The sequence below is a fragment of the Hyperolius riggenbachi genome, chromosome 5 (genome assembly GCF_040937935.1).
Source record: "Hyperolius riggenbachi isolate aHypRig1 chromosome 5, aHypRig1.pri, whole genome shotgun sequence".
Taxonomy (NCBI): domain Eukaryota; kingdom Metazoa; phylum Chordata; class Amphibia; order Anura; family Hyperoliidae; genus Hyperolius; species Hyperolius riggenbachi.
In genome coordinates, this window is record NC_090650.1 from 30,668,682 (window position 1) to 30,812,860 (window position 144,179).

At 45.6% G+C, this 144,179-nt stretch overlaps 3 protein-coding genes across 12 annotated transcripts in view; all 3 read left to right on the top strand.

Annotated features, from left to right (window-relative positions):
* Window positions 1-7,826: 7,826 nt before the first annotated feature.
* Window positions 7,827-82,215, top strand: LOC137518075 (micronuclear linker histone polyprotein-like). Of its 3 annotated transcripts, XM_068235337.1 has the most exons (13): window positions 7,828-7,970; window positions 19,385-19,468; window positions 24,877-24,957; window positions 30,640-30,726; window positions 32,134-32,184; window positions 34,066-34,116; window positions 39,649-39,732; window positions 42,619-42,702; window positions 57,495-57,572; window positions 58,448-58,513; window positions 62,232-62,363; window positions 67,095-67,202; window positions 81,044-82,215. In XM_068235337.1, the coding sequence occupies exons 1-13, from the start codon at window positions 7,869-7,871 to the stop codon at window positions 81,047-81,049; spliced, it is 1,014 nt and encodes a 337-aa protein (XP_068091438.1). In that variant the 5' UTR covers window positions 7,828-7,868; the 3' UTR covers window positions 81,050-82,215. The 3 variants fall into 3 exon arrangements, with proteins under 3 accessions (XP_068091440.1, XP_068091438.1, XP_068091439.1); XM_068235339.1 differs by lacking the exon at window positions 42,619-42,702 and having other exon boundaries at window positions 7,827-7,970; XM_068235338.1 differs by lacking the exon at window positions 24,877-24,957.
* Window positions 82,216-92,565: 10,350 nt separating this feature from the next.
* LOC137518076 (zinc finger BED domain-containing protein 6-like) lies at window positions 92,566-103,835 on the top strand. 3 transcript variants are annotated; one of them, XM_068235340.1, is made up of 2 exons: window positions 92,566-92,592; window positions 94,416-103,835. In XM_068235340.1, exon 2 carries the CDS (start codon window positions 94,546-94,548, stop codon window positions 97,780-97,782), a length of 3,237 nt encoding a protein of 1,078 aa, XP_068091441.1. In that variant the 5' UTR covers window positions 92,566-92,592; window positions 94,416-94,545; the 3' UTR covers window positions 97,783-103,835. The 3 variants fall into 3 exon arrangements, with proteins under 3 accessions (XP_068091441.1, XP_068091443.1, XP_068091442.1); XM_068235342.1 differs by lacking the exon at window positions 92,566-92,592 and adding an exon at window positions 93,939-93,997; XM_068235341.1 differs by lacking the exon at window positions 92,566-92,592 and adding an exon at window positions 94,012-94,115.
* Window positions 103,836-114,528: 10,693 nt separating this feature from the next.
* LRRC61 (leucine rich repeat containing 61) overlaps window positions 114,529-144,179 on the top strand; it is a 40,748-nt gene continuing 11,097 nt past the window's right edge. Inside the window, exons 1-3 of one of the 6 annotated variants that reach the window (XM_068235351.1) lie at window positions 114,529-114,614; window positions 117,182-117,343; window positions 117,459-117,585. In XM_068235351.1, the coding sequence (XP_068091452.1) occupies window positions 117,510-117,585 (76 nt within the window). In that variant the 5' untranslated portion in view covers window positions 114,529-114,614; window positions 117,182-117,343; window positions 117,459-117,509. Of the gene's footprint in view, window positions 114,615-117,181; window positions 119,282-132,025; window positions 132,224-144,179 lie in introns of those variants that run through there. The other 5 variants (XM_068235349.1, XM_068235354.1, XM_068235359.1 and 2 more) reach the window with 5 other exon arrangements.

Below are 144,179 nucleotides of genomic sequence, written 5' to 3' on the forward strand. Positions count from 1 at the left end.
ACACTAAGGAGGGTCTTAGGTTTAGGCACCATTAGGGGGGGTCTTAGGGTTAGGCACCACCAGGGGGGTTCTTAGGGTTAGGCACCACCAGGGGGGTCTTAGGGTTAGGCACCACCAGGGGGGTCTTAGGGTTAGGCACCACCAGGGGAGTCTTAGGTTTAGGCAGTAACAGTGGGGTCTTAGGTTTAGGCACCACCAGGGGGGTCTTAGGTTTAGGCACCACCAGGGAGGGTCTAGGGGTTAGGGATAGGTACAGGGAGGGTTCTGTGTGAGAGTAGGGTTAGGTATATTACAGTACAATATACACCACCAGGGGGTGGTTAGTGTTAGGAACAACCAGGGGGGTCTTAGGGTTAGGCACCACCAGGGGAGTGGTTAGGGTTAGGCACCACCAGGGGGGGTTTTAGGGTTAGGCACCACCAGGGGGGTCTTAGGTTTAGGTACCACCAGGGGGGGTCTTAGGTTTAGGCACCACCAGGGGGGTCTTAGGTTTAGGCACCACCAGGGAGGGTCTAGGGGTTAGGGATAGGTACAGGGAGGGTTCTGTGTAAGAGTAGGGTTAGGTATATTACAGTACAATATACACCACCAGGGGGTGGTTAGTGTTAGGAACAACCAGGGGGGTCTTAGGGTTAGGCACCACCAGGGGAGTGGTTAGGCACCACCAGGGGGGTTTTTAGGGTTAGGCACCACCAGGGGGGTCTAGGCGTTAGGGATAGGTACAGGGAGGGTTCTGTTTGAGAGTAGGGTTAGGTATAGTTTTATTAACATTTTTGTAATACATAATAATTTTTTTAACCCCGTGGGCCCCCGATTGTATGGGGGCATTGGGAAGCCTCCCCGTGGCGCTCCTGGATAGTGCTAATGTGGCATGAACTAATTCCCGCAGGGCGACTGCTTTGCGGTATTCGTTTTTTGACCCTGCATAGTTTGGCGTGCGAAAGCAAATGTATATTTGCATAAGCATTGCCTCATGAATAGCCAATTGAGCCAGATTTGCAGAGCCAGATTTGCTAGGGTTAAAACTTGGTGTTAGAGCACGCATACATTTTCCTCAGGTAAGCATTTTATATATATATATATATATACATATATATATATATATATATATATATATATATATATATATATATATATATATATATATATCATCATTATAAACAATATTTTCAGATTTTATTATAAGAAGAAACGATAAATGAAGATTATTCACAATAAGATACAATTCTAACGAGTAAACTTATATTAACCTATTTTGGCTCCTGGACGTAGTTTCTACGTCCAGGAACCATGCGCGCTCCCGCGGCCGATCGCGCGCGTGCACACGCACTCCCGGCCGCGGATTCGGTAGCCAGGGAATCAATGTATCGGGCTATGGTGCCCGATCACTGATTCCTCTCCCCCGCTGAAAAAGCGACAGCTTCTCTCGGAAGCTGCGCCTTTTCTGGCCGTTCCCTCTCCGATGAGTCACTCTAAGCGCGTGCTACACTTAGAGTGACGTCATGTAAACAAACTCATAATAGTCATAAAAAATCAAAAGTAATACTACACCTGTAAGAAAAAATAAATAAAAATGAACACACATTTACATTATAAATCTATTGTTTACCCCCCACCCTCCCAAAACTACCCAAATAAAATGTTTACTATAAAAAAAAAAAAACCATTACAATAAAAAAAAAAAACATGTAAATATTTACCTAAGGGTCTAAACTTTTTAAATATCAATGTAAAGATGAAATATTTCTATATTTTTTGTATTTTAAACTTGTAAATAGTGATAGATGCAAAATGGAAAAAAATGCACCTTTATTTCCAAATAAACTATTGTCGCCATACATTGTGATAGGGACATAATTTTAACGGTGTAATAACCGGGATATATGGGCAAATACAATACGTGCGTTTTAATTATGGAAGCATGTATTATTTTAAAACTATAATGGCTAAAAACTGAGAAATAATGAATTTTTCCATTTTTTTCTTATTCTTCCTGTTAAAATGCATTTACAGTAAAGTGGCTCTTAGCAAAATGTACCCCCCAAAGAAAGCCTAATTGGTGGCGGAAAAAACAAGATATAGATCAGTGCATTGTGATAAGTAGTGATAAAGTTATAGGCTAATGAATGGGAGGTGAACATTTCTCACGTAAAAACAACGGAACCTGAATGGGTTAATGATTTTTTAACAAACTTAATTATAAGTTTCACTTTTTAAAGAGGGAAGATTAACGATTGAACAATTGCCGATTTCATACACATTATTTAATGATTTATAAATTTGTAAATCGTTATTTGTAAATATTTCTATAAACGATATTTTCACCCCGCGCCCTTTTTGTCCAGGCGCCCTTTTTGTACATACGCATTACTAGGGTAGATTGTCATTTAATGTCTAAAACAGTCACTGCGCCACCTAGTGTTGGACAAACCAGTCTTGTAAGCAGGAAAATCGTTGCTTACATTTTTTTTAATAACAAATTGATATTATTTTTTAGTATTTATATAGCACTGACATCTTTCGCAGCGCTGCACAGAGTACACTGTCCCATCACTTCATTGTCCCCCAGAGGGGCTCACAATCTAAAACCGTCATAAATCTAGTGTATGTATCGTAGTCTTGGGCCATTTTTTTAAGAGGAAGCCAATTCACTTATCTGTATATTTTTGAGGTGTGGGAGGAAACCAGAGTGCCCCGAGGAAACCCACACGGACATGGGTAGAACATACAAAATCCTTGCAGATAGTGTGTTGTGTCCCACATACATGGACTTGTGTTATGATGTTCATCAGCTAAGTTTGCCTGTAGCTAGTTTGTTCCTCTCCCTTCCCTGTAGTTTTGTTCCACCCATGTAGCCAATGGCTACTAGCCACTCCTCCCATAGTCAGTATCTCTGCAGACAAGTATCTGTAACTGTAAGCATGTGCTGCATCTTTCTCTCTGTACCTGGTAAAGCTACTTCGTTTTGACCTATGGAATTTGTCACTGTAAGATCTACACTGCAAGATTAAACCTCTTCAAGATCTTTGTCTGTGTTGTCCATTGAGTCGCCTATCTGTGGATACTGCCCTTATGTAAGTTATTGCCATTCCACTGGGACTTGGGACAGTCTAGGGATCAGTAATTACATAGCCACAGCAGTTAAAACAGAATATACTGTCCTTGCTGGGATTCAAACTGAGGACCCAGCACTGTAAGGCAAGAGAACTTACCCCTACGCCACTGTGCTGCTCTATTTCTTAATTGCAAAATGTCTGCCTTGGACAGCTATTTTGCTGTGGTGTCCCTTTAGATATGGTATGTACTACTTATCTATTATGCAGTAATGTTTTGCAACTTGCCTTGAATCATTAAAGAGAACCCGAGGTGTGTTTAAAGAATGTTATCTGCATACAGAGGCTGGATCTGCCTATACAGCCCAGCCTCTGTTGCTATCCCAAACCCCACTAAGGCCCCCCTGCACTCTGCAATCCCTCATAAATCACAGCCATGCTGTGAGGCTGTGTTTACATCTGTAGTGTCAGTCTCAGCTGCTCCCCCGCCAATCAGCAGGGAGGGAAGGGATGCAGGCGGGGACTGGAGTTCTGCAGGAGGCGGGGAGAGCAGCAGACTGACACTATAGAGATAAACACAGCCAGCTCTGACAAGCTGTTTGTCAGCAGCATGGCTGTGATTTATGAGGGATTGCAGAGTGCAGGGAGACCTTAGGGGGGTTTGGGATAGCAACAGAGGCTGGGCTGTATAGGCAGATCCAGCCTCTGTATGCAGATAATATTCTTCAAACCCACCTCGGGTTCTCTTTAAAGAGGAACTATATTGAAAATAATGTGTATGTATGTATATATATATATATATATATATATATATATATATATATATATATATATATATATATATATATATATATATATATATATATATATATATATATATTCATTTATAAGTTGTTTAGTCAGTGTTGCCCATTGTAAAATCTTTCCTCTCCATCATTTACATTCTGAAATTTATCACAGGTGGAAACATCTTTATTGCTGGCAGGTGCTGCTCTGCGGAATGTTTGTTTTCGGGAATGAATTCCAAAGCCAGTGGAAATAATTCCTGGTCTCCCAGAATGCTCTGGGAGGAGAATTACGCAAAGCTAGACAGCCTATCATCACTGGAAGGGTGGGGCCACATACTATACCAATATATAGCAGTAGGAAGTGCTTCTGATAATGAAACCAGGATATAAAACATAAAAGTGGGTATCCTGAATAATTTAATAATTTTGCATTCTACTATATGTCACTACAGGGCCTCTTTAAAGAGTAACTGTCAGGCTGCAGAAGCTAATTTAAACCTCTATTCTCCTGTGTTAAACAGTTTAGACAGAAGCCAAAAAGGCATTACTAAAGATAAAAATCTCTCTTACATTTGATGTGTGCTTATCAGCAAAGCTAAGCTCCTAAGGAGGACGCAAGCCGCATTCCATACTGCAAAGCATTCTGGGGCCCTCCCCTCGGCTGCTAATGAGACTACAGGATCGAGTTTCAGCAGCTTCTAACTCAGTCCAGCCACAGCACAGATAAATCTCCGGGCAGAGTACACTGCAGGAGTCCGCTATTGTTCCTAGCCACATGGCTCATTAATATTCACTGCGCACTGTGTTATTCTGTACGAGCTCCTCTGTGATCAGGAAGCAGGCAGGACATGACGACACATTTGGCTTCACAAACATGGAACCTGCCATGGGCTGTCAGGAGCATCATTCTCTGCATATACTATATACAAATTCTGTGAAATCCAAACGTGGACAGTGAAATGCATATGTAATGTAAGTACAGCCAATCTTTAGCTACTGATATATGTGTTTATTTTCTCTGAGACCTTATACCTAACAGCTCCTCTTTAAAGAGACACTGAAGCGGAAAAAAATTATGATATAATGCATTGGTTGTGTAGTACGGCTAATTACTAGAACATCAGTAGCAAAGAAAATATTCTCATATTTTTATTTTCAGTTATATTTTTTAATAACATTGCATCGTTCTCTAATATTTGCAATTTCCACACTACTCAGCATTCTAAATGATTTTACAGAGCAGGCCAGTGAACTTTTGAACTGTCCTCTGGAGAGAAAAAGAAATTACAATGACTGACAGTTGAGATAACAAGCTTCAGAAGACAGAGCTCTCTGCGACTTTGAAAGATAACAACTGGGGTTTCTTAACGCTTCCTGTACTGGAAACAATATTGGACTTCTTTCTCTGCTCCTAATGTTTTATTTCTTAGCTGTACTACACATACAAATCTATACAAATCCATACTACACATACAAATCCGCAGATACAATTAATTGTAAAGTGCAGCAGTATAGGGCAAGTATAAGTAAAAATGCATACTGCTGCACTTTACAATTAATTGTATCTGTGGTCACTCATTTTGTGCTGCTACACTACGGCACCTTATTACTAGCAATATTTTGCACTACATAGTTAGCACTCTGCACTTGATTGCTTCCTACACTAAATTGAATTTTTCCTTAGGCTACAAGATGCACTGACTTTTTTGTGGATTTTTTGACGCTAGGGTATGTCAACCTTGTTTTAATTGTGCAACCTTATATCCAGTGTTTATATTGTAAAAATGTTGCATACAATTTGCATGATACTACATACTTAGTTAATTTTATGTGGCTCGCTACAGCAACGTCTTTTGTCTTTGTCCACAGTTTGTCCCCTATCTTATTGCCTGATGAAGCGGGCTGTGCCTGTGAAACGCGTTGCATCTTTTGGGGTACCAATAATAAATGTATTTGTTTAATTCAGACAGTATTGTGAGTCTGCTTTCTGGAGGTAAGTCCACCACTGCCTCCCAGCAAATTTTACAAATTTTTTTATTACCTTTTATCCTGCTGGCGCCTCTGTTCTCTTACGATAATACTGTGTCCACCCCTGGTGGAGGGGTGACCTACCCCTACGTTCCTGATCTACAGAGAGCGACATCTTAATCCTGAGTGAGGACAGGTCTAATCTCCTCACCTGCATCTACAGTGGTTGCCTAAGAGGTAACCCATGTTTGTGAGTATATTCATCTCACACTTAAGCTGGCCACTAACAGTCCAATTTCTAGCGAAAAATCGTTCGAGCGATCAGAAATTCTGATCGGATGAAAAATCGTTCACTACACCATCAACTAACCAATCTTTGCTTCCTATCTATCACGACCACCAAGAAAATCCAAATTTTCGTTCGATGAAAATTCATTCGGGTGACATTTTTTTCACTCGTTCATAATCGATTGTGTCCACCAATGGAGATTATTTACAACCAATCCGATCAGAATTTCTGATCGCTCGAACGATTTTTCGCTAGAAATTGGACCGTTAGTGGCCAGCTTTACATTTATCCACGGTTTCCAATACATACTACACTATATTGGGCTCTCTGTGTTTCTTATTTATCTCCTCCTATGTGGTTTATAGCCCCCCCCCCCCCCCAAATCTGAGGGGTACCACTTCAAGCCCCCAGGATCAGCTTAGGCCCGGTTCGCATTAGCGTTCCCTGTCCGAATCCGCCTGATCGGATCCGGACCGTATACTGTACAAATGGAACGTACGTTCCGCATAGCAATGCAAAGGCTATGCGCATGTTCACACGCGTACGTTCCGAATAGTACGGAGCCGGACCGGATCCGGACTCCGGACACTTTTCCAAAATGCGCTATTTTTTGGTCCGGCTCATCCGGCCCATGCACCCGGACCGGAGCCTGACTGCACCATCCGGAAATAGAAACCAATGGGAAACGGAAGCACAGAACACACAGGATACAAACACCTGACGTTCTACCCCACTTCCTATGCGTATTCTAGCGGCGATTGTGGATGGGGACACATGGGCAAGCATTTTGGAGTGGAGCAGCAGTGACTTTAAATGTGCTGGAGCTGTTTGGCAGTATGTCGGAGGTGGAGGTGAGGCCTATACAGCGGAGGACCTGATTCCACAGGTGCACCTTCTGCTGACCTCCCAGACCCCAAATTTTTTATTTATTTCTACTCTCTTTTGCCAAACGGATCCGGATCGCATCCTGATGTACACCTGATGCAACCTGACCGGATCCGGATCGGATCCAGATCAGAACCGTACGGTTCCGATCCGGTCAGGTCATCCGGTCCGTTTGGCAGAGAAACGCAAGTGTGAACGGGGCCTTATCCTTTTGTGGAGTGCGACCAACATACGGTTCCTGCCCATACCTGCTTGGAGATGGTTGTTCTCCACAAGCGCTAATTGGATGGTTGCCCAGATGTGCAACCCATCTTTGTGAGTACCACTAGCTTTAAATTGCCTATATTATTACGTACTACACCATTTGGGCTCATGGTGACTCTGTGTGCTTTTCCATGAGGTGTACCTTATCCACTACTTTGACTTTGCTTGTATGGACTTGAAGTCAGAATGATGTTGATGTGCAGAAGTAGCTGTTGTTCTCTTAACAAAGGTGGAATTTCACACTGAGGTGGGGTGGTCGGGGGAAGACTTTGAAGAATGAAGATGAAAGGCTCCTCCGACAGTTGCAGATGTGAGCACATTGTAATCTAACAGTTCTTGTTCTCGTTTCCCGACTTCCAATCACGACCTCAGCCCGAGAATCCTGTGCAGACGGTTTTCCCTGTATCTCGAGTCCATGGTAACGTCATGTTACAATTACATATTTGTTATTCTTGTGCAATCATCCATTGCCCCCCCATCTGAAGGCACAGACACAGGGGGTAGCAGAGAGGGCGGGGGAGGGAGGAGGTCCCACAAAGGGGTGGAGGAGGGGGAATCTGGAGACTTAGAAGAAGTTTTTTCCTCTCATTGATATAGTGGAGATCTGACTGGTGGTCCACTATGAGGGCTCTCCTGATATGGGGGTGTTTCACTCTCTGCATCCTGGCAGTGGCTGTGTCTTCAAGCGACCCCTCTGAGTCTGGAAGGGATGAGGGGCCCCAGGTGAGTGAGATCTCTACAGGTCAGCAATGGAATAATCTATATAGTAGATACAGTATATATCTGTTGGGAGGGAGATGGGACAGAGCAATGTTCTGCAGATCTCTAGAGAGGCCAGTAATGGGATAATCTGCAGAACATATAACATGTATCTGTCAGAACTTAGGAGGGAGTCGGGTCAGAGCAATGTTCTGCAGATCTCTAGGGAGGCCAGTAAGGGGATAATCCGTAGAATATACATTATGTACATGTTGGAAAGAAGACGTTACAGAGCATTTTCCTGCAGATCTCAATACAAGACAAATAACATTTATATTGTGCTTTTCTCCTGGCGGATTCAAAGTGACAGAGCTGCAGCCACTAGGGGCGCTGTCAGTAAGCAGCAGCAGTTTTAGGGAGTCTTGCCCAAGGACTCCTTACTGACAGGGCCAGTTCTAGCTACAATGGGGCCCCAGGGCAAAAGTAACTTGGCGGTCCTCCTAGCAATGCCCTTCTGCAAATTCCGAGCCAACTCTCAGGACCCCTCCCACCACATTCCCAACCACACAAAATCACTAGGTGACCATCATGTGTCCCCAAAAGCATTGCTGGGGACCCCGTTATTCTTCCCCTCCTTTCCCTTACAAATGCAGGATATACGCACATTGGGGTCTTACTTAATCCTGGTAGGACAGAGGAGGCAGCACCATGCTCTACACTCCAGACTTCTCCCCACAGTGCCTCTCTTCCTCATTCCCTACAGGCATGTATGGGCAGAGGCGTATCTAGAGGGGTGCAGGCATGGCTTGTGCCATGGGCGCCCATGGCTGCCCCTTCCTCCCACATGCTTCACCACCATACTGAGAAATGCTGATCGTTACTTATACTTGGGGGGCTAACTCTAGCAACCTATACTGGGGGGGGGGTTACTTATACAGGGGGGAGAGCACTCATCTAATTACTTATGCTGGGAGGGCAACCTAAGCTGGTTGACTACCTATACAGTAAGGGCTACTTCTGGCTATCTAGCCTAGGGGGCAACCTCTGGCTACTTTATACAGGGTGGCTAACTCTGGTGACCTACACTGGGGTCTACCTCTGATTAACAATACTGGGGGGCTAATTCTCACTGGGAGGCACATCTGGATATCAATACTTGAGTAACACATTCAGTATGCATACGGGGCACAATTGGATATGGTGCGCAAATGGATATGGGGCGCAGTTTCAGTGTTTGCCGTAGGCGCTATATGACCCAGATACACCCCTGTGTATGGGGTCACCATAGATGGAGGGGAGGGTACACACACCTTAGGGGCCCCTATAGACTCTGGGGCCCCAGGCAGTTGCCCCCTTTGCTTCTATGTAGTCGCCGGCCCTGCTTACTGAATAGGTGCTAGCTTACTGAACAGGAAGAGCCTGGGGCTGCCAGTAATGGAATAATCTGCAGGATCTATACGATATGTATGGGATTGTTTTTGAGTGATCATCGTATCATTTAATCAGTTTTATTGGGGTGATATGTTTGGTGAGTTGGGGTACATATTTTTATAATGCAAAATTATGTCTTTTTGAGAAATTTTCAATAAATCGAAAAAAACTTCCTAGTTAATTCAATTGCAGTCGATTGACTTTTTGTGAATTTGCAGTGTGCAGCTTATGCTGGTTTTGTGCTTGGTGGTGTGTCTATACAATATGTACCTGTCAGTAGCGAGACAGGATAGAGCAATGTTCTGAAGATTTCTGGAAAGGTAAGTTTGGTAAAAGTAGACTAAAACATTGACTTTAGGTAAAGTTTTAGTGCAAGTCTTGTGGTGTAGAAAGAACTGGAACAGGCAACATTTGTAAACTACCGATTAAGGCGGATATCCAGCGTAAAACATTATCTACGGATCCTCATCTCGAGTTATAGTGACCTGCCGGTTCTTCACCTTGTGAATCAGTTCTGAGGCTCTGTGTCCCCCATCTTATGGATCGTAGCCCCACACCCTGCTGAAAAATCCATCGGGGTGTGCCTCGTTCACCTACGTACTGTTGTGCATCCGGTCCGCTGCCGCTGCCACAGGGCCGGTCCACCTATTGTCTCCACATTTGCGTTCCACCACCACTGTTGATGGAAATTTATGTAGCTTATACATAGAGCATATGCTTGTTGGAAAAAGTGAGTTTTGATACATATATCAAAAGTTGGAGAGTGACGGATGTGTTGTGCATTCCAGAGGAGGGGTGCAGCACGTGAGACATCTTGAATACGTGAAAGCTTTGTAGGTTAGGGTTAAGAGTTTGAACTGGATCCTCTGGTTAATTGGCAGCCAATGAAGAGCTTGACAGAGAGGAGCAGCAGAGGAAGAGTGAGAAGAAAGATGAATGTATGGTACTGCCCATCCAGCTCTCTATGCATGGCAGTTTCTAGGCTAAATTTCACCCATGGCGAGGGTGTAAAAATCGCCCACTATGGAGCCAAGTATAGGTGCCCGCAGTATAGGTTAGCTACGTAGGTGCCTCCAGTATAGGGTAGCCCGTATAGTTGCCACCAGTATGGGTTAGATAGGTAGGTGCCCTCAGTATAGGTTAGGCAGGTGTAATGATCTGCTCTGCTGTCTGCACAGGCAGACAGTTTTTTGACCATTTTTTAGGTCTAAGTGCTGCAGGTCTCTGGAAAAGAGACCTGTCTTCACTCTGCAAGTTTCAGAGTTACTCTGCTGGTGAGGAATTTGCATCCACTTGTCATGCAAATTGCTTAGCTGCTTCCTTTGATGGCTTGCAGTATAAATGCCATTTCCTCCCAGAATCCCCTGCTGGTCATAGAGGTTTGTTCCTGCTAACTTACCTGGAGTCTCAGCCTTTGCTAATATTATCTTAGAGTAATTCTTGGGGAGTGCTCCTTGCACTCCTATTTAGTGCAGTCAGGTTTGTGTTTAATTTGTACTGCCTATTCTGTCTCATCTGTTGCGATTGTCTTGTCGCCAGTGGCGGTCGATAGGAAATCGTTCTGTCTGTTGGGATCGCATGCGACCTAGTGGTAGTGGCGGTGGTTCCTTCTGTACTCTGTCTTAGGGATGCAAGCCACAGCAGTGGTTGCTACTGGTTGCTCCATCTGTCTGTCTGTCTGGATCGCATCCGCCTTAGCGGTAGTGGCGGTGGTTCCTTCTGTACTCTGTCTGGGAGTGTGGGCCAGAGCTGCGGTTGCTACTAGTTGCTCCTTCTGTCTGTCTTGTCTGGAACGAACGCTTGCTGTAGGCTCGGTGGGGTAACTGTTTAGCAAGCGTTCGCGTTCTCTATTCATTTTCGTGTTACATTGGTTAGTTAGGGTTGGCGCGTTTTGTCTCTGTTGCGCTTTTCGTGCGGAGACCGCACCATTAGCGTGTTTTGTCGCTGTTGCGCTTTTCGTGCGGCGACCGCGCATAGCAAGTGCGCTTGTTATTTTCCTTGGCGTTCTGATCATTGTTTGCTGTGTCTTTCTTTATACACTTATGCTCTGTCTTTACTCGGTCTTGTGTCACTGTTGGCAATCGACATTCTTGCGGTTGCGTTCCCGCTTGGTTTCCGCTGTTGTGTGTTCCCCATCGCCGGGTGGCGACTAGATTGGTGGACACACATACATTCTGTCTCTGTGCTCACTTTCCCTCTACAGGTGCTTTGCACCACAGCTGGGTTCTGTTATTTTATACACTTGTGGAGGATTTCCGCAGTGTCAGCGCACCTCTTGTGCGCTGACCACGGAGATAATTCCTCAATCGTTACAATAGGTAGGTGTCCGCTGTATAGGTTAGATAGGTAGGTGCCTGCAGTATAGGTTAGATAGGTAGGTGCCTGCAGTATAGGTTAGATAGGTAGGTGCCTGCAGTATAGGTTAGGTAGGTAGGTGCTGTGACGAACATTACGGGAAAGTCGTGCGCGTAATCGCCAATGATTTTCGTATGGTCCAGCCATTACTGTCAGTGCTGTGTAACTGTACAAAAAAATGCCCTTCCTTTCTCTTTCCCCCTCTGAGAGCATTGCAGAGAGTACAGTAACCTTCCCCCACGGGATCAGTGAATAATGGCGCACAGCGCCTACGCATAAAAATGGCGCCGCATTAAAAAGATACGCTTATCGCTATTTATCGTTAGTACTGCATAATAATGGCGCACAGGGAAAAAAGAAGAAAAACGGCACACACTAACGTTATTTATCAATAGTGGCACACACTAACGTTATTTATCAATAGTGGCACACACTAACGTTATTTATCAATAGTGCCCTACATAAGCCAAATTGCAGGCGTTATTTAACTTCAAAACGGTGAATGGATTTAATGTAACACTGTCAAGGTTAGGGTTAGGCACCACCAGGGAGGTCTTAGGGTTAGGAACCACCAGGGGGGGTCTTAGTGTTAGGCACCACCAGGGGGGGTCTTAGGGTTAGGCACCAACAGGGGGTCTTAGGGTTAGGAACCACCAGGGGGGTGGTTAGGGTTAGGCACCACCAGGGGGGTCTTAGGGTTAGGCACCACCAGGGGGGTCTTAGGGTTAGGCACCACTGGGGGGTCTTAGGGTTAGGCACCACTGGGGGGGTCTTAGGCTTAGGCACCACCAAGGGGGTCTTAGGCTTAGGCACCACCAGGGGGGATCAGGGGTTTGGGATAGGTACAGGGAGGGTTCTGTGTGAGAGTAGGGTTAGGTATAGTACAGTACAATATACACCACCAGGGGGGGGGTCTTAGGGTTAGGCACCACCAGGGGGGTGGTTAGGGTTAGGCACCACCGGGGGGGGGGGTTTAGGGGTTAGGGATAGGTACAGAGAGGGTTCTGTGTGTTAACGCTAAATAACGATAAGGCTTTAACGCTAAATAACAATAAGGCTTTAACGTTAAATAGCGATAAGCGGCAAACGGATTAGCGGCAACACTGTGCGCCATTATTCACAGGCGCCATTTTCAGATGGATGCCTCCCCCACATCCTGTGTCAGGAAAGAATGTCACAAGTGGCCAGCTCCCCTGGGCAGAAGCCATTTGGTCACCCAGCTCATGTTCCCCATACCAGCTCAAACTGGTTGAGGTTCAAAATTCCCTCCAAACTCATAAGCTTCAGACAAAGAGAACTTTATGTATTAATAATTCAAAATGGGGTTGGCACAGCAAGACAAAAATTACATTTTCTGATATCTAGAAATCAGTTCTATCAGTCACCTAAAGTGCACTTTTCTAGCTATCAGGAATCGGTAGAGAAACCTCTTTATCCGGCCTGCGTAGAGCGAATGCGACAGACTAGGCATGTATTGCCTCGTTTAATACAGGGTCGCATGCCGCTTCTGAATATAGTCTCGGATTTGCGATACACCAATCTGGGGCGGAGTCACACAGATTATTAATAAATTGGTACATTTCTTGCTCTGAGTCTGAGGGTGGCAACCTGGCTTCCAGGAGATAACCCTGCCTTAAACACACCTACTTTCCAGGTAGTGACAGCCCAGAACTCAGGTCCTATAAAAAGTGGGGCGGGACCAAACCTGCCCAGTTCTCCAATTTTCATCGACCAGGAAAGTCCAGGCATGTGCTGAAGGAGAACCCGGCGCATGCTGTGTACAAAGGACTCTTAACCTGAATGCCTACTTTAAACTGGACTATTTTTCTTCATTCTTCAAATGGACTGCTCAGCTAACTAAGTAAGAATTTTCTGATTTTATTCCCTTTTATTTTTAAGCTCTGTGTGTATATGTTAATTGGTGTATATAACTGTATGTAATGCATTTTTGTTATTAAACGTTTAAAAATCGTTTAGCGGTTATGACCTGTTGCTGAACATACACAATCGTACCTATTCTCCTGAAACCGCTACCCTGTGTTTAATAGAAGTATACCTTTATAACCCGCATGCGAGAACCCGGCCCAGATATAACGATCTGACCCAGGTTCCTGCACACTGCTAGGGGTTACTAAAGCGTTCTTGAAGTCCTAGTATAATTACAGTAGCGGGCTGTGTAACTCGCTTGGTGCCAGATCTTTGAATTGTTTGTGTGTGGTGAATCCGTTAGTGGCAGAACGCTCCCTTCGCGAGTCAGTTCATCAAATTGCGAACGCGGGTTACCCTTTGTGATGAACAAATGACCGTGTGAGAGGATTTCTGACGCTGATCGATTTACCCCATCCGCAGACCGGCCTTGCGGTCTGTGACAGGTGCCTGCAGTATAGGTTAGATAGGTAGGGGCCTGCAGTATAGGTTAGATAGGTAGGTGCCCCGCAATGGCGGGGGGAGCGGACATAGCAGTTATAACTCACCTTCCTTCAGCCGATCCCCGCAACCTCATTCTCCTTCCTTTCCCGGCATCTGTTGCATATAGTAACAGCGCCCTCTGTGACGACATGCGGTCACGTCATCACAGGGGGCGCTGTTATCATGTGACGGGTGCTGGGGAGGAAGGAGATTGAAGCTGTGAGGGATCGGCTGAAGGAAGGTGAGTTATAACTGCTATGTGCGCTCCCCCCGTTGCTGCGCCCCCCCTCCCGCCGCTCAATCCAGCGCCCCGGGCGATTGCACGCTTCGCACGCCCATAGAAACGGGGATGTCTCTATGCTGCAGGGGCTGGCCCATCAGCACAGCTCCTGGAGGGTGAGGGGGAAAGGAAACTGCTGCACTGGCCAAGGAAAGGTGGTCAGCACATTTGAGGTGCAGTTTGTTGAGGGTACCTATGGACCCGTGTTTGTGACAGGATGTGCAGGTTTAGCGGAGAACAGAGTTTTTAGGGCTCCAGAACTTCTGATTTGCTGTGATGTTTCTGTTAGGGCTGTGGAGTAGGAGCAATTTTGGGTAACTGGAGTTGGTGGTTTCAATAAACTGAGGAGTCGGATGATTTTTGAACCAAATCCATAGCCTTTGTAAAAATTGGAGTCGGAGTCGAGGTGTCAGAGCAGTTTTGGGTACTGTCCTGGAGTCGGAGTTAGGGGTTTCATAAACTGAGAAGTCGGAGTCGGGTGATTTTTGTACCGACTCTACAGCCCTGGTTTCTGTGTTCATAGCCATGTGACCACTAGGTAGCAGTGTCAGTATGACCACAGTGGTGAGTGACAGTTCTGGTGAAGCTGGTGGATGGACAGTTGTGCCAGGAGAAGAAATCAGGAATAACGTTTCCAGTTCATTTTATCGTATATCGTAGCTTCATACCGGACATTCCAGAGATTGTTAACCAGGTATACCTGTGTTTACTAAGGAGGCGTGTTGTCCTGTGTGTGGGGGGAAACCTGTTCCTACATGTCACCAGAGCAACAGTGCAGAAATCCTAAAGGAGAACTCTGTTTCTAAAACAGCTCTATTCCTTTTGTAGTCAAAAGATCATAGGGTCAGCGGAGAATTGTAATTTTGGCCCTGTACAAAGCAATATTATCTTACAGAATAAGCAGCACAGTTTCGGACACCAGTTAAAGAGAGTCTGAAGCGAGAATAAAACTAGCTTTTTTCCTTATATGCCCCTGCTAAAACGCTGCTATCCCGCGGCAGAACGGGGGTCCTTTACCCCCCAAATCCCCTCCGTTGTTCCCGGGCAGCGCTTCCTGCTTGATGCAGGGCTAACAGCCGCAGCCCTGCCTCTCAGCACGTATATCAGCGCTGATCGCCGCCTCTCCCCCGCCCCTCTCAGTCTTCCTTCACTGAGAGGGGCAGGGAGAGGCGGAGATCCGCCGGCTGATAGACGCGCATGGGGCAGAGCTACAGCCATTAGCTCTGCCTCCATGAGCAGCAAAATCTACGACCAAGTTGGTCGTGGATTTTGCAGGGGGGGATTTGGGGGGTAAAGGACCCCCGTTCTGCCGCGGGATAGCGGCATTTTAGCTGGGGCACACATGCCCCTGCTGAATATAAGGGAAAAGTGAGTTTTATTCTCGCTTCAGAGTCTCTTTAAAGGACAACTGAAGTGAGAAGAATATGGAGGCTGCCATATTTATTTTCTTTTAATTAACACCAGTTGCCTGGCAGCCCTGCTGGCCTATGTGACTGCAGTAGTTTCTGAATAACACCAGAAACAAGCTTGCAGCTGATTCAGTCAGATCTGACAATATGTCAGAAACACCTGATCTGCTGCATTCTCGTTCTTTGGCAAAAAGTATTAGAGCCAGAGGATCAGCAGGATAGCCATGAGCGCTGTAAAAACAAAGTAATTAACACCGTTGGGACTTGTGCAGGAGCAGGGTGAGCCGTTCATCGGCTTCATCCTGCGCCCAAATCTCCTGGCGGCTGAATCATATGTATGCGGATAGCCAGGCATCTGGTATTGCTTAAATGGAAATAAATATGGTGGCCTCCATAGCCCTCTTGCTTCAGTTGTCCTTTAAGTAATTTCTCCCACACGTTGACATCGTTCCTCCCCTTTTTTCAAAATGTCCAAAGCCAAAATAATAATTTTTATAGAGTCAGACTCAGAAGAGGCAGGAGCCTGGCTATCATTTCTGTCCAAGATCAGCTGATCGTTAGGGATGGTGTGTGAGATGCTAATCATTTAAAGTTGATACTAATCTTGTGCAAATTTAAAACCAATTACCAAGTCAATGGGCTTGCTTACACTTAAATGCAAATTACGCATGCGGGAATAAAACATACAGCATTGAGGATTAGTTACATTGGCAAAACGTGTGCGTTGTAATGCACAGAAAAGCCCATACTGTAGTACTCGAAAATTTGTGTGCAAAAATACATTTTGATGCAGGCAAGTGTGAACTCTCCAACAATCGTCAAATCACGGATAAGTCCACACTTTGGTGATAACCACATGTACCACATATACCAACGTATACTCACTGCACTTACAGCATAAGATGGTGCGTGGCTGAGGTGTGTTTTAACATCTAAAATGTTTAGTGATAGTGGTTGCCCTTGGTGACCAGCATTCGGCACCAGTGATCCGAGGACCGCACTTAGCAGCTTGACATTCACACAGCCGTAGCAGATATAGATGTGGGCCCTAGACGTTTGCAAGCAGTGAAGGAAACTTATTGGCTTCCATCAGAAATACGAGGTGTTCATATCATCAGCATTTTTTGTTACAGCCGCAAAATAAGAATATGAATATCACGGCAGATTACGGAAAAGTGATACCTACCTGACGGTAATTTTCTTTTCCCGATGCTTACATATCGTCACACCTGGGCGGGACATTACCCAGGTGTGACGATATGTAAGCATCGGGAAAAGAAAATTACCGTCAGGTAGGTATCACTTTTCCGTAATCTGCCGAGATGTAAGCATAGGGAATACGGAAAATTGATACTCACCTGACGGTAATTTTCCTTTCCCGATGCTTACATATCGCCACACCTGGGCGGGACATTACCCAGGTGCAGTGTTGCCAACCTCGAAAATACATTTTTACTGACAAAGCACAAAAAAATTACTGATAGAACACTTTTTTTTACTGACATCTAATATTATTGAAATTCAATGAAAGATATCACTCATGCGCCCCACGTGCAATACACCAGCAACTACGTGGGGCAAGAATGAGGAAGAAGAGTGCAGTGGCGGACACCGAGCAAGCGGGCGTGTCTGCAGATGACGTAGGTGCTATAAGTGAGGGCTTACACCCTCCTGACAGGACGCAATGCCTTTTTTGAATAATGCTTGGGCTCTGGTATCTTTAAAGGGACACTTAAGTCTCTGTAAAAAAATGAGTTTTACACACCTGGGGCTTCCAGCAGCACCCTGCAGCTGTATCGTGCCCACGCAGACTCCATCAGATGCTCCTGGCCCCGCTGGCAGCCACTTCCGGTTTCGGCGACAGGAGATAGGCCGGGAACGCGAGTGATTCTTCGCGTTCCTGGCCACAATAGCGCCCTCTATGCTGCTATATGCTATATATGCTATAGCAGCATAGAGGGCGCTATTGTGAAGTGGCTGCCGGCGAGGCCAGGAGCATCTGATGACGTCTGCGTGGGCACGATACAGCTGCCGGGGGCTGCTGGAAGCCCCAGGTGGGTAAAACTCATTTTTTTACAGAGACTTAAGTGTCCCTTTAAAGATACCAGAGCCCAAGCATTATTCAAAAAAGGCATTGCGTCCTGTCAGGAGGGTGTAAGCCCTCACTTATAGCACCTACGTCATCTGCAGACACGCCCGCTTGCTCTCGTCCTGCAGGCCTGCGCTTTCCACAGACCTGGGCAGTTCCCTTTGCAGTTCACGCTGTGAAGACGCGCCGCCTGGCAGGACGAGAGCGAGCGGGTGCGTCTGCAGATGATGTAGGCGCGGGCACAGGGAGAAGGAAATCCCTGTATTAGCATGGGGTCGGGAGCCACTAACAGGGGTTAGAACAGGGGAAGAGAGGCACACAGGAGGAAAAGAATGGAGCGACAAGTGAGGGCTCACACCCTCCTGACAGGACGCAATGCCTTTCTTTGAATATGCTTGGGCCCTGGTATCTAATCTAGGCTACATGAAGCAAAAAAGAAAGTACAGCTAACGTAAGTGAAAAGAGCAAGTGCCAAGGCAACGAGGCATCTCTCTTATATATACAGAGAAACTTCCAGTTTACCAAGTGTTACTTAGTGTCTTCCCACTGTGGGTGTGCCGTGGGTGTGTTCTAAATGTCAATCACGTTAGGAGCTTTCTATTGGCTTCCATGAATGTGATGGACACAGGGCCGTGGGGGGCTGCCGAGCTGGAGGGGTAGCGGGCAGGACGGGGTATTGGGCCTAGCAGTGGGGAGGGGGGTCGGACCTCCCCGTCCCTCGCCTGGGTCCCCCGATCTGCGCTCCCCTCCAGCTTTAAATCGTTAGGAAGCAGCCGATAGGAAGAGGCACGGGCGGGGGAGGACTCACCTCTTTCGCGTTCCAGCGTGCGCTCCACTGACGTCACTTACTGCAACGCCGCCCACTGTGCGGGTGCCGCTCCCCCAGAAGTGAGGCAAAAGGTTCACCCCGCCTCATGAGCGGGCCGGCCCTGGATGGACAGCATACCCACATACCCACTATGCAGGTCTGGGAACACCAAGCCATATTTGGAGTTCTTCCGGATTTCGTTTCTGTTTCGTTTCCAGAAAAATGAAAACCTGACGCTCTTTACCCTGATAGTGCCGGGCAGTCTGTACATTTGAACAGATAAAACTCAATGGCCATCCACAAAGCATGATGTACCAGTAAATGATCAGAATTATGTTTCACTAGCATGTGTCTTAAGGGAGAACTCTGAATATAGTCTTCTGCGGAAAAGTGGTTCTTGAAAGTAAATGAGGGCATTACGTTGCAGGAACCTGGAATTTTCTTACAACGTGCTCACATTCGAGCCATGGAGTTCCACTGAGAGAAAACGAGGCAGTATTCCCAATGGGGAAGCATAAGGGTTTGTCACCATCTTCACACAATTCCCGGATGTAATGTAACTTTCCCTGGAGTGTGAAGCTTCTTCATTGGTGGATAAATGTCTTGTGTTGAGACTGAACTCCCCACAGGCTGATCTTGTCTTGTTTTCTCTTCCAGAGATTGGCTGCATTGGTTGGAAAGGAGAATGGAGGCCGGAGAGAAGAGCTGAGCGATTGGCTTGCAGACTCTCCATCTGTAGCAGTAAGTAGTGCCACACTTCCTGTTTAGTGCCTGAAAATAAGTCACATGACTAGCAATGGGAATTGCCTCATCCTACCAGCCAATCAGAGAGGTCTCTAGGCATGCATGTACAGAAATTTTCCTTCCATTTTGTCAATAAAATCTTCCTAGACCCCCCCCCCCCCCCCCCCTTACTCCCATCATATCTGATTCACTTACATTCAATTAAATCATCCATTTGGGGCAATTTATTGATTGAGAGTGTGATTGGTCGCATAGTGTTCTGCACAGGGGTGTAACTAGAGGAGAGCAGCACCTGTAACCGCAAGGAGGCCCACACCTGTAGGAGGACCCCAACTTCTACTTCAGTGCCTCCAATGAGTCCATCCTTCAGATCAGATTGTTGTGGGTGTGAAGATTACGATGTCCTCACTTGTTTAATGCCCTTTGAAAAATGGGCTCCCTGGCTGTGAGGTTCAATAGGGGTAGGCAAGGGAAACAGAGTGAGCATTGGCGTCTATCGAAAGAAGGCGCACAGAAATGTAGGCGCCCAGTAATGGCGATAGTAAATTATTGGTATTTAATACCAATATTTTGCTATTAAAGTGTAAAATACAGGTATTTTATACTATGGCTAAACCCAACCCTACTCTCACACAGAAACTCCTCCTCCCGACACGTAACCCAACCCCCCCCCCCCCCCCCCAACACCCTAACTGATGCCTAACCTTAACTGTCCCACCAAACCTCCTACCTGACTCCTAACCCGCCCCCCCCACACACACAAACTTCCGACCTGACACCTAACCCTAAACCCCCCCCCCCCTTGACAAACTGACTACCTGACGCCTACCCCCCCCCCCACAAACTAACTACCTGACACCTAACCCCCACCCCCGCACAAACTAACTACATGTTGCCTAACATCCTTCCCACACAAACTTCCTACCTGACGCCTAACCCTTATAACCTGCCCCCCTCACCGCAAGAAAAGTAAACAGAAATTCCTCGGGTGCAGCCATAGACTCCTATAGTAATATCGGCATTGATCCGTAATTTGGGCACCTGATAAACGGGCACTTCGGGAATCAATGCTGATATTTCTATAGGCACCTATGGTGCTAGTGGGTGCCCAAATTGCCCCCCGGGAGGGAGTGGGGCATCAAAGTTTTGCTGGGGGGCTTCATGATTTGTAGTTACGCTCCTGATCAAGCACTTCAGCTCTAGCGGGCCAGTCAATGATCAATACATTTCTGCTGAATCCAAAATGAGAGTGAATGGGAGGTGCAGTATGAATCAGTCCCTATCTGATCTATTCCCAATAAGGGTGGGATCAATTGGCTTGCCTTACTGGGCCATTATTGGATGTGTATGCCTAGCTTAGGCTTCCTTGGTGGCCTTCTCTCCGTGCCTGCAGTTACCGCTGGCTTTTTGGGTTGTGTATGATCTGCTCCTGAAAGCATCAGTCCCATAGTAGCAAATACTACTATCCCCAGAGAGTCCAGACAGAAGCAACACTTATCAACATTTTTCAAAGGCTCAGCAGTTATCTTGTCCAGAGATCCAGCAGTGTTACCAGCTGCAGAGTGTACAACGGTAGTGCTAGACTCATACACATTATCATATCTCCCAACTTTTTGAGATAAGAAAGAGGGACACTTAAGCCACACCCCTAATTACGCCCCTGGCACACCCCTAGTCATGCATACCGTAGATTTCATAATAAAAATATGTTGTTTTAGAATTCAAACCACGCGCTGGTCCTTTCTATGCTGGTTTATTATCCTTCATAATAAAGGGAACCTGTGGCGGCTTGAATCGGTGCCTTTATAATTATCTGGGGTTTATTCCAGCCCCATGAGGTGCCTGGGGTCCCTCACCGTCCTCTCTGTTATCTTAGAATCCTTCCCGGTAGACTGGCCGGCCGGACTCTTCAGTGCATGCGTGGCTTAGGCCACCTGGGCACCCCTGGGCGAACAGTGTTCGCCACTGTTCGGGTTCTGCAGAACATCACCCTGTTCGGGTGATGTTCGAGTTCGGCCGAACACCTGATGGTGTTCGGCCTTTTAAGTTCGGGTTCGCCTCGAACTACTAATTGGCCGCCGAACAGAGCCCCTGTTCGGCCGAACAGGGCCCTGTTCGGCCGAATACTGCCCCCCTATGGGGTCGCAGGCATAAGGGGGGAGCATGCCCCGATCGCGGGGGGGGTCGGAAATTCCCCCCACCCCCTCCGCTAGCGCTCCCCCCTCTGCCCGCTTCCCCATACAAAAGTTTCAGGAAGTACCGGTCCGGTGGTAGTGGGCGGTAGTACCGTACTACTGCTGAACCGCCCGCTGCCCGGCCTCCCTCAACGCGTCACTCTCCGGACTCCTCCTCCTCAGTCACTCACTTCACAGTGCCGCCCACTGCCAGCCACCCACTACCACCGGACCGGTACTTCCTGAAACTTTTGTATGGGGAAGCGGGCAGAGGGGGGAGCGCTAGCGGAGGGGGTGGGGGGAATTTCCGACCCCCCCCCCGCGATCGGGGCATGCTCCCCCCTTATGCCTGCGACCCCATAGGGCCCCCAAAAGCAGGATGTTCGGGGAGTTCGGGGTTCGGCCCGAACATGCCGAACATTGCGGCCATGTTCGGCGAACTTTCCCGAACCCGAACATCTAGGTGTTCGCCCAACACTACGTTCTGCGCCTGCACAGTAACATCAACTCAGTGTAAAGCAAGCACCCAAGGAGGGGAGAAAAGATGGATGTGCTATGGCTTGCAGCGTCTCTGCACTCCAGACGTTTCCAACGATTCCTCCACAGTCAAGCCAGCACCATCTGTAGTATTTAAAGCTCTTTATTCTTTAAAAAGCATGACAAGCTTATCACAGCGACAGCAGCGCTGTTTCGATCAACAGATCTTTCTCAAGCTGTACAAAGTTATGTCACATTACTTTGTACAGCTTGAAAAAGATCTGTTGATCGAAACAGCGCTGCTGTCGCTGTGGAAGAAGCTTGTCATGCTTTTTAAAGAATAAAGAGCTTTAAATACTACAGATGGTGCTGGCTTGACTGCGCCTGCACAGTACACAGTACTGTACACTGTACTATACAGGTGCAGAACGCTCCTGGATACAGGAGCACAGCGGGGTGTGTGTGACTAGGCCACACATGCGCAGAAGCACACGACTGGCTGCAACTGGCCAGTCTACCGGGAAGGATTCTAAGACAATGGTGAGGATGGTGAGGGCCCCCAGGCACCTCATGGGGTTGGAGTAAGCCCCAGATAAGTATAAATTAAATAGACCAGTATAAGCCATCTTAGGTACACTTTAACATGTGAAATAAGGTGTGTGCATATATATATATATATATATATATATATATATATATATATATATATATATATATATATATATATATATATATATATATATATAAGGATGAAAAATGAAGTTTAGAGTCAAACACATTTCAGGAGAAAAATACATATATTCACATAGATTTGTGCATCAGTCCTGAAAGAGGAACACATGAGGAAGAAAGGGGCACAGAGGGACAGGGTTCCCAAAGAGGGACCGTCCCTCCAAAAAAGGGACAGTTGAGGGCTATGCACATTATTTTTTTTTATTCATATAGCGCCAACATCTTCCATAGCGGTGTACATAGTGCTAGACAAATAGTGGGGAGCATAGATACATGAGAAGTTCAAAACTCAATACAATGAGGACATTCAGCAATACAAATACGTATTTAGTTGATGTGTGGTTTGTAACATCACCAATACTAAGGGCCCGTTTCCACTAGAGCGAATCCGCATGCGTTCTCTGCATGCGGATTCGCATAACCAATACAAGTGGATGGCCCTGTTTCCACTTGTCAGTTTTTTCCTGCGTTTTTCTGTGCAGGATTTTTCTGCACGGTAGAGCCTGCAGAATTCGCCTGCGTGAGGAATGCAGGCGATTCGCAGGCTATGTATTTAATAGGGAAAACGCGCATGCGTTTTTTGCTGCGATTTCGCGTGCGAATTCGCATGAAAACTAATGTAAATTGAACCAGGCAGTGACATGGTTAAATTCGCATATACCCTGCCTATACGAAATCGCGGCAAAAAACGCACGCGGAATCGCATCCGCATGCGATTTCGTCAGCGGTGGAATCCCGGTGATTCGCACCGCACTAGTGGAAACGAGCCCTAATATGTGTTCATATGATAAATTACAGCAGAATAATAAACAATAGGAGTCCCTGCCCTTGCCAGCTTACAATCTATATGGTAGTGGGTGGAGACATTAGGGAATGAGACACAGGGGGTAGTGGATGAGGCTGTGAGCCTCCAATGCTACCTACAGCAAATTATATGCTTGTCTGAACAGGTGTGTTTTGAGAGAACGTTTGAAGGTTTCCAGGTTTGGACCGTGACAGACAGGCTGAGGCACCTAGTTGTGGACATCTCAGTTGGGAACCTAGTGTGTGTACAAGTGCCCACCAATTCCGCTTCAAGAGAAACCGTAACCAAGAATTGAACTTCATCCCAATCAGTAGCTGATACCCCCTTTCCCACGAGAAATCGTTTCCTTTTCACAAACAGATCATCAGGGGGCGCTGTATGGCTGATATTGTGGTGAAACCCCTCCCACAGTGTGATGTCAGGACCATGGTTCTGACATCAAACTGTGGGAGCCTTGTTGCATTGTGGGAAATAACAGCTGTTTCCAACTGCCTAAAAAGCAAGCAGCATCTCCTTCCACTGACATCACCTGCCAGCAGTAAAAATGTCACCATGTGATTAATGTCAGATTGTAAATCAGGGAGAGAAAAGATTTTAAAATGGGCAAACTCTGACTAAATCATTTATACATAATTGTAAAAATGAAGCACTTTTTTATGACATTATCTTCACTGGAGTTCCTATTTAAGGGACCACTCCAGTGGAAAAAGTAAGCAGTTACAATCTGACAGAGCCAACAGGTTTTGGACTAGTGTATCTCCTCATGGGGGATTCTCAGGGTTTTCTTTGCTTTCAAATGCATTTCCTGTAACAGCAGTTTAACTGCCAAAATTAGCAAGATACCAGCCAGCCTCCCTACTCAAGTGTGCACTATTGTGGCAGTTAGACTTTGGAACTGCCAATCAGGAAATGCTTTTGTAAACAAAGAAAACTCTGAGAATCTCCCATGAGGAGATGGACTAGTCCAAAGCCTGTCGGTCCTGTCAGATTTTAACTGCTTACTTTTTTCGCCGTTGTGGTCCTTTACTAAACCAGCATGTCAGTTTGCAACTGTATTAAAATTTGCCGAGCTAAGATTTGCTATCTTACTTAGGACTTGCTAGCATCTCTATTGTGTCTGGAGATTATGTATGAGTTGCACTCACCCAGCTGCTAAACCGTGCTCATAGCTGCTCAGAGCCATCAAGTCTGCTATCTGACCCCCTCTCCTCGTTCAGTTGCAGGAGGCCCGAACTGGCACCCCTCGGAAGCTCAAACGGAGGAAGTGTGTTGGCTGCTTCACTGCACTGATAGTCAATGTAGGTGATGCATATAATAGCGCAGAGGATTATGGGTAACGATGAGCCCAGGTGTGACCAGAGTGATCCCAGACAGTGGTGGTCTCAAGACAGAAGACTGCTGAGCATGTGGAGGCCTCACTTAAAGGACAACTGAAATGAGAGGGATATGGAGGCTGCCATATTTATTTCCTTTTAAGCAATACCAGTGTCCTGGCAGTCCTGCTGATTCTCTGCCTCTAATACTGTTAGCCATAGCCCCTGAACAAGCATGCAGCAGATCAGGGGTTTCTGACATTGTCAGATCTGACAAAATTAGATGCATGCTTGTTTCTGGTGTTATTCAGACACTACTGCAGCCAAATAGATCAGCAGGGCTGCCAGCAGAGGCGTATCTAGAGGGGTGCAGGCATGGCTCGTGCCATGGGCGCCACAGCACTATGGGCTCCACGACTGCACTCCTCCCTCGTGCTCCACCACCTTACTGAGGGATGCCTCTCAGGTGTTTGTACCTGCTATCACTGGAGGACATCTCTCGCTACCAATACTGGGGGAGGGGGGAATTGTACTGGGGGGACACCCCTAATTACCTACACTGAGTGGGCTACTTATACTGAAAGACATCTCTCACTACCTATACTGGGGGGTAATTATACTGGGAGGACACCTGTCACTAACTATACTGGGGGGCTACTTATACTAGGGGACACCTCTCATTACCCATACTGAGGGGATACGGGGGGGGGGGGGGGGGTACTTATACTGGGAGACACCTGCCACCATCTATACTGGAAAGAGGGGTTACTTATACTGTGGACTGCTTATCTCTCATTACTTATGGCGTAATTTCAGTGTCTGCCATGGGTGCTATATTGCCCAGATACGCCCCTGGCTGCCGGGCAACTGCTATTGTTTAAAAGGAAATGCATACGGCAGTCTCCATATTCTTCTCTCTTCAGTTGTCCTTTAAAATCTAGTATTACGGAGGGAATGGTAGGTAGATGGATGGGAGAGGAATGATGGAGGGATGGACGGTGCGAGGGATTGGTAGATGGACCAACAGATGATTGGACTTACTACTGGAGTCCTAGCTTTTGGCGGTGGCCTCTGCTCCTCCTGGAGTCTGAAAGAGGATGAAATAAAACACCTATGATTAAGTGTGGAGTTTCTCTGCTCCTGCAGGAAGGATGGTGCAGTTGATCCAAAATATATAATAATATGAGTTTGTGTGAGACCTACCTTGTATGTGAGACCACCATTCCTCTGCTGTCCATACAAGCATACCTCCCAACATTTTGGAAACAGAAACCAGGACACTTAGGCCACACCCCTAAAAACACCCCCAACACACCCCTAGTCCTGCATACCATAAAGATTTTTTACGAAAACTTTTTTTAAAATCAATAATCTGCAATTCATAGTAAATAAATAAACCCTGCCCATGGGTGGGGAAGAGGCGAATAAAAAATGATCGAGGCGCCAGCCGCCAATGCGAGATGCGGGCATCACATACAATACTCCCTCCGAATGTGCCCCCCGTGTCCTCCTGTTTGCAGAGTAATGTTTGCGCAGGGGAGCGGGCTGTCATCTAATCTTACCACTGATCCTTGCGTACCGGCATCTGGCTCTTCTCTGCTTCCTGTGACATCACAGGAAGCAGAGTGAAGCCAGATGTCAGTATGCTTGGATGAATGGTAAGATTAGATGACAGCCCGCTCCACTGCGCACACATTACTCTGCAAACAGTAGGGCACGGGGGGCACATTCGGAGGGAGGGAGTATTGTATGTGATGCCCGCATCCCGCATCTTGCATTGGCGGCTGGCGCCTCGATCATTTTTCCCCCCTCTCTGCCCATTGCCGGCCGGGACACAAGGTGGCCATAACGGGATATTGAGAGAGAGCCCCCAAATCGAGACCGTCCCGCAGAATTCGGGACACTTGGGGGGCTTGTACAAGGGTGGAAGAGAATTCCCATGATAAAGTAGAGAGTTGTGGGGTCACTGAGGTGGACATGCTGGAGGGGTGAGGGTGCCCCCTACCTGCTCCTCTGCTGCAGTGAATTTAGGGAGAAGTCACAGAAGGACATAGCTGAAAGACATGACTGGTGTTTCCTGCATCTTGTTATAATATGGAGGGAGCATTAGATAATGAAATGGAGACATTTGATTGGCTGGCAGAGCTTACATCAGACTTATTCAATTCACGTTTTCTCCTAGGTGATCACTTTTTCATATTCTGTTCAAAATAACTTTTCAGCATTCTGCAATTGAAAAGGTACCAAAAAAGTAGGTGAAAAAGTACTGTCAAAATATTTTCAAAAGTATTTTCTTACATGCTGGAGGCTTAAATGGCAGTTTATTGATAAAGTGTGAAAACATCACTTAGGAGTAAAAGTGAATTGTATAAGGGCCTAAGGGCTTAAACGGAATCTGAAGTGAAAATAAACTTTTGATATAATGAATTGTATGTGTAGTACAGCTAAGGAATAAAACATTAGCAGCAGAGACATGAGTTTAATACTGTATTGTTTCCAGTACAGGAAGAGTTAAAAAAAACTCCAGTTGTTGTCTGTGCAAAGGAGCTCCACTAAGCTCTCTGACTTTCAAAGTCACAGAGAGCTCTGTCTTCTGAAGCCTATCATCTCAACTGTCTGTCACTGTATTTTGTTTTTTTTTTCTGCAGAGGAAAGTTCAAAAGGTCACTAGCCTGCTCTGTAAAATCATTTAGAATGCTGAGTAGTGTGTAAACTGCAAATATTAGAGAATTATGCAATGTTATAATAAAAAAAACTATATAACTGAAAATAAAAATATGAGACTATTTTCTTTGCTACTAATATGTTCTATTAACTATCCATAGTACACAACCAATTCATTATATCATCATTTTTTTCCTGCTTCAGTGTCATTTTAATGCACATATGGCCCATATGCAATTAATTTTTTCTCCTGAGTTATCTCGTTGGAGATAATCCTCATATTCGCTTTAAAATAACTTTTAAGCATATTACAATTGAAAAAGTACCTAAAAGTTGATGCTTCCTGGTGGTTTAAAAAGGCATTTTATGAGAAGGTGTAAAAATATCACCTAGGAAAAAACTGAGGAGAAAAAGTGAATTGCATATGGCCTGTAGCAGAGGTAGGGAATCTATTTGGCTGAGAGAGCCATAAACACAACATATTTTAAAATGTAATTCTGTGAGAGCCATACAATAACTAAATACACAGAACCCTCCTCTACTGGGCAACTAATAACCCCCCTGGACAGGGGCGTAACTAGAAATCACTGGGCCCCCCTGCAAACATTTGGATTTGCCCCCCCCCCCCCCATAGGTGCCAAATAATCGTAATGGGGCAGCATTTCACTATAAAATAATGGTAATGGGGCAGCATTTCACCATAAAATAATCCTAATGCAGCAATGTTTCACCGGAAATTAATCGTAAAGTGGGCAGCATTTTACCAGAAATTAATCGTAAAGTGTGCAGCATTTCACTATAAAATAATCGTAAAGTGAGCAGCATTTCACTATAAAATAATCGTAAAGTAGGCAGCATTTCACTATAAAATAATCGTAAAGTGGGCAGCATTTCACTATAAAATAATCGTAAAGTGGGCAGCATTTCACTATAAAATAATCGTAAAGTGGGCAGCATTTCACCATAAAATTAATCGTAAAGTGGGCAGCATTTCACTATAAAATAATCGTAAAGTGGGCAGCATTTAACCATAAAATAATCGTAAAGTGGGCAGTATTTCACCATAAAATAATCGTAAAATGGGCAGCATTTTGCCATAAAATAATCGTAAAGTGGGCAGCATTTCACCAGAAATTATCGTAAAGTGGGCAGCATTTCACCCGAAATGAATCGTAAAGTGGGCAGCATTTCACCATAAAATAATCGTAAAGTGGGCAGCATTTCACCAGAAATTAATCGTAAAGTGGGCAGCATTTCACCCTAAAATAATAGTAAAGTGGGGAGCATTTCACCATAAAATAATCGTAAAGGGGGCAACATTTCACCATAAAATAATCGTAAAGTGGGCAGCAGTGACCAGAAAATAATTGCAGTGTGGGCAGCAGTGACCAGAAAATAATTGCAATGTGGGCAGCAGTGACCAGAAAATAATCGCAATGTGGGCAGCATTCACCAGAAAATAATGGGAGCGGCAGGTCAGGGTGTGGAGAGGCAGATCAAGGTTCTGGGTGGGCAGGTAATATTGCTTGGTGGGGCGGGGGGGGGGGGGGGAGGATGGTGAGGTGCTGGGTGGACAAGTGATATTGCTTGGTGGGTGGTGGGGGGGACAGGTGAGGTGCTGGGTGGGTAGGTGATATTGCTTGGCGGGGGGGGGGGGGGAGGATGGTGAGGTGCTGGGTGGACAGGTGATATTGCTTGGTGGGTGGTGGTGGTGGGGGGGACAGGTGAGGTGCTGGGCGGGTAGGTGATATTGCTTGGCTGGGGGGGGGGGAGGCAGGTGAGGTGCTGGGCAGGCAGGTGATATTGCTTGGGGGCTAGGTGGGGGGGACAGGTGAGGCGCTGGGTGTCAGGCTTTATAATGCTGATAGCGCACACTCACCAGGCCAGGCAGCTTCCAGTCAGCTTCACCGTGGTGTTCCACAGCGCGGGCTCGGCTGATGTAATCACTGGCCGTAACACTCACTCAGCCCTCCAATCTCTGCACGCAGTGTCACCATGAGGGCGGAACTGCAGTATGCTGGCCACAGCGGCTGGAGGAGGCGGCGCTCAGCAGGGCAATGTGAGGGGAGGCGAGAGGCGGTGCAGATGAAGGAGGCGGAGATGTAAATATGAAGGCCAGGCACGGAGGAGGCGGCGGCGCACTGATTTTAAAAGTAAACACAGTCTCTCTGGCCGCTCTGTCACACGTCTGTTAGCGAGCCAGAGAGCCATATGCGGGGATGAAAAGAGCCATATATGGCCCGCGAGCCATAGGTTCCCGACCGAAGGCCTATAGTGTTGTGAAATATCACAGATCAGTCTCTCGGAAGTATAGTATAGTATAGGTTTATTTACTGTACAGGAGACATACACTGAATCATAGCAATGTTTGCCTGAAGGCTTGGACAGACAGATATACACTTTGGAATGAATTACAGATTATAATTATTTCACCTACCTTGACCACCGATTGGGTCTGGACAAATAAGTGAACTAACTATTGGGCGACACAAAACTGCATAAATGAATACATGAATATCTATGAATATCTAAGTGTTTTTGCTGAGAATCTGTTATGCTGACAGTAAAATGTATGATATAAAGGAAGTTAGTAATTTGGCTTTTCAGGTGGCCATTTTGTTATAACACTATCAATTTTACTTCAGTAGCTGCGGTAATATTGACCTGCCCAGACAGCGCACAGCAATATTACCCTTGCTACCGGCAGCGTGTACCGCGAGTTACGCTATTAGCGCGATATTCGAGTAGCTTGAGCATTGCTACGGTAAGTGTTACGAACGCTCATTAGTAACACCCATAACCATAGCAACGCTCACAGTACTCGAGTACTGCGGGTCATGCTTATAGCGTAATTCGAGGGTACATGCTGCCGGTAGTAAGGGTAATATTGCCGAACGCAAGCAGTGCACGGCAATATTACTGCAATTTTGTGCATCAAGCCCTATATGTCTCTTATGTTTTCTTGTTGGAAACTGATCTCTGTGGGGCGATTTTGTTTTACAGGATGATACAGGGGCAAGATACAGACAAAAGAAGAAGAAGTCTAGAAAGCCAACAAATACCATGATAGGGAGATCCCTCTTCCCTCCGGTGAGTGGCAACCAGTGGTGACCAGGTTAAGATCTTACACACCACATTCATCTAGACCCGGGGTGCCCATTAGGTAGATCGCGATCTACTAGTAGATCCCGAAGGACTTCATGGTAGATCTCGACCCCAATACAGTTTCTATTCTGTATATACAAATGTGCTCCTGAAATTGTACAAGGGTAGATCATTTTGACTTGCTAATTTTTTAAACAGCTCACCACCTGAAAAAGTGTGGACACCTCTGATCTAGACTCTACACATGAGTGTAGCTATAGATAGATAGTGGCGTCTCGGTTATAAACTTGGGTGACGTAAACTACCCAAATTATATAAAATATACAGCCAGCCATTACCTGCAGTGGAAACTGTCAGAGATCATATCTTTTTGTACTGTTTATCTGCACTAGGCCTACTTTCTTGTTTCTCCCATTCTATCTGCAGTCCCCCCCCCCCCCTTTGTTACAGAACAAGCACCCCTTTGTGTGTGTGCAAAAGCCTCCCACTATCCCATGTGCAGCCCCCTCTTTTTCATGACTAACATCTATGTACAGCACCCCCCTCCCATTCCATGTTCCATGGGCAGAGGTTTTACAGTCGCGTAGTTAGCCTGCAGGCTAATGACATATTCTGTTGCAATGCAGCGGGGCAGAGGGCTGAGGGAGCGCTGTAGTTGTGTTATCATGCGGTGAGCGGGGAGAGCAAAGCTATTGGCTGATGCTTGACCGAATTGACCCGCATGGTGTATTGCTGGCTGGGCGGCCATCGGAGGCTGCTGTACACACACCGGATTATCGGCACAGGCAGTTGTTATCAGCTGTATCAGCTCACTTTAGTCAAGTGTGTGAATGGGCGTTTATACTAATACTAACCTCACTTCCTTCGTTATGCCTAACCCTAACTGCCTATTTCCCCATGCCTGGAGCTATGTACACACAATACATCAGCAGTGTGCACTGAACAGGAAAAACAGCCACAGAGTTAAGGAATTCCACACTGAGGCACACAAATGGTGTGGATTTTTTGTTTTCAGTCACAAAGCTGAATTCCTCTCTTCTCAGCACATTAATTCACTGGCTAGCCAGGCAAGGACATACCATGTTTAGCATAGGTAAACAGAAGGTAGCAATCCTTATTTCCCCTACCTCTTGAGAAAATCCTAAACTGGATTTGCTAACTCTTCTTTCTCCACCCCCTTTCCATTCATGAGCCAGGCCAGGAGGGTTCCCGTAAGTAACCAGCCCAGCACTAGAGGGTGCTGCACTTTCTTGGCAGAGGTAGTTTGAATTGCATTATGTTGTTCAGTAATTGGTACTTATACTCAGTGCGCCATAAGCAAAGGGTCCACCATGTGTATAACGGGAGGCTGAGGGTTCTCCAGAATAATTACTTTCTTGTCTTCCATTCTAGAAAGACGAAGACGAGATCAAAAGTGGTGACTGCAACTTGATGCCACCCAAAGTAAGTGCCATCATTGTCCTGTGACAAACTGAGATTATAATACGACAAGAAATGCCCAACTCAGATACCGTCCTTCAATGCATAGCATACCATGTGGACTATAGCATAATTTGCAACGCTGCTTTGGCTGAACTGAATCTGTGAGCCGCCCCCAAACCCCTCCTCCCATCTTATCAGCACCCACATGACATAATCAGGGAGGAGTTGGGAAGGGGAACCAGCCAGTCTTTCACTGTGAACACAAAGTTGATTATCTGATCCCTCCCACCTCCTCGCAATGCTGCTGAGGTTAACTCTTTGTGGCAAGTACTATAGTCTCATCATCAACTTTTGTCTAGTTCGCCCTAGATGTTGCATATAAGTATTTAACCACTAACTGTAAACCGGACATACTTCTGATTCCAAAAGTGTGTAATAATAATAATAATTCCAATATTTATATAGCGCTTCTCTCCTGTCGGACTCAAAGTGCTTGCGAGGCAGCCACTAGAGAGTGCTCAGTAGCCAGTAGCAGTATTAGGGTGTCCTGTCCAAGAAACTCCTTACTAAGTAGGTGCTGGCCTACAGAACAAGAGTCGAGATTTGAACCCTTGTCCCCTGTGTTGGAGGCAGAGCCCTTAACCAGTACACCAGGGCCGGGCCGAGGCAGAGACGAGAGAGGCTCCAGACTCGGCGCAGTGTAGGAGGGCGCACAACTCACTCAGCTATAATTCCCCTTTTGTGTTTGAAGCAGAGAAAAATAAGAAAAGGGGATACATGGCAGTGACTGCAAGCCAGATAACTAGAGATTAAGGTGTTGGGGGCCCTGGGGCGCTTCTTGGTCTAATAGCAATTAGTGTGTGACGGCTGGAGTGGGAGGGATGGGGGGGGCGCACTTTGGTGTCTCAGCCTTGGGTGCTGAAGGACCTTGTCCCGGCTCTGCAGTACACTATTTAGCCACCAAGTACAAGTGTTCCTTGACACTTACTGACAGCTTTTAAGAGATCAGACATGCTGAAAGCCAAGCCTGAATGCCATTGTGATTTGTCTCCAGAGGTGCTGGAAGCACACTCCCATTACCGTCCCCCACCCCCTTTCCCTCTCCATAGAGCAGAGTATGAGTTATGGCAATAAGTCTCATAGCATGTTTGTACAAAAAAAAAAGCCACCCTAATTCATCCAGAATGTTAGTTTCAGTCTACCATTGAAAGTATGTGACTGTTTACACAATACACCACAAGGTATTCCTGTTTTTTTATTCTTGTCCTTTAAAGAGGCACTTTGGCAAAAAATATGCTGTTCCATTATCCCCACCATCAGTTATGTAATATTGTCAGCATACATTTCACCATAGAGCTTGGGTTAAAAAAAAAATATAGCTCCTAACACCGATTCTTTTCCTGGTCACAGCTGATCTGTGTCAGTAAATCAGCTGTTCCTGGTGCAAAGGGCTAGCTGTTTCCTGCTAACTGCTAGCAGCCTTCTTGTCTCTCTCTGCCTCAGCTGATTCAGAACGCAGCTCATCCCTCCTAGAGCTGTGCTGTTGTTTCTCACATGTAACTATAACCTAACTAGCTAAGTAAGTAACTAATTAGTAGCCAGAAAAAGTCAAGAAGGCTGTTAGCAGGAAACAGCCAGCCTGTCATGACCAGCTGATTTACTGACACAGATCAGCTATGCAGAAGAATAGAATTGGTGTTAGGAGCTTTTTTTTTTTTTTAACACAAGCTGTATGGTGAAATGTATGCTGTCCTTATTAAATAACTGATGGTGGGGATAATGGAACAGCATCATTTTTGCCATGGTGCCCCTTTAAAGCCACCAGGCCAGGCGAGTTCTGAAGACCCCTACTTGTCTTCTCTTGGTTTGGGTAATGTGATAATCTGATTTTTTATCTTCCAGGAGGAACATCCATTTGACACCTCTTCACGAAAATATAAACGGGAAAGAAGGGTGAGCATTGACTTCATTCTGTTTTGGGGGCTTCGGGAATCTGTTGGCCGCAATGTGTTGTGTACAGTGTGACTGAGGTGACAGGTCCTCATTTACAGGTGTGTGTGTTAGTCTGTTATTGCTTTCCCTCTACTTCCGTTCATGGTTACACCCTGACCTCACAGTAGAGCCTCCTAGCATTGCCAGGGCTGTGTTTATGTAAAACCCACACAGGCTTAGGCCTAGTGTAGCTGCTGCCCTAGCGGTGGCTAGATATGGAAGAGAAGTTGCTGTATATGGAAGAGGAGGCTTCAAATGGAAAAGAATGCTGCAAATGGGAAGCAACACATGGAAGAGAGGAGCTATGAGCTGTACAGATGCATTGCTTGCTGTGCCAGGACAATGAGGCTGTTGCTATGGTGAAGGGAGGAAGGATGAAGTGAGGTGCATGAGGAGCGGTTTCCTTTGGGAGCAGAATTCTCCTGGCCGCGGGATTGAGATGGGGGAGTGTGTGCAGTCACACTACGCATGCGCCAACTGGCCAAGATACCGGGAGCCCTTACGGAGGATACAGAAGGTGGAGGATGGCGCAGAGGGAGTGATCAGGCCAGAGGGGGCTGGAGGAAGCCCCAGGTATATATGATTTTTTTTTTTTTTTCATCTCTGGTACACTTTAAGGTAGCCATACGTTTAGCGATTTTGGCGGCCGATTGATCAAAAGACCGAACTCTCTCTGATCAAATATGATCATAGAGCGATCTGTTGGCTGGCATAAATCGCAGGCCGATTCCTGATCGATTCCAGCATGAAATCTTGTGCAAATTTGTTTTGTGACGCCGCCTCGCTGCCCCTGGCCGCTGTCCCCTAATGATTTATGTCCCCCCCCCCCAGCAGTTATATTTTACCTGTCAGCGTCCTCGCTGAGTGTCCTCACACTTCCGTATTTGCGCCACCACATGATTGCCAGCGTTGTAGCACGTGAGGCCCAGTTGTGCTCAGCGTGGACAGCGTGACAGGTAAGATAAAGCATGTCGGCCTGAGATTTTCCAGCATACCCGAAATTGGTTGAATTGTGTTTTGGGCATGCTCTTGGTGGCGCTGATTTTCATCAGATTCAATAATAATTCTCAAGTGGAGTTTGTGGAGTGGCACACCTTACCATAGGTTCTTTGTATGCATAACCTGGATGCGAAGCAACAGCCATATATCATAAGCAAGAAGTTCAGAGGTTGGTTAGCATACGATTTTCAAGTTCAAACTCTTTAGGGCATGTGTCAACACCAAAATGACAGTTGTTTCGGGGCTATGAATGGGTTGTTTCGGCGCCACGCAGGTTCTCCTTCATCAGGGAAGTGCAGACATAACAAAGCTCCCTGTCCAAAAGCTTGTGCTAGGATACTGCGCAGAGCATGCAAACTCCCAGTTATCTGATAGCGAACCCAAGGATGAGAACACATACCAACCATAGTTTGTGTGATATATATCATCTTATTTGAGTTTCTTTTTTTCATGACTTGTCCGGCGAATGAGAATGTTAATACATTGCAGATGCCTTTTATCCAGATTATTTTTAGCGAAGCACATTTTGTACTAAGTGGAACTTACAAAATCAATCACTGCATTAGTGGACAAACCTTATGTGCACTCTGATGGCTCAGAGAAGGCGTGCAGGAGAGAGAGGCGCGGGGAGATTTGGGGGACCAATTTCAGCGAGTAGTAGATGGGTAAACTTAAAGGAATACTATCGATACCCAAGTGTTCCAAAATGACAGTAAGCAAATAATGTCTAAGTAGCTGTGTAAACATTTTCCTACTTTTCATGTTAAATATCAGAGGCAAAAACTGTAATTTATTGAGAGTAGGATTTAGCTATATATTGGGACAAATCAATTGCAGAAGGGGTGTCTGCTTCAATGCACAGCCAGAGTTGCATATCAGACTACAGAAAGCAAATATCAAACATATCAAACTCTGAAAGCAAAAACAGTATGAAAAGCTGTGACAATTAGTTACATTACATTAGTCTGCTCTCTTCAGACACTTCAGTCAGAAACACAGGACACAGGAGCTGCAGCTGTTGGGAGCTCTTGTCTCTGTCACACACAGAGCTACACATAGAGTTAACTGATCAAGTGTGAGGGGAATTTCCCCTCTCCTCATGGCTCAGTCAGCCATCAGTTTTGGGGTCAGTAAACTTTGAAAGTATTTTGCTAACAGTAAACAAAGATAGTTGCTACTAAAATGTATACACCAGTACTTAGCAGCACTTCCCAAACAATTCCTGTGTCAATTGAAAAAAATATGTGAATAGATAGTATTCCTTTAACAATATTCTAAGTTTCGAAAGTGTAAATTACGATAGTAAAATATCGGTAAATAATACAGATATTTTGCTACATCTAACCCTATTGCCACACAGGACCCTCCCTCTACCGATACCTAACCCTCACCACCCCATACTGATGCCTATTTCCCCCCCTCCAACACCTCACCTTAAAAACACCCTCCTGCAGGCCAAACTTGAACCACCCCCCACACCCAACCTGAAACCCCCACGCCTAGATTTACTGTAACTGTGCTCCCCTACACCTTTAAACCCCCCCCCCCCCCTCATGTCCCATGGATGCCCATACAAATGGTCGCTTATAGTGCGAAATGTGGCTGCTGTAGGCACCTCCGTCCCTCTTTCTTTCTCGTTTGTCCCTCTTTTAGGACTGATGTACAGATCTGTGGAAATGTATGTATTTTTCTTCTGAAAAGTGTGTTTAATTGACTGTATTACTTTACTGGTAAACTTTATTACCATCCTTTAAATTGATATGTATATTCTGTATAAGACTACTTTTTAACCCTTAAAAAGCTTCTGAAAAGTCAGGGGTCGTCTTATATGCCGGGTGTCATTGATGCCGGGTGATACGCGATACGCATACGCAACATGCTGACGTTTAATTACTGGGTGATGGAGATTCGGCAGTCACTGCATATGCTGGGGGAGCTCGCCGCTCACGCTGAATGGTTTGGGGCGCCCAGGGTATGGAAGAAAGAGATTGCGCTGTGTCCATAAAACATGCCTCTTCCACCTGTCTGGCCCGCCCTATCCTGTTACCGCCTCTCAGATCTCGCTGCTGAGAATTGTAGTGAAGCGGCGCAGGCGCACATGTGCGAGATCTGAGAGGCAGAGAAGGAGGTAAATAGGATACAGGGGCGGGCCAGACGGGTGAAAGAGGCGCGTTTTATGGGCACAGTGTGATCTATACTTCCATACCGCTCTGATAAACAGGGAGAGCTGACCAATCCGCTTAAAATGGCCCATACTCACGGGCTACTTTTCTGGCCTGTCGCTAGCACACGGTAGCGTGTGCGCGACAGTTCGGCGACAGCTCGTCGCCAGGTCCCTCCGCGTACACATGCGGAAGAGGGATTACTGAAGTGACGGAAGCTGTCGCCGACGTTCCTCCCCTTTGCCGGAAGCGCCGTGGTTTGTCTATTGGTTGCTGTCGCTAGTCCGCATACACACGCAGACTAGCGACAGTTGCAACGAAGTTGCGGCGGCAACTGTCGCCATGCGATTGACCGCCGCCAATCGCCTGGCAACAGCAGCGACGAGCGACGGTTCGGGGTGCGTGCCTCATACTCACTGGCGACCTGTTGTCGCAACACGCGCGTGACACCTGGTTGCGGCGACAATTGTAGCCCGTGAGTATGGGCCATAAGGAGAGGGAATGTTGACCAATCCAACCAGTCAATCACCTGTATACTGTTATATACTGGGTACCACATACAGTACAGCACCAGTATATGATGGTTTTTAACTTTTATTTGGTGTGAGTTGGAAGAGGGGTAGTCTTATACGGCGAGTATACCCCAAACACTATATTTTAACTGGAAAAGTTAGGGGGTCGTCTTATATGCCCAGTCGTCTTATACCCCGGAAAATACGGTATATGTTATTTTTTCATGTTAAAATAAAGGGAAAAAAATAATGATAGAAGGGACCACTGTGGTGCAAATGCTAAAACTACATCTTTGGCTTCTAAATTGATTGTGGCATGCATAGTGAGGGGGTGTGGTTGGGTGGTTGGAGGGGGCGGGTGGCAGGGGTGTGTTTTAAAGTGTCCCTCTTTATTATCTCAAAAAGTTGAGAGGTGTGAAAATGCCTGGAGAGGAAATTCTTTATTATGAACATAAACAGTAAAATGGTCTCCAGTTACAAACAGCTGATGTGTTCTGGACCAATAGCTGTAAGGAAAAGGCAAAACCAAGAAATGTATATGCCTGAAATGTATGCCCCAGCCATAATCAGTATCTACCCTGGGGCGTGGTCCAAAACGTGGGAGGACAGATGCCCCACCCCTGGGTGGGATTCGTATAAATACAATTAAAATCCAAGGTTATGTAAAACGTTTTTAAAATAAATGCATTTAGACAGTGAGAAAATGTGAAAATACAAAAAATACACATTAGATTACATGCAACAAAGAGAGAAATGGAGGGGAGGGCGGTGGAGATGTATACAAAGCCAATGAGAGACAATGGGTGGCAGGTCAATGGCCACAACTACTCATGCCTGCTGATCTTAATGTGCAGAGAAGAAGTGAATGGTGTTTTTACAAACAGGTGCCCAGCCCTCTCTCAGGGGAACTTATCACTGTGGAAGAACTCCCTGAGCAGGAGACTGATGGGTTTTTAGCACCTGCATACCTCCCAAATGAGGTGAGAAGGAAGGACACTTAAGCCACACCCCTGATCACTCCCCGTCACACCCCTAGTCACACATACCATAAAGATTTCATAAGAAAAATATGTTGTTTTATAATTCAAACCACACTGGTCCTTTCTATCCTGCTTCATTTTCCTTCTTTTTAACAATTTAAAATGAGTGATATATCAATTTAAAGGATGGAAATAAAGGTTAGAGTCAAACACATTTTTTAGTAGATATATATATATATATATTTACACAGAAAGAGGGACAAAGTCCTGAAAGCGGGACAAATGAGGAGGAAAGAGGGACAGGGCTCCCAAAGAGGGACTGTCCCTCCAAAAGAGGGACAGTTGGGACCTATGGCACCTGTTTCTATGTGTTAATGGTAAAGTCAAGCCTACTGGGAAAAGTGAGTGAGTCGTAGGCAGTGAAGTTGGCTGTAGAGAAGTCTTGGATTTGAAAAGGTTATGAGGAAGTAACCTGAAAGATATATGGGGTAGCCATTGCTGACTTACTTTGTAAAAATGCTGTTTGTTTAGCTGTTGTGCCGATCCTCTGTCTTGAATTTATTTTGGGTCACCCATCAGCAATATTCAAATCAGGTGTTCCGACGCACTATCCTTATGCTTGTTCCAGGTATGACTCCTGAGCAGCACAGAACCCAGAGGATCAGCATGACCATTAAGGAACTGGTATTCTGTTTCAATTAGGGAATAAAAATCACACACCCCCTATTCCCTCTCAGTTCAGATTTCATGTAAACAGGTCTAATCAGTCATGAGTATTCATCCTTCATAGCCACTCGTACCATAATGAGCATTGCTATGTGTTATCGCTGTCTCTTCTAGAGTGTTTCAGGAGTGCAGCCGCCCCCCAAGCCCCAGCATCCTGGAAAATATGGACCCCTGGATGGGAAAATCAAAGTAAAAAGGGTAGGTGCTTTCTGGCATTTATATGATTTGTTCCTGTAGACATCACCAACGCATACCTCCCAACATTTTAAAATTAGAAATGTAGTATACAGAGGCGCCAGTAGAATAAAAATAGTACCAATTAAAATCAATAAAAGTGTGGGTGGTATGGGTGGATCTACCCGCCCAACAACAAACACAAGCACTGCTATGTGTAAAAAAGTCAATTTAATAAGAACTCCTAATAAAATTGTACAGTTTGCAACGCGTTTCACGGGTCCCAAGCCCGCTTCCTCAGGCAAAAAAACTTTTACAGGCAGGAGCAACTGAAATATACAAAAAACATAACAAAAGACCCAAATGTAAACAACAATCAAAAATCAAAAGTCAAAGATGAACATCTATCAGTATTTGAGGTGAACATAATATATCATATCATAACACAATCTCTGATTATGTCTGTGGGTTCAATGTGCCACAATGTTGTATCAGCATATAATAACGTAACGTATATATAGAAAACAAGAAATACTGCATCCATGAAGAACACAGACATATACTCGTCAGCCATTTAGTGCCATGTGATCTCGCACTTGCTTGATCTACAAACGCATTGTCTATGTCTGCCAGAAACTGGCCATCTTCAATCCATATCCTCATACATGCAAAAAGGGCACTTTATCCTATATATCTATATATATATATAAAAACACACAATATATATAATATACAATACCACAAGACCTTTTCAATAGATGTGTCTGATCCTAAACATGGAAAATTTTAGGGATTCATATTGTAATACCATGCGGACAGGGAGGTGGGGGGTGGACAGACTATCGCATGTTATAGAGGGACAAAAGAGAAGGGGAGTGAGGGGAACGGATAAAAACACTGGATTTGGGGGGATAGTCATCACTTACCAGTGTCCTTGTGCAGACGGGTGTGGCGCCTTTGCTGCAGGTTGGCGCCACACTCGTATCTAAAAAGACTTCCGCATCGTGACGTCTGGGTGAGGGGGCGTGGTGTGTCACGTGTATGGAATAGCGTGACTGAATGGATCTCTAATGAGGGGTTGCGTAATCCGCCTATGGAAACATGTACAGAGCGGAAGTGCGTCAGCTAGGGGTATGATGGCTGAGCCGCCATCTTACTGGTGGGCATAATATTCTTGTGTGATATCCCACATAAGAGCAGTACAGAGCGGAAGTGCGTCAGTTAAGGGCATGATGGCTGGGCCGCCATCTTGCTGGTGGGCATACTACTCCTGTGTGACATCCCATACGGAGATACGTGATGTGTATAGATCTATTTGCGGAAATCCATAGTGGTGGATAGAGGTCCATTCACGGAAATTTGCAATGGTGCATAACAAAGGTACATAAATACATAATTGGAAGAAAGGAGAGGTAAATAATATTCCTTGTAAACATATGGTATAAATAATGGAAAATATACATGCATAAGAATTCATGTTCAAACAAAACAGAGAGACACATATCAAATATGAATAATGAAAAATTCATAATGAAAAATTCATAATGCTTCAAAGGGCAGAGATATATGGGCCCTAAACACACAGGCTGTCTGGGCCCCCGTGCACATGAGGAACACACGTGCACCCACACCCAGCCAGCCTATGGCCGTTCCCCCCAACCGCCAAACCGGATGTGAGGGAACCAAGGGCCCTCAAGGTCTGACCGTCAATGGATTGGATTGTCACACTAGTCTAGTAACCATCCGTGATGGCCCATGTAGAATAAGGATAGATGATAATTAATGAATAATAGAAATAAAAAATATATAAAAAAATATTAAAAAATATATAAAATAAAAATAAAAAATAGTAATAAAATGTAATATAAAATAATGATTATTACCACCATAAAGATTGATTAAAAGAGAGCGACTATTGTGAGCATAGGTCAGGGTCATAAATATCTGTATAAATTGGTCTAGAGTCAAAAGTATTACCAAATTACTGGTAAATTGTGCAGGGACGGGGGAAAGGGGCACTTCTACTTAGTAAGTTCTGTAAGTGTGGCCAGGTCTCCTCCATACCCAATACTGTAGGGTAAGGGGCGGAATGTAAGGTGTGAGACAAATTGGACCTGTATATTCAAAAAGTTTTCTCTAATTGTTCGTTCAGTCCTAGGGGTGTGAGTGTTTTTAATGTTTGGATCCAGTACATCTCTCTGTTTTTGAGTATTTGAATTGCATTTGGTTTCATGGGGTTTACAGCCTCCAATGCTGTAAATGAAACTTCTGTCGTGTTTCTGTTATGGACCTGGTCGAAGTGTCTTGACAGGCTGTGAGTAGCAAGCCCTCTCCAGATATTCCGTTTGTGTTGGCCTATTCTTTCTCTAAATAGTTGGCTGGTGCGTCCAACATATTGTACTTTGCATGGGCAGGTGGCCACATAGATGACAAACCTGGTGTCACAGTCTATATGCTTAAGTATTGGATATACTATATTGTCATAGTGGGATATAATATGATCAGTACTGGTGATGAAGCTGCAAGCAAGGCATCGTTTTTTAAGGCAGGTAAAAGATCCCGCCGGCAGTGTTTCGATCTTGTTATCAGATTTAAGCTTGCTGGGAGCCAGTAGGTTCCGGAGATTGGGCGCTCTCCGGTACGTCATGATTGGTTTCTTGGGGATGTGTTCACGTAGATAGGGATCCTGTTGCAAGATTTCCCATCTATGGGTAAGGATATCTTTTATAGCTGTGTGTTGAGCATTGTATTTCGTGATGAACCGTAATGTTGTGTCTGAGTTGTGGTCTTGTGGGGTATCGTGTGTGGGTCTCGGTTTTGGGGGTTCCATGGCCTTAAATTTTGCATTCTGTATTAATTTCTTGGGATACCATAATGAGCATTGCTATGTGTTATCGCTGTCTCTTCTAGAGTGTTTCAGGAGTGCAGCCGCCCCCCAAGCCCCAGCATCCTGGAAGATATGGACCCCTGGAGAGGAAAATCAAAGTAAAAAGGGTAGGTGCTTTCTGGCATTTATATGATTTGTTCCTGTAAACATCACCAACGCATACCTCCCAACATTTTAAAATTAGAAATCGGGACACAAACCACACTGGTCTTTTCTATCCTGCTTCATTTTCCTTCATATTAACATTTTAAAATTAGTGACATATCAATTTAAAGGATGGAAATAAAGGTTAGAGTCAAACACATTTTTGTGTAAATGCATGTAATGAGAGACAGCGTTTCCCCACTAAGTGCACATAAGAGACAGCTTTTCACCAGTAAATGCACATAAGAGACAGCTTTTCACCACTAAATGCACATAACAAGAGACAGCTTTTCACCACTAAATGCACATAAGAGACAGCTTTTCACCAGTAAATGCACATAATAAGAGACAGCTTTTCACCACTAAATGCACATAATAAGAGACAGCTTTTCACCACTAAATGCACATAATAAGAGACAGCTTTTCACCAGTAAATGCACATAAGAGACAGCTTTTCACCAGTAAATGCACATAATAAGAGACAGCTTTTCACCACTAAATGCACATAATAAGAGACAGCTTTTCACCACTAAATGCACATAAGAGACAGCTTTTCACCAGTAAATGCACATAAGAGACAGCTTTTCACCAGTAAATGCACGTAATAAGAGACAGCTTTTCACCAGTAAATGCACATAATAAGAGAAAATTATCCTGCCGGTGCGATGGAAGGGGGACAGAGAGGAGAAAGATGAATCCAGTAGCACGGGTAGGCAAGAAGCTCCGCCCCGCCGACCCCTCTCTTGTCCATCAGCCAATCAGCATGTGTTTTCAAGTGACAGGCGGGGAAGGGGTGCGGAGGAAACAACCCTGTAGGTAGGACTCATGAGATAGCCCTGCACTTTATAGTTACAACTTTGCCCCGCCCCATGTGTATACTATTGGGGGCTTGAGGCTGTCTGTGGCTGTGCATGTGTGACTGACACAGTGCCCTGGTACCTGGTGGAGAGGGGACAGACACACTAGCTGGACCCTAGGATGTACAGAGAAAAATGTATGCAGCCAGTCTGCTGGTTGTGGAGTAAGTGATTGTGTGTTTGGATTGTGTGTTGTGTGTGTGTACATTGTGACCAGCCAGGGTGCACTGCATTAGCTCAGCTGCCTCAGCAGCATATGGTGACCGGCTGATCAACTCTGCCCCGCCCCTCCCCCCTTTCAATAAGCTGAATCTGTGCAGGAATGGAGGAACAGGTCCAGTGGCAGCATTGTGCTCAGGTGAGGGGACACAGAGAAAACTGATGCAGCCAGTCTCTGCTGACATTGGTGAGAATGTGTGTGTGTGTGTGTGTGTGTGTGTCAGGGGCGCCTCTAGGCATAGGCAGTACAGGCCATTGCCTGGAGTGCCATTGGTCCTGGGGGGCGCCATGTTGCAGAATTAAGCCCCACCCCCAAATTAAGCCACACCCCCTGTGGCTGTTCTATTACTTGCTTCTGCTGAATCTACTTAGCGTAAGTTGCGGGCAGCTGACACCTCTGTGCCTTGTGCATCCTTCTTTCCTCCTTTGTGCCATCTCTGCCTCCTTCTGTGCCCTTTGTGCCTCCTTATGTCCCCTTTGCCTTTATTTGTCCCCTTGTGCTACCTCTGCCCCCCTGTTCCTCCTTTAGTCCCACTCTGCCTCCTTCTGTCTTCCTGTGCCTCCTTCTGTTTCGCTTTGCGCCTCCTTCTGTCTCCATGTGCCTCTTCAGTCCCCATGTGCCACCTCTGTCCCCATGTGCCTCCTTTAGTCCCCCTGTGACTCCTTCTGTCCCCCTTTGTGCCTCCTTCTGACCCATTGTAGAGGGTGCCAGGCCGACCAGGCATGAGTGCTGTGCAGGGAGGACCGCGGTCAACCCCCGCCAGATGTTGTGTCCCCAGATGGTGAACAGGCTTGCGGCGTCAAATAGACTCCGCATCAGTTCACTGGCCCACAGCCTGTAAGCTCACTTCTGCAGCCTTACATTACGTGTATTTTCTGGTGAAACACTGCCCGCATTGCTAATTTTCTGATGAAACGCTGCTGCATTATAATTATTTTCATGGAAGGGTGCCATGGGGGTGGGGGGGGGGGCACAGATTTTCTCGCCTGGAGTGACAACATGGCTAGAGGCGCCCCTGGTGTGTGTGTACTGTGAGCTCTGTCTCCCTGTGTGTGTACCGTGAGCTCTGTGTGTACCGTGAGCTCTGTGTGTACCGTGAGCTCTGTGTGTGTGTGTGTGTGTGTGTGTGTGTGTGTGTGTGTGTGTGTGTGTGTGTGTGTGTGTGTGTGTGTGTGTGTGTGTGTGTGTGTGTGTGTGTGTGTGTGTGTGTGTGTGTGTGTCAGTCCTTTGTTATGATGTGGAGTCCTGTATTGGTTCTTGTGCCTACTTGTCCGCAATTTTGAAGAAATTTGAATATTGAAGAATAAAAGATCGATTGTTCATTTAAAACCCCCGTTATTTTCTGTGGACTGTGTACAATATTGTATGAGGGGTGGAACTATACTATTGCTTTTTAAGTGATCTTGTATTGCTAATGCTATAGATGTACATACAGTGCAAGAGGCATCACTAATGTATAGGAGCCGCAAGTAATGCTATAGATGTACATACAGTGCAAGAGGCATCACTAATGTATAGGAGCCCCAAGTAATGCTATAGATGTACATAGTGCAAGGGGTGTCACTAATGTATAGGAGCCGCAAGTAATGCTATAGAAGTACATACAGTGCAAGAGGCATCACGAATGTATAGGAGCCGCAAGCAATGCTATAGATGTACATACAGTGCGAGAGGCATCACTAATGTATAGGAGCCGCAAGCAATGCTATAGATGTACATACAGTGCCAGAGGCATCACTAATGTATAGGAGCCGCAAGCAATGCTATAGATGTACATACAGTGCCAGAGGCATCACTAATGTATAGGAGCCGCAAGCAATGCTATAGATGTACATACAGTGCAAGAGGCATCACTAATGTATAGGAGCCGCAAGCAATGTTATAGATGTACATATAGCGCAAGAGGCATCACTAATGTATAGGAGCCGCAAGTAATGCTATAGATGTACATACAGTGCAAGAGGCATCAGTAATGTATAGGAGCCCCAAGTAATGCTATAGATGTACATAGTGCAAGGGGTGTCACTAATGTATAGGAGCCCCAAGTAATGCTATAGATGTACATAGTGCAAGGGGTGTCACTAATGTATAGGAGCCGCAAGTAATGCTATAGAAGTACATACAGTGCAAGAGGCATCACGAATGTATAGGAGCCGCAAGCAATGCTATAGATGTACATACAGTGCGAGAGGCATCACTAATGTATAGGAGCCGCAAGCAATGCTATAGATGTACATACAGTGCCAGAGGCATCACTAATGTATAGGAGCCGCAAGTAATACTATAGATGTACATACAGTGTATAGGAGCCACAAGTATTGCTATAGATGTACATACAGTGTATAGGAGCCACAAGTAATGCTATAGAGGTACATACAGTGCCAGAGGCATCACTAATGTATAGGAGCCGCAAGCAATGCTATAGATGTACATACAGTGCCAGAGGCATCACTAATGTATAGGAGCCCCAAGTAATGCTATAGATGTACATACAGTGCCAGAGGCATCACTAATGTATAGGAGCCGCAAGTAATGCTATAGATGTACATACAGTGCCAGAGGCATCACTAATGTATAGGAGCCACAAGTAATGCTATAGATGTACATACAGTGCCAGAGGCATCACTAATGTATAGGAGCCCCAAGTAATGCTATAGATGTACATACAGTGCAAGAGGAATCACTAATGTATAGGAGCCACAAGTAATGCTATAGATGTACATACAGTACAAGAGGCATCACTAATGTATAGGAGCCCCAAGTAATGCTATAGATGTACATACAGTACAAGAGGCATCACTAATGTATAGGAGCCGCAAGTAATGCTATAGATGTACATACAGTGCGAGAGGCATCACTAATGTATAGGAGCCCCAAGTAATGCTATAGATGTACATACAGTGTATAGGAGCCGCAAGTAATGATATATATGTACATACAGTGCTTGGGGCGTCACTAATGTATAGGAGCCACAAGTAATGCTATAGAGGTACATACAGTGTATAGGAGCCACAAGTATTGCTATAGATGTACATACAGTGTATAGGAGCCACAAGTATTGCTATAGATGTACATACAGTGTATAGGAGCCACAAGTAATGCTATAGAGGTACATACAGTGCCAGAGGCATCACTAATGTATAGGAGCCCCAAGTAATGCTATAGATGTACATACAGTGCCAGAGGCATCACTAATGTATAGGAGCCACAAGTAATGCTATAGATGTACATACAGTACAAGAGGCATCACTAATGTATGGGAGCCCCAAGTAATGATATAGATCTACATATGAAACAACCGTCAAATGTCTCAAAGAGGACCTGAACTCAGAACTTCCTCCCCGCTTTAAAAGATAAGCAACAGTATAATAAACTTTATAGTATAGAAAATTGTTCTTTGTTGCAGCTGATACAAATCTTGCAATAAATCTGCAATGTGTCTACTTCCTGCTTACATGGAAGCAGACATAGGGTTAACATCCTGTGTTTACAAATGAGTTGCTCTGCCGAGGCGGCCAGCTGTAACAGCTGAGAGATCAAATTACATTGGTGATTAGTCACAGTTGAGCAGGAATTGGACAAGCTAAACTCTCTAAATACATACAGGGGGCATTTTATCTGTTTTCCTTCTGTCCTGTGCTAGAGTTCAGGTGCACTTTAACTTGTGTCTGATGGGACAATAATCTTGCACAGTTCCAGCAAGCCTTTGTGTAGATCCTTCCTTTGGATCTTGATGCCTCATATACGGTACATGGCTATCCGCAGCACAGGACTCTCTCCCTCCCTCCTGCTGCGCACAGAAGGAATTTGTTGCAGAACATGTTGGATTTCTTCTTGAATTGCTTCCTGGGAGGGACAGTGTGTGATCACATCCAGCTGCTGGGGACAGGCCACATCTGGAGTGCAGTAACAGCGCCAGACTCTGCATTCATGTTATTAGCTTATTGTAAACAGGCTGCATCCAGGCAGCCCAGAATCCAGCAGAGGACAAGGAATAACAAACAGAACGAGAGAGGTTAAGGAAACAATTGTGCTGTAATTTCCAGTGTGAAGCGCTAGGTCAAAGCGTCAGTGGAATGTTAGATATAGGCAGTGGCGTAGCTAAGGAGCTGTGGGCCCCGATGCAAGTTTTACATGGGGCCCCCCCAAGCACTCTATACATAACAATTGATACGGCGCACCAAAACCTGCCAATGGCAACTACAGTGTCCGAGGTGCAAGAAGGGGATGGGGAACAGCTTGTTAATGATTACCACTATTCACAGTATCTATAGAAGTGATTATTATGAGCACAGTACCAATAGGGAGCTAATACTGTATTTGTGGGAAGGCCCCTCGGGGCCCCTCTGGCCCAAGGGCCCCGATGCGGTCGCTACCTCTGCACCCCCTATTGCTACGCCCCTGGATATAGGAGCAATGATGTAAGCGGGATGATCTGGTGATAGTTTATCCAGAGGTGTTTGTCAGGAGGAAATGTGTTGTTACGTCTGTATGAGAGCGGCTGAATCGGGAAAGCAATGCTCAGTGTAATTTTGCCTTCTTAAAGAGACTCCGTAACAAAAATTGCATCCTGTTTTTTATCATCCTACAAGTTCCAAAAGCTATTCTAATGTGTTCTGGCTTACTGCAGCACTTTGTACTATCACAGTCTCTGTAATAAATCAATGTATCTTTCCCCTGTCAGACTTGTCAGCCTGTGTCTGGAAGGCTGCCAAGTTCTTCAGTGTTGTGGTTCTGCTATGAACTCCCCCTTCCAGGCCCCTCTATGCACACCGCCTGTGTATTATTTAGATTGGGGCAGCTTCTCTCTTCTCTCTTATCTTTTACAAGCTGGATAAATCATCCTCTGAACTGGCTGGGCTTTCACATACTGAGGAATTACAGACAAAGGCAAAGCTGTTTGCAGGAAGAAACGAGCAGCCTGAAACTTCAGTGCATGAGAACTGCAGGGGGAAAGAAACACACAAATGATCTCTTGAGATTCAAAAGGAAGGGTGTATACAGCCTGCTTGTGTATGGATGTATTTTCTATGTGTGGACATACTGTACATCAACCTACTTCCTGTTTTGGTGGCCATTTTGTTTGTTTACAAACAAACTTTTTAAAACTGTTTTTAACCACTTTTAATGCGGCGAGGAGCGGCGAAATTGTGACACAGGGTAATAGGAGATGTCCCCTAATGCACTGGTATGTTTACTTTTGTGCGATTTTAACAATACAGATTCTCTTTAAAGAGAGTCTGAAGCAAGAATAAATCTCGCTTCAGACCTCATAGATAGCAGGGGCATGTGTGCCCCTGCTAAAACGGCGCTATCCCGCGGCTTAACGGGGGTCCCTGATCCCCCAAATCCCCTCCATGCAGCGGTGGAGCGCTTCCGCATTGGGGCAGGGCTAACCGCCGCAGCCCTGCCTCCCGCGCGTCTATCAGACGCGTACCTCCGCCTCTCCCCCGCCCCTCTCAGTCTACCTTCACTGAGAGGGGCGGGGGAGAGGCGGCGATGCGTGTCTGATAGACGCGCTGAGAGGCAGGGCTGCAGTCGTTAGCCCTGCCTCCAGGAAGAGCAAAATTTATGACCAAGTTTGGGGGGGTTTGGGGGTGAAGGGACCCCCGTTCGTTTAGCCGCGGGATAGCACACATGCCCCTGCTAACTATGAGCTCTGAAGCAAGATTTATTCTCGGGATGGTCATAGTCAGCCAACTTCGCTACGCTGGAACTACGTGTAGTTTTATGCAATTACGCTGTACATACCCATGTCTATCTCATCATGTCACATGTCAGTTCGGGTATCCTTTAAGTAAGCAACTGTGGTTTCCCATGATGCATCACTCCTGAATATGCAAATGATCTTTTGATGCCTCTGAAAGCCAGGCTGCATATCCAGAACCGCTGGTGTATAGTTAGCGTGTAGCTTATACATTTTACACAGCCAGATCTACCCCACATGCAGATAGCCTGTTTCTGACTTTCTGATCCTAGTGTTTCTGGGTCACCAAGAGCTACTTGGGTATTCTGCCAAATCAGGGAAGACATCCTGGTACCTGCAGATCTGAGGGATGAGCTCCTCTCTTCTAACAGGTTCTTACCAGAATCCCTCGGAACTCCCAGATTCTTGTAGACTTTTAGGAACAGATAATGCGCCCCCCTTCCCAAACACACACCACTCATGGGGGACACCAAGAGAATCATCCCATACTTTGTGACTGCAAACCAGAAAAGAAGGGAATAATTAAGTGCTGCAGAACCACACTGTCTGGGGTCATCACTCATTTCCAAAGCTCAGACTCAGAGTGCATATATGTGCTTTATACCAGGGGTGGGCGTAACAATAGACCCTGCAAGGGATGCAGCTGCAGGCGGGCCTAAAAGCAGCAGGGGGCCCCGTGGGGGAAAGGTTTCTTTCTCCCCACCCTGAGAGACTGACAACTAAGGGCACAGAGAGAAAAAACATTCTGCTCTCTGCACAATTGCTCTAATGGCTTCATCTGCTCAGCCACTGATAAGGAATAATACAAAGTTTTGTAAACAAAGGTTTGTAGACAGTTCCTATTTAGTGTGCAGCAGGCTCTTGTGTAGAGCGCAAAGCCCCCCATCTCTCTGCCCCTCTCCAAGTGCTGTGTACTGTAATGATGCCGGAGAAGTCTGCAGAGCCAGTTCTGCTCCATCACAGATGGACAGAGTGAGTGTAATAAGCTGAGGCTGGGAGCACACTCGTCTGTCGGTTTTCTGTAAGCGTTTTCTGCACACCATGTGTGTCAGTATGTATGAAAACATTGGGGGGGCATTCAAAGTTTTGCAGGGGGCCCAGTAATTTCTAGTTACGCCCCTGCTTTATACTGTAATAATAATAATAATGTTAATAATTGTATAGTGATTTAAACAAAAGTAAATGGGCCCGCTGGAGTGGACACCGGCCGAGGGGGAGGAGAGCAGGCGCTCAAGTGAGACTTAAAAGGAAAGGACTGCGGTCACCTATACCAGCCATTTTGCTAGCGAACGTTCGCTCCCTCCCGAACAAGTTAGACGAGCTGTCTCTACTGCTCGGCAGCAAACCCTCGCTTGGCAGCAACTCCCCTGTACTCTGCTTCACTGAGACCTGGCTGCATGAATACATCCCGGACAACTCCCTCCACCTACCTGGCTTCAATCTCTTTCGCGCAGACCGCGACCAGGCACTCTCGGGAAAAAGCAAGGGAGGAGGTGTCTGCTTCTACATCAACTCCTCCTGGTGCTCCAACACCACCATCCTGCACAAATGCTGCTCCCCAGACCTCGAGCTCCTACTCATTAATTGCCGGCCCCAGTACTCTCCCAGGGAATTCAGCTCCTACGTCCTTGTTGGCACTTACATCCCCCCAGATGCCGACACCAGTAACGCTCTGCGCACACTCAGCGATGTCATCTCAATGTGGGAGACATCCCTCCCAGACTCCTTCTTCATCATCCTAGGAGATTTCAATAGGGCAAACCTTCGCCAGGAGCTGCCCCGATACAAACACATCACCTGCCCTACAAGGAACCAGAATACCCTGGACCACTGTTACACAGTCCTCAAAGATGCGTACAAGTCCACCAGCCGAGCTGCTCTAGGCAGCTCGGATCACTGCATAGTTCACCTGATTCCCACCTACAGAAGGCATCTTGAAACCTCGAAGCCGTCAGTCAGGACCATCAAAAAATGGACGGAGGAAGCCAAGGGACAACTTCAGGCCTGTTTCGACAGCACTGATTGGTCAGCCCTGGAGTCTTCCTGTCTGGAGGAATGGTCAGAAAATGTCACCTCCTACATTAGATTCTGTGAGGAATCATGCATTCCAGCGGCGACCATTAAGATCTTCCCAAACAATAAGCCCTGGTTCAATGGCAGACTACGCAAGCTACGAAAGTCAAAGGAGGAAGCCCACAAATCTGGAACACCAGAGGAGTTCAGGGAGGCCAGGAACACCTTAAAACGAGAGCTGAAGGCGGCAAAGAGAGAATACTCAAACAAGCTGAAAATTAACCTTCAATCCAACAACGCTCGAGAGGTCTGGAAAGGCCTAAGGGCTGCCACGAACTTCAGGCCCACTCCTCAACACATACTTCCAAACACCGCACTAGCCGAGGAGCTCAATAAATTCTATTGCAGGTTCGAGGCCGTACCAATCCACCCCGCAGATCAGGCGCCCACATCCTCTCTCAGGCATCCACTACCCTCCTCTCCTCCACACCCTGGTCTGCATGCCCCCCTCCCAGCACTGGCAACAGTCCAGGAGACCGATGTTCTAAAGCACCTCCGGAAGCTAAAGACAAGGAAAGCCTCAGGCCCGGACGGCATATCCCCATCCTGTCTGAAAACCTGTGCGGGTCAGCTAGCCCCGGTCCTCGCCTCCATTTTCAACAGATCCCTGGAGCTGGGCAAAGTTCCTTCCTGTTTCAAAAAAGCCGACATCATTCCAGTCCCCAAGAAGCCTGGAGTCACGGATCTAAATAACTTCAGACCGGTGGCCTTAACTCCAATCATCATGAAGACCTTCGAAAGACTGGTCCTATCCCATCTGCAGAACCACACCGATCCACTACTGGATCCTCTCCAATTCGCATACAGGGCCAACCGATCTGTGGATGACACCATCAACATCATTCTTGCACACATCACTGAACACCTGGATAAACCCAAGTCATATGCCAGGATCCTCCTCCTGGACTTCAGTTCCGCATTTAACACCATCTGTCCGAACATTCTGCATGACAACCTGGAACGACTTGGTGTTGATCCCACCCTCCGTGCCTGGATCAAAGACTTTCTCACTAATAGGACACAGCTAGTTAGACTTGGCGACTGCTCCTCCAGTGCAAGAACCACCAACACTGGTGCACCGCAAGGGTGTGTACTATCGCCGCTGCTCTTTTCCCTGTACACAAACAGCTGCACCTCATCTGTGGACACGGTCAAAGTCATTAAGTTTGCGGATGATACCACCATTCTAGGTCTAATCGGTGAAGATGGCGAGCTTGAATATCACCGCGAGATTAAGCGGACCCTCGAGTGGTGCTCGAACAACAGACTTGTACTAAATGCGGCAAAAACTGTGGAACTGATAGTGGACTTCAGGAAGAACGCTCCACCACCCAGCCCAGTCTTCATAAATGGCACTGAGGTCACCAGGGTACAAAGTGCGCGGCTCCTAGGCACCACCATCACCGAGAAATTGAAATGGGATGTAAATACCTCCACAACACAAAAGAAAGCCCAGCAGAGACTATTCTTCCTGAGACAGCTGAGGAAGTTTGGAATGCCAAGGGAACTACTGACCAGTTTCTACACGGCGACCATTGAATCTGTCCTTTGCTCCTCCATCATCGTCTGGTACTCGGGTGCAAACGCAAGGGACAGGCTCAAACTCCAGAGAGTTATCAACACTGCAGAGAGGATTATCGGGTCCCCCTTGCCTTCACTAGACCTTCTCCATACTTCCAGAATGAAGTCCAGGGCCAACAGGATCATACATGACCCCTCCCACCCTGGATATCACTTCTTCACCCTCCTCCGCTCAGGGCGTCGCTATAGGTCCATCCCCACCAGAACCACCAGGCGCAGAAATACATTCTTCCCACAAGCGATTACCCTCCTCAATTCAGACCATCTTTCCTACGCCATTTCCTAGCACCTTTCAAGACCCTTGGCACCCCAGCGCATGCCCAATGACTGATCCCCATATGCTCACTCTTGGCACAATGACAGGTGCCTCCAGTACTAAGCGTTGCGGTGCAAGGATGCGGCTGTATAGAATGTAGCTACTACTCTCATTATGTATTGTTTTCTGTGTTTTTTGCACCATGTCGTTACAATATTTGTATTTTAATTTGCTTTATGTTGTTGTGTTATTTGCACCATGTGTTAATTGTTATCTGCACCATGCACCATGCCATCTTAGCCTATTGCCTGTGTCCACAAATAATTCCGGGTGTGGCGCCTGTCGCACTTGGCGAAATAAAGTATTCTGTATTCTGTGATTTATTCATGTCAGACTCTTGAGCTTGAGAGCTGCAGTTACGAAGGGCCCGTTTCCACTAAGTGTGAATTCATAATGTAAATATTTGCATTGAAACTGTAACCAATGAATGTCAATGGAGTAATTTCCGTTGAATGCGAATTTGCCATTGCGGTGCAATGCCTTAAAAATATTGATTGCATGCTGCAGATTTCTGCAGCCGAATCCCTTTCACATACAATGACTGATAGCCACATCTGGATTTCCGTGTTTACATTTGTGGAAACAACGCACAAATCTACATCCTGAAAAATCTATGTAGAATGCAACATGCTAGTGGAAATAGGCCCTAAAGGTGGGCTCAGTGGGCCACCATGAAGCATTAGGGAGTCTTGCCCAAGAACTCTTTACTGAGTAGGTAACTGGTTACAACCAGGATTTGAACCCCAGTCTCCCATGTCAAAGGTGTCTTTAAAGGGAAACTTAAGTGAGAAGAATATGGAGGCTGACATATTTATTTCCTGTGAAATATTACCAGTTGCCTGGCAGCCCTGGTGCTCTTTTTGGCTGCAGTAGTGTCTGAATGGCACCAGATACAAGCATGCTGCTAGTCTTGTCAGATCTGACAATAATAATGTCAGAAACACCTGATCTGCTGCATGCTTGTTCAGGGGCTATGGCTAATGGTATTAGAGGCAGAGGGTCAGCAGGACTGCCAGGCAGCCAGTATAGAAGAAGACTTCTAAGGGTTAGAAGAAGCCCAAGATAAGTAAAGATAGATGTAACACTTCTCCTGCCCGCCGACCCCTCTGCCTCCCTGTTACACCAGCAATGATCATTGCACTTCAGATCAACGGGAAAGTGAAGGCGCTTGGTACCCGCACACGGTACTGCATTTGCCGAAGTGACGTCATTAGGCACTTCCCGCATTTGAAGCGCAACCGCAGGAGTACCAAGCGCCTTCACTTTCCCGTTGATCTGAAGTGTAATGACCATTGCTGGTGTAACAGGGAGGCAGCGGGGACAGCGGGCAGCGCTGAGGGGGGCATTTAGGTGAGAGTGAAGGGGTTGGAGGAGAATGGGGGGAGCAGTGGGCATGAGGACTGTTTCCCATACATGTCTGTTCCCCTCCGTTTTTAACATTTGTGTCTGCTCTGGTATCCTTTAAAGGGAAACTGGTATTATTTAAAAAGGAAAAAATCCACATCCTTCTCAGTTTCCCTTTAAAGGATACCAGAGCAGACACAAATGTTAAAAACGGAGGGGAACAGGCATGTATGGGAAACAGTCCCCATGCCCACTGCTCCCCCCATTCTCCTCCAACCCCTTCACTCTCACCTAAATGCCCCCCTCAGCCTTTTCCGGGTCGGGCAGTAGTACGCAGGCGATGACCCGGTGGTGTGCGTCCTTGATCGCACACCCATGACTGGGAGTGCTCTGCGCATGCACATCACCTCACGACTGATGTGTACATGCGCAAAGTGCTCCTGGTTGTGGGTGTGCAATCAAGGATGCACGCCAGTGTTCAGCGCCAGCGCACTACTGCCCAACCCAATCAACCTTGAAGAGGCGGAAGGGGACATTTAGTTGAGAGTGGAGGAGCGCAGATGCTTCCCATACATGCCTGCTTCCCCTTCCCGAACCCAATCGTATCCGCTATACTGCACAACCACAAAGGACTTGCGCCTGCGCAGTAGAGTGGATCCGATCGGCTTCGGCTATTTCCGCCTTACCAGCATAAAAACCCACTAGTGCGCCTGCGCAGGATCACGGTAGGTAAATATTTACCTCGCCGCGGTTCAGGGGACTGCAGCGCTGGATTTCTGGGACAACGGAGGACGGGGAAGCCTTGTTAGGATCCAGAGGCTTTGCCCTCCTCAGGTAAGTATCCTGTAGAGCCTAGGTTCTCAACGTGTGGTACGCGTACCCCAGGGGGTACTTCTGATGATTCCAAGGGGTACTCGGGCTTGATATACTTAACCAGAAATAACTAATTTAGAGTTTTAGAAAATGATAAATCTTATTTAAACAACACCAAATAAGTGTTTTAGCTAATTAAAAGCAATAGTAAATGCTTGGAAATTGTTTAGAACCAATTATCATGTACTATGATCAAATATATATTTGTCAAGGGGTACTTGTGATAATGTTTATTATGCTAGGGGGTACTTGGTATTAAGTACAAGGTTTTAAAAGGGGTACATACTAATAAAATGTTGAGAAACACTGCTGTAGAGGGTTATTTTTTTTAATACAGGTATTATTTAAAAATTTTACTAAACTGTACTGTAAACCAATAAAACTGCACCACCTAGAGGTTGTAATTGTAAATGACATTGAATTTTTACTGTAACAAATGATCAATGAACATGATCAACCAAAAAGGATAAAACAATTGAAAAGTCAGATCCATCAGGACTGTCAAGCACCCCAATGTAGTGTCAAGAAACCCTTAAAACACATTTTATTGGTGGGAAAATATCACTTAGGAGAAAAATAAGGAGATAAATTGAATTGAATGAGGGCCCAGGAGTCATCCAACAATTCACCTGATAAAGATACGAGTCGCATACTGTTTAGGTACCGTACTTTTTTTAACAGGCAAGTTTTATATAAAACTATTCAGAGTTTCAACTATGTTGTTATGACAAACTGGAAAAAGTAAATCATAAAGCAAGAACATATAAAATTAAGGAGAATAATGCAACATTTCTGACAAGATGACCAATGAGACGTTTATATTCTTGCATCCAATATTTCGGACCTTGATTTAATGAACTTCTCCATACCTGGAGATCGTTGGAGATCATAAGTGATCCTGAAAACACAGCCTGGGCTTATTACACATTGGGGTCTGTGTTCGCTGAGGTTGGAGAACATTAATGACCAACAAATAATGACCACCATCCTGACCAGGACTTTAGTGCAATGGCAGCCACATGCATCGTCCTCAGCAGATTTAAGGGAATTCTCTTTTTGGTGGATTAGTTAATTCTGCCCCACCACTTTGACTTATCTCCATATCTGTAGCAAATTATGAGCACCTCTCATCCTCCTTACATAGTTACATAGTTATTTTGGTTGAAAAAAGACATACGTTCATCGAGTTCAACCAGTACAAAGTACAACTCCAGCCCGTCCCCCACATACCCCTGTTGATCCAGAGGAAGGCGAAAAAAAACCCACAAGGCATGGTCCAATTAGCCCCAAAAGGGAAAAATTCCTTCCTGACTCCAGATGGCAATCAGATAAAATCCCTGGATCAACATCATTAGGCATAACCTAGTAATTGTAGCCATGGATGTCTTTCAACGCAAGGAAAGCATCTAAGCCCCCTTTAAATGCAGGTATAGAGTTTGCCATAACGACTTCCTGTGGCAATGCATTCCACATCTTAATCACTCTTACTGTAAAGAACCCTTTCCTAAATAAATGGCTAAAACGTTTTTCCTCCATGCGCAGATCATGTCCTCTAGTCCTTTGAGAAGGCCTAGGGACAAAAAGCTCATCCGCCAAGCTATTATATTGCCCTCTGATGTATTTATACATGTTAATTAGATCTCCTCTAAGGCGTCTTTTCTCTAGACTAAATAAACCCAGTTTATCTAACCTTTCTTGGTAAGCGAGACCTTCCACTTCCACCTTCCATCCCACGTATCCTCAGTGCATTGTTCTGACACTGTCCATGTTTGATCTCCATGCAGCACAATGAGGATGGCCATGGCAGACACCAGAGACACGGGAAGAAACGAGATGAAGAACGGAGAGGAAGGAAGCACGAGGTTGTTGGAGTTACTTGTGTGATGTGACTGTTGAAGTTACTTGTGTGCTGGTGTCTGTTGGAGTTACTTGTGTGCTGGTGGCTGTTGGAGTTACTTGTGTGATGTGACTGTTGGAGTTACTTGTGTGCTGGTGGCTGTTAGAATTGATTGTGTGCTGGTGGCTGTTACTGTTGCTTTTGTGCTGGTGTCTGTTGGAGTTACTTGTGTGATGTGACTGTTGGAGTTACTTGTGTGATGTGACTGTTGGAGTTACTTGTGTGCTGGTGGCTGTTGGAGTTACTTGTGTGATGTGACTGTTGGAGTTACTTGTGTGCTGGTGGCTGTTAGAATTGATTGTGTGCTGGTGGCTGTTGGAGTTACTTGTGTGCTGGTGTGGCTGTTACTGTTGCTTTTATGCTGGTGTCTGTTGGAGCTAATGTTGTGCTGGTGTCTTTTGGAGTTGCTTGTATCCTAATGGCTGTTAAAACTGCTTATGTGCTGGTTGTTGTTGGAGTTATTTGAGTGGTGGCGGCTGTTATTGTTGCTTGTGTGCTGGCGGCTGTTAGTGTTGCTTGTGTGCTGGTGTCTGTTGAAGTTATTTGTGTGCTGATGACTGTTGCCTGGAGGTTTCCAGTAACAGTTTGGTAGAGGTGGCTGGTGGCTCGAGGATGCTGATGACTTTTTTTGACTGGAAGTTGCTGGTCATTGTTTGCTAGGGGGTTGCTGTGACCGTTGGGTGAAGGTTACTGGAGTTTGCTTGGTTGAGGTTGCCTAGGCCTTCTGTCTGCAGGTACTGGTGTTCTGTTTGCTGGTGAAAGATTGGTAGAAGTTGCTGGTGACCGTAATGTCTTTCCTGCTTTCACTTATTAAGTTATATTTCTTGTGTTTCCACAAAGTGCAAACCAAAGGAAGAAGAGTCTACAAAAACATTGGAACCCGAATTATCCTCTGTAGATGGACAGGTACTGTTTTATGTGTGGATAGCATGACTCTAGCAGATCCCAGCACCAATCACACCAGAGGAAACACCATGTTCTCATATCAGGGCAAAATGGTCTCATGGTTTTATGTTATTCTGACATATACACTGTACTGGTCCCTGAGCTACTCAATTCTCTCATCATGGTTGCTGTTTTACTTTCTGGACAAGAAAGATAAAAAGTTTGGAATGCACAAAGCAAGTTCTTGGCCATATGCTGGGGGTGATAACTTACTGGAGGCCGGGTTTTAGAGTGGTGTCTGAAGGCATTGCTAAATATTTTTGTTCACTGTGACAGCCCACATGTGGACCTCCTTTTCCTGTGCCTCTATTATAGTTCCTTAATTCAAGAGCCTTCATTAAATAAAGCAGGAAAAAAGGGGGCAATAGCTCTTTCTGTAAAAATGGGGCTGTGATGGGCGCCTATAATAAAAGCAGCATTTTGAGGCATGATAGGCAAATTTGGGTGCACGGTGGCAGCTACTAGCGGGCGCCTCAGGGTGCCACATTTTACCTTGTGTGCCGCAATCACAGCTTTTAGAAGGTACATTTTGGCGCCAGAGTGGAGGCAAGAGTGGGCAATTTCTGCAGACAAGCTTATGGGGAAAAAATGGACTTGCAGATAATTTCACCTCCAGATGCCGAAATTTACCTTCATAGCTGCATGTCGCAGCTTTACCGAAGTGGGGTGGGGGAAGGGTTAGCTTAACCTCTTGAGCCCCATAGGTTTTTACCCCCCTAGTAACCAGGCCATTTTGTACAATTCAGCACTTCAAAATTGAATGGTTTATTGCTTGGTCATACAACTTAGCACCCACATGAATTTTACCTCCTTTTCTTCTCACAAACAGGTTTCATTTGGTGCGATATAATTGCTGCTGCTTTAGGTTTTTTTTTAATTAATAAAAAAAGACCTACATTTTGTAAAAAAAAAAAACAAACAACAAAAACATACAGATAAGTTCATTGGCTTCCCCCTAAATTGGCCCTAGACTACGATACATAAATATGCTACACAATACATAGACATATGGCTATGGCAGGGATTCGATTGTGAGCCCCTCCGAGGGACAGTTAAGTAACAAGACTATACTCTGTACAGCGCTGCACAATATGTCAGCCCTATATAAATGTTTAAATATTTAATTACCTAAAAAAACAGCTTGCCAGCACTGATCGCTGGCTGGCAGGCTGATCTTTGGGGTCTCCTGTGCGCAGCGGCGGGAGAGCGCATTTGTGCGAGCCTGAGCTCCTATCAACTCTCATACCTCGCAAGATGATGCACATATGCTTTGCGGAGGAATGAGAGGGCCGCTGTACCACCGCCATTCTGCAATAGGTGGCCGGGAAGCAGTTAAAGAGGGGGATTTATGGTTGGGCACCACTGGAGGGGGGGGGGGGGGTTAGGCTAAGGCACCACCAGGGGAGTCTTAGGGTTAGGTACCACCGGGGGGAGTTTAGGGTTAGGCTCCATTAGGGGGGTCTTAGGGTTAAGCACCACCTGCGAAGGATTCTGCGTTACAGCAGGGTTAGGTTTAGCCATAGTAAAATATCGGTAAATATTACTGATATTTTACTATCAGAATCATGCAGTAGTAAAATACAATAATACAATACAATACAATAACATTTTTAAAGCGCTTTTCTCCCATAGGACTCAAAGCGCATAGCTGTGTCTCAGATTAATACAGATAAAATATCGCTAAGTTTAGCAATAATCGGAAATCAAGCGATCCCTGATGGTTAGCAACAAGCGGGCAAAGTCGGTGCACATTTAAATTCAGCATCGGCACAATGACGTGAGCATAATGGCAGGTTAACCCTAGCCTCTATCAGAGCCGTATGTGGCTAAAGTGCCACATACGGCTCTAGAGCTGCAGATTCTGACTCCTGCACTGTATACACACCGTTACACAGTTTCCTCTGCACTTTTGATGATTATGTTTTGTACTGTGCCCTGAATCAGGGCCAGATTACCGTCCAGTCTAAAGAAACAGTAGCTTGGGATCCCATCAGCAGGTGATCCATCCCTGACAAGCCCTGAATTTGTAAGGAAAGCGGCACCTGTTGCCATAGCGATGGCGCCGCATGCCAGCAGCACTGTTCACTCCAGCCCAGCCTGTGCAGTCAGGCATAGACTGATGTCAGCAGCATCAACAACAACAACAACAACAAATAACATTTGTAAAGCGCTTTTCTCCCGTGGGACTCAAAGCGCATAAGCATGGCTCCGACCATCGTGGTACAGGGGAAGAATTTTATAAATCTGGAAATGCCAGGCTAAACAGGTGGCTTTTCAGTCTGGATTTGAATAGCTCCAGGGATGGTGCTGTCTTTACTGGGTGTGGTAGGGAGTTCCAAAGAGTAGGGGCAGCATGACAGAAGGCTCTGTCTCCAGATTTTTTGAGGTGCACTCTGGGAGTGACCAAGTTTATAGAACTTGCTGATCTGAGGTTGTGAGAGGTGTGGTGCAGCTTCAGCAAGTCCTTCATGTATCCAGGGCCCAGATTGTGCAGGGATTTGAATGTCAGCAGTCCAATCTTGAAGAGTATTCTCCATTCTACTGGTAGCCAGTGCAGTGAGCGAAGGATCGGTGTAATGTGACAGTGGCGAGGCTGGTTTGTTAGCAATCTGGCAGCAGCATTCTGCACTAATTGCAGGCGACGCAAGTCTTTTTTGGGGAGGCCAGCATAAAGGGCATTGCAGTAGTCCAGACGTGATGTGATGAAGGCGTGGACTAGGGTTGGAAGATCCTCTGGGGGAATCAGATGTTTAATCTTTGCAATGTTCTTCAGATGAAAGAAGGAAGATTTAACTACAGATGAAATTTGGTTTCTGAAACTCAATTCCCCATCGATTAGTACGCCAAGGCTGCGCACAAGGTTGGAGCTGTTTATGTCTGAATTCCCAATCCTGATTGGTGTTGCTTTAGGATAGAGCTGTTTTGATGGCGAGCACTGGCTTTGGACAAACAGGACCTCAGTTTTGTCAGCATTCAGTTTCAACCAGTTATCATTCATCCATGCCTGAAGCTCAGCTAAGCAAGAGTTTATTTTTGGGGTAGGGTCTGTTCCACCAGGTTTGAAGGACAGGTATAGCTGTGTGTCATCGGCGTAGCAGTGGTACGTCAGGCCATGTCGTTGGATAAGTGTACCGAGTGGCAACATGTAGATTGCAAACAGCAGAGGGGATAGGATTGATCCTTGTGGCACTCCGAATTGTAGAGGTGCAGGTTTGGACATTATAGGTCCTAGGGATACTCTCTGTGTTCTGTCAGTCAGGAATGATCTGAACCACTGGAGGACTGATCCACTGATGCCACAGTACTCCTGCATCAGCCACGTTGAGCACGCTGACGTGAGACATGCTGACTGCAGGGCTGGAGAGAGTCTGGGGTGGCACGCGCCATCACCATGGCAACTGGCGCTGCTTGCCAGGGCTGGATTATGTGCTGCTGCAGAGACAGCAGAGAGGAGTTGTGGCGCTGAGGGGCTCGGGGGAGCGGAAGGTAAGATTGGGGCTCCCGGGTTGGTTGCATGTGGCTGGCAGAGGAGGGGGCCCAATCTGTAAGTCCGCTTAGGGCCCAATTTGGCCTTGATCCGCCTCTGCCCTGAATAACACATTTGTAGCACGTATTACTCATTTAAAAGCCTTTTTATTACTCCTACACAATTCTGAAGGTTTCATCCTTTCCCTGGCAGGTGAAGGAGAAGAGAAGGCACCGTGGGCAGGACAGAGAGAGGGGACACAGAGAGAGATGGCGCTCGGGATCTACAAGCAGCATCGCTATTGTTCCGCCCAGTAGCGGGAATATGGAGCCTGGCGACAGGAAGGTGAGAGGAATGCTGGGAAATCTTCCACTGCAGAACTGTCCCACGCGCTTTGGCTGACAGCTGAACTGACAGGAATATGGAGGCTGCCACTGCTTACAGACTGGTACAAATGCTGCTTGCCTGGCCCTTGTGCTCATCCTCTGCCCAACCCAGAACCATAATCAGAAGATCAGGTGACACCACTGATTACATGCTTTTTTCAGGTGTGACACATACTGCTGAGGCCAGAGTAGAGCTGCATTTAAGTACTCCTGTACCGTACTTAAAGACCTGTAAAAAAAACAAAACCACAGAATAACTCACCTACTCCGGGTTACATTCAGTGTCTTTTCCGTTCTGACAGCTCTCCCGTTCAACCGCGGTGTTCTCCTGTATCTGCCGGCATTTTCCCCACTATGGTGCTGATCCAGACGTAACCCAGAAGTACACCCGGGTCAGCGACATAGTGGTGAAAATGCAGGCAGATACGAGAGGACGCGGGACGGGAGAGATGATAGAGCGGAAAAGACAGAGAAGGGAACCCAAAGTAGGTGAGTTATGCTGTGGTTTTGTTTTATTACAGGTCTTAAAAATACGGCGGTACAAGTGGGCGTGATCGGGGGCGTTGCTTGTAAGGATAACGGCCTTTCCCTCCCATCTATATCCAACATTCTAGTCCGTCGAAGATTTCGGCTGACTAGAACGGGGACGCCTGGGGGCACTGGACTAAGAATGGTGCTGTGACATATGTCACAGCACCATTCACACAATGGCACCTAGACCAATCAAACCCCCTCTCATTCAGGGTAATTTAACGTGACACTGGGTCCTAGGGAATGTACTGGCTTCTATTAGTATTATTTTTTATTTGTATAGCGCCAACATCTTCCGTAGCGCTGTACGGAGTATAGGGGAACAAATATACATGAGAAAGTCAAGACACTGTACAGTCATGACATTCAATAATAGAAATACAAATACATACATAGTTAATGTGTACTTTGAGATTACTCTAATGTTGATACATTATGCAGGAGAACAGAGGCGGCAAAAGGATAAAAGGAAGCTAAATGAGCTTAAAAACCAAATTCTTGGTAAATAGAGAAGGTAGTGGCGAACTTACCTCTTCCAAGTAGACACACAACGACTGTGTAACGATTGGTGTCAGCACACAGAGTGGATCTGATTATTGGTGATCTGCAGTATCACCAATAATACAGATGCTATACCCGATTATGTGTGATCTGTAGAATCACCAATAATACCAGTATAGCTTGACACAGGACACCTAATGTGGATAAGTGTTTGGTGCAACAGTAAGAAAGGTTGTCTCCCGAGGAACGGGAGACACAGACTCTACTGCAGCCAGTAGACCCCTGAGGTGCAGATGGCCACTGGCTGTACTCAAGCTGACTTCCTCAAGTAGAGGAGAGACAGACTGTACTGCAGCCAAGGATTCCCTGATGGATTGGGAATCAGACTGTACTGCAGCCAGTGGACTCCTAAAGGGTAGAGCCCCCTGACTGAACTGCAAGGAGGACTTCCTGAGGAGCAGGCAGCCCTTGCAGCTAATTGACACCTGGAGGGTTAGTGTCACGAGTAGTACAGTAAGACTGACCACTCAAGGGATGAGTGGCAGCCAGAAGGGTCAGACAGGCCAGGTCGGCAACATACGAGTAGATAAGGTACAGAGACAGAAGGCTGATTCGGTAACCGGGGACAGGCAAGGTTGGCAACTGGTAGACAGATGGGCGGAGGTACCGAATCAGAAAGCAAGAGAGAGGTCAACAGAGCCAGAGGTCATAACAAATAACAATACACACAGTCCTAGTCTAAGGTGTGAGGTCCTTGGTCTCGACCCCCAGGAACTAGTCTAAAGAATAACACAGTATCCTAAGCTAGGGTGTGAGGTCCTTGGTCTCAACACCCTGGAACTGGTCTAAAGTATAACACAGTAATGACACAGCAATCCTATGCTTGAGTGTGAGGTCCTTGGTCTCAACACCCTGGAACTGATCTAAAGTATAACACAGTATTGACACAGTAAACTATAAGAGCAGAATCTGGCTAAGTGTGAATTCCCAGTTCCAACTGCTTCTAACACACTGTAGGATCTGACTGAGGTCTGAGTCCTCACACGTTAGTATTCGCAACGGCAGACAACCTGCAACTGCCAAACAAGTACTATATATACATACGGCGCTCCGCAACGCCGCCCCAGCCACTCAGCCAATCAGAAGTCCAGCTGGGATCAGCTGATCGGCCTGATCAGCTGATACCCCTCCTGCTGGCATAAAGGTCCTGTCTTCTGGCGCGCGCGCGCGCGTGTAGCTCTCCATGTTGCTGCGCGGAAACCGCTGGCCTGAACGCGGAGACAGCCACCCTGCCGCTTGATCGCGCGGCGGCATCTCCGCTATTCATTACAGACTGTAGTAAAGACAGTCAATAGCATATGTGGTCAGTAGAAGAGCCAGGCACCTCTCTTCTACTGACCACATATGCTATTGCTCCGTTGTTATTGCCTGATGAAGCGGGATCAAACCTGCGAAACGCGTTGCATATTTGGAGTTCATAAATAAAATATATTGACTGTCTTTACTACAGTGGTTGTGTGTCTACTTGGAGGAGAAAAGTCCACCACTGCCTCCTTTATTTACCAAGAATTCGGTTTTTAAGCTCATTTAGCTTCCTTTTATCCTTTTTGCGCCTCTGTTCTCCTGCATAATATTGAGTCCACCCTGGGTGGAGGGTTGAACCCCCTTTTTCTCATCTACAGAGAGCGACTTCTTATTCCTGAGTGGGGTCAGGAAAATCTCCCCACCTGCCTTTACAGTGGTTGCCTAATGGTAACCCTGGTTTGTGAGTATTAATATTTACTCTATCTAGTAACCATTTACCAGTACATATTACACTATTGGGGCTCTTGGTGTTCCTTGTTTTTAAAGTTGATACAGGTTCATGTGGTAAATTACAGCAGTATGAGAAACACTAGGAGGAGGTCCCTGCCCTTGCAAGCTTACAATCTAGAGCAGAGGTGCCCACAATTTTTGGGCTTGTGAGCTACTTTTAAAAAATAGCAAGTCAAAGTGAACTACCTATGTACAAATTTAGGAGCACAACTGTATGTACAGAAAGGAAAATGTAGTGTGGTCGGGATCTACTATGAAGTCCTTTGCGATCTACCCAATGGGCACCCCTGATCTAGAGGGTAGCAGGGAGGAAACAATAGGGAAGGAGACACAGCGGTAATGGGTGAGGCAGTGAACCTTTAAGGCTACCTATAGCAAATTATAGGCTTTTCTTGCTACCTGGCCTTTTTCTAGTTAAGTGACAATTGGAATTGATGACAGACAGCCCGACAGGCCCGAGGCATATGGAACAAAGGCCATTTTAAGGACATCTGAAGTGAGATCAATATGGAGGCTACCATAATTATTTCCTTCTAAACAATACCAGTTGCTTGGCTGTCCTGCTGATTTCTTTGACTGCAGTAGTGTCTGAATCACACACCTGAAACAAGCATGCAGCTAATCTAGTCAGACTTGAATCAGAAACATCTGATCTGCTGCATGCTTGTTCAGGGTGAATGGCTAAAAGTAATAGAGGCAGAGGATCAGCAGGACAGCCAGGCAATGTGCATTGTTTAGAGCCCGTTTCCACTTGTGCGGTGCGAATCGCCGCGGTAAAAACTTGCATGCGGATGTATGAGAATTTTTATGTGAATTCGCATGGATGACGATATATGAGGATTTAACCATGGCAGTGCCTGTGTGCTTGTCCATTGATTCCATGCAAATTCGCATGAAAATTCGCATACCAAAACCACATGCGAATTCCCTATTAAATACATTGTATGCGATTCGCATTGCGGTATGCGGTATGCGATTTCTGATGGCTCTGCCGTGCAGATTTTCTCTGCACAGAAAAACGCACAGGAATCCTGACTAGTGGAAACAATCCCATCCACTTGTATTGGCTAAGTGAATTCGCATGCAGGAAATGCATGCGAATTCGCGATAGTGGAAACGGGCCCTCAAAAAGAAAATAAATATGGTAGTCTCCATATCCCTCTCGCTTCAGATGTCCTTTAATACCGCTATCAGTGGTATGGGAGGGTACAAAGGCCTCCTATTACTGTGCAAGATTCTCAGGGCCGGATTTGTACTTTTTACTGCCCAAGGCCACTGTCAGCCACGCCCTTTAGAAGGGAGGCTACCTACCTATGTGACCACCTAATGCAACGTGTGTGTGTGTGTGGGGGGGGGGGGGGGAGAGTAAAGCATATTTTGGTCAAAAGTGTTCTGTTTTTTTCCCCTGCAGATTGTGATTTGGTGTGTGGGGGCAGAGGCGAGGGGGGGGGACTGTAGATTTGCCTACTATGGGCATAGCTCCCAGCTGTCCCTCTTTCTATGTAAATATATATATTTTTATACTAAAAAATGTGCTTGATTGACTCTAAACTTTATTCCCATCCTTTAAATTGATATATTACTAATTTAAAAATGTTACTATGAAGGAAAATGAACCAGGATAGAAAGGACCAGTGTGGTTGAATTATAAAACAACATATTTTTCTTATGAAATCTTTATGGTATGCGTGATTAGGGGTGTGGCAGGGGCGTGGCTTAAGTGTCCCTCTTTCTCATCGCAAAAAGTTGGGAGGTATGACTAAGGGGCCCAGAAATATCTAAAATATACAGGGCCTGGATATACATCATTGAATCCTCCTAATTAAAGGTATAATTATTGCAGCCGTGGTGGACAGAGCGGAGCAGGAAGCGCAGGCAGAATGACAAGAACAGAAAGAACAGACCTCGTCCCGGGTGGGGCGGCGCCATCGCTGGGGTTAAGCAAATAAAGGTAAGAGCAATGGAAATGTAACTAATGTAGATTATATATGAAGAGCCTGCTCTACTCACTCAGGCATGCCTTATGCTGCGTTAGTCCCAAGCAGACTGATATAGTGTCTGTACTGCATGGGTGGGCTGTACTATGTTACCAGCTCATCCCTTTCAATAATTGATAAGGGAAAAGAGGCGCCCAGAGAAGATAAAATACATTAAAGACAAAAAGAAAAAGAAAAGAATGAGGTGGCTTACCTCAATGATGACAAATGCATCTGAAATGGATTATTTATTAGTATAAAGCACAGGCAAAGTGTTTCGTGGGAACCCACCCACTTCCTCAGGCCAAATAAAGTGCCACTAAATGCCGGTGAGAGAGGCGCCTCGAATGCGGCTATCGGCATTTAGTGGCACTTTATTTGGCCCGAGGAAGTGGTCGAGTTTCCACGAAACGCGTTGCCTGTGCTTTATCCTAATAAATAATTCATTTGATATGACTTTGTCGTCATAGAACTAAGCCACCTCATTCTTTTCTTTTTCTGTTTAATGTATTTTAACTTCTGTGGGCGCCTCTTTTCCATTATCTGTGTCTTACCCCCCTCCCCCAGTGAGGGGAGTTCCTTACACCTGATCCCTAGTGGTTATAACGGCCTTATACTGTAGGTCATCAGAGTGCATGTGCTTTTTGCAAGAGTGCGACCATCTCCAGGTTTCCTGGTAAACCCCAGTGAAGTCGGGGTTGTGTATCTCAACCTGTCTGAAGTGGTCGGTTGCCTCATTTGCAACCCACGTTTGTGAGTATCCCTCATCTGTCCTCCTACTATCATTTATCAATTCCCGTGACGTGCTGCACCATTTGGGCTCCTGTTGTTCCTGTGTTTTTTCCTTCTTTAGTGTGTTACACTTTATCTCCTACTACTTTCAATAATTACAAATAGAGACTGATTAGATGTAATTGGCCCTGGCACCTGCATAACATTATAACATATTATAACAGATGTATTATAATATTTTATATATATTACTAGCTAATTGCCCGGCGTTGCCCGGGTATGTATTTGGCTGGTGTTGGCTCCGCCTATTTTTTCTAACCCTAACACACAATTACTCACTGACCAAGTTTGTGAGCTTTGCGGTCTTTGGTATCAATAATCTGCATTGAAATGAAACAAATCTGATTGAGTGTGTGTGGCTCCACTCCCTTTTCTGAATTTGAACCCCAGTCACCCAATAACCAACTGTACCAGGTTTGAGGCCTGTGCCATTAACAGTTCAAGAATGGTAGCAATTAAATATTCCCCTTGAAAAGCAACAGGTGAAGTTTGATTTACTTTTGTAGGCTCCACCCACTTTTCTGAATATTAATCCCAGTCACCCAGTGACCAACTGTGCAAAGTTTAAAAACCCTGCCATTAACAGAATGGCTGCAGTGTACATTTTCCCAGTGAAATTTGTATTTGTCTCCACCCACTGATGACCCGGCGTTGCCCGGGTATGTATTTGACTGGTGTTGGCTCCGCCCACTTTCTAACCCTAACACACAAACACTCAATGACCAAGTTTGTGAGCTTTGGAGTCCTTGGCATCAATAATTTGTATATTCCCATATAAATTAAACAAATCAGATAGGCTGTTTGTGGCTCCACCCCTCTCCAGCATTTGAACACCAGTCACCCAATGACCAACTGTAGCAGGTTTGAGGCATCTGCTATTAACAGTGTAAAAATGGCAGCAATTTAAATATTCCACTTGAAAATCAACAGGTGAATTTTGATTGGCTATTATAGGCTCCACCCACTTCCCTGAATATCTCAGTCACTCAGTGACCATCTGGGCAAAGATTGGGAACCCTGAAATAAACAGTGTAAGAAGGGCTGCAGTTTACACTTTCCCAGTGAAATGTGTTTTTGGCTCCGCCCACTTTTTGTAACCTTGACACAAAGTCACTACTCAATGCCCAAGTTTGTGAGTTTTGGGGTCCTTGGCATCAATAATTTGTATTTTCCCATGAAATGAAACAAATCTGATTTAACTGTTTGTGGCTCTGTCCCCTTTTCTGAATTTGAACCTCAGTGACCCAATGACCAACTGTACCAGGTTTGAGGCTTGTGCCATTAACAGTGCAAGAATGGCAGCAATTTTAATATTCTCCTTGAAAAGCGACATGTGATTTTTGATTGGCATTTTTAGGCTCCACCCACTTTTCTGATTATTAATCCCAGTCACCCAGTAACCAGCTATGCTAAGTTTGAGAACCCTGCCATTAACAGTGAAGAAGGGCTGCAGTTTACAATTTCCCAGAAAAATCTGTTTTTAACTCCACCCACTTTTTGTAACCTTGACACACAGTCACTACTCAATGACCAAGTTTGTGAGCTTTTGGGTTCCTGGCATCAAAATTGTGCTAATGGAAGCAGTTTATCCAGCAAAGAAATCTGGCTGTTTTTGGCTCCGCCCCTTTACTGAATTTGAACCCCAAACACTTAACGACTGACTGTAGCAGGTTTGAGGCCTCTGCTATTAACAGTGTGAGAATGGCTGCAGTTTCAATATTCCCCTTGAAAATCAATAGGTGAATTTTGATTGGCTCTTGTAGGCTCCACCTACTTTTCCGAATATTAATCCTAGTCACCCAGTGACCAACTGTGTGAAGTTTGAGAACCCTGCCATTAACAGTGTAAGAAAAGCTGCAGTTTACATTTCCCCATGTAAAAAGTTAGTGGTTTTTGGCTCTGCCCACTATTTCTAATTTTGACATACAGTCACTTAATGACCAAGTTTATGAGCTTTGGGGTCTTTGGCATCAATAAGTTGCATTTTACCATTGAAATTAAACAAATCTGATTGGCTGTTTTTGGCCCGCTCCCTTCAGAATTTAAATTTCAGTCTCCCAGTGACTGACTGTAGCAGATGTTAGGCCTCTGCCATTAAGAGTGCATGAATGGCAGCAAAGTAAATATTCCCCTTGAAATTCAAAAGGTGAATTTTGATTGGCTGCTGTAGGCTCCACCCACTTTTCTGAATATTAGTCACAGTCACCCAGTGGCCAACTGTGTCATGTTTGAGAACCCTGGCAATAACAGAATGGCTGAAATCAATCTAACAAATCTGATTGGCTGTTTGTGGCTCCACCCCTTTAGTGAATTTGGATCCCAGTCACCCAATGACTGACTGTATCAGGTTTGAGGCCTCTGCCACTAACAGTGTAAGAATGGTAGCAATGTGAATATTCCCCTTGAAAATTAATAGGTACATTTTGATTGGCTGTTGTAGGCTCTACCCACATGTCTGAATATTCATCACAGTCACCCAGTGGCCAATTGTGTAAAGTTTGGGAACCCTGCAATGTAAAAAATGAAGTTGTTGGCACCACCCACTTTTTCTAACCTTGACATACAGTCACTCAATTATCAAGTTTATCAGCTTTAGGATCCTTGGTATCAATACTTTGTATATTCCCATTGAAAAATAAACAAATCTGGCTGTTTGTGGCTCCGCCCCCTTCCTGAATTTGGACCCTAGTCACCCAGTGACCAACTGTACCAGGTTTGAGGCATCTGCTTTTACCAGTATAAGAGAATGGTAGCAGATGAAATATTCCCTTTGAAAATCAAAAGGGGAATTTTTATTGGCTGTTGTAGGCTCCACCCACCTTCCAAAATCTTAATCTGTGACCCAATGACCAACTGTGCAAAGTTTGAGAACCCTGCCATTAACGGTGTAAGAATGGCTGCCGTTTATATTTTCCCAGTAAAAGTTGTTTTGGCTCCGCCCACTTTTTGTAACCTTGACACACAGTCACTCAATGACCAAGTTTGTGAGCTGTCAGGTTCTAGGCATCAAAAATGTGTGAATGGAAGCAGTTTATCCACTAAGGAAATCTGATTGGCTGTATGTGGCCCCGCCCCTTTAGTGAACTTTGACCCCAAGTCACCCAATGACCGACTGTAGCAAGTTTGAAGCCTCTGCCATTAAAAGTGTAAGAATAGCAGCAGTTTAAATATTCCCCTTGAAAATCAATAGGTGAATTTTGATTGGCTGTTGTAGGCTCCACCCACTTTCTGGAATCTTAATCTCATTCACCCAGTGACCAACTGTGGCAAGTTTGAGAACCCTGCGATTAACAGTCTAAGAATGGCTGCAGTTTACATTTTCCCATTTAAAATGAACGGCTGAAATTTGATTGGCTGTTTTATGCTCCGCCCACTTTTCCTGGATTTGTAACCTCGGTCACCAAGTGACCAACTGTGCAAAGTGTGGGGACTGTGGCTCGATTACTGTGAGAATGACAGCCTTTTACATTTTTTCCATTGACTTGAATGGGTGGAATCTGATTTGCTGTTTGTAGCTCCGCCCAGGTGTGCAGGGGGGCCGCGAGATCCCCAGAACATATCATCCCAGGTAGTAAGGTATCTTCATACCAAGTTTCGTTCAAATCGGTCAAGCCGTTTTCGCGTGATCGCGGCACATACACACACACACACACACATACATACATACATACATACATACGATTTTATATATATAGATAACATATTCTGATGTCTGATAAAATCGTACTGATCAGGTTTATCTTTTGCAAAAAAAAGCAATGGACAAAAACAGACGTGGTACAAACAGACACATGCGAAACAGCACATTGAAAATCACTTTGAACCACTTCCTCTGAGGCTTCTGTAGGATCTTAACCGACTCCCCACCACACACCACCAGGGTGAACTTGGTTGGCCTGCTGACAGGGCAGTTTCCTGTCTAAATTGCACCCAGGGCAAGGGTGTAAAAATTGCGCCCCTCCCCCACCAGCCCCATGGACTCGCTAACTCTTACTCTTTAGGGACAGTCACACAGCCACAGGTTACAAGTAGATCTGCCAACTTACTAGTGATCAGCCGCTCATCCAGGAGGGGACCAGAAAAACACACAGGCGAAGAGAGCCCAGAGAGCCGACTCCTCCATGAGCACCGCACACTGACAGCCTGCAGTACCGCTTCAGGACATCAGGTGTCATCACGCGGTGGTGACGTGATGATGACGTGACGTCTGACGCAGGCAGCCTAGGGAGAGTCATGGAAGGTGATTCGCTGGTAATCTTCTTCCATTTGGCTCCGCTGTGCGTCACCAGCTCCCTAGCGGTTGTCTTTCTGCCTGCGCCCCCCTTCTTCTACTTGCCGGTCTGCACCCAGGGCGGTCGCCCTGCCCGCACTGCCCAAGAAATAGCCCTGCCTGCTGGACCTGGGCTTGTTGGCAGTTTTGTTTTTTGAAAGTCCTTCACTGGTAGACTATTTTCTAGACAGTGAAATGGCTAATTTCAAAATCTCTTGGAGATCTTTTTAAATCCCAAACCATATTTATCAGCTACTAAAGCTGTACTTTCAGAAGGCCTTTAGACAACACTTTAGATGTCACCATGGTGCTCACTCTCACCTTAAGGGCTGGTTCACACTACAAGAGCTTTTCTGAGCGTTTAGTGATTTTAAAAGTTCTCGTTATCCTATGTATGTTTGAGCACACTGGAGCGATGTGATTTTGTAAAGATCCCCCATAGCATTGCATTAGCAAGAGCTTTTAAAATCTCTAGCGCTTAAAGAAAACCAGAGCCGCTATAAAATAAAAGTGTTATACATACCTGGGGCTTCCTCCAGCCCCATGCGCCCAGATCGCTCCCACGCCGCCGTCCTCAGCCTTCTCCAGCTCTGCTACTGGGTCCTGTAAGTTCTGCCAGTCGTGGCCAGTCTGTGCAAGAGAAGTGCGCTCTTTACGTATATCTCTGGCAGCAGCCGTAGAGAGCGCACTTCTCTTGCGTCAGACTGGCCGTAGTTACGGGACTCGGTACCGCTGATACAGAAAGCTAAGGATGGCACATGGTAGCGATCCGAGCTGATGGGGATGGAGGAGGCACCAGGTATGTATAAAGCTTTTATTTTATAGAGGCTCTGGTACACTTTAAAAAGTTCTCACATTGTGAACCAGCCCTAAAGGACAACTGAAGTGAGAGGGATACGGAGGCTGCCATAAGTATTCCTTCTTTAAAGGGGTTCTTCCGCGAATGAAGAAAAAAATAAAAAGTGGTTTATGCATAAACTATTAAAATTCCTTCTCAAATAGTGTGCAAAGTTTTTTTAAAAAAAATGAATGGTTTCATCAAAGTAACATGTGTAAGTAACCAGTGACGGATGACGGCTGGGAGGCTAATCCATTTGTGAGGGGTTTTTTTTTTTTTACTATAATTTCCCAAACATAACTGCTGCCTACCTAGTTGTCAGTGGTGTAGCCCATTGCTGTGAGGAATGGCTGTTAAAGTTTTTAGAATAACGACTGTTCTCTCCACGGCAGTTATTTATTGTAGTTTTACAGAGAGGACCCCTGCAGCAATGAATCGGGCAGATGCAGGGCAGCCGATCAGTGAGAACTTCATTTGTTGACATCGTTGCCCGGCAACCAGACTACTCCTCTATGCAGAAAGATCTTTATCTCTGGAAAGCAAGTGATCTGTTTTTAGCTGGTGTGATAATCAGCCATAAAATAAATTAAAAGTAAAGGTGGCCATACACTGGCCCGATTCGCGGCCGTTTCGACAGCAGATTCGAATCTGCTGCCAATCGTTCGCGCTAAACGCAAAACGCGAAATCGGATCGGTCCGTCGATCGCGCCGTGTGGGAAATTACCCTCGATCGCCCGCGGGTAGGGTGCGCGTCGCTAGCGGCGGCCGATCCGATCAGGTATACATTACCTGACGCTGGCTCCCGGGCGTCTTCTCCGCGCTGCACCGCTCTGTTCCGGCTCCATCCCGGCGCTTCCCGTGTCACTGCAGTGACCAGGAAGTTCAAATAGAGGGCACTCTATTTGAACTTCCTGGTCACGGAGTGACACAGGAAGCGCCGGGATGGAGCAAAAACAGAGCGGTGCGGTGCAGCGCGGAGAAGACGCCCGGGAGCCAGCGTCAGGTAATGTATACGGGGGGGGGGGAAGCACAGGCGGCAGGAGCAGCTCAACAGATTGTGATCGGGTTTCAGGCTGAAATCGATTCACAATCTGTTTGCAGTAAAGGCAGCCATACGATCCCTCTCTGATCAGATTCGATCAGATAGGGATCTGTCAGCTGGTCGATCTAATGGCAAATCGACCAGTGTATGGCTACCTTAACTCCAGCTCTGCAGGAGTTGTTTGTTTTTTTCCCCTTATCTTCTTTTAGCTGCCAGCAGAACTAGAGTTCACTGTAATGCTGGGGATACACGGTACGTTTCTGTACCATGTATCGAGCAGCTGATCTGGCCAGCTGATAATATTCAGCTGGTCCAATCAAGCTGCTCGATCCCCGCCCGCTCGATCCTTGCCGGCGGACAATGGCAGGGAATCGAGCGCTGATAAGGAAGCGCCGGCGGGGACGAGCGGTAATCGATCCGCACGGACGAGCGGGGACGCGGCTGGGGTCGATCCGGCAGCTAATCGGCCGCCGGATCGACCCGTGTATTCCCAGCATTACACAGTGAGTCATGTCATCTGATTTTTAGCTGCTATGAGAAGCAGACAACAGACAGGATTTTAGACACTTGTTTCCTGTTGTAGTAATAGTGATCTGTCAATAAGGAAAACTTTATGTCAATTTTACTTTTTCTAAAAAAGTTTATGTAAATTGCAATAAAGTTTTTAATGGATGGATATATAAAGTATATATATATATATGCACTAGGCCTTAGCATGCACATCATCCCGCACCAATCCCCCCCCCCCCCATACATATACACACACACACACACCGCGTGCCTTATGCACCCTCCCATTCAATACACCCTCCTGCGATATTCACGCGCATGCACACATCCACAACAACCCCCGTTCCGGCGTGTGCATTCATTTATACATATAAATTTATATGTATATATATATATATATATATATATATATATATTTATAGCCATTTTTTAGAAAAAGTAAAATTGACATAAAATTTTCCTTATTGACAGATCACTATTACTACAACAGGAAACAAGTGTCTAAAATCCTGTCTGTTGTCTGCTTCTCATCGCAGCTAAAAATCAGATGACACGACTCACTGTGTAACAGTGAACTCTAGTTCTGCTGGCAGCCAGTGGCGGCTCTAGCTTCAGATTTTTTGGGGTGGGCACAAAAGGAGCATAGTAGCTGGCAGGTGGGGCTCACAGGTGGGGGCGGAGCTTCACGGTGGGAGGGGTTACAACCTTTTTTTTTAAGAAGAGGCAGAGATGTAGCTGAGCAACAAAGTGCCTATTGCAAACACAAATTGCAATTGCGCCCTCCCCCTCCCCCACACCCACACACATGGTCAGGGCCCCCTTCCCCTGTAAAAACAGCATCCTTTCTCAGGTTCATTGTTGTCTGATTAAGTAACAGCTTATAGTGTACACACTGGGCGTAGCAGAGATCAGTACACACTGCAGCTGGTTTACGATCAGTGCAGGCACAGAGTAACAGCTTATACTGTACATACTGGAGGCAGCAGAGATCAGCGCACAATGCAGCTAGTTTACTATCAGTACATGAACAGAGTAACAACTTATACTGTACATACTGGAGGCAGCAAAGATCAGTGCACGCTGCAGCTAGTTTACTATCAGTACAGGCACAGAGTAACAGCTTATACTGTACATACTGGGGGTAGCAGAGATCAGCACACACTGCAGCTAGTTTACTATCAGTACAGTACAGGCACATGGGAGCCCACTTCTGAGATGAAATTAACCACACTTTGCTATTGAAGGGGAGGATGAGGGTTTATTGTCCAAGCTATATGGGGAAAATGAGGGGTGCAACACCGGATACAAGGGAGGGACCCCATAAAGGGGGAAACGTCCATATAAGTATATAAAATATATATCATTTGTGTACTTGCATGTCACAAAGACACACATATATTTACACACAGACACACAACATACATTTATACTATGCACAGTCAGATACTTCACACACACAGCACACAGATACAAGCAGCCATTTATACACAGATCCATACACATGCATACACATACATACAGCATACACATACATAAAGCATACACATACAAGCAGCAATTTGCACACAGATCTGTACACATGCACACACATACATACATACCAGCACCCATTTACACACAGATCCGTACAAATGCGCACAGACATACAAGTTGCCATTTACACACAGATCCGTACACATGTACACAGATACAAGCAACCATTTACACACAGGTCCGTACACACACGCACACACACACACACAAGCAGCCATTTACACACACACACACACACACACACACACACACACACACACACACACAGCCATTTACACACACACACTGTACACACACACACACACTGTACACACACACTGTACACACACACACACACACACACACACACAATATGCATACATAAAAGAAGCACCTCCATCTCACTGCACTCTGTCAAGCTGCTGTCTCCCATGCACGCGTTTCTGTGTGCCTCTCTCCTCTTCTCCCAGCGTCCTCATTTTCCCGAGGGAGGGGGGAGCTGGACAGGCTCACATTCCTCTCATCTATGTTATCAGCTGAGCAGTGCGCTGAGGCTGAACCTGTAATTCTGAGCAGGAAGAAAATGTATGGCTCCAGCCTGATCTAGGAGTATATTTATTTTCAGAAGTAGCAGCTTGTTGCAGCTCCCCCTGGCCCCCTCCCCGCTGGTGAAAGTGGTGCGTCCCCGGAAGACAGGACAGCGGGCAGCGCTAATTAGCTAAAACCAGATCACTCGCTTTCAGGAGATAAAGATCTTTCTGCATAGACGAGTAGTCTGGTTGCCGGGCAACGATGTCAACAAATGACGTTCTCACTGATCAGCTGCCCTGCTTCTGCCCGATTCATTGCTGCAGGGGTCCTCTCTGTAAAACTACAATAAATAACTGCCGTGGAGCTCAGCGAGAGAACAGCTGTTATTCTAACAACTGTAACAGCCATTCCTCACAGCAATGGGCTACACCACTGACAACTAGGTAGGCAGCAGTTATGTTTGGGAAATTATAGTAAAAAAAAAAAACCCTCACAAATGGATTAGCCTCCCAGCCGTCATCCGTCACTGGTTACTTACACATGTTATTTTGATGAAACCATTCATTTTTTTAAAAAAAACTTTTAACACTATTTGAGAAGGATTTTTAATAGTTTATAAATAATCCACTTTTTATTTTTTTCCTCATTCGCTGAAGAACCCCTTTAAAGGAAACATGAGCTGGATAATTAATAACAGATTTACTTACCTGGGGCTTCCTCCAGCCCCTAGAAGCTTATGTGTCCCTCGCCGCAGCTCTGCTTCCAGCCAGTTTTCTGGGGTCTCGTCCGCTGTGGTTGGTGGCTTCTGCTCAGGTGGGAGCCCACCACTTATGCACCAGTTGCCGAGAGTATTCTGCGCCTGCACAGCACTGTGGTGGGAATGGGCAGTGCGCATGTGCAAAAGCTGCCGACTGCAACAGAGGGGACCCTAGGAGACTGGCTGAGAGCATCTGTCCAGCGATGTTGCCCAAGGGATTGGATCCCGATCCACATCAAGCAACATCAAGTGTGTGTAGGGGTCTTCATAGGCAGAGGATTTGCAGGTCAGCCAGGCAATGTGCATTTTTTTAGGCTGACCAGGCGTCCTCGTTTGCCCGGACAGGTCCACTTTTTACGACCTGTCCGGGCCGTCCTCCCGGGTTTTTGAAATGTCCGGGTGAAGAGAGCTGTACACAGAGCGAGCCCAGCTGCAGAAGAGCTGCTTTGTTCAGTGTGTGAGTCAGGCACAGACTGGCCAGGGGGGAAGGGGGCAATCTCCCCCCAGGCAGCCTTTCATTCAGTGATTTAGGGCAGGTCTGGTGTATTCAGGTTTGTTGTTGTAAGGCAATGTGAAACACTAGGCTAGCTGATAAAAGTGCAATTAGAGGGCAGGCAAGCTTGTAAATATACATAGCATGATGTAGAGCTTTCCTGGAGGGTCCCTGGGCAAATATCTGTCTGGTCTCTCCCCATTGTTATAATGACTGCATGTGTAAGGCATTAAAAAAGTTGAAAAGTTTTTGACAGTCCCTAGACTCCAGGAGGGCTGCTTTCTGACTTGGGTGAGAGACTGGAAGGGCCTCCTGTTTACCTGCACTTCATCACAAACTGCACTTCATCACCAGAAGACATACAGCCATCCAGTTCAGCCAGAATACTAAATCATTGTGCTTAACTAGCATGGTTTTTACAGTCTTCTCTGGAGTTCTCACCATGATTGTCATTTGTCACCTGCCTGTGTGATTTTATTGCATTTTGTGGCGAAATCTTTTGCGAATCTGATTGCATTTTGTGGTCGGCCGGCCGGCCCTCCACCACCATGTGGTCTGGGAAAAAAAAAAAAACGGCCCTCCATGCCCGCGATGTTGGACAGCACACTGCTAAGGTCTTGTATATTTGGCCCCACCCATGACCACGCCCACATGATGTTGTGATTGTCCTCTTTTTTGGAAATCAAAATATGGTCACCCTACATTTTTAAAAAGTAAATAAATATGGTAGCCTCCATATCCCTCTCACTTCAGTTGTCTTCTAACAGTAAGGAGCACACCAAACTAAATGTCTGAGGCTTAAATAGGGCAAACTTTGCAACAAAAGGAAGAAAGAGAAGCGTGCACCTTCCGCCTCAACTTTCCAATTTATTCCAAGTAGCCAGTAAACATAGTGGTAGTGAGAGTGAACAAGCAAAGGTTATGTACCTTATTTGTTGATGTGCAGGCTTTTGCAAGTGGAGGTGGGAGTGAGGGACAAGGTGGGCCTAGCGACAGCCGTTTCGCGTCCAAGCGGACGCTTGGTCACGCTGCGTACCATTAATTAAATAGGGCAAGCTTCCTTCAAAATGCGGAGTAAAGTTTACCATAAATGCATAGATCTCTACCTAATGGGGGAAATAGATCTAGTCCCCCTATACACTGCACACAGATTCTATCGAACTGCAGCGTTGCATTGTGCCATACAGTGCAACGCTATGGGCGGTTGATCAGCAACTCCCTCACCGTGTTTCATCGATTGAAATTTACTGTCTGGTCCGTTCCTTTTTTTTTTTTTTTTCTTCAAATTTACAGAAGATTTTAAAAAGTTTCTGGTTGAGTTTTCTTTGTTTAGTTTATACTAGTTAAATTTCCCAGTATTCTTAAATCTGAGATTAAATACAGGATCTTCTCAAAAAAATAGCATATTGTGATAAAGTTCATTATTTTCTGTAATGTACTGATAAACATTAGACTTTCATATATTTTAGATTCAAATACACACAACTGAAGTAGTTCAAGCCTCTTATTGTTTTTCTTATTGATGATTTTGGCATACAGCTCATGAAAAATCATATTTCCTATCTCAAAAAATTAGCATATTTCATCCGACCAATAAAAGAAAAGTGTTTTTAAAACAAAAAAAGTCAACCTTCAAATAATTATGTTCAGTTATGCACTCAATACGTGGTCGGGAATCCTTTTGCAGAAATGACTGCTTCAATGCGGCGTGGCATGGAGGCAATCAGCCTGTGGCACTGCTCAGGTGTTATGGAGGCCCAGGATGCTTCGATAGCGGCCTTAAGCTCATCCAGAGTTTTGGGTCTTGCGCCTCTCAACTTTCTCTTCACAATATCCAACAGATTCTCTATGGGGTTCAGGTCAGGAGAGTTGGCAGGCCAATTGAGCACAGTAATACCATGGTCAGTAAACCATTTACCAGTGGTTTTGGCACTGTGAGCAGGTGCCAGGTCGTGCTGAAAAGTGAAATCTCCATAAAGATTTTCAGCAGATGGGAGCATGAACCCATTTTTGAACCAGAAACAGTGGCAGAAGCGCCTGACCTGGGCTACAGAGAAGCAGCACTGGACTGTTGCTCAGTGGTCCAAAGTACATTTTTCGGATGAAAGCAACTTTTACATGTCATTCGGAAATCAAGGTGCCAGAGTCTGGAGGAAGACTGGGAAGAGGGAAATGCCAAAATGCCTGAAGTCCAGTGTCAAGTACCCACAGTCAGTGATGGTCTGGGGTGCCATGTCAGCTGCTGGTGTTGGACCACTGTGTTTTATCAAGGGCAGGGTCAATGCAGCTAGCTATCAGGAGATTTTGGAGCACTTCATGCTTCCATCTGCTGAAAAGCTTTATGGAGATGAAGATTTCATTTTTTTAGCACGATCTGGCCCCTGCTCACAGTGCCAAAACCACTGGTAAATGGTTTACTGACCATGGTATTACTGTGCTCAATTGGCCTGCCAACTCTCCTGACCTGCACCCCATAGAGAATCTGTGGGATATTGTGAAGAGAAAGTTGAGTGACGCAAGACCCAACACACTGGATGAGCTTAAGGCCGCTATCGAAGCATCCTGGGCCTCCATAACACCTGAGCAGTGCCACAGGCTGATTGCCTCCATGCCACGCCGCATTGAAGCAGTCATTTCTGCAAAAGGATTCCTGATCAAGTATTCAGTGCATAACTGAACATAATTATTTGAAGGTTGACTTTTTTTGTTTTAAAAACACTTTTTTCTTTTATTGGTCGGATGAAATATGCTAATTTTTTGAGATAGGAAATTTGGGTTTTCATGAGCTGTATGCCAAAATCATCAATAAGAAAAACAATAAATGGCTTAACCACTTCAGTTGTGTGTAATGAATCTAAAATATATGAAAGTCTAATGTTTATCAGTACATTACAGAAAATAATGAACTTTATCACAATATGCTAATTTTTTTTAGAAGATCCTGTATACATATGTCCAAAAATGTTACAAAAACACAGGCTTTCATTGGGTGTCCTAATATACTGAATATGTGTGTGCAAGTGTATACTGCTTTTTGGTGATAGTATTAATGCTTTTCTTTTTTATTTCAGGTATAGTCGCGGGCGTGAGGTCACCAGTAGCACTGCTGGATCTGACCCTGTGCAGAGAGATGATGGCTGTACTTCCCTCCGTATATTGGACGCCTGTATAGAGAGAGGCCTATATAGCTGCTTATTCTGATAGTCTGCTATATCTATATCTGCTACTAGAGGGGACCCAGCCCGGGGCGTAGCTAGAAATCATTGGGCCCCATAGCAAAATTTTGGTTAGGCCCCTCCTCCTCCCAAAATAATTAAAAGGCACCTTCGTGCCCCTCTCCTCCTCCGGCACATACAAGTTTTAGGTCGCCAGAGGTGCTTAGCAGACTTTGGCAACCCCCTAGCATTGATAGACAGAGGTACTCCCAGTATTAGGTAGCTCCCCACTATAGGTTAGTAATGAGCACAAATTTCACATAATCATTTCACATTATAATTCGCAATTGTGATGCAAAATTGTAATGCAAAATTTCAGGAGAAATCTTAATTCATTTAGTTTGTAAACATAATCAGGAACCGTAATTTCGTGTCATTTTGGTGTAATTTCGGGCTGTCGTAAGTGGTTAATAGCAAATGGGGCTTTGCTATTAACCACTTACGAAGGCCTGAAATTACATGGTATTGTCACCAAAGTATGTCTAAATATTCAAGAAGGGTAGTGAAATAAGTGAAACATTTGTTTCAAAAAGACCTTGTACTTTTTGAGAAAATCGATTTTAAAAATGCAACAGAAAAATGGTTTGTAAACTCAGAAAAATGACTATAAAAAAAAATTTCATTAGTATTTTTTAAGAAAATTAAGAATCATAAATGCAGACTTGTAAAATGCTTTGCTATTAACAGGTAAAGTCGGCACCAAATGATGATCAAATTACATGAAATTACAAATGGATTACACAAAATCAATTGAATGTCCAAATTGTAATTAGGTATGGCCGTAATTGTGAACATTTACACTGAATTTTGCCTAATCGAAATTAGCAGATTACGATCGTCACTACTATACGTAGCCAGAGGTAGCCCCGGTACAGTTAGGCTTGTTGGGGAAAAATTATGGGGGGAGGTTCTGCAGAGCAACCATCATAGGGGAGTCTTCTGATGTAACATTCCTCATATGAATCCTCGTGTTGTCCGCATTCTGTTGTGTAATTTTTTTCTCTCTGTAATAAACTTTTGGAATATGAGTTTAGTGTGGTATTATTTCAATAGACCAATGGTTTCACTATTATTACAGTTCTAGCTGGAAGTCACGCCTCAAGCAAGCACATCATTTCTCCGCATGTGCCATGCTGCCGAGTGTGTGATCCAGTGAGCGTCAAGGTCAATCACAGGTGGGGAAGGAGGGGGCGGACGGACACAGCACTGCGGCCAATCACAGCAGGGCAGGAGGGGGTGTGTGCAAGATGGCCGGACACCGAGTGGGGCGAGGCAGGAAGGGGTGTGGACGGGATGGCCGGACACATAGCAGGACGGGGCAGGAGGGGGTGTTTGCAGTATGGACAGACACAGAGCGGGGTAGGAGGAGGTGTGTGTGGGATGGCCAGGCAAAGAGCAGGGCGGGGCAGGAGGGGGTGTGTGCGGGATGTCTGGACCCAGGGCAGGGCAGGAGGGGCTGTGTGCGGGATGGTAGGGCGGGGCAGGGGGGGGGCGTGTGCAGGAAGGATGGACACGGTGGGGCAGGAGTGGGTGTGCGCAGTATGGATTGATACAGAGCAAGGCGGGGTTATACATTTGTCTTTTTAAAACAGAAGGTATTTGCAATAATTCAGAATTATATTAGCAAGAAAGATCTCCCATGATGCATCACTGCTGAATTTGCAAATCATCTCTTTATGCCCCTGAAGCCAGGCACACATCCAGAATCTTGGGTATACAGTGAGCGCGTAGCTTATACATTTTACAGAGCCACACCAATCCAACACGCAGACAGCCTGTTTCTGAGTTTCTGCTCGTCATGTTAGTAGCAGAGAGTATTGTACAGTGTCAGCCATCAGTAAAAGCAAGAAGTTTTGACTCAGGATGATACCATTTATTGGGTAACGCAGAGGTAAATAAAAAGTAAGCTTTCGGCTAATAACCCTTCTTCAGACTTAGTTCCTGTATATTAGTAAGATGTTAAAACACACAGCTTATATACACTGGACATTCAGAGAAGAAACATTTTCTTTCAAACATAAATAAATGTCATTAGATGCCTTAAAGAGAACCCGAGGTGGTTTGAAGAATATTATCTGCATACAGAGGCTGGATCTGCCTATACAGCCCAGCCTCTGTTGCTATCCCAACCCCCCCTAAGGTCCCCCTGCACTCTGCAATCCCTCATAAATCACAGCCACGCTGCTGACAAACAGCTTGTCAGAGCTGGCTGTGTTTATCTCTATAGTGTCAGTCTGCTGCTCTCCCTGCCTCCTGCAGAACTCCAGTCCCCGCCTGCATCCCTTCCCTCCCTGCTGATTGGAGGGAAGGGACAGGGGCAGGGACCGGAGCTATGCAGGAGGCGGGGGAGCAGCTGAGACTGACACTACAGATGTAAACACAGCTTCACAGCACGGCTGTGATTTATGAGGGATTGCAGAGTGCAGGGGGACCTTAGGGGGGGTTGGGTGTCCTAGTAAGAGGTTAAGTAGCCCCCTCTCCAGTTAGTGAGTGGTGTCACAGTGTCACAGTATAGGCAGCCCAGGTGGTGAGTAGTGCCCCCAGTATAGACAGCCCCCCTACTCTAGTTAAAGTAGTGAGTGATGTCCCAGTATAGGCAGCCCCCCAGTTAACTAAGTTAAAGTAGTGAGTGATTCACCCAGTTTAGGCAGCTTCCAGAGTTAAAGTAGTGAGTATAGGCAGCACCCCCCTGTTTAGGTAGTTAGTGGTGCCCCCAGTATTGACAGCCCCCCCCATTTTAGGTAGTTAGTGGTGCCCCAGTATAGGCAACCCCCAGTTTAGGTAGCTAGTGGTGTCCCCAGTATAGGCAGCCCTCCAGTTTAGGTAGTTAGGGGTGCCCCCAGTATAGGCAGCCCACCAGTTTGATTTGCTTATGACTAAATGGCCCTGATTTCCCAACCACACCGCCCTATGTACAACACAAAAGCTGAAAAAAAGAAAGTGTTGCAGCATCCCAGTCAAAACCCAGGTGCCAACCCAATCAAAATGCACCCGTGGGAAGAAGAAGTAGAACTTTGCCTAAACCAATGGCAGCAAACCTCAATGAACTGAAGGGATGTTGTGCAGAAGAATGAGCCAAATTCCCTACACTGCTCGAGGTTGATAGTCATACTTAAAACAATTACTTCAAGTTATATCTGCTGAAGGTGGTCCTATAAGCAAATTAATCACGGGGGCGTACTTCGTTTTTTCACACAGGGCTTCGTCATTTTCGCTTCATATTTGTTGTGTGTTGTATAGACTTAATAAGAACCTGTACTGAGTAAAATTATTTAATATAAACACATGAGGTAACTTCAAATGGACATTACATAGTTACCTTGCCATCAGTTCCTCTCAGAAGCTCACCATTTTCTTCTTACTGTGATCCCTTCCAGTTCTGACAACATTTTGTCAGAACTGAAATATATCAGTTGCTGTCAGTTATATATCAGTTGCTGTCAGTTACAGCGGAGAGGAGAACTGATGTGCCTATGTTTCCCTATGGCTCAAGTGGGCGACGTTACAGTTTAACTGTGTGCTGACCAGAAAGCTGTTATGGTGTAATGGCTATTTTCAAAATGGAGGACGGAGAATTCCATTGATCACAGTGGACAAACAGGACGCAGGAGAGGAAAAATAGATTGAGGAGTATACAGGAGGTAAGTATGACTTGTGTATGTTTATTTTGACTTTTAATTTCAGTTCAGGTTTTCTTTAAAGTAAACCTGGAGGGAAAAAAAATTGATCCATCACTGGCTCCCCTGGAGAAACGTCCACCATAATATTTACATCTGTGAGCCTCGCGCAGGTGCAGTATCAGCTTCCCACTTACGCTCCAGCGAAGATCGGCTATTTTTGTTGGAGCACAAACAGGAAGCGGATACTGCACCTGCCCAAGGCTCCCGACAAGCAGCCACAAGCGGATCTTCGGGGGTCCCAGTGCTGGATCCCCTCTGGTAAGGAGGACAGGAGAAGCCTCTTTAAAGGGACCCTGAGCAGTAGAAATAAATGAAATCGCTACTTACCTGGACCTCCCACTAGGCGGCGAGGTCCCCCAGCATCCTCCTGGCTCCTCTCCCGGTTCTGTTGCAGACTTGACTACCGGTGACACCCGGGATGAATGTAGGCCCGACACTTCCTGAACGGTGACGCTATGCGTCATCATGCCGGGCCACTACGCGTCATCACAGCGGCCGGCGTGACAGTCAGAGTTAGGAAACCACGCATGTGCAGGACTGTCACGCCGGCCGCCATGATGACATGTAGCAGCCGGCGTGATGACACGTAGCGTCACTGTTCAGGAAGTGTCGAGCCGACACTCGGCCCGGGTGTCGCCGGTAATGCAGTCTGCAGTGGGAATGAGAGAGGAGCCAGGAAGACGCCGGAGGACCTCGCGGCCTACGGTGGGCTGGAGGAAGCCCCAGGTAAGTACCGATTTCATTTATTTCTACTGCTCAGGGTCCCTTTAGGATCCAAAGGCTTCCCCCTCCCGAGGTAAGTACCCCTAAAAGGTACTTTTTTTTTCCCTTCAGGTACACTTTAAGCAAATGGAGAGATATTCAGACACTAGCCTGGATGGAAAGAGGATCCAGAGGCTTCCCACGTCCTCCTCCCAACCACTACTGGACAGTGTCAGACTGGGCTGGTGTGAAGCTGAGGAAATCCACCTGCTGGCCAAGCAGCAGAAACCCTGTGTTATCCCTCCCAATAGAAACCTGTAGCAAGTCTCCACTGTGAGCAGTAACACTGTTGCTTGGCCAGCAAGTGGATTTCATCAGCTTTTCCACCTCCCAGTCTGATACTGCTGCTGGATGTTGGGACCTTCTAGAAGTTTGCAGATGCACACTCGTCCATGTATGAGAACGGCCACAATGCTCAGGACACCTTGCGCCTGCACTGAGTGCCGAGCAGCTCCGAGCTTCCATGCAAGCCTGAGGTGTCCTGCGCAGTGCAGCCATGCTTGTACGAAGACAGGAGCGTGGCCATGCTCACTCTTCGACAAGTCAAACAGGTACGGGGGTCCCAGCGCTAGAACAGCAAGGTATAGGGGGACAGGGAAGTCTTTGGATTATCCAGCAACTTCCCTCTACGGAGGTATCTAATTGGGGCACTTTTTCCCTACAGATACTCTTTAAATACTATAATGTTAGCACCTACTAAGGACAATAGGATTTTGTATTAAGTCCTGATATGTAAAACTTTAGAGTGTATGTAATATTTACTATGATGTTATTTTGTGAATTTTGTAATGATAATGTTCTCCTTTGTATTCCAGAATAAAAAAAAAACAGGTGTGAGGCCACCAGTTGTGCTGCTGCGTCTGGCCTGCTGCAGAGATGTACTTACCTCCGTAAACTGAGCACCTGTATAGAAAGAGCTGTTTATTCTGATAGCCTGCTACATCTATATCTGCTGACTCTACAAGAGGGGGCCCAGCTGGACTCTAGATTCTGACCTCCTCCAGTGACAGGGGAAGGGGCGGCTCCTCACCAAACATGTCTCCACTTCACCTCTTACTCTGATTTGTGGTGGAATTTCAGTACTGTACTTAAAGTGTACTCAAGATGGATTCAAGGGGGGCATATGGGACACAGAAGCATGTTCCCAGCTCTATGCCATACCACCATGTTCCCTACGTGCCGCTCTCAGCCCCCCTGCTCCACACTGTGAGCCCCTGAAATTTTCAGCTTGTCTGCAATCTAAGAGGGTAAGGGGCGCCCCTTGCAGGAGAGGCACTCCTGCAAAACGCCCCCTCTGGGCATCAGGAACGCCCCCTCCCTCCTCTCATTGGCCCTTCAGCGTTGTATCCCACCCCTTTCCTACCAATCCCCCGCTCCTCCCTTTTATGAGCTCTGTGCATATCAGATGAGAGCACAGAGCTCTGTATGCAGCGCTGTGACCCCTGAAAGTGAAACTAAGCCATTATAGGCTTCAGGGGGGTAAGGGAGCGGCAGTGATGGATGCAACCTGATCTGGCTTGCCCCCTGGATCAGTTAGTATGTGTTTTGTGTAAAATAACGCCGGCTCAGGTTCTCTTTAACATCTAATTAGAAAATAATTGACAACACCTGTCTGAGCATCACCTTTACCAGGCTCTGTGAAGCTGCCCCCTTACAATCAGCACTACTAAAAAAGCCATCAGGTTTGGTTAGTGCTACGTTTGTGCCCATTTGTGCTGCAAAAAGTAAGCTTTGTGCTTCTTTGGTTTTGAAGATAATAGTGCTTATTATCCTAATCCTAATACCAGGTCTGTGAGCAATGGAGTAAACAAGGATCCTTATCTTACCCCATTTAGATGGTCTGTTTGTATTAAGGCATCTTAATGACGTATTTATGCTTGAAAAAAATATCTGTTTTCCCTTTTGATGTTGCATGTATATAAGCTGTCTGTACCACCAGCTTGCAAACTAACAGGATGTAAACCTGACGAAGGCTGCAAGGCCGAAAGCTTGTTTATTCTTATTCATTTGTAGTTAGCCAATAAATAGTATCATCCTGATTTAAAACTTCTTGCTTTTACTGATGGCTAACACGGTACAATACCCTACTGCTAATATTATTTTCCAGACAATTACATCACCTAATGTCCGTTTAACAGGCTACGGATATGAAATTGGTAAAAGTTGCCCAATGGTAGATAAAATGGAGTTAAAAACCACTAAACCCAATTTTAACCCAATTTTTTTCTTCTATTTGGTCTGGGTCCCTTTACATAACTGCAGGAACTGTAAAGTGCTAGCGGGGTTGTTGTGGGAAGTTTTTTTTCAGCTACAGTAAGAAGCTTATCTCTGCATGCAAATAACATAAATCTTCCTATTTTGGATAAGATAAAGTCACTACCAACCGAAGGTAATTGAATCACCCCTTCCTTTGAAGAGTTTACACAGTGATATAAGCTAGTTGTCTAGGTGCTGTTTGTTGAGGAACAGTAAGCTGTGGCAGTAGGGAGAGAAAATTAACACTGAGCTGGGTTAGAAAAAAAAGAAAAGGGCAGATGTTATGTCACTTTTGGCATCACGTAGGAACAGTAAAAATGGAAACCAGCAGAAATGTTATTTTCTTTTTTCAATATCACGTCTCTAAAATCGGACAGTGAAGACTAAAAACAACAGGATAGATAAGCTAGGCAAATCATAAATAAAATAATAATAATAAATAAAATAATAAATACAAAATGTGTTTTTCCTGTTAATAGTTTTATCCCACTATAAGACTCTCTTGCACATTGTTCTGTTCTGTGTTCTGATGAAAAGATATTTGTATACCAAGTAAGTTTTGTGTACTCGCCTATCTGCAGCTGCCGGGGGGTGTCCTCATAGGCGGGGGGCGGAGTCCCCATAGGAGGTTTTGCAGATAAACCATCACAGGGGATCCTTCTGATGTAATACTCCTCATATGAATCCTCATGTTGTCCACATCTTGCTGTATAATCCTGTTTCTCTGTAATAAACATTTATAATGTGAGCCCAGTGTGGTGTAAGTTACCTGGACCATTGGTTTCAGCATCATTACAGAATGTATTCCTTTGTAAAGTACAGTGTTTGGAAAGTACATCCTCATTTCCCAACTTCTCAGGTACCCTTTGATGCATATTTATTTTATACGAATAGTCTATAATCATCTAAGAGCCTAGGTGCACACTTAGCAGAAGTGTTAGCGTCGTGGAAAACGCGGTGTTTTTGCCGCTAATGGAAGTCTATGGGCCGCAGGTAAAAATGCATATAAAAAACGCATATGCGATTTGTATGCGTGCGTTTTTAAAAAAGCTGGTTTTGTATGCAAAAATGCTTGAAAAACGCACATAATGAAAGTCAAAGGAAACGCAACGGTATGCGTTTTTCATGCGTTTTTATAAAAAAATTGTTTTGTTTTGTATTTCCACTTCCTGTTGTCTTCCTAGTGATTTGCATAAAACGCAATTGGAAAACGCATGAAAAATGCATACAAAACGCAAAACACAAACGCATTAAAACGCACACAAAACGCATCTGCAGTAAAAAACGATACTGGAAATGCACCAAAAACGCAGTAAAAACGCACACACAAAAAAAGGCAGTAAAAACGCACACACACAAAAAAAATGTGTGCACCTACCATGAATGTTTCCCAAACATTCTTTTATGTTGTGCTGGAGATGAAAAGAGTCTCAGGTACCATACTTACCTGGTTTTTTTTTTAAAGAGACTCTGTACAAAAAAAACCCACCCCTGGGGGGTACTCTCCTCGGAAGGGGGAAGCCTCTGGATCCTATCGAGGCTTCCCCCGTCCTCCTGTGTCCCATGGTGGTCTCGCTGCAGCCCACGGATTGCACAGCTCGGAAATAGGCGGAAATAGCCGATCTCAGTCGGGTCCGCTCTACTGCGCAGACGCAGGAGACTTGCGCGTGTGCAGTAGAGAGGACCCGACTGGGATCGGCTATTTCTGCCTATTTCTGAGCCGAGAGCCGCTACTGCGCTGATGCCGGGATGGTAAATATTTACATGCGTGCCGTTTGGGGAGCTTGATCTCTGCCACTGTGGGACAGAGGAGGACGGGGGAAGCCTTGATAGGATCCAGAGGCTTCCCCAACCCGAGTACTCCCCAAGGGCATTTTTTGTTAATACAGGTCCTCTTTAAGCCCTTTTGAGGCCGCTTGGTCCCTCGTCGCCTCCCCGGGTGGTCCTGTCCCTCTCTGGACGTCCCGATAGCCAGACTGTGTCCCCATCGTCAGGAGGTATATGGAGGCTGCCATATTTATTACCTTTTAAACAATACTAGTTGCCTGGCAGCCCTGCTGATCTATTTGGCTGCAGTAGTGTCTGAACCACACCAGAAACAAGCATGCAGCTAATCTTGTCCGATCTGACAATAATGTCAGAAACACCTGATCTGCTGCATGCTTGTTCAGGGTCTATGTTTAAAAGTATTAGAGGCAGAGGATCAGCAGGACAGCCAGGCAACTGTTATTGTTTAAAAGGAAATCAATATGGCAGCCTCCATATCCCTCTCACCTCAGTTTCACTTTAAGCTACGTACATACAAATGTGTAAACATACAGATGTAAACTGTGGAAACATAAACCATGCATTCCCCCATCGTTCCCCACCTGGCTACTATTAGAGGCAGAGGATCAGCTGAACGGCCTGGCAACTGGTATTGCTTACAAGGAAATAAATATGGCAGCCTCCATATACCTCTCGCTTTAGTTGTCCTTTAAGCAATACCATCGCCATTAGCCCAACACCTATGCACACCCACTAAGCGTCCATTTCCACTAGCAGCAGATCTGGGCCGAATCTGCAGCGTTTCCCCGCATGAGAGTGGGGTGGTCTTGTGGAGGGAATGCTGCAGATTTTGGTAGCACACACCAGAATCCCTATAGTTGTGCATGGCACAGCTTAGCGATTCAGGCTGCGACTATGCAGCAGTACGGGAGATGAATCGGAAACGGCCACGGCTGCTAGTGGAGATAGACCCTAAAAACTGGGGAACAACAGTATGTCAACATCCATGTGGCTAATTGCCGACTGACTCACAGAGTGTCATTCAGTTAGCAACTTAGCAGCAATGTCCAGTCATATAAACTGTTTTCCTGCAATTGGTATGAAAATAGCACGAGGTGTGTGCTCAATATTATCACCGTGTGATACCCAGACACATAAATATAATATGGAAATTCACCAAGGTGCTTGGTAAGCAGCTAATCAAGTAACAAGTTACCTGAAACACTCTGCCGGTGCCTCGTCTCAGCTGGATAGCTCATACAGCTCCTATCATATCAAAAGTAGAAAGAAGAGACGGCACACCAATGGCTGCAATCAAGGTGTTGTGTATTAACGAACAAGTCACACTACCAGGGCCGGTTTAAGCAACAATGGGGCCCCAGGGCAAAATAAACCTGGGCCCCCCCCCCCCCCCCAACAGATACCCCAGAACAAAAATCGTCATTAAGGGACCTTTTTGCAGCTGGTATAGTCAGGGTGTGAAGCCCCAATCGGTTGGACTCCACATTCTGGCTACCCCAGCCTGCATGGGGGACAAGAGGTTAAACATTTTCAGGAGGGGGGACCAAACATAATTTTTTTTTAAAAATTCCCACACTCTAAACAAAAAAAATTTGGGAAAATAGGAAAAAATGCCAGGGATCTTCATACAGCCATATTGCGGCTGTATAGCGATCCCTGGCCAAAGCGCTGCGGCTGCGTATGGGCCCCCTGGAAACCCCGTCAGAAAATGTATTGCTCTGTCTTTTGATGCATGTAAAATTACACTACCGTTAGGTTTGCTACTAAAAGTGACATTTACCGCATTTAAAAGTATACTTTTTTCCTTTGAAGCTTTAAAATCGATTTTCTCAAAAACTATAAGGTCTTTTTGAAAAATTGTTTTTCCTCTTATTCCCAATTATCTCCTTAACGAATCCTGCAAATTTAGGGTTTCTAGCATTTAAGGTGGATTTGCTATTAACCATTAAAGTCGGCAGGTTTTTAAATGTGTATTTTTTTTCCTTTGAAACTTTAAAATCGATTTTCTCAAAAACTATAAGGTAGATTTGAATTTTTTTTCCTCTTGTAGCCACTGGGGGCCCCTACAAGCTGTGGGGCCCTGGGTCAGTTGCCTCCTTTGCCTCTATGGTAGCGCCAGCCCTGCACACTACATGTTACGGAGGAACAACCTCCTTCGGTTTGACACCTGATGAAGGAGGTTGCCCCCGTCACACCTCTTGTACCGCATACCATAAAGATTTCATAAGGAAAATATGTCGTTTTATAATTCAAACCACACCGGTCCTTTCTATCCTGCTTCATTTTCTTTCGTATTAACATTTTAAAATTAGTAAAATATCAATTTACAGGATGGGAATAAAGTTTAGAGTCAAACACATTTTTTAGAAGAGGAAATATATATATTTACATAGAAAGAGGGACAAAGTCCTGAAAGAGGGACAAATGAGGAGGACAGAGGGACAGGGCTCCCAAAGAGGGACTGTCCTTCCAAAAGAGCCATAACCATAATGAGAAATGGGTTCAATTTCACCATATTAATAATAATGAAATCACTGTTTATGGAGTCTCTCGTTATTGTATTACGACCTAAAGCAGCTTATGCTATAGTGACCGCTAATATGCTCCCAAACAGCGGGACATACACAATCCCGCTGTATCTGGTCCCTGCACTGCTCTCCTCTGCGGACAGGAAGGGGTTAAAGGGCGGGATGTACCATTCTACCCAGCAGGGGGAGGCAGCATCGCATCGCATTCTACAGAGGAGGACATTAATAGCCCCGAGGAGCCCTGAGCGACATCAACAACTGGAAACAGGAACTCTGGCGGACTGTCCTCTTCCCCAACACATGGTATAATCCCTCCTGTACACAACACACATATCCCCCCGCCCACATGGGTCTTCCCACCCTGCAGAGAAGAAGATGGCGGCTCACATAGGTACAGCAGCGACATCTCCTGCACTGATAATCAGCACGGACTCCTCCATGCACCGATATCTAGAACTGACCCCCCCCCCATACACTGATATCCCAGCACTGCCCCCCCCCCTTTACACTGATATCTCAGCACTGACCCCCCCCCCCCCCCTTATACTGATATCCCAGCACTGACCCCTCTATGCATTCTTACCCAGCACTGACCCCCATACACTGATATCCCAGCACTGACCCCCATACACTGATATCCCAGCACTGACCCCCATACACTGATATCCCAGCACTGTTCCTCATACACTGATATTCAGCACTGACCCCTCTAAGCATTCTTACCCAGCACTGACCCCCATACACTGATATTCAGCACTGACCCCTCTAAGCATTCTTACCCAGCATTGACCCCCATACACTGATATCCCAGCACTGATCCACATACACTGATATTCAGCACTGACCCCTCTAAGCATTCTTACCAAGAACAGACCCCCATACACTGATATCCCAGCACTGACCTCCATACACTGATATCCCAGCACTGACCCCCATACACTGATATCCCAGCACTGACCCCCATACACTGATATCCCAGCACTGTTCCTCATACACACATATCTCAGCACTGTTCCTCATACACTGATATCCCAGCACTGATCCGCATACACTGATATTCAGCACTGACCCCTCTAAGCATTCTTACCTAGAACAGACCCCCATACACTGATATCCCAGCACTGACCTCCATACACTGATATCCCAGCACTGACCCCCATACACTGATATCCCAGCACTGTTCCTCATACACTCATATCTCAGCACTGTTCCTCATACACTGATATCCCAGCACTGATCCGCATACACTGATATTCAGCACTGACCCCTCTAAGCATTCTTACCTAGAACAGACCCCCATACACTGATATCCAGCATTGATCCCAATACACTGCTATCCCAGCATTGACCCCCATACACTGATATCCAGCACTGATTCCCATACACTGATATCCCAGCACTGATCCCCAAAGTGAAGTCCTGCAGTCGTGCATGGTAGTGAGATATGCACGGTGCAAATTCCTTAGAGACAGAAGAATCCACCATGTGGAAGGAGACTCTCTAGTAAAGAGAGCAATAGTTGTGCAGAGCTGGGAAGACAGATCCCCCTTCCCCAGTGTCCTTGAAACAAAGGAGAATCCAGCAGGGGTAGTCCCGACTCCCTGGAAATCGTTGTGGCAGGTGGACAGATCTGGGAACAAAAGACGCAGAGATCTCCCCACCAGAGTCCTTAAAGTAAACCTGATATGGGGCAAGAGAAAAAAAAATGATCTGCGTCAGGTGTGCTGAGCATGGAATTCGGCAGTGCAGAGATCTAACCACTGGTGTCTTTGAGAGATAAAAGGATGCAGTGCAGGGTGGGTAACCCATGGTATAGGGTGCAATAAGTTTGCAGACATCACTTGGTTGACTAGAGATTGCCTATGAAAGCTGCTACGAGCTAGAGAAAGGTTAGAAGATGGTGCCGGACCCTCAGTGAGTATTATATTTTGCACAGGGATGGTGGTTAGTGCTTTTTTGGCCTGTTGCTCAAGCAACCCGCGCGTACATGCATCTTACTCCAGGTGATATCCACCGGTGCCGGATACCCGGGACTTTGGTGTTTTAAGTGACACTTTAATCCATCAGTCTCTGAAATATTAATTTTGGTTTAGATGGCCCTTTCACTAAAGAAGCTTATTCCCCATGTAAAACAATTCTTGTACAGTACTTTCATTTACATGCAGTGTGAAAGGTATCGCAAGTGTATCATTTTTGTTTTGTTTTCTCTCTTAGGTTAACAAAGAAAGTATAATTAACCTGGATATGCGCACAGATCCAGGGCCAAAGTCTTTATCGTCTGGATTGACAGTTCTGGAGCAGAAAGACCCACTGGAGAGCAAACTGCTGAAGAAACATACCACACATGCCGCAAGGCAGAAAGAACCAGGCAGTGGAGAGCGTGTCCACGCTCCCAACAGCAGTCCAGCCAGATGATGCGGACTTTGTAGAAGCTCGTTGTCCAGCCCCAGCACAGAATGGAACTGGCTTCAAAAGAGTCCCAGAGATTGAAATCAAACTAGAATCCAGTGATGAGGAGGAGGAGGAGAAGTCTGAAGAGAGTTCGACCTGCTCAGCTCCTCCTCAGAAAAGCAACACCAGACACATTGCATCTTCCAACCAAGCAGTCAGGTTCCTGGGAAGTGGACGCCAAGTGAGAAAAGGTTTCTCTGCAATGATGCGGCCAGTCAGACGAAGAAAGACCACGTCCGAGGTCTGGCAATTCTTCACCCGTCACCCCACCAACATCTGCAGGGCCATTTGTGGACTGTGTAAAAAGAGTGTTAGCCGAGGAAAGCTAGGGGGGAATTTTGGAACCACAGCTCTGAAGCGCCATCTGGAATGCAAACATCCTCTGGAATGGGCACAGCGACAGTCTATGAGGGCTCAGAGAGCAGAAGGAGAGGAAGAAGAGGAGGAAACATGCGAAGATGAAGAGGAGAGAGATGAAAGCTTCCAGAACACACTTGCCAGTGAACCAACCTCTCCACCTTCCACACCATATGCATCTGAGAAAATTATCCAAAGTCTAGATCAGCCTCTTGTATATTCTCAGGGTCCTAGTTCACCAAAAACATATGAGATCTTCGATTCCAGTGATGAAGAGGAGGAAGGAGGGGAAAACATTCTAGGAGAGTTTTCTGAAGGAATTGACAGGAAAAGGAATAGAATCGAAGAGAACAATGGTATGGCCTCAGGATCCAGTTATAACATAGACTCAGGAGACCTCCCTGGTGGTTCACACGGCCTACAGAATGCACACTCTTCAAGTTCATTTGCTTTCGCTATCCCTGACTATTCTGCTGTTCCACTAGGAGCTCGTCGCAGGAAATCCATTTCTGCTGTCTGGCAATTTTTCTGCCTTGATCAAACAAATATCTGCAGAGCCATCTGTACATTATGCCAAACAAGTGTAAGTCGTGGCAAAAAGGGTGGACATTTTGGTACTTCGGCCCTAATGAGACACCTGGAGGGGAAGCATCCTCTGGAGTGGGGCAGAGGTAAGCTTCACAAGGGGAATAACGTTGGCGCAGTGGAGGATGAGGATGATGATGAAATGGAAGAGCAGATGGCATATTCAGGGGTTCCTCTCAGTCATTTTGGACCAGGAGACCTGTCTTTGTATTCTGAGATGACGGATGGCATGGGCCAGATGCACCACAACTTGCAGATGGAGTACGATAACGACAGTGAAGAAGCTTTGTTGCACAATGATAACGCATCTTTACCAATGACCATCTCATCTTATAAAGGGAATATCTCAATACCAGCAGACATCAAATTTAAACCAAATGGAAAATATCCACCATACCACCCAAAAGCACAGGCATGGAACAGGAATATTACTGAACTCATGTGTGAAATGGCATTACCCTACTCGTTCATCGCCTCCAAGGCTTTTCACAGGTTCATGGCGAAATCTGACCCCCAGTACTCTGTGCCTACAAAGTCCTTCTTCTGCAGAAGGGCAGTCCCTCAGCTCTATCAAGCGGTGTGTGAGAAGATCGTTTCTGAGCTCCGGAAGTCCACCTGCCCTTACGTTCATATGACCACGCATGTGTGGAGTGGTGACCTCACAGCTTACTATCTGGCTTTGACGGCACACTGGTCAGTTATGAATCCAGATGCTGACCAACCTGCTGAGAGGAAATACGCCTTACTTTGTATTAGACGGTTTCTGAAAGACTTCACTGAAGTCAGTATCCAGCAAGAACTAATTCGTCAGGTCAATGTTTGGCTTACATCACATGCCCTGAATCCAGGATTTTTTATCTCTAACAGGGAGTACAATCTTGTTCAAGCTATTAAAAGTGTTAATTGTACCTATATCCCCTGCTTCACTCACTCCCTAAACTTGCTGGTTAAAGACTTTCTTGAAAACAACCGTTATATTGCAGGGATGCTTGCGGTGGCCAGAAAATTGTGCAGCCATTTCATTCATTCCTCCAGAGCGAGAAAAATTCTTTCTGACCTACAATACCAAAATAATTTGCCAAAGCAACCTCTAAAACTCGAGACTACACCTCACTGGACATCTACTTTCTACATGCTACAGAGGCTTCTGGAGCAACAGAAAGCTGTCCAAGCATACTTGCTGATGCACAAAGTGGAAACTGTTGAAGCTCTTCTAAGTCCAAGTCACTGGAACCTCATGCTGTCCTTAGTGGATCTCCTGCAACCATTTGAGATGGCTATACGGGAGGTTAATTCCAACATTTCCTCTCTTAGTCAGGTATTGCCTGAGCTTCGATATCTGCATATCTTCTTGAAACAGATCAGAGGACATTTTGAAAGTAAAGGAGATGCCAATGGGGTTGTCCTTGCTGACAGTTTTGCTCTCAAGCTTTCTACTGATTATGGAGTTAATGAGATGTTCCAGAGAGAAGAATACATTATGGCCACACTGCTGGATCCACGATTCAAAGGAAGGATTGAGGCCATTTTGCCCCCAGATTCAGACATTGACCACTGGAAACAGGTCCTGGTTAGAAAAGTAAAAGAGGTCATGTGTTCTACAAGCTCCACATATTCAACATCTCAGGTCAGCAGATCAGCTGGCCAGTTTAGAGACAGTGGTAGCTCAGAGTCAGAACTGTTCTCTGGTAAACATCTTGATATGGATGCAGTGGGTCATCAGTGGAGGAAAGACATGGCTGCTCCACCATTAATTCACAAGGAGAAGTCTTTAATTGAACATTTGGAGAGTGTTGGCCTTCTTGCATCCAAGACTACTGGAGCATCCTTGTCAACCGAAAGCCACTCTGCCTGTGTCATGGTGGAAAAATACCTTCAGGACAATAAAACCATTGGTGCCAAAGATGACCCTCTGATCTACTGGCAAAAGCGAACGTGGTTGTGGCCGGCACTAACAAAACTGGCCATCATGTATCTCACCTGCCCACCGTCGAGTGTTTTTGCTGAACGGGTCTTCAGATCTCGACGAGCTGTTACGGACAGTCAGCCTTCTTCTGATGGCATGGAAGGAATGGAGCATATCACTTTTCTGAAGGTCAACCTTGAAAACTTTCCTGACTATACTCCACCCCCTCTAATCTCCTTGGACAATGAAACGGAGCAGAGCGACTCTGACGACGGTTTTTGATGTGAACCAAAGTAACACTGATTTTATATCGTATTTGTATATAGAATTTATTGCTTTCCTTGGTCTTTTTTAAAGTGATTTTTTCACCTTCCATGGAGATATCACTGAGCACCAGGCCCTCTGTGATGAATCCAAAGAAGTTATATATCCCATCATGCTCCACAGAGACCTGGCACCAGTTTGCTTGTGCATCGGTTCTGGGTGCTCAGTGAGAGGAGTGTACATCAGTGCGACCTTCCTGGAGCTGGATGTAAGCACATAGCTGATTGAGGATAGATCTGGCCCCTGGGAGCATGGCATAATGATGTCATGTACTCCCTGTACTAGCAATGTACTTGGAAGAGACCATCATGTGGAGGGGTGCCTGGCCTGAACATTGGTTGGGCACAGTACATCATTAGTGGGTGGTGGGACAGGTAACATATAAAACCTTTAATGCATACAGAGGTGGGCTGACACTCTCATATGTGGGCAGAATATGTTTTGTATTTAAATGACAACTGAAGTGAGAAGAACATAGCTGCAAAATGTATTTCCTTTTAAAGAATACCAGTTGCCTGGCAGCCCTGCTGATCTATTTGGCTGCAGTAGTGTCTGAATCAGAGAAGTTTGCAAGGAAGGCTGCTACACTCACACTCGCCCAACTAGAGGGAGCAGGGAATCTTGACCAATATCAGCAAGCAATCGAAGGAAATCCCGCTGCACCAATGTATATGGTGAAAGTAGAAAAAGCCTTTATTTAACAATCCAGCATCTCAGCATACAGATAAAAGCTCACGCGTATCGGAGCGAGAACGGCTCCTTAATCATAGCTCGAATATGAATATGTTTTGTATTTAAATGACAACTGAAGTGAGAAGAACATGGCTGCCAAATGTATTTCCTTTTAAAGAATACCAGTTGCCTGGCAGCCCTGCTGATCTATTTGGCTGCAGTAGTGTCTGAATCACACCCGAAACAAGCATGCAGCTAATCCAGAGGCATAGCTATGGGGGGCAAGGGGGGGGGGACATATGTCCCCAGGCGCAGCACTGTGAGGGCGCTCAGCACAGTTGCTGGACCACCATGTGTGTGATAGGCGGCTTGCTGGCTGCCTGAAGTGCCCCTGCTTCTCTTCCTCCCTCTGCAGAGGAGTGCACACTTGATAACAGCAGCAGAAAAGTGGGACACATACGACTATATAAAGGGGGGAACATGGCTATTTAAACGGGGATACATCTGGCTATCTAAACGGGAAGGGGGGCACATTTGGCTATCTATGGGGGGAAGTGGGCACATCTGGCTGACTGAGCAGCATTTGTACATTTGACTCCAGCCATGACTACAACCACATTCTGATGCGTGGCCACTCCCACTTTGTCCAGAGGTGGGTGCAAACACTGGTCTCAGGCACTGAAAGCCGAAGCTACGCCTCTGAGCTAATCTTATCAGATCTAACAATGATGTCAGAAACACCTGATCTGCTGCATGCTTGTTCAGGGTCTATGGCTAACAGTATTAAAGGTAGAAGATCAGCAGGACAGCCAGGCAACTGGTATTGCTTAAAAGGAAATAAATATGGCAGCCTTCATATACCTCTCGTTCCAGTTGTCCATTAAAAGCCCTTATTCTTCCCTTCTCCTCCTGAAGAAGCAGTTAGGGCTAAATTATTGGCATTCAACCAGGATGTGTAGGATGACCAGGCCATTGGCCATGGAAGATGGCTGCCTGTGCATATATCTGGTACTGGAATCCTAGCATCATTGCCTAGGCCAACATTACATTCGTGTATCTTTAGATTCCGGCCAGAAGGGGGAACGTATCAGAAAACTGGTGCAGAAAGCAACTATTCAACACCCTTGTTCCATTCAACAGCTGAAATATGATTGGTTAGTCAGTGTAGCTGATGCACTTTTGTCCTGGTTTCACTAGCTATACCTTACCCACAGTGGACACCATAAGGGTTATTTAATGCATGATACACACCATGCAATTTCCCGTCAGACGCGTCAAATTAATTATTCCCGACAAGTCCGATGTGATTTCTGATCATTTTTCTTAACAACTTTGTATAGAAGTGATTGGAAAATCAATCAGAAAAAGATCGGAAATCAGAACAGACCTGTCGGAAACAATCGATTCGACCGGTCTGTCTGACGGGAAATTGCATGGTGTGTACCAGGCATTATCTCACAGGCAAGGATGAGGAAGACAAGTAACAATGTAAATGAACAATCGGACTAAAGCTCCATACACACGCTCAACAGCGGTCTTTTATGCAGCACAGTTATCAAACAACTTTAGTTGTGAAACAACCAAAAAAAGTTGTTTGCTATTGTTAAATCAACTGATAAAACGTCAATCCGACTGTTGGATTGACGTCTTATCCGTTCTTTGAACAATAGCAAACCACTTTTTTTGGTTGTTTCAACTTGTTTCACAACCGAATGTTGTAGACTGAATCGGCACAAACTGAAGGGATAACGCTATTACAACCCATCGATTATCACAGACTGGATCTCGTCTTTCTGAATTGGCTGATTACTGTAATAGAATTATTCTGATGCTTTGACTATTTCAACTGATCCGAAACTGCTGCTTCATTCAGTTTGTGCCCATTTCTTGTTTTTAAAGTGTACCTGGGGGGGGGGGGGGGGCATGGGCTTACAAAAAAAATTATACACACTTGGGGCTTCCTCCAGCCCCTCCAGGCTGATTGCTCCCTCGCCGACCTCCTGCGCTGTCTGGATCCTCCACAATTTGGCCCTGTAGTCCTTCAGTCTGGGCCAGTCGGAGCATTCTGGGGGAGCAATGAAGGACTTCAGGCAGAATAGTGGAGGATCCAGGCGCGGCAGGGGGACAGCGAGGGAGTGATCAGCCTGAAGCAGGTATTTTTTTTGTATCTCTGGTCTCATGCTTCCTTTAAACTTTTAAGCCCCATCTACACCATACAATTTTTTTTTTCTTTGTCCGATTCGATTCAATCCGACATGTCCGATCGGGATTCGATTCAATTCAATTTGCCATTGCAAAACCATGGCAAATTGAATCGAATCCCGATCGGACATATCGGATTTAATCGAATCAATGAATCGAATCGAATTGAATCAAATCAGACAAAAAATTGTATGGTGTAGATGGGGCTTTAGATAACCGAGGTGACGTGATGAGATAGATATGTACAGTGCCAAGCACACAAATAATTAGGCTGTGTTCTTTTTTTCTTTCTCTTTTCTTCTTTCTCTGCCTGAAAGAGTTAAACATCAGGTATGCAAGTGACAGTTTCTGTCCAGGTCAGACTATAGCATAACCCTCACTGATCACCCTCAACCTCATAGTAATTACAGCCATAAAACACTTTCCTGTCAATAAATGACTTCTGAGAGCAGGAAAGAAATAAAAAGGGTCAATAATTAATAGGTTTGAGCTCTGACATACTTCAATGATGGTGTCATTGAGCAGAGACAATGAAACAGTAAAAACTTAAAAACTAGATCTAAAATATAAAATAAAACTGTGAGATATCTAAAAAAAAGTCATTTTTAGGAGGAGGTGGATAGATACAACTGTTTTTCTCATCAGTTTATTTTTAACCTCCGATGTCCTTTAAGCCTTCATAAGATGCGAACGGTTGTAAACTGTTGGATGGTTGAAACAGTCTGTGATTGCTGCCTTCAACCATAAACGAGTCTAATGTGTATACATGTGTCCCCTGTCCTCTTTGCCTGACAAAACAGATGACAAGCAGCCAGATGTTTTGTCCACAGTCCATTGCTCAGTCCAGCATACATATCGCATCACATGGCTGTTGGCGAACCATCAACTTAGATGACCACAAATGATTGTATTAACGGGCAAAACTCTGGTGTCAGTATGGGGCTTAAACATCTATCCTAGGATTATTATGTTTTAGATAGTGATGATTGGGTCCGACCGTTACATCGCAATGCAAAAAACGCCATTCTTATGACCCTGTGGCAGAGGGAGGTGGCATGGTCATATGCATATTGCCGCACCTCCCTCGCCATGTGACGTACTTCCTGCTGGACATGCAGTTTGAAATTGGATCAATCAGAATAACTTCCTGTTCATTTTGATTGGTCCAAGTTCAAGCTGCAAGGGGAGTGGCTTATTGGAGGAGGAAGGGGCGGGCACAATTTATGACTCAGGCCTGATTCTCTCTGTATATACCTACAGTAATGAAAAATTACATGAAAGCTAGACATGGAGCAATCAGTAAAGTATAATTACAAGTATAGTATTTTCACAGGTTGCTTACATTTTTTTTATTGTTATATACAATATGTATAGAACACTTTACTGAGTGCATAGTAATGTCACTAACTGTCCTCGCAAACTGCATAAGGCTATGTTCACATTATAAATCGCGATTGCAAGCGCTGATTGCTTTTCTGTGCGGTTTTTTTTTCAGGAAAAACAAAAGTTTGCTTTCTTAAAACAGAAAGAATTTGCGATAATTCAGGTTGGAGTGAGCTTGAGATGTCTCCCATAATGCATCACTGCTGAATATATGCAAATTAACCATTGTTGCCCTTAGAAGCTAAACACACCTCCAGCGTTTCTCGGCGTTTTCTGATCATTGAGCGATTTTGTGCAAGCGCTTTGCTAAGCGCTTTTGTAGAGCGATTCATTTTTCCTCTTCCTGGCGTCAGGAAGTGAACTCTTTCACCCAGAAATGAATAAATACAATGTATTTATTCATAAAAGCGCTGGGGAAATCGATGTACAAAGCGCTTTTTCATGCGCCTAGTGAATTCCCTATACTTTCCATTGAGCCAAAGCGCTCAGAAAATGGTACAGGCAGCACTTTGGGGAGCGGAAAGCAATCAAAATGCTCACGTGAACATAGGAAATCATTGCACAAACGCTTTTAGGGTGATTTCTGAAATTGCCAGCGCTTCAAAAAATACGCAAACAAGCCCTAACTGAACTCACAATCTAATGTCTACTATAGTTCTACTTTTAAGAAAACCAGAGCTGACAAATATTTTAAAAAAACGGGGGAGCAGATGTGTATAGGAAGCACACCACTCCCCCTCACCTGGATGCCTGCCACAGCTACTTCTAGGTCGGCGAGTCAGGCAGTGGTTCGCGAGAGCTGGCCCAGTGGTGCGTGCCCTTGATTGTGCACCCGCGAGTGCTCTGCACATGTGCGCTTCATGATTATGGTGTGCACACTACTGCTTGACTTGCTGACACGGAAGTAGCTGCAGCGGGCGTTTAGGTGAGAACGGGGGAGCTGTGGGCATGAGCACTGCATCCTGAACATGTCTGCTCCCTCCCGTTTGATATGGGAGGAAACTAGAGTGCCCAGAGGAAACCCAGGTAGACACAGGTAGAACGTACCAACTCCATGCAGATGAACAGGTCCTGGACCAGATTTGAACCTGAGTCTGCAAGCTGAGAGTGCTATCCAATAACCCACCATGCCGAGACATCCGCATGAGTAACACTACTGCTGCTGGCTGTGACCACCACTGATATCAATCAATATTGGTCTTTTTGAATTGAAGTGATTTCATTCAAAATTGATAGTCAGTTGCTTTTCAGTGGTTTCAACCGGTTCCCTGTAGAACAAGCTGAGCGTTTCCCAGAGATTGAATCTGAAAGTCCCGTCACATCTGACTCCGATCCGAATTCTTTTACATATCAGATATGTGACTGATGGGTGTAGATAATGACCTGTATGATGTTATGCTGGGAATACACGGCTCGATTCTGAGCTGATGAGATGGTTAGATAGATAATTTCCGAGATGTCCGATCACCGTTCCATCGTTTTGCCGCTCGATTTCTCATTGAAGTTAATTGAAAAAAGATAAGAAAAACGAGCAGGAGATCAGAGAATCGAGCGGGCAAAACGATCAGGCGCAGAATCGAGCGGCAGAATCGAACCGTTTATTCCCAGCATAACAGAGTAACCAAGCAACTCGGGGTGACCCAAACCACTAGGAAAGTACAAGGGACTAAAAGAGACCAAAAAGCCCTCCTACTAAAGAAAGAAAAGCAATGCTTAGTGTGGTTTTCCTTCTTAAAGGGATACTGTAGGGGGTCGGGGGAAAATAAGCTGAACTTACCCGGGGCTTCTAATGGTCCCCCGCAGACATCCTGTGTTGGCACAGCCACTCACCGATGCTCCAGCCCCGCCTCCAGTTCACTTCTGGAATTTCTGACTTTAAAGTCAGAAAACCACTGCGCCTGCACGCCCGTGTCCTCGCTCCCGCTGATGTCACCAGGAGTGTACTGCGCAGACACAGACCGTACTGGGCCTGCGCTGTGCGCTCTTGATGACATCAGCGGGATCGAGGACACGGCAACGCAGGCGCAGTGGTTTTCAGACTTTAAAGTCTGAAATTCCAGAAGTGAACCGGAGGCGGGGCCGGAGCATCGGTGAGTGGCCGCGCCAACACAGGATGTCTGCAGGGGACCGTTAGAAGCCCCGGGTAAGTTCAACTCATTTTCCCCTGACCCCCCTACAGTATCCCTTTAAAACAGAGAGAGAGTATTTGCAATAACTGCTTTAACCTTCCTGGCGGTAAGCCCGAGCTGAGCTCGGGCTATGCCGCGCAGGAAGATATCTCAGCCCCTGGTGGGGCGATTTGCTCCATTTAAAATGCAGTACGCGCAGCTAGCACTTTGCTAGCCGCGCGTACAGCTTGATCGCCGCCGCTCTGCGGCGATCGCCCGCACGCAGCGGCGCAAGAGGGCCCCCCCCCCGCCAGAGCCCTGCGCTGCCCGGACCAATGAGTTCCGGGCAGCGCTATGGGCTGGATCGGAGGCGTCTGACGTCAGGACGTCGGCTGACATCCATGACGTCATTCCGATCGTCGCCATGGCGACAGGAGAAGCTAAACGGGAGCGCGTTATATACGCGTTCCCCTGTTTGCTATTGATGCCGGCGACGATCGCACTAGAGGGACACATGCGCTCTCTAGTGGTGTTTCATGTAGCTACCACTCTGGTAGCTTTACATGAAACAAAAAAACAAAAACCAAAAAAAAAAGGATTTTTGCCTATATGGCAAAAAAAATGAACCGCCAGGAGGGTTAAAGAGACACCGAAGCTTCACAAAAATCATGTTTTTACTTTAAAAACCTCTTTAATATGAATGCCCCAGCTGAAACCTCGCATTCCCGCGGCTAAAAACTCTAATCACCCCTAACTCACGGGGTAAAAATGCACGACTTTCCGGGTCAGGGATTTTGCTGCCTGGGGGAGGCAGAGCTTTGGACTGTAGCTCTGCCTCCATGTGCGTCAATCTGCGCTGATCGACGCCTCTCCCCGCCCCTCTCTGTGAAAGAAGACTGAGAGGAGCAGGCGGAGGCGGAGATCCGCGCATATTGACGCGAGTAGAGGCAGAGCTACAGCCCAAAGCGCTGTCTCTACGCGGAAAGAGCCCCGCAATTAGCCCCAGGGCGTTAGGGGTGATTGAGTTCTCAGCTGTGGGATGCAGCGTTTCAGGTGAGACATTCATGTTAAAGGGGTTTAAGAAGAGTAAAAACATGATTTTTGGGAGGCTTCAGAGTCGTTTTAAGTGAAAGTCTGTGGTTACCCACAATGCACCATGTCTGAATATGCAAATTATCTCTTTATGCCCTTGCAAGCCAGGCTAGCATCCAGAACTGCTGGTGTATAGCATGCCTATAGCTTTAAATTTTACAGAGCCACAACAGCCCCACATGTAGACATGTTCTGACTATTAGTCCTCCTCAGTACAATGCCAAGGATTGATAGGGCTGTATGGGATAGGGGCTTGGACCAGTACACAGTAACACAGTAACCAAGCAGCTCTGGGTGACCCAAACCACTAGGAATATATAGGGGGATAAAAGAGACCAAAAAGCCCTCCTACTAATAAGCAATGCTTGGTGTGATTACTGTATGATGTAATACATGAACTGTGGAAATGTGTAACTGAATGTAGAAATGATGTCACAGCTCACTAGTAACAAAATAATCTGCCGTACATTGTCACTCACTCTATACTATGTCTTACTATCATGTAAATAAAGATATTGTCACCGGATGTGCAGAATCTGCTTCCCTCCAACCCATACTGGGATTTTTATACTGTACCGGTATATTTACTTCTGTGGAATTGTGGGTAATAAAATATTGGATAGGTTGCTGGAACAGATACTGAGAATTACACAGCACAAGAAAAAAAGTGCTACTGTGCAGCCTCCATATATACAGAATAAGGCCTAGTGCACATCAGAGCGGTTCGGTCGCGTTTTCAGATCCGATTGCGGGTGCGGATACGCTTGGGTAATGTATTTCAATGGGCTGGTGCACACCAGAGCGGGAGGCGTTTTGCAGAAACGCATACTCCCGGGCTGCTGCAGATTTTGGATTGCGGAGGCGTTTCTGCCTCATTGTAAAGTATAGGAAAACCGCAAACCGATCTGAAAAATGCTACATCAGAGCGGTTTGCCAAGCGTTTTTGTTACAGAAGCTGTTCAGTAACAGCTTTACTGTAACAATATCTGTAATCTGCTGTACCAAAAACCGCAGCACAAAACCGCAAAACACTTCAAAATAATACGAAAAAACGCTAGCGTTTTGCGGATCTGCTTGCGGTTTTTGGTGTGCACCAGGCCTCAGAGCTGATATTAGTTGCTTTTAAACAGGAAATTTAACCCAGGATTGAACTTTATCCCAATCGGTAGCTGATGCCCCCCCCCCCCCCTCCTTCCCAAAATAAATCTTTACCTTTTCTCTAACAGATAATCGGGGGGGTCTGTATGGCTGATATTGTGGTGAAACCCCTCCCACAGTGTGATGTGACCACCATGGTCCTGACAGTTTACTGTGAACCTCATTGCATTGTAGGAAATAACAGATTTTTCCAACTGCCAAGCAAGATCTCCCTATGTGCATAGAACTCTCACTAACGAACATTCCGTACAGATCACCTGGCAGAATTAAAGATGTCACCACCAGTGATACATTTCAGAATGTAAATCGGGGAGAGGAAAGATTTTACAATGGACAAACACTGACTAAATAATCTATAAATGAATATTGTAAAAAATAAGCAATTTTATTATGCTATTCTCATTACTGTTCTGCTTTAGGCTGCTTACACACAGGGACGTTACAGGCGCACGTTAGTGCACCTGTAACGCTCCCCCAACGCACAGCAATGTAACTCAAGTGGGCTGTTCACACAGCCCACGTTGCGTTACATGTAACGCTGTCCAGGGCCCCTGGCCATCGTGCGAACCAATCGTGTGTTTTTAAACGTTTTTTTTCAGCTCTAGGACATGGTGGGCGGTTAGGGAGGGACCCCTGTGGGAGGGATGCCTGCACGGGGCGGTCCTGCTAGCGACGCAATCTTGAGATTTGCGTCCAACTGAAGCCTCCCACCTGAATGCTAATGGCTGCTAGATTATTATTTAGTATTTATATATTATTATTTAGTATTTATATAGCGCCGACATATTACGCAGCGCTGTACAGTATATATATATATATATATATATATATTGTCTTATCGCTAACTGTCCCTCAAAGGAGCTCACAATCTAATCCCTACCATTGCCAAATGTCTATATTATGTAGTCTAAGTACTGTAGTCTAGGGCCAATTTTTTAGGGGCAGCCAATTAACTTATCTGTATGTTTTTGGAATGTGGGAGGAAACCGGAGTGCCCGGAGGAAACCCACGCAGACACGGAGAGAACATACAAACTCTTTGCAGATAGTGCCCTGGCTGGGATTCGAACCAGGGACCCAGTGCTGCAAGGCGAGAGAGCTAACCACTACGCCACCGTGTGGTATGGCAGGTAAAGGGTGTATGACCGTGCATCCTGATTGGCTGACGAGCACCTGCTGACGACTCAAATGTAGCTGCATGCATGTATTGCTGTGTTCTATTGCTTGTGTGTGTCGAATTTTGCCCGGAAAGTGCAGCATGCTACGGCGTTAGAGCGGCTATAGCCGCGTTAGACTGTTTGCACATGCGCAGTGGGGTCGGAGAGGAGGCGGGGAGAGCCAGCTACAGTAGCCGCGCACATGGCTACTTAATATTCACTGCACTGGCGGCCGCTGATTGGCCGGCGGGACCACGTGATGCGGAGTGTCTCGCTCCGCGTCACGTGGTCCCGACGGCCAATCAGCGCCACTCTGGGAGACTTTATCGGAATAGAGCCGCCTAACGCGGCTCACTCTACCGTCGGCTCTTGCAGCACCATACGTTGTGTTAGGTGCACGTTATGCGACCTTAACGTGGCACCTAACGCAACGTCTTGGTGTGCAAGTAGCCTTAAGGTATTTCCAAAACAGCAATGTGAAGACTCGGGCCTCTTTACTCCCTCCCTGAACCCTGTAATGTCCTGTAGCTTCCAGTCACTTGACAGGCAGCCCATTGTGCCAATCAAAGTGTGGGGATCACATCCTAAACAGCTACAGGACGCGATGGGGCTCAGGGCGGGAGTAAAAGAGTGGCCACTAAACAAGGGAGAGTGCGTGCGTAAGGGCTGCTTCACATGGGCTTCTGCTGAGCTTCTGCTTAGCGTTTGGTTCAAACGCTGTGGTTTTTTTTTCAAGAATGCCAGCATTTAGCAGCTTAGCTTTGAATGGCCTTTGAAGGCTTTTAATGGCTTTCAGGAGTGCGTTGCATTTTCTGGGATTTTGGTGGCTTTTACAGGAAGTATATGGAAAGGCTGGGCTTTTATGGGCTTTCTTTGGCTTTTATTGGCTTTCAGTGGCTTTTGCTGGCTTTCAAATGCCTTCTAGAAGCTGCATGTTGCTTTTGAGATGAGACAAGACGCTGGGATCAACTGCCAGGCTTTCATGAAAGCTGCAAAAGCTTGTACTAAACGCTCCCATTTACTTGCACGGGAGGGTGGTAGATCCCTAAAAACGTTACTTTTAAAACGCTGCATTTAATGCCAGCAAAACGTCCGTGTGAACCCGCCCTTAGAAGTGCACGATACACAGCCCTTATCGTGTGCGCTGAGGATTTTTACTCGAGCCACTCAAACCGCAGCTTAGCGAATCAAGGCCTAAGTTTTTACATCTAAACAGTTTTGCTATGGGGAGGCGGAGCATTTCAGTCATTTTGGTGTGCCTATTGCAATACCTGTTCCAGCCTCAGTCTCCACATGCCACTCTTGTAGGTTTCCTTTAAATCTGTGTTACCTTGGAGATAGTGTTGTGTACCCAGCTGTAGACACGCCCCCTGCTTGCAGGAAGAGATCTGAAGCCACAGAGATCCAGGAAGGAATAGCAGGTGAGCTCAGTGTGTGGAGAGGCAGTCTGGCAGGGAGAAGGGCTGATGGGTGGATAAGGAGGGCAGCTGGGGAATAGAGAGGAGCAGTAAGAGAGGGTCGGGGGTATATGGGGTTGAGAGACTGCTGGAGAGGAGCAACTGGGGAGCAGTACATCTGAGTTAAAGAGTACCAGAGACGGGGGATACCAAAAATGTATACTTACCTGGGGCTTCCTCCAGCCCCCTCCAAATGCTCCCAGCCACGGGAGAGAGACGGAGGAGTGCATTGCTCATGCACCGACTGGCCGAAGTTACGGGACCCGTTATCGAAGGTGAAGAAAGGCTGAGGATGGCAGCATTGGATCGATCCGTGTGGAGGGGGCTGGAGGAAGCCGAAGGTATGTATACATTTTTGGTATCCCCCAATCTCTGAGTCCCTTTAAGTATGTGAGCAAACCCACTAGCAAGTACAAACTTACTAGGAAGGAATCATGCGGTAGACGATACACACCAAAAATTACATACACAAAGTGTGAATTTATCAAAAAGACTTTAATGAGTATCAAAAATCTATACAAAATATTTTAAAATTGCCCAAACCTCAATATCCAACTGCCCTATAATACTACCTGGGAGCTCCCTGCATCCATCCAAGCACACATATCACACAGCTTTCCTATTGGCCAACATGAAAAAATATATATACTTCCATATGCAACAGATGGTGAATCAGATGATGTGATTCCTATCCTACCAGACTGGTAGGGTGGTTGATTAGAGATCAAAAAAACCCGCTTGATAATTGAGCAGTCCAGTGTTGCAAAGCGGTCTGGAGTACTCCATTCACACTGCAGCTAAAGCATAGTCAGTACGACTTTTGTCCAGCTCATGCAAAGCACATAAATGAAAAGGCACAAAGACATCACAGGCTGACGATAAGGTGATGATTAGACAAATGCTTGCAGTTAGTAGGTCAATTGTCCTCATAGACGATCAGTGTGCAGCATGCAGCTTTGCAATGACAATCAACAAAGATTATTTACATCACATAGCCTGTATACATCATGGACATGCCGGTAGTGTGATGTAGAGGCAATGCTGTATAGAGTGCTCCCAGTACAGACACACATATGCCTTCAGCCCACAGCTTGAGAGTCTATCAACAAGCAATACCTTAGATGTAGTTCGCCAGAGAATGATTGCTTTATGCTGAGGTTAGTTGCAAAGTTCGCAAGTTACTCTCCAGGCCAAGGTTGCCGTGCAAAGCTCCTTCAAGTTTGCTGTGATGAGGAGATCCAGGCCGATCCAGGCAGTCAGGGCAGTGGGAGAGTAGAGCAAGCACGCGGTGACGCCACCTATAGCCCCGACATGTTTCACGAGCTTCCTGCTCGTTTCCTCAGGGGGCGTGGCTCACCGCTAAACATCCAGACAGACATTAAATCGGCTTGCTAAGCCAATCATTAACCTGGGGGCGGGAATGTCCGGTCACGCCCACCGCTCAGTAGCGGCGGTGCGCGTCATGCACCAACCTACATCCACCTCCTGACGCAGCAAACCGGCGTTCAGGGAGGGGAGGGGGCAGACGCGCACCAGCCGCATAGCGCCGACAGGAGTCCCGCCGCCCGGACACCCAGGACAATGCGGAACTCCGCATGCGCATACGGAGGGGGGTGCAAGACCGAACAAGCCGCCGCACAGGTACACACAGTTACCAGAGAGAACATATGTATGTCATTCAACAGTCATGTACCTCATATAACTACCTGTAATAAATAACCACATACATACACAGAATATGTCTAAATTGCTGCATTAAGCAGCAACTAGAGACCAAAGCGGCTAGAACTACGCCTCAATTACTAACCTATCTGCATATAAAAAAGGAAAATTGTCCAAAGTGGTGTCAGGGGAGCAGCATGCATTAAGGGCCCACGACCACCCAGATGGTATAAGGAGATAGCATCACAGGGGACAGGAGGGAGTGTGTTAATACGCCCATCAGGCGTCCAATACCTAACGCATTAGGCTATGTGGGTAAAAAGATGCAAAACCCTCCATCTCATTTAAACCAGGGGGGGCTATTGCTTTTAAATCAAAGATCCAACGACATTCCCTCTGTTTCAGCAATCTATCCTGATTCCCACCTCTAATCGACCCATGTATACGGTCTAATCCGACCCACTAGCAACGTTTTTTTGACAGTATTTTGAAAACGCTCTCTCATTCACTCGAATGAGAATTGCTGTAAAATCACCGCAATTTTTCAAAATTGCAGAAAAATAGGCACAGTTTTGCTGCGCTGTGATTTTGCTGCGATTCCTATTTAAGGTAATGGGACAGCGTTTTCAAAACACTGGCAAAAAGCGCGGCTAGTTGGTTTGAGCCCTATAGGTGGCCACACGCCATACAATTTTTAAAATATCTTTTCAATTCAAGAATTTTAATCACTTTTTCTGATTCACTAACATTTCAAAAATCTGGCCAATGTACCACCCACCTATGTATATATTTTCCCCCAATTATGAAAACAAAACTCAGAAAAAAATGGTTGGATCTGTACATCAAGTAATTGACAATCTACCACGCACCATACAATTTTGATAAAAAATGATCAGAAAATTCAACTCTTGATCTATTATAGAGGAAGAAAGTAGAAAACCGCTCACTCCATGAGGGGCAGTGCGAGACCAGGACAGCCAATCCAAAAGTACACTTGAAAACGAAGGGTTGTCCGCACAATGCTCCTAAAATCCAATACTTTATTCATGGACGTATCCAGCAAAGATCAACACACATCACCAGCTGACATGTTTCGGACCTACTGGTCCTTATTCATAGCTATGTATTGGATTTTAGGAGCATTGTGCGGACAACCATTCGTTTTCTTGATCTATTATCACATAAAAATGGGAAATGTGATCAGATTTCTCGAATTAATGAAAAAAAATCTTTTGATTTTTTTTTTTTTGGGGGGGCAACGGATCGTAATTATCGAATTGGTGTAAAATTGGATATTTTAATTGTATAGTGTGTGTCCATCTTAAGGGCTGTTTTCCACTAGTAAGCGCAGGTTCACACTAGCAGAGCTTTTTTAAAGGACCTCTGTCGCGAAAAAGTTTATATGTAAACTTGTACATTTAAGTAGTATGTTTCGTTCAGAGTAAAATAAGACAAATTACTTTTCTCCTATGTTCCTGTCACTTACAGTGGGTAGTAGAAATCTGATAGAACAGACAGGTTTTGGACTAGCCCATCTCCTCATGGGGGGTTCTCAGGGTTTTCTTTATTTTCAAAAGCACTTAGTGAATGGCGGTTGCTTCGTCCAACTGCCAAATAAGTGTACAGCGAACTAGGAGGCTGGCCAGGATCTTTGTATAAATCTTTTTCAGGGAATGTCTTTATAAAGAATAAAGGCCATGCTGAGAATCCCCTATGGAGAGATGGACTAGTCCAAAACCTGTCGGTTCTGTCAGATTTCTACTACCTCCTGTAAGTGACAGCAGCATAGGAGAAAAGTAATTTATGGCTCATTTTACTCAGGAAGAAACATACTTCTTATTTGTTTGTGTTTTAAATTTTAATGTTTTCGCAACGGTTCATCTTTAAAGAGAACCTGTAACAAAAAAAATGTTCCCCTGGTCGGTACTCATTTAGGGAGCGGGAAGCCTCAGGGTCCTAATGAGGCTTCCCCCTCCCCGTAGATGCAGGCAGTCCAGCGCTTGCTCCCCCGAAGTGTCCCGAAATCCTCCCTCGACAAGCGCTGATAAGCGATGATTTATTTACCTTTCCTGGCTCCAGCGGGGGCACTGTTGCAAATTCAGCACAGAGATAGGCGAAAATAGCCGATCTCTGTTGGGTCCACTCTACTGCGCAGGTGCAGGAGACTTGCGCCTGCGCAGTAGAGCGGGCTGACAGCGATCGTCTATTTCTGCCTATCTCCGAGCGGAGAGCCGATACTGCGCCTGCGCTGGAACCGGGAAGGTAAATATTGACATCCTCGCTGTTCGGGGAGCTTTATCGCTGCCGCCGTGGGACCGAGGAGGACGGGGGAAGCCTCAATAGGATCCGGAGGCTTCCCCCATTTGAGGTGAGTACCCCCCAGAGGAGGTTTTTTTCATTACAGGTTTTCTTTAAAGGAGTTGTCAGGCAAAAATTAAGAAAATAAGCGCTACTTACCGGGGGCTTCCTCCAGCACCAAGCTCCCTACACCTATCTCGTCGCAGCTCTCCCCGCAGCCATTCGCCGGAGCTCCGACCCGGTCCCCGGTGATACTGCGCCTGCGCGATCGGCGCTGTCAATCACCGCCATGTGGGCCGGAGCGGACAGCTTGGGGCTGGAGGAAGCCCCTGGTAAGTAGCGCTTATTTTCTTAATTTTTGCCTGACAACTCCTTTAAGGCCTCGTTCACATTTAAAATCGCAATCATAATCACAAGCATGTATCGATTTTATTCCCCTCCCGGCACTCCACTGTGCACTGCGTTTTTGGTAGAAGTGCTTTTCAAGCACTTTTCCAGAGCGTTTTTTTCATTGACTCCCTGATGTAAGTCAGGAAGTGAACTCTTTGACCCGGAAAAGAATAAATACAATGTATTTATTTTAAAAAACGTAATCACCGCATAAAGCGGTCTTGTGAGCGTTTAGCTCTCTTCCTATACCCTCCATTATAGCCCCAAAAATGGTTACAGGCACCACCGCTTTGCGGACCGCAAAGCGGACGCAGTGTGCTGATATAAACCTTCTCATAGAGATTCATTACACAAGCGTTTTGTGGGCGATTTTTAAAATCGCCGGCGCTGGAAAAAAGGGCAAAAACGCCCTTAGTGTGTATGAGCCCTCAAAGCTCCTTTTTTATATATATATCTACGGTAGATTTTAGTGGTAGTTAAAGTCAATCTAAATTAAAAAAAATGCCATTACGTTTATATGCAAAGGGAATAAGTAGCTCCTCAGCACAGTAAACTCCGGCAGAAGCAAGAATAAGGTTGCCTGGCTACAGTTACCATGGCAGCTGTCACTACTTGGCTGGGGTAGAGATTAGAGGTGGTAGTTTGCATAGTGACCCCTCCCCACGTGCGTTTGCGATTTATGCAGAGCAGCGCTGGGGTCTCTCAGCCAATAGAAATGCTGCACAGCTCACAAGACAGAGGCTGGCTTAGCAGCCTCATTAATCAATGGGGGGGGGGGGGGGGGGAAATAACGTATTGGGACGGGGCTCGTCTCTGGTGATGCAGATGATGATACGTGACGTCTGTGCCTCGCTACTCCGAACAGCTGGAGCCGCTACACCACCCTCCTCACATACCCACGCCCTTGTTGATTGGCTGCGCGGGGATATAGCTGCCTCTGATTGGCTGCTCGGGGATAAAGCTGCCTCTGATTGGCTGCTCGGGGATAAAGCTGCCTCTGATTGGCTGCTCGGGGATAAAGCTGCCTCTGATTGGCTGCTCGAGGATACAGCTATCCCTGATTGGCTGCTCGGGGATACAGCTGTCCGTGATTGGCCGGCAGGTGAAAGGAAGGACGCCGCTCTCCGGGTAAGGCTGAATGGAATGGATGGCCGGGGTTTTGCTGTGCTGAGCCGGGGAGTCTCTCTGGGGCCTCCCTGCGTTCGGGGACAGGTAATGGCATGGTGCTATCCATCCTAATGTACCAGCAGCTTGAGTGCACCCCATGAGCTGACACTCTACTGTTTCCTCCCCACTCCTGGGGCTGCTGATGTGACCGGTGTGTGGCTATACGAACCTCCCACCCCATGCACATCACTCTCCATCCGCTTTGCCAGGGTCCCAGAGTACAAATTCAGATTTTTATTTTTTTTTAATCAGGATTAATTGTGTAAAATGTTATAAGTAGCATTTTATATGTTGGGGCTCTGGCTGCAGGTTTGATTTGCTATTTTTGTTACAGTAAAATCCATTTATAGTAAGCTCCAAGCGGGGCCGAGGCAGAGGTGAGAGAGGCTCAGTGCGCAGTGTAGGACGGGGCGCACAGCTCGCTTAGTTATCATTCCCCCTATTGTGCAAGCAGAGAGAAAAAAAAAAGGGGGGGGGGGATACATGGCAGTGACTGCGAGCCAGATAACTAGAGATTAAGTTGTTCGGGGCCCTGGGGCCCCTCTTAGTCTAATAGCAATCAGTGTGACGGCTGGGGTGGGAGGGATGGAGGGGCACACTCTGGTGTCTCAGCCTTGGGTGCTGGAGGACCTTGTCCCAGCTCTGGCTGCAAGGGACCTGGCCAAGTTGTTAATATAACAGAAGTTTACTATATAAGGATTGGGCATACATAGTCATACATCAGAAGCATGAGAGTCGGGACTAGAGGTGGGACTATTTGTCAATCATAATCGTATTTTCGATTACAACTTGCTGGGTGCTGCAGAGGGGGTTAACTTACCCATGTCATATTTCACGTCTCTTCAAGGCTTCTTCTCTCAAACCCGGAAGGTGGAAGCATTGGAGTGATGTGGAGCATATTGGCTAAAGGCAGCAACATGGGTAAGTCAAATCCCCACCCCACTGCTGTTGTAATCGAAATTACAATTACAATTGGTGGAGCTATGCATAGTCCCGCGGTTGGGACCTGTGGACTGAGTTTACTATAATCAGAAGTTTATTCTTATCAGAGTTTACTATAATGAGATTTTACTGTAATTAGGTTGTTTTTTTGCTTTGTTTTTTTTACATTGAGGTGTACGAAAGACACAATCTATAGGAAATTTTAAGAGAAGCTAAACTAAAAAAAAGCTTTGACCATAGAAAATCCAATAATACTAGCTACTCCTCGGCCATTGTTTAAAAATGTTGATATGTGAATGTGCATCAAATTCAGGCAATTGCCATCTTTAACCACTTCAGTCCTCAGGGTTACTTACTAGCAGTAACAGTGTTCATTGAGGGACTGGGAGGAGACTGATTGGCTGGGCCAATCACTGCAGCCACAGCGGTCAAGGGATCACATGATCCCTTTGCCCAATCAGTGGTGCAGTATGGAGTTGCGCACACGAGCAATACAGGAAGTAATGTACTTCCTGTGCATAGTTTACAATGATCGCTCATTGTAATAGCGATCGTTGCAGCTTAACGGGGCACTGATCAGTGTTGCGGTGGGCAGAAGCACGCGTGAATGGCATTGGTTTCCATCTTGGACATAGGTCCTACATCCTGGCAGCATGTGGTTAAAGGGACCTGAGCTCCTAAATACAAAAATATATAGGAGGTTCGTTATGGTGTTTCATTGGGGGTGGCGGGTGGTTGGGATGATCGCATTACTTACCTATGGGAGACGGGGGGGATCTTTTCCTATGGGGGACGGGGGGATCTTTTCCACGGAGAGACCACTGATGCAGAATTGTAAAGCTCCCCCAGCAGTGTTGCTCACCTCTGTCCGGCCCAGTGCATGCCTGGAAATGTAGTCTGTCTATGTGAGTACATCTCTTGGCTTGCATTTTAGTGAGAGGTGCTCGATACTGCTGGGAACCTGATTCTGTGGCACCTGCAGTCTCTCCATACTGAAGATAGTGAATTCCATACAGAGGGGGTGGGGTGGGTGGAGTAAATGAGAAGCCCTCATAGGTACTAACCTTAAAGGGAACCTAAACTGAGAGGGATATGGATGTTTCCTTTTAAACAATACCAGTTACCTGGCAGTCCTACTGATCTTTTTTGGCTGCAGTAGTGGCTGGATACCAGACCTGAAACAAGCGTGCAGCTAATCCAGTCTGACTTCAGTCAGAGCACCTGATCTGCATGCTTGTTGAAGGGCTGTGGCTGAAATTATTAAAGACACAGGATCAGCAGGAGAGTCAGGCAACTGGTATTATTTTAAAAAGAAAAATCCATATCTTTGTCAGTTTAGGTTCCCTTTAATGCTGATCACCCCCAATGGCACACTCTATTATGGACTTCCCTTGGGTGCTGAGCTGCCTTTTAAAAACCACAAACACATGAAAATGCTTTTCCTGCAGTCTTGTTTTCCTTTGCATTTCTTGAAACCTTTGTAGTAGTTTTCCCAGCATGCAACCTAATCCCGCCTCAGCAGAATGCCCGAAGGCATAATACATTTTTGATGTGTGTGTTCTATAATGATAAGCTTCAGAGTCCCAAACTTGTAATATTACAGATATGTGCCTGGTGACACTAATTCTTATAGTTCTTTGTCTTATGTTGGTCTCCCTCTTCTGTTTCAGAACATCCGCTGGGCTTTTCACTAATGTTATGGGACTAAACCCTGGTTATCCTACTGTGCAGACTCTAAATAAAGAAGCGTCATCAGATGTTTGGAGAAAGCAGCAATCATGGAACTAATATCAGAAGACTGAGCATGGGCTGATTTGTTTTTCAGATTTCAGGTATTTATAAATGAGGAAGAAGTGTTTCCCCCTCTTCTGTTTTTGATACCTGTTGAATATTACGGAGTTCTTCACCTGGAATGACCTTGGTTGTCTCTGTTGGCTGACTCTTCAGATCTCCATACTGTAGATCCTCTCAGTGGTGGCTTTGGTTGATCTTTGAACCATGGATAATAGGAATAATAAAGAGGAGAACTTGGATAATTCCAGGATCACCCCAGAGATGCTGAAATCTCGTACTGGTGAGTTTGACCTGGAGTCCATTCTCTTCCTCAAGCTGCGGGGTGCGGGGATACATGAGCTGGGCTGTATCGGGGAGTGTCTGAACCTGGAGCGTTTGGATTTGTCCAACAATCACATCACCCACCTAGCTCCACTGTCCTCGTTGAAGATGATGGTGGCTCTAAACTTGTCGTGTAACCGGATCTCCTCCCTGGAGCCCCTGGCCTCCTGTGACAGTTTGCAAACTCTCAATGTGGCTGGAAACATGTTGTGTAGTGTCGATAGCTTGCAATGCTTGAAGGGACTTCGTAAGCTGGAAAGTATTCGCTTGCGGGATCCAGTCTACAACCTGAGTAACCCATTTTGTTTGAATGGCTCCTACAGACCTGCGGTACTGGAGACCATACCCAGTGTCCGGGTGATAGACGGTGACAGAGTCACAGGTACTGGCAGTGATCTTTACCACCTGTGCAGAGACATAGACAACTCCTTAAAGAGGTTCATCACCAGCAACGGGACAGTGGAACTTGCGGGGTCCATCAAGCCATGGGTGGAAGAAGGCTTCTGGGACATTAAGCCACCTCAGAGCACCATTATTGAGGAGACCTACAAACAGTTCAATGACATTCTGAGAGAGTGTAAAGAGCTGACCAAGAGGGCCGATGATGCCATATCACAGGCTGAACGAGCCCTCAACATAAGAAGCGATACCAACTCTTATGTCTTCTAATTTTGCCGGTTTCAGTCCCCGTACTTCAGGTCTCTAATCCTCTGAATTAACCATCCCCAACACAGTGTGTCTTCTAACCTTTCATTAATATACACATTATATCTGCTGGTCTAAAACCAAGGCTTCCTCAATCCTGAATCTTCTGTTGTCCCACCTGTATTTTCCAACTAACTCTCTGACCCCTTTTCCACCATCAGTCTTATTCTGAACTGATCAGCCATCTCCTGCCGGATTGTTCATATCATTCTTATATTTTCCACAGTTATTTTGCTGTACTTTGCACCCAAAACTTCTGTTCAGTGTGTTCTGCTGAGATTGTAGGTCTAGATCTTATGTCCATCACTGGATCTCCTGTTGAAATTCTCAGCCCTGCTCTCCAGTCCATTATTATACTGCTTTTCAACACCCTAGATCTTCTGTTCCTCTATGCTTCAAATCTGCTGTCCATCAGCACCCTGGATCTCCTGTTCTTTATTCCCACATTTCTAGGGTGCTTTGTACTTCCGCTTCCTTTCTCGTCAAGATCCTCCCACTGGACTGTGTATTCCTGAGCTTTTGCCTTGAGGGACCCTTATATGAGACACTCCGTGCAATATTTGTGTAAAAACTTGAATCTCTGATTTACTCATAGGCCATCCTGGGAAAATTCTTTTATTTATGAAGCACATTCACCATCCAGCAAACTTTCACAAATCGGTAATATACCGTATTTTGTCGGCATATAAGACACACTTAGGTTTAGAGTGCTAAAACCAGGCGGAAAAAATATACATCCATTTTCCAGGAGTGTCTTGTAGATGTTCTCCCCCAATTATTGTGTTTTTCTGTGTCCCCCATGTGCCCTCTTCAGTCTCCAGTGTGTCCCCTTCTGTCCCCCGTTTGTCCTCCCTTACACTCCATTGGTGTTCCTAGCCAGGCATGGGCGCAAATTCGGGTGAGTCCGGATAGTTCTATCCGGATCTCACCCAGTAATGCCGTGCGGTGTTGGGGGGGTGTCAAGCTTACCTGTCTGACGTCTTCTTAGGTCGTCCCTCGGCGCCTCCCACGATGCGCTCCAAGCGGCGGTCACGTGAGTACAAACACTTCTTCCTTCCGCACTTCCTCCTTCGACCTGGAAGGAGGAAGTGTTTGTACTCACGTGACCGCCGCTTGGAGCGCATCGTGGGAGGTGCCGAGGGACGGACAAAGAAGACGTCAGACAGGTAAGCTTGACCCCCCCCCCGCCCACACCGCACAGCATTACTGGGTGAGATCTGGATAGAACTATCCGGACTCACCCGAATCCCAATTTGCGCCCATGCCTGTTCCTAGCCCCATGTGTCCTCCTCTGCCCCCATGTATAATTATCAGAAGTGGTGGCAGCACGGCTCACCAAATCCATGGCTCCAGCAGCAATCACAGACCTCTCCTCTCCTTCATGGCTAGCCTAGTGCTGGGTTCTACTGATCACATCAGCAGAAGCTGGCACTAGGGGAGCCATGATGAAGAGGAGAGGTCTGTGAACGTTGCTGGAGCCATGGATTTGGTGAGCCGTGCTGCTCCTTCTGATACGGGGCAGAGGAGGACACACGGCGGGGGAAGTGGACTACAAACGGGACAAAGCAGGGAGTCTCCGGCGGTTTGTATAGATGGGCGTTTGTAACTTGGGGACTCCCTGTTTTTGGCATATAAGACGCAGGCATTTTTTCTCTCCATTTTTGTGGGAGAAAAAAAGTGCACTTGTCGAAAAATATGGTATTTATCAGCAGATGTACACCACCCCTCCGGGGCTTGCTGATCTTCTGTCTCTCCAGTAATGCTGCAAGAGTTTGATGCACACCTGAACTAAAATGAAATGTACCAAGTTCTTCAGTGCCCCCTAATCTGTGTCCTCTCCGCTTTGGCTGCCTCCACTCTGTCTTTATCAACAAAGCAGAAAATCAGCGCCAAGGGAATCAATAGTTTGACCGCTGCCGAGAAAGGACAGAGTCAAATGTCCACACATATAAAAACTAATTAAAAGGTCAGCGCAGATCGTAAGTGTATCCACTGTTTCACAATCAATCGTCTACCACTTGGATATGAGAATTTTATGACCACATTGGTGAAAGACAGTCACCCAAAGGATTAGAGGGAGCTTACCAACTGCTGACAACCCACGTTATAAGGTTGTATGTCTCGCATTCAGTGGAAAAAGGGATCAGGAACCACCCAGGATCCAAGACTTCCAGAAATCCTTATATTAGTTCAGGTACTCCATCCGAAAAATCAGAGCCAGTAAAACATGCAAATAAACGGTAGATCTAAGTGTAACCCGTTTATTAAAAACCATAGCACATAGGAGTATTTCCTCTTCCTTTTTGTAACAACCAATAGGGTCGTTTGGGGAGTGGTCTGTTTTTAGCTCAACCCCTTCCTCTTATTCAGTAGTCTATAAATTTTGGTGCCAGCCGCCTGCACTCTTGATCCCCTGATGACGCAAGACTGCGAAACCGGTCGGAAAGGAGACAGGTGGCACTTTTTATACTTTCTTACTGGTTGTGGACAAGCATACAAGCGCAATATTGTTTCGGGGTTCCCATTGCTTGGGCCCCGTATGTAAGTTTTTATTGAATTTTACTTCTCTTTTATGGCTATGTGCTATGGTTTTTAATAAACGGGTTACACTTAGATCTACCGTTTATTTGCATGTTTTACTGGCTCTGATTTTTCGGATGGTGTACCCGAACTAATATAAGGATTTCTGGAAGTCTTGGATCCTGGGTGGTTCCTGATCCCTTTTTCCACTGAATGCGAGACATACAACCTTATAACGTGGGTTGTCAGCAGTTGGTAAGCTCCCTCTAATCCTTTGGGTGACGGTCTACCACTTGGATATGAGTATTTATGACCACATTGGTGAAACACTCTGCCTTTATGCTTGGCCCCTAACTCACCCTCCCATTCCTGCATTAAGGGCACATGCTCAGTCCACTCGCCCAACCCTCTTCATGTGCGTTTTCCTAAAAGGCTGTGTGCAGGAGCCTTGGCCGGGGCATGCGCAGCTACAAATGCATCCGATCCACACATGCCCAGAATGCTCTTGGTTGTGGCTGCTGTATACAGCTGTACAGAAGCATGCTAAGAAGGGGACGCGCAGAGGATAGACAGAGCATGTGCTCCTGCTTTGACTGGGACCAGTCGCAGCATTGAATGGGGAAGAAAAGATGAAGGAAAGGTTGGTTAAACTGAGGCGCCACTCAGGTAATGGGAGCACGGAAAAATCACCAGTTATGGGCAGCTCTTATGTTTATTCTTTATTCTGGGGCCCTTTAAGTTCTGATTCACTGAGGATTTATATCATATTCCCCAAATCAACTGAAACGGACAGGTTGATTTGTAAGTACATTTTTCATTTTTTCCCTCCTTGTAAATATGTAAAATGACAGTACTTATTCATCAACCTGTCCAAGGCCATCAGCTACTGACAGACCTTGTAATGAAAAATAGCTTCTGAGCATCCAGCCGCCAGGGGGAGCTCCACAGTGTTTGGTGGGACTGGATTTGTCTTGTTCTGAAATAGACAGGCATCTTATGGTGGTAGGAAGTTCTGAAGGCATTTGTCACAGTACAGTCTTTCAGTAGCTGAATGTTCAGGCCGGTTTCAGACTATAAACCAGCGTTAGTGATGCAGCCAGAAACAGGCGTTCGGGGGAATGCCACATTACTACGCGGTATTTCCCATCTGACATTGCACCAAGCAGGAAGTGACGCATTTGCCCGTCACTTCCTGCTTCGGGGTATGTGGAAGTGCACAAGCGTATTGTAAAAATACACTTTCACGCATCTGTGCTACAACGTTGCATCAGTCATTTCTTAAATTAAAGAGACTCCGTAACAAAAATTGCATCCTGTTTTTTATCATCCTACAAGTTCCAAAAGCTATTCTAATGTGTTCTGGCTTACTGCAGCACTTTGTACTATCACAGTCTCTGTAATAAATCAATGTATCTTTCCCTTGTCAGACTTGTCAGCCTGTGTCTGGAAGGCTGCCAAGTTCTTCAGTGTTGTGGTTCTGCTATGCACTCCCCCCTCAGGGGGGAAAGAAACACACAAATGATCTCTTGAGATTCAAAAGGAATGCTGTATACATCCTGCTTGTGTATGGATGTATTTTCTATGTGTGGACATACTGTACATCAACCTACTTCCTGTTTTGGTGGCCATTTTGTTTGTTTATAAACAAACTTTTTAAAACTGTTTTTAACCACTTTTAATGCGGCTGGGAGCGGCGAAATTGTGATAGAGGGTAATAGGAGATGTCCCCTAACGCACTGGTATGTTTACTTTTGTGCGATTTTAACAATACAGATTCTCTTTAAATTACCCTGTGTTGCCATAGACTAACATGACTTCTGGGCTGACGCAGATCGCCGCAACTCGACGTCGGAGCAGAAGCAGCTGTAACGTAGTTCTGGACCTGCGTCGGGGATGCAGCGAAAACGTCAATTCTGACGCAACCCTGCAGTATGAAAGTCTCCATAGACTTTCATTGCCCGGCGGTGGGTGTGGTAAAAATACCGCACTTCCTTTGTGTGAAAGGGCCCTTAAAACACAGACACTGGTGCACATGATGGAGGTTTTGGGCTTTGCCTCCGCCCGGGACCCCCAAACCCACACGCAACACCCAAGAGGGGGAGCGCAGGTGGGCCCCGATGCGCCCACTACCAGGGGATTCACTCACACTGCCTCTAAATGCTGAATCAGAATCTGTTTTATTCGCCAAGTACAACAGGTGTCATACTCGGAATTAATTGTGGTTCACATGGCATGGCAAAGTACAAGTACAGATGTGCAATGCAAATATAGATGTGCAAAACAGGCAATAGTACATATGACCTTCACATTTACAATCACAGGATCAACAGTTTTTGAGCGGCCCATGGGGCCTGTGAAAAGTAAGACATTCATTTGGTGCAGTTCAGTACTGGCCCTGGGCAGTGGGACCCAGAGCAAGCAGCTGCAAGGTTAGGCTAAATTTAAGGCTGGAATCATGCTGGTAGGTAGGCCTGGCAGGGGGAGGCTGGAGTTCAACAGCAAAACTGCTTGAGGGAAGGAGTTCCTGCACCTGGTGGTTTTGGATGGTATAGTTCTGTAGCGGCGTCCCAGTGGGAGGAGCTTGAAGTAGCGACTGCCTGGATGGGAGGGGTCATGGGCGATCATGGTGCCCCTTTTCCTCATCCTGGCGGAGTAGAGAAGATCGAGAGGTGGTAGAGGAGATCCAATGATCCTCTAGGCATCAGTTATGACTCTATGCAGTTTGTGCCTGTCGCTAGCTGTTGTCCCGGCGTACCAGACAATAACTGAGGCGCAAAGGATGGATTCTATGGTGGCAGTATAGAAGCTGGTCAGCAACTCCTGCGGCATGTCAAATATTTTCAGTTGGCGCAGGAAGAACAACCTCTGCTGGGATTTTTTCTGAATTCTGGTGGTGTTCTGCCCCCATTTCAGGTTGTTAGTAAAGGTTGTGCCAAGGAACGCACAGATGGTACCCTAGAGACTGCGGTCTTGCCTGTGAGGACTGGTGGGAGGGGAGGAGGGTGCCTCCTGAAATCTGCAACTAAATTCAACAGTCTTTGCCGCGTTGAGTACTAAGTTGTTGTCCCCGCACCAGTTGCAGATTCGCTCAACTTCGCTACGGTATTCATGCTCCTCCTTGTTGCCAATTAGGCCTATGATGGTAGTGTCATCCACAAATTTGATGACCTTCACAAAGCCAGTGGATGAGGTGCCATTGTTTGTGTACAGGGAGAACAGGAGCGGAGACAGTACACACCCTTGTGGAGCCCCTATATTGGTGGTTTTCACGCTGGAGTAGCAGTTGCCGAGCCTCACCACACCCACAAGAGAAGCAAATGCTCACTCCCAGCCAGCAATCTGCCATTTTATATGATCCACAGACAGCCCATCAGCCAATCAAGTGTAATAGTGTGCACCCCTGTGTTTGTAGTTACAAATCTAGCTGGATTTTCGGTCGTACATAATCGTAGACTATGACCAGGAGGGGGCACCTTGTGCAGGTAAACCTCTCAATACCCCCCCAGCTGAATTTTGAGTGACTAAAGCTAGGCGCACATACAATTGTTGCTGTCCAAGCGATCAGGACTCGATTCCTTGGGTAGTAATTCGGGGACAGAGTGCTGTACAGACATCTCATTGTGCTATAGCAGAGGAGCATGTCCGCTTCTATGGAGAGGAGGAGGGAGGGCAATGGCATGGCGGGTGGTGAAGTAGCTTCTGGCGGGCAGATTGAGGAGGGGAACAATGTGGTTGGGCGTCTGTGGCATGCTGGTTCTTTAGGTATTGTGGGGTAAAGGAGGGGGTACATACACACCCTAGTTTCTCGACTTTGATAGACCTTGGGATTGCTTCCAGACCAACTCTATCAAAACCTTTAGTTTTAAAGGACAATTGAAGTGAGAGGTATATGGAGGCTGCCGTATTGATTTCCTTTTAAACAATATCAGTTGCCTGGCAGCCCTGCTGATCTATTTGGCTGCAGCGGTGTGTGAATCACACCAGAAACAAGCATGCAGCTAATCTGTCAGATCTGACAATAATGTCAGATACAACCGATCTGCTGCATGCTTGTTCAGGGTCTGTGGCTAAAAGTATTAGAGGCAGAGGGTCAGCAGGATAGCCAGGCAACTGGTATTGCTTAAAACGAAATAAATATGGCAGCCTCCACATACCTCTCACTTTAGTTGTAGAAGAAATTTCCTCTGGACAGGAAGTGGCAGGAGCCTCTGTCAGACTTTTTTTTTTTTTTTTATTGCTGTCCCTCACTGTTAACACTACATTTGTCCACGATTAAATGATTGCCTTGAATACATATTATTTATTGATGTTCAAAAATCGTACATTTTCTGGGGCTTTGTGACTTTAATAAAAATGTTTTCTGGAACCCAGTAATTGGATTTTTTTTTTATTTTCATTCAATGATAAGATCCTTTTTGTAACTCGCATAACTTCTGCCAGGCGGAGGTAGCTGGGAAACGGAAGGGATCCGCCATATCTGGGCTGGATTTACTAAACACTCTCGCTGCAAGTTCCAGAAATCAAACCATAAGTAACCTGTCAGCAACCCTCTTTATAATCTGATATGACCCATGCAAGGCTGCAAGATGCAAAGTTACTGATCTGTAGAGGAGGAATTTTTGGCGCATTTAGTGCCAGAGGGACAAGAGCGGTTTTGCATTTTCAATGGATATTTGAATCAAAAAACATAAATCAAAAACAATGTAACCATCTAGTAGACAATTTATTTAGAGGCTTGCAAGTGCTCAATGCCATTTTTGTTTTAGCACATTTTTTTTAAATTTCTTATTTGTTACATTTCCCTGCTTCCAATTACTACAGCTATACTGTGTATTTATGGCCACTTGTCACCAGGGGGCAGTGTGAGACAATCACAGAGGACTTCTTTGTTTCTATATTTTCTGCTAGTAGAGAGAGATCAAAGCATTCCAAGAATTTACAGCACAACCAGTTCTGCCGGCTGAGGCCAAAAGCAGTGCGCTTATCTCAAATGAGATAACTCCGCTGAACTTGCCAATGGGTTAAGAATTCTAGCATATGCTGATCAGCTAAAACCTAGGCAACAACCTTCCTATTGTTGTGTAGGGCCCCGTCACTCTGCCATATCAGATAAGACCCATCAATGCTAATTCACTGGCAGATTTCCCTAGAATATAGAGAAGTGCATACATATGGTGCTCATGTTAGTCAGTTGCCTCTATATTAAACAATAATATGTCTACTTGTTTATTACAAATACAAGATCTCACTATCCATTCATATAGCAAATTATGAGTAGCAATATGTTTTAAAGTAACAGAGGGAATATCTGGTGTACCCCAACTGGAGAAAATAAATTGCAACACATATTTCAAGTAACGTTGTATAAGGGGAAGACTATCAAGCCCTAAAGAGGAACTCCAGTGAAAATAATTTAATATAAAAAGGTGCTTAATTTTTATAATAATTATGTATACATGATTTAGTCAGAGTTTGCTCATTGTAAAATCTTTCCTCTCCCAGATTCACATTCTGACATGTATTACATGGTGACATTGTTACTGTGGGCAGATTATGTAGCTGTTCTGGCTTTAACAGACAGCTATAAACAGCCATTTCCTGTGTGTGTCATTGTTACATTGTGGCAGTTTGCCCAGAGTACCGTAAGGTACCAGAGCCTCTTGTGGGAGGGGTTTCAGCACAAAATCAGTCATACAGCGCCCCCTGATGGTCTGTTTGTGAAAATCATTATATTTTTCATGTAAAAGTGGGTACTATCAGCTACTGATTGGGATAAAGTTCAATTCTTGGTCGGAGTTTCTCTTTAAGTGTAGAATGGCTAATTGTGGAGCTAGTTCAAAATTATATCCCAACAATCTTGGTATTAAATCAGAAATGGAGTCCCAAGAGTTGTTTCGATTAGGACAATCCCAGATGATGTGTTTAAAGTCAACTGAAGTGAGCGGTATATGGAGGCTGCCTTTTTTATTTCCTTTTAAGCAATACTAGTTGCCTGGCTGCCCTGCTGATCCTCTGCCTCTAATAGTTTCAGCCATAGCCCCTAAACAAGCATGCAGCAGATCGGGTGTTTCTGACATTATTATCAGATCTGATAAGATGAGCTCAGAGGCGTAGGTTGGGCTTTCAGTGCCTGAGGCCAGTGTTTGCACCCACCTCTGGACAAAATGGGAGTGGCCATGCATCAGAATGTGGTTGTAGTCATGGCTGGAGTCAAATGTACAAATGCTGCTCAGTCAGCCAGATGTACCCACTCCCCCCCCCCCCCCCCCCCCCATAGATATTGTCAGATCTGACAAGATTGGCTGCATGCTTGTTTCTGGTATGACTCAGGCACTACTAGCCATTCTAGAGGTGTTTTCAATCAGGACTTTTCAACTTATGGTAAGTGTACTACCCGTGGTACTTTGCCAGGTGGTACACTCCAAGTTTGCCTGCCACTTGATTGCTACCTGCCTCTTGTCCTGGTCTCGTAATGTTTCCACATATTTCTTAATACAGGATTTCTTTAAAGGGAACCTAAACTGAGAAGGATATGGATTTTTCCTTTTTAAAATTTTGTATATTCCGGCCTATAAGACTACTGGGCGTATAAGACGACCCCCCCCCCCCCCCCCCAACTTTTCTAGTTAAAATATAGGGTTTGGGATATACTCGCCGTATAAGACTACACCTCTTCCAATGCACACTAAATATATAAAAAAAAAATAAAAAAAAATCATATACTGGTGCTATGTTTGACAAATGCTGGTGCTGTACTATGTGTGGTACCCAGTATATAAAACTATACAGGCGATTGTCTGGTTGGATTGGTCAACTCCTTCCTCTCCCTAAGCAGATTGGTCAGCTCTCCTTGTCTCCATGTTTATCAGAGCGGTAAGGAAGAATAGATTGCGCTGTGCCCATAAAATACGCCTCTTTCACCCTTGTGGCCCACTCTTGTATCCTATTTACCTCCTTCTCTGCCTCTCAGATCTCGCACATGTGCGCCTGCGCCGCCTCACTACAGTCCTCAGCAGCGAAATCTGAGAGGCGGTAGCAGGATAGGGCGTATCGCCCAGTATCAATGACACCCGGGGTATAAGACGACCCCCAACTCTTCAGAAGTTTTTCAAAAGTTAAGTAGTCTTATACGCCGGAATCTATATCTATCTATCTATCTATATATCTATATCTATATTATTCGGATGTGTGTATGTGCCGCGATCACACGAAAACGGCTTGACCGATTTGAACGAAACTTGGTACACAGATACCTTACTACTTGGGATGATATGTTCTGGGGGTCTCGCGGCCCCCCTGCACACCTGGGCGGAGCTACAAACAGCAAATCAGATTCCACCCATTCAAGTCAATGGAAAAAATGTAAAAGGCTGCCATTCTCACAGTAATCGAGCCAGAGTCCCCACACTTTGCACAGTTGGTCACTTGGTGACCGAGGTTACAAATCCAGGGAAAGTGGGCGGAGCATAAAACAGCCAATCAAATTTCAGCCGTTCATTTTAAATGGGAAAATGAAAACTGCAGCCGTTCTTAGACTGTTAATCGCAGGGTTCTCAAACTTGCCACAGTTGGTCACTGGGTGAATGAGATTAAGATTCAAGAAAGTGGGTGGAGCCTACAACAGCCAATCAAAATTCACCTATTGATTTTCAAGGGGAATATTTAAACTGCTGCTATTCTTACATTTTTAATGAGAGGCTTCAAACTTGCTACAGTCGGTCATTGGGTGACTGGGGTCAAAGTTCACTAAAGGGGCGGGGCCACATGCAGCCAATCAGATTTCCTTGGTGGATAAACTGCTTCCATTCACACATTTTTGATGCCTAGAACCTGACAGCTCACACACTTGGTCATTGAGTGACTGTGTGTCAAGGTTACAAAAAGTGGGCGGAGCCAAAACAACTTTTACTGGGAAAATATAAACGGCAGCCATTCTTACACCATTAATGGCGGGGTTCTCAAACTTTGCACAGTTGGTCATTGGGTCACAGATTAAGATTTTGGAAGGTAGGTGGAGCCTACAACAGCCAATAAAAATTCCCCTTTTGATTTTCAAAGGGAATATTTCATCTGCTACCATTCTCTTATACTGGTAAAAGCAGATGCCTCAAACCTGGTACAGTTGGTCACTGGGTGACTAGGGTCCAAATTCAGGAAGGGGGCGGAGCCACAAACAGCCAGATTTGTTTATTTTTCAATGGGAATATACAAAGTATTGATACCAAGGATCCCAAAGCTGATAAACTTGATAATTGAGTGACTGTATGTCAAGGTAAGAAAAAGTGGGCGGTGCCAACAACTTCATTTTTTTTTACATTGCAGGGTTCCCAAACTTTACACAATTGGCCACTGGGTGACTGGGATGAATATTCAGAAATGTGGGTGGAGCCTACAACAGCCAATCAAAATGTACCTATTAATTTTCAAGGGGAATATTCACATTGCTACCATTCTTACACTGTTAGTGGCAGAGGCCTCAAACCTGATACAGTCAGTCATTGGGTGACTGGGATCCAAATTCACTAAAGGGGTGGAGCCACAAACAGCCAATCAGATTTGTTAGATTGATTTCAGCCATTCTGTTATTGCCAGGGTTCTCAAACATGACACAGTTGGCCACTGGGTGACTGTGACTAATATTCAGAAAAGTGGGTGGAGCCTACAGAAGCCAATCAAAATTCACCTTTTGAATTTCAAGGGGAATATTTACTTTGCTGCCATTCATGCACTCTTAATGGCAGAGGCCTAACATCTGCTACAATTTAAATTCTGAAGGGAGTGGGCCAAAAACAGCCAATCAGATTTGTTTAATTTCAATGGTAAAATGCAACTTATTGATGCCAAAGACCCCAAAGCTCATAAACTTGGTCATTAAGTGACTGTATGTCAATATTAGAAATAGTGGGTAGAGCCAAAAACAACTAACTTTTTACATGGGGAAATGTAAACTGCAGCTTTTCTTACACTGTTAATTGCAGGGTTCTCAAACTTCACACAGTTGGTCACTGGGTGACTAGGATTAATATTCGGAAAAGTAGGTGGAGCCTACAAGAGCCAATCAAAATTCACCTATTGATTTTCAAGGGGAATATTGAAACTGCAGCCATTCTCACACTGTTAATAGCAGAGGCCTCAAACCTGCTACAGTCAGTCGTTAAGTGTTTGGGGTTCAAATTCAGTAAAGGGACGGAGCCAAAAACAGCCAGATTTCTTTGCTGGATAAGCTGCTTCCATTAGCACAATTTTGATGCCAGGAACCCAAAAGCTCACAAACGTGGTCATTGAGTAGTGACTGTGTGTCAAGGTTACAAAAAGTGGGTGGAGTTAAAAACAGATTTTTCTGGGAAATTGTAAACTGCAGCCCTTCTTCACTGTTAATGGCAGGGTTCTCAAACTTAGCATAGCTGCTTATGGGGTGACTGGGATTAATAATCAGAAAAGTGGGTGGAGCCTAAAATGCCAATCAAAAATCACATGTCGCTTTTCAAGGAGAATATTAAAATTGCTGCCATTCTTGCACTGTTAATGGCACAAGCCTCAAACCTGGTACAGTTGGTCATTGGGTCACTGAGGTTCAAATTCAGAAAAGGGGACAGAGCCACAAACAGTGAATCAGATTTGTTTCATTTCATGGGAAAATACAAATTATTGATGCCAAGGACCCCAAAACTCACAAACTTGGGCATTGAGTAGTGACTTTGTGTCCAGGTTACAAAAAGTGGGCGGAGCCAAAAACACATTTCACTGGGAAAGTGTAAACTGCAGCCCTTCTTACACTATTTATTTCAGGGTTCCCAATCTTTGCCCAGATGGTCACTGAGTGACTGAGATATTCAGGGAAGTGGGTGGAGCCTATAATGGCTAATCAAAATTCAACTGTTGATTTTCAAGTGGAATATTTAAATTGCTGCCATTTTTACACTGTTAATAGCAGATGCCTCAAACCTGCTACAGTTGGTCATTGGGTGACTGAGGTTCAAATGCTGGAGAGGGGTGGAGCCACAAACAGCCTATCTGATTTGTTTAATTTCTGTGAGAATATACAAATTATTGATGCCAAGGAGTCCAAAGCTCACAAACTTGGTCATTGAGTGTTTGTGTGGTAGGGTTAGAAAGTGGGCAGAGCCAACACCAGTCAAATACATACCCGGGCAACGCCGGGTCATCAGTGGGTGGAGACAAATACAAATTTCACTGGGAAAATGTACTCTGCAGCCATTCTGTTAATGGCAGGGTTTTTAAACTTTGCACAGTTGGTCACTGGGTGACTGGGATTAATATTCAGAAAAGTGGGTGGAGCCTACAAAAGTAAATCAAGCTTCACCTGTTGCTTTTCAAGGGGAATATTTAATTGCTGCCATTCTTGCACTGTTAATGGCACAGGCCTCAAACCTGGTACAGTTGGTTATTGAGTGACTGGGGTTCAAATTCAGAAAAGGGGGTGGAGCCACACACACTCAATCAGATTTGTTTCATTTCAATGCAGATTATTGATACCAAAGACCGCGAAGCTCACAAACTTGGTCAGTGAGTAATTGTGTGTTAGGGTTAGAAAAAGTAGGCGGAGCCAACACCAGCCAAATGCATACCCGGGCAACGCCGGGCAATCAGCTAGTATACAATAATACCAGTTGCCTGACTCTCCTGCTGATCCTGTGTCTCTAATACTTTCAGCCACAGCCCCTCAACAAGCATGCAGATCAGGTGCTCTGACTGAAGTCAGACTGGATTAGCTGCATGCTTTGGTTCAGTAGTGGCTGAATCACACACCTGAAATAAGATATCAGCAGGGTTGCCAGGAAACCGGTATTATTAATGTTTAAAAGGAAACATCCATACCCCTCTCAGTTAAGGATTCCTTTAAGCAGTTCTTTGGCACCTTTGTCAGCTTCATCTCTTTCTTGGTCTTCCAGTTGGTCATGGACATGTAATAGAATTGCTAATATTTCAACCCACACATCCACTATGTACGTATTTGTATTGTATTTGTGTTGCTGGATGTACTGTGTGTTGAACTACTTATGTATCTATACTCCCCATTTTTGTCTTTTTTTTTTACTATGGGCAGTGCTATAGAAAAATGTTAGCAGTATATAAAGGAAAAAAATAGCAATAATAATAATTTTTTGTTCTTAGTTGACCTCCATGAACCTTATTTTTTTTTTTTTTTTCAGCCACACTAACTTTGTAACCGTGTGACCTCCTTGGCAATAGGGAGTCTTGACTCCAATGAAAAGAAATGTGCATGGCTCTGCAGACTGGAAAACAGAAACCAGAGTTTCACTTCAGTATTTTGGGGTGCTTCCACTCTCTCACTTCCTCTTCAGGAATCCCGGTGGGAATAACCTCCAAGTGCCATGCTGAGCCTGATTGTGTGTGTACTAGCATCATGCGTCTGTTCAGTGTGTGTGCAATGTGCTGTGTGTGTACAGTATATGGTATAAATACATGTGAATGTGAATTTGTGTAGTGTGTGTCTGCTAAGTAAGATGTGGTGTTGGAGAGGTGAGTTGTACTAACACTAAGGCTAGGTCCACTCTTGTCCGCTGCAGATCGGATCCGGATCCGTTTTTGTAAACCATTTTTTTGTTCTCTCCGTTTTGAGAGAAATTGCTTTTTTTGCAGGGACGTTTCCAGTCACTTCCTGGTTAGCGGCCATGTTTTTTGTTAGTAAACACTGCCTAAAGCTGGCGATTAAAAGCCAGGATCACGGCGGGGAGTGGCGGAAACGGCAAAGAGGGATCCAGGAGATCACGGTGACTCGATTGTGTTTTTTTTTTTTGTTTTTTTTTTTTTGTACAAATCAGACAGTACAGATTCTCTTTAATGACCCCCCCCCCCCCTCCCTGCCGCTGCCCTGCTACCCCCTCCAGCATGGCGGGCCCCTTCCCCTGGGACACAGAAAACAGATCCGTTTCTGTGTCAAACGATGTGTAGAGGGGGATCTGTTTTGCCATTACTTTTCACTACCCCTCCGTGTATCACGGTCCGTGAAAATGTGCAAATCTGGACCGGCTGTTCAGGTTTTTAAAACGCATCTTCCTGAACGCAGACGGATCCTTTTTTCTTTTTTTTTTTTTTTAAGTCGAGGCGCCTGCTATTTTTAACATTGGTATCCGTGGCACCGAGTCACGGATACGTTTTTAGAACAAGTGTGAACCTACTCCTTTTCAGTGTACCACGCTGCACATTTGTGCAACCTGACAGAAAGAAACACAGTATGTTTTCTTCTTGCACAGTTCCACGTTTAATTCTTTACCCAACCCTGATACAACCAAGCTGCTCTGAGCACCATGTTACTAATTAGCAGTAATGCTGGGGTATTTACAAGAAATAGAAAATCAGCGCCAGCAGGTATCAGCAGGTGACCGCAGCTAAGAGAGGACAGCGTCCAAAGTTAAAACATTATGTAAATAAGCCAGCACAGGTCAAAGCAGGTAAAATAAATGTTTCCACTGTGCCAAACTATCCCGACACCAATCAAAGGAATAAGGCTCATCAGCTGCACTCAACCCACGTTATAAGGTTGTATGAAAGGCTTGTTGTCCCCTAGGTGGACAGGTAGGTCCTCTGAGCTCAACAATATGATGTACTCCTCCAATCGAAGGCAGTATAGAAGGTATATCATAAAAAACAACAAGCAGCAATAATAAGCATAGGCTGCTTTTATTCTGAAAAGTATCAAACCAAATAAAACATAAAAAGAGCACTTTCATATGGGGCCCAAAACTTGGGTGCCCCGAAATCAAAATGTGTGTGTTGGCCAGCATCAGTTTAAAAATGTGTCGCCTATCTCCTTCCTGACAGGTTTTGCAATCTTGCGTCATCAGGGGTATTTGAGGTTTCTGCACTTAACAACCCCCATATTGTCCATTGTGTTTAACTACCTAAAGACCGCGTCAAGCCAATGGGCGTGACTGCGGCGGCAGCCCCAGGACCGCCTAACGCCAATTGACATCAAGTCCTGGGGCCGGCTATTGCAGGAGATCTCCTGTTGGTAGGTGGATCGGAGCCCCGCCTTCAGTCTCCGAGCAGTGATCGCAGCGCTGCGATCCACGGCAACGCTGTACTGGGGCACTAGAGAGCAATTGGCTCTCATAGGCTGAAGCCTATGACAGCCGATCGCTATGATTGGCTGGCGGGGGGTGGGAGGGTTTCAGATGGAAAAAAAGTTTATTTAAATAAAATTACAATAAATATTTGCAAAAAAAACAACTGGGGGGCGATCAGACAATCAGAAAAGGTGGTGGGGGAGGGGCTGGAATCACTAGGGTGCCGTGTTGTGTGGCCCTGCAGCTTGGCCTTAAAGCTACAGTGGCCCATTTCACTAAAAGTGGCCTGGTCTCTAGAGGGGTTTAGAGCTGTGGTCCTCGAGGTTAATTACATCACAAAGGCACTTGATTCAATAAGGGGTGTTAAAGAGACACTGAAGCGAGAATAATTCTCGCTTCAGAGCTCATAGTTAAAACGCCGCTATCCCGCGGCTAAACGGGGGTCCCTTCACCCCCCCCCCCCCCTGCAAAATCAACAACCAAATTGGTCGTAGATTTTGCTGCTCCTAGAGGCAGGGATAACGGCTGCAGCCCTGCCTCTAGTCGCGTCTATCAGCGGCGCATCGCATCGAAGACTGAGAGGGGCGGGGGAGAGGCGGAGATACGCGCTGACAGACGCGTGTGGGGCAGGGCTGCGGCGGTTAGCCCTGCCTCAATCAGGAAGTGATCCCCGGCTGCACGGAGGGGATTTCGGGGGGGTAAGGGACCCCCGTTCAGCCGTGCGATAGCGGCGTTTTAGCAGGGGCACACATGCCCCTGCTAACTATGAGCTCTGAAGCGAGATTTATTCTCGCTTCAGAGTCTCTTTAAACTCAAATACATAGTGGACCAAAATTGTACACGGGGACCTAGTTGTGGGCCAACCTCAATGTCTACTGGCCACCTTCCTTCCTTATAAAGTTCCCAGGTGTCTAATGGCTCTTCTCCAACCCCTATAGAGTTCCCTGAAGTCTAGTGGTTCTCCCTCCCCTATAGTTTCCTGGTGTCTAGAGGCACCCACCCTCCCCTATATAGTTCCATAGTGTTTAATGTTCTCTCCCTACCTCCCCCATATGGCTTCCCTGGTGTTTTAGGGCTTCACCTCCAATATATCTTCCCTGATGGTCTAGTGGGCCAAACATAACGCAAAGTGGGTAAAGCACTTGAGGGCCACATTGAATGGCTTTGAGGGACAGATTTGGCCCACAGGCCAGAGTTTAATGTGAATGTCCTAGGTGATCATTTTTCATCTTCTGTACAATACATAGTCAGCACTCTGCAATTGTAAAAGCCCCCAAAACTATATGAAAAGTCCCGTCAAAATTACGAGCATTTTTTTTGCTTGCTGGTGGCTGGAAAGTCATTTTACTGAGAAGATGCTAAATATCATTTAGGAGAAAGCTTAGGAGAAAAAGTAAATGAATGGGGTTTCAAGCGTATAGGGGCTTTAGCAGCTGTCGGCGCCACTTTGGTGTCAAATTGGTTTCTTCCATTTGGCCGTCGTACCGTATAGTCCAAATGCAAGCTGTCAAGTTTTCGTCTCTCAGTACCAGGAATGAAGAGGATGAGAGGCGAGTACTGGTTAGGTGTCATGGGTTAGTGTTAGGGGCTGGAAATAAAGAAGAATGTTAAAGACTGTAGTAGAGTGTGTGGACCCAACCCAATGCACTTTTTCTCCTATGTTTCTCCTAGGTGATATTTACCCATCTTGTCAATAAAATAACTTTTAAGCCACCAGCAAGCAAGATAATACTCCGAATAATTTTGGAAGTAGTTTTCCCTCTACTTTTTGGTACTTTTTTCAATTGTAAAGAGTTGAGAAGTTATTTTAAACAGAAGATGAAGCATGATCTCCTAGGAGACAACTCAAGAGAAAAAGTGAATTGTATTGAACCCTGTGGCCCATATGCAATTCCCGTTTTTTCTCCTAGGTGAAATTTTCACACCTTAGTAATGGTTTTTAAAGGGATACTGTAGGGGGGTTGGGGGAAAATGAGTTGAACTTACCCGGGGCTTCTAACGGTCCCCCGCAGACATCCTGTGTTGGCGCAGCCACTCACCGATGCTCCGGCCCCGCCTCCGGTTCACTCCTGGAATTTCAGACTTTAAAGTCTGAAAACCACTGCGCCTGCGTTGCCGTGTCCTCGATCCCGCTGATGTCATCAAGAGCGCACAGTGCAGGCCCAGTATGGTCTGTACTAGAAAGATCTAAGGGAGCCAGAACCTATTCCTAATAATAATCAATTTATTGCATATGACCAGTATCAAAAAACGCACAACAGTGGACAAGACACACATAAAAAACCCCCATAAAAACAAATACGTTCCATCAGCTATGAATGGCCAGGCTGTGCAAAAAATAGTAGTGAGTCTCTGGAGTGCACTCCATACAAAAAGATTCACAAATATCGTAGATTGCAACCTTAATAATCTTCAGGCCCAGGCTTCAAAAGCATTGATGGTTTGCGACATCCAGAACGGTGGCCACCGTAGGTCAACCCCGTGTGCTTGTTGCACGCCTCTATGTATTAGTAGACATATACATGCTCATTACTGACACTGAAATCCATGTCAAACCTCTCAAGCCAAACCCAGCAAAGTTCTTAAGTATCAACATACATCAAACGCTAGCATGGGTAGATTGGTATTTGCATTGTGCTGTTCAAGCATTAGATCATAACTCACGACCGGATGACTCCAAGCCGGTGGATACTTCTGCCCATCTAATTGGTATACGCGTGATGGCTCCGGCGTCCAGTAACTCTCCGGTATGTTTGCTGAAGACAACGGTAAGTTTGGCGAGAGGAAGAGCATGGAGGCACGGGGGACCAACTCCGCCCACGTAGCGGACGTCACAGGCACGTGACGCGTTTCGTCCAATGGACTTCCTCAGACGTGACGTACTCTTCACATGTCCACCCCTTCTTATCCTCCAACGGGGGTGGGATCATGCAAAATTTATGTAAGATTAAAAGATAGCGTGATGTCACTGTCAGTTAATATTCACGCTGATACTTCAAAAGCGGGACTGACAATACAAAAATATCAGAGGAATGCCTTTATATTAAGGTCCTTATTAAGGCCCAGAGGGTGCAGGCTCCCACATTGGTAAATCCAATAGGATTCCTTTCTAAGGAGCTGATTATCGTAATCTCCTCTCCTCTCACTTATATTCAGTTTATAAATGCCCATTACTTTCATTCCCCTGGGATCAGCATTATGTGCGGTCTTAAAGTGCAAGGCCATCGGATTCAATTTTTTCCTATCAATTGTAGTACTTCTAATATTAGATATATGTTCACCGATTCTTGTATTCAGAGAACGATAAGTCTTGCCGATATAAATCAGGTCACACGGACACCGAATCTGATAGATAACTTTTTCGGTTGCACAATTGATAAAATCGTTCACAAAAAAGGACTTAGATCTGTCATAATTGTAGAACATAGTGTCTCGATGGACAAATCTACATATTTCACAGCCACCACAGGTATACATTCCTTTTCTCTTACTGATTTTTATAGTCCTTTCCCTGTTAAATTCACTGTGTATAAGCAAATCTCCTATATTAGCACAACGTTTAGCTGCCATATGTGGATAATCACCCACAATCTTATGAATAATTGGATCTCTTAATAATAAGTGCCAATGTCTAGATAGAACGGATCTTACATCACCAAATTGTGCTCCATAAGTAGTGACAATTCTTGATATTGGTGGCTCAGTATTGTCAGCAACTATAGACAGGTTCTCTTTCCTGGTCAGTAGGTCTTTCCTATTTTGGGCCAAAGCTCTATGATATGCTGTAATGATAATTCTATTTGGGTAACTCCTTGCCAGCAACCTAGCCCTCAACTCACCCGCCTCTTTCTTAAAGTCATCAATTTTATTACAGTTTCTGCGTAATCGCAGAAACTGGCCAGTGGACACTGCCCATTTTTGGGCAGGTAAGTGAGAGCTAGATGCCGACAAGAGGGTATTCCCAGCTGTGGGCTTCCTGAACGTGCATGTGGTTAGAGTTTCTCCGTCTTTGCCAATCTTTAAATCCAAAAAAGAAATTGACTCCTGACTACATGTATAAGTAACAAAAATGTTACGATCATTTTGATTAAGGGCAGCCACAAATTGGATTAATTCATCCTTGGTGCCCCTCCCAAAGCATCAAAATGTCGTCCACGTATCTTAGCCATAGGGCGACGCGCTCCCCATACCCACGAATGCAACCCACATTCAATTTAAGGATGTAGAAAAAGAATTAGAATTAAGTACATTAAAATTGAATGAATATCAAGATAGAGATGATTTTGATGAGCTTAATGATAAATTGAAAAAAGAGGTGGAAAAAGAACAGGAAAAAATACGTAAATTTAAAGATAAAAAATTCTTGCGGGATGTCGAGGATTATAAAAGAGGTGATATCTTTAACCTCGCTGGACAGAAATACTCACTTACCTGCCCAAAAATGGGCAGTGCCCACTGGCCAGTTTCTGCGATTACGCAGAAACTGTAATAAAATTGATGACTTTAAGAAAGAGGCGGGTGAGTTGAGGGCTAGGTTGCTGGCAAGGGGTTACCCAAATAGAATTATCATTACAGCATATCATAGAGCTTTGGCCCAAAATAGGAAAGACCTACTGACCAGGAAAGAGAACCTGTCTATAGTTGCTGACAATACTGAGCCACCAATATCAAGAATTGTCACTACTTATGGAGCACAATTTGGTGATGTAAGATCCGTTCTATCTAGACATTGGCACTTATTATTAAGAGATCCAATTATTCATAAGATTGTGGGTGATTATCCACATATGGCAGCTAAACGTTGTGCTAATATAGGAGATTTGCTTATACACAGTGAATTTAACAGGGAAAGGACTATAAAAATCAGTAAGAGAAAAGGAATGTATACCTGTGGTGGCTGTGAAATATGTAGATTTGTCCATCGAGACACTATGTTCTACAATTATGACAGATCTAAGTCCTTTTTTGTGAACGATTTTATCAATTGTGCAACCGAAAAAGTTATCTATCAGATTCGGTGTCCGTGTGACCTGATTTATATCGGCAAGACTTATCGTTCTCTGAATACAAGAATCGGTGAACATATATCTAATATTAGAAGTACTACAATTGATAGGAAAAAATTGAATCCGATGGCCTTGCACTTTAAGACCGCACATAATGCTGATCCTAGGGGAATGAAAGTAATGGGCATTTATAAACTGAATATAAGTGAGAGGAGAGGAGATTACGATAATCAGCTCCTTAGAAAGGAATCCTATTGGATTTACCAATGTGGGAGCCTGCACCCTCTGGGCCTTAATAAGGACCTTAATATAAAGGCATTCCTCTGATATTTTTGTATTGTCAGTCCCGCTTTTGAAGTATCAGCGTGAATATTAACTGACAGTGACATCACGCTATCTTTTAATCTTACATAAATTTTGCATGATCCCACCCCCGTTGGAGGATAAGAAGGGGTGGACATGTGAAGAGTACGTCACGTCTGAGGAAGTCCATTGGACGAAACGCGTCACGTGCCTGTGACGTCCGCTACGTGGGCGGAGTTGGTCCCCCGTGCCTCCATGCTCTTCCTCTCGCCAAACTTACCGTTGTCTTCAGCAAACATACCGGAGAGTTACTGGACGCCGGAGCCATCACGCGTATACCAATTAGATGGGCAGAAGTATCCACCGGCTTGGAGTCATCCGGTCGTGAGTTATGATCTAATGCTTGAACAGCACAATGCAAATACCAATCTACCCATGCTAGCGTTTGATGTATGTTGATACTTAAAGTGAACCAGAGACGAAGCACCCTCATGTATTTTACCATAGAAATCAGTGGGAACATTAGAGAAAACGTCTGCCCTGCTCCCTGTTTCATCCTCACTGCTAAAAGTGTCTGTTATCTAGCTGAGATAAGAATCCCGGAGTGTCCATTGAGTCTGGCTTTGCTATAATGACTCAGCTATAATGATTCCTGAGCACAGCCAGCAGGGGGCAGGCTTGGACTTGAAAAGACACCAAAGACCACAGTCTCAGCTATAATCATTCTGTAGCAAAGCCAGACCGACTGCTTAGTCGGGATTCTTATCAGAGGTGATAACAGGCAAATTAAACAGAGAACAATGAAACAAAGAGCAGATTAGGTGTTTACTGTCATGTTCCCACTGATTTATAAGATAAAATACATGAGGGTGCTTCATCTCTGGTTCTCTTTAAGAACTTTGCTGGGTTTGGCTTGAGAGGTTTGACATGGATTTCAGTGTCAGTAATGAGCATGTATATGTCTACTAATACATAGAGGCGTGCAACAAGCACACGGGGTTGACCTACGGTGGCCACCGTTCTGGATGTCGCAAACCATCAATGCTTTTGAAGCCTGGGCCTGAAGATTATTAAGGTTGCAATCTACGATATTTGTGAATCTTTTTGTATGGAGTGCACTCCAGAGACTCACTACTATTTTTTGCACAGCCTGGCCATTCATAGCTGATGGAACGTATTTGTTTTTATGGGGGGTTTTTATGTGTGTCTTGTCCACTGTTGTGTGTTTTTTGATACTGGTCATATGCAATAAATTGATTATTATTAGGAATAGGTTCTGGCTCCCTTAGATCTTTCTAGTACATAGTTTGGCATAATTTCAAGGTGAGACGGAGAGATGATTATGTAAGTTGATATCCCGTACCAATTTATTCCAGTATGGTCTGTGTCTGCGCAGTACACTCCTGGTGACATCAGTGAGAGTGAGGACACGGGCGTGCAGGCGCAGTGGTGGTGCAGGGCCGCACAACTCGGCACACAAGTGATTTCCCCCCCCCCCCCCCCCTCCCTCCCTCCTTTTCTGCCCACCAACAGAGCTTTCTGTTGGTGGGGTCTGATTGCCCCCCCAGTTGTTTATTTTATTTTTTTATAAATATTTATTTTATTTATTTTTAATAAAATGTTACTATTTTTTTACATTTATTTTATACTCCTCCCTCCCCCCCGCCAGCCGATCAGCTGTCATAGGCTTCAGCCTATGACAGCCGATCACTTTCGTGCCTACAGAGGGGACAGCCTTGTCAAACGGACATGGCTGTCCCCAGTACAGCGCTGCTGCAGATCGCAGCGCTGTACAATGTTTAACCGGCGATCGCTGCTGAGAGACTGAAGGCGGAGTGGAGCTCCGCCTTTCAAGCAGAGATGCACGCGCATCAGCGCACGCAATCTCCTGCTAGCCCCATAGAAGGCCGTTCACGCCAATTTGCATGGAGCTGGCCCTGGGGCTGCCGCTGCGTTCACACCAGTTGGCGTGGAGCGGTCCTGGGGCTGCTGCCGCGTTCACACCAGTTGGCGTGGAGCGGTCCTGGGGCTGCCGCCACGTTCACACCAGTTGGCGTGGAGCGGTCCTGGGGCTGCCGCCGCGTTCACACCAGTTGGCATGGAGCGGTCCTGGGGCTGCCGCTGCGTTCACACCAGTTGGCGTGGAGCGGTCCTGGGGCTGCTGCCGCGTTCACACCAGTTGGCGTGGAGCGGTCCTGGGGCTGCTGCCGCGTTCACACCAGTTGGCGTGGAGCGGTCCTGGGGCTGCCGCCGCGTTCACACCAATTGGCGTGGAATGGTCGGCAAAAAGTTAATACAAACCTATAACTCCTACTGGTCACAAGTGTAGGAGTATCAACATAACAAACAACCCATTGGACATATATTTGACCCGTCTGTTGTAGTTCCCCCACCATCCTCCCTCATACCCCCCACAATTCCAAATTTAGAACACAATATGGAAAAAGGGGTTTAATACAATGCAGTTTGCCATTCATTTTCATATTTGTATTCAAGCAGATAAAACTTTTTAAATTGCAGATTGCTAAAAAGTTGGTAGATGAAATATTAACTCCCAGGACAAAACTTTGGAGATAAAGAGCTGCCCCCATCCTCTGGAACTCTCTTCCCTTGAATGTGTTTTCCCCATGCAGATTAAAACAGACAGCAGTGAAGCACTGCACACATTTTCTCTATCAATTACATTAGCTTCTGAGACAAAATGTGCATGGTTTCACACATACAGACACTCATGGGACTTGATTCACTAAACCGTGATAACTCAAATATCACACCTTATCAGAGTAGCATAGTGAGCGCTATGAACCTGCTAATTGGCAATGGCACTGGTCCTGCCCTGAGCCCCTGCAGGTTCGTAGCGCTGGCTATGCTACTCTGATAAGGCGTGTTAACTTTGATAAGGTGTGATAACTTTGATAAGGTGTGTTATTTGAGTTATCAGGGGTTAGTGAATCAAGCCCATGGTGTGCAAAAAATGCATACAGAAAACTGACAGAGGAGTGTGATCCCAGCCTCAGCTTATTACACTTAGAGCTTATTACGCTCACTTAGAACTGTCTCTGCATACTTCTCCAGCATCACTGCAGTACACAGCACTTGGGGAGGGGTAGAGAGGTTGGGGGCTGGGTGCACAAGACCCTGCAGCACACTGAATAGGGACTGTCTACAAATCTTTGTCTACAAAACTTTGTATGATATGTTATCAGTGGCTGAGCAGATGCAGTCATTACAACAATTGTGCAGAGAGCAGAAAGTTATTTTTCTCTCTGTGCCCTTAGTCGTCAGTCTCTCAGAACATGGAAAAGAAATTCCTACCCCCCCTGGGCCCCCTGTGGCTTCTTTGCCCCCCTAAGGCTGCATCCCTTGCAGGGTCTATTGTTACGCCCCTGGTTAGGGGCATGTTTGAAGGGGAGGTTTAGTCTCCGCTATGTGTCTGTAATCCCGTCAATTGACTTTGGGACGGGTATAATAATAAACCAGAAGTATGGGTGGCTGAAGAATGGGGCTGGTGAAACTTTCTAGTGGACCCTGAGGAAGGTCAGTGACATCATAAGCAGTTGTCCTCCAAGTCTACTGCCTTGGAATGAGTTTTAAAAAGGTATTATAAATTACAGGAAGCAATAGATGAGGGAGCCATGTCCTTACCAGCTTACAATTTAAAAGGATAGGGAGGAAACAACGGGTGAATCAATAAGTCTGCGTTTCCAGGGTTATATTCTACATGAAACAAAGCTTGGTCAGTTGTTAAAGCGGACCTGAACTCAGAACTTCCTCTCTGCTCTAAACAGCATAACAACCTTTTACAAAGAACGGTTCTTGGTAAAGTTGATACAAATCCTGCAGTGTTTCTACTTCCTGTTTTCGTGGAAGCAGACATATTGTTAACATCCTGTGTTTACCAATTAGATCTCTGTCGTGGCAGCCAGGTGACACAGCTGAGAGATCAAATTACAGTTCTGATTACTTGAAAAATAAAGCAAATCGAGAGCCCCAGTAGTGCAATATGTCAAACCAATTGGTCAATAGAGTAATATATAAGAATATACTCACAAAGGTAGGTTACCTCTGGTAACCACTCAGTACTAGGCAGGTGGGGAGATTAGACCCGACCCCACTCGGGTTAAAAATGTCACTCTCCGTAGAAGTAGAAAAACAGGGTAACAACCGTCCACCAAGGGTGGACACTCAGGATAAAGAATTGTTCAAAATGGAGGCGCCAGATAAGGATAAAATAGTTAAAAACGTTTAAAAAAGGGGGAGGTAGTGGTGGACTTATCTCCCACAAGTAGACACACAATCCAGTTATTCACTGAAAAATATCTTTATTCAAAAAGACTCCAAAGTAATAGCAACGCGTTTCAGAGGCAACTTCCCACTTCATCAGGCAGTATATGGAGCTTGTAAAGATCCAGTCAGGTATGAGCGCCTCCACGGTATGAGCACCTTTGACGATTTGCTGATCATGACTATTATAGTGAATGTCAATTGAAATAAAAACAGACAGATGGAGAGGGAAGGTTCCAGGTGCTATAGAGCCTTCCTGTTCCTCTCACAGTCCCCTCGTTCCTGCACTGTCAACCCTGTTAGCAGTATTTGATCGATCGGTCGTGACTTCCAAAGCTACGGGTGGCTTTGGAAGTCTTCGGAAGTCCCAAGTGCTCCTGAAGACGGGCGGTTCTGTACTGCGTGCTCATGCATGCGAAGACTTCTGAAGCCTCCTGTGGCAGCAGATTTGAAGGGCATGAAAGCACTGGAATTAAGGGGCCGTGAGAGGACCGGGAAGGGTCTATAGGACCCAGAGCCTTCCCTCTCCATAGGTAAGTATCTGAGGTTTTTTTTTAAATTTCAGTTGTCTGCTTTAAATCAGAGACTTACACATCTATCACCTGACCAGACTGATCACATGCTGCTCCATGACTTCTAGACACGACCACCACTAATCAGAGACTTACATATCTATTACCTGA

Bases quoted from the DNA above. Each gene is read 5' to 3' on its own strand.
- LOC137518076 (XM_068235340.1), top strand. From the start codon at position 94,546: ATGCCGCAAGGCAGAAAGAACCAGGCAGTGGAGAGCGTGTCCACGCTC.
- LOC137518075 (XM_068235337.1), top strand. From the start codon at position 7,869: ATGAGGGCTCTCCTGATATGGGGGTGTTTCACTCTCTGCATCCTGGCA. The intron at 19,469-24,876 runs GTAAGTAGTGCC...CTCCTCGTTCAG, and splicing joins CAGACTCTCCATCTGTAGCA to TTGCAGGAGGCCCGAACTGG. The intron at 34,117-39,648 runs GTGAGCATTGAC...TGTCTCTTCTAG, and splicing joins AATATAAACGGGAAAGAAGG to AGTGTTTCAGGAGTGCAGCC.